Below are 139,596 nucleotides of genomic sequence, written 5' to 3' on the forward strand. Positions count from 1 at the left end.
AATGTGTTGGAAAATTGAATTAGTTGGGACACATGAAAGCAGCTTTCAAATTATAAAGCAATATGCCAATGATTTTATTCTTTTCAATTCTATATTTGTTGCTTTTAATAATAAGCTATGGCTTTAAAAACCAGACTACACATACTAAGTATAATGAAGAGTAAAATGAAATCTAGTTAATGAGCTTTAAGTGTTGCCTGAATTAAACTAAACATACCAAGTTTCATCTATTCTAAGACATACAGATTGTTCCACAGTTTCAATATTTCTAAAATTGGGATGTGTCCTGAACTGATCGTGTCTTGTAATTGCTGCTGCCAGATGGCATTGGGGATGTGGTCATTACCTGCCCAAGGGCAAGCATCAAAAGCACCACCCTCAACCTTGCAAAATGGTGTCTGCAGCTTGGAAGAAAGTCCCAAAGTAAAGGGTGAAGCACTCTTTGAAGAAATTCTGCAATACCAGTTTTCCTAGTGGTACAGAGGATGATACTGGAAGAAATGACATGGATGTGGGTGGCAGTGAGGCCAAACAAGATCTGAAAGAGTCAGACTCTGAGTGTGGAGAAGTGTCAGGAAAAATTAATGAATATTTTTTTAAGTTTTCATTTTTTAGGTATGTACAAAGAGATGTATAATTATGCAAATTTTCATGAATGACTTAAAAACCTCTATCAATAAAAGCTAAAATGCAAAGTGGTATGAAAGCATATAGCATTATTTTTATTGACAGCATTTTTCTCTCTTAATTATTAAACAATAGTGGTACATCTTACAATCAATGGATAGAATTGAATAGGGTAAATGTCCACCTGTTCGTTTTTGTTTTTGTTTTTGTCCTGTTACCCTAATACTTCAGCATGCTCTCTTAGGAATAAGGACATTCTCTTATAAAAATTATGGTACTCTTATTACATCTCAGGAAATGGACAATAATTCCATAATGTCATCTAATATCCAGTCTATATTCAACTTCTCCAATTGTCCAAAAATGTCTTTTATAGTTTTTTTTAAACCAGCATTCAATCAAGTTTCATGCATTGCATTTGACTAAAATTTTTATTATTATTAGCACTGTGTACCAACTACTAAGTAGGGACACATTTATTTTGTTTTAAACCTGCCCCCCTTTATCTTTTAAGGCATTGGTGTTCATTTTGTTTCATCCTGTTTTTATCTTGTGGAACTTTTTAGGTAGGAAATATTTAGCAACCTTATCAAAAGATTTGCACACCTGGAATCTATATTAATTTTTTTTACTGAGTTTCTTATCTTTCAGATGTAAGAATAAATAGAAGGTCATTTTTTTTAACATCTTTATTGGAGTATAATTGCTTTACAATGGTGTGTTAGTTTCTGCTGTATCACAAAGTGAATCAGCTGTACGTATACATATGTTCCCATATCCCCTCCTTCTTGCGTCTCCCTCCCATCCTCCCTATCCCTCCCTTAATAGAAGGTCATTTTTAAACTTCACTTTTGAATTACAACAGAACTAAATTGCTCTCTGGAGCAATACATATGTACACCAGAAGTTCCATATATCTGGAGAAGCATTGCCTTTTGAAAGTTCAATGTCATGTCCCCTGAGTGTTTCGGGTTTGGCTAATTGTGAGTAACTTCCTTATTTTGATGAAATATTCCAATCTTCCTGCTGCTACTTTAAAAATAGTTCCTTTCATATTTTCTTTAGAGAGGAGGTGGTGCTTTGAATATGATGTTCACATTTTGGAAAGAATAGCATTTCTCGATGAATTAAAATGTTCTTTTTCAACAAAGAATTTGCTGTACCATTATTGTATAAAATGGTTTATTACTGGTATGGGAAAAGAAATGTACAGACTTGAGAGAAGTGTATAGACTAAAGAACAAAAAAAAATTGAATGTTCAAGATAGTAGGACGGGAACACTGCATATATCTTATTATGCTTTCCATTTATGTTGAAGCAAAAAAATGATATTTTGGGAAAAAATTGGGTATTAAAAGCCACACAATACCCAATATAGAGTACAACGGAGATTATCAAATTTACCATGTTATCTATTTTTGACTAAACAGTTTTCTATCAAGAATCCCAGAATATTTAATTGAAATTGTCTGGCAACCCTAGTGCTGAAAGTATGTTGTATATTCCTATTTTAAGTTGTTCAGAATGAATATTTTGCCTACTTCTAGGTTTCAATAGGATTTTCCATAAGTAAGACATCTAGACAGTAGAATTCTGCATGAGTAGAGTTTTTCTGCTTATATAAATTATTCCTTGTTCAGTTGATAGTAAACAATAAGCTAACCCAGAAATGTGCAACATACAGTGATGTTTAATCATTGGTTTAGCATAACCTCTATTAAATTATTATATAGATTTACTATGCTAACCAGATTCAGAATGGATTAGTCTTAATTTCCAATCAACTGATACATTAGTAAGTAAGTGGACAGACTCTATCAACAAACATTCCCTTTTCTTCTGTTTCTCCTATCCTCCCAAAATAATAATTTTTAAAAATCCAAATATATGATCTTGGGATGGAAGCTTCCTCAGTTATGCTTCTAAGACCCATCATTACCATTTGAGCACAAGGGCATCTCAGTGGGCAAGTAAAGTCAAGGCCATTTCTATTTTTTGAGGTTCCCAGTTGCAGAATAAAGAAATGCCAAAATATGGCTACAAAACTGATGTACCTTAAAGGTTTACATTTAACAAATTAATTATGTTTATGCTCTAGAAAATTCAGTCACTGTGTATGTGACATCTTAGAGATAACATGAAAAATATATTTTTAAGGCTCAACATTATGAGAGACCCTGGACTCCGCAGTCCCTCTGCAACTTCTGGTCTCTCTTAGGTCCTGCCAATCACACATTCACTTTGTGAAATACATAAACTTTTGATTCCCCTATCATCTTCAACTCGTATAAACTATTTTCAATTGGTCACTGTAGCTTTTTTGTCATATTTGTAATTAAAAATGTGCCACAATAAAGTACCAAACATTGACATCCACAGCAATAAAAAAAATGATTGAAAAATATTTATCAATATCTTGTTCCACACAACATTTTTTAGGACAAATCATTTTATACTTTTAGTATACCATTTCAATTTCATGGAGACCATCAGTATTCCTACGAAAGTATCCACAGAAATATTGCCATTTTATTTTATTTTTTATCACAGAGGAGATTTCTCTTACTTCCCAAGGTATAGGTCATCATTCAATTTCCTGCTTTTACCTCATCCCTGTCCATCAATAAATAGCTGTATCTCCACTGGCTCTTATCACCTCTCTCCAGTTTCACAAGTAAGTTGGTCTTATATCAAGTCAAACATAATCCTTCAAACTGTGCCCTAAATCACATTTTCTTCCTTAGGGACCTCACAATATCTTCCTTCTTTTCTGTACTCTCAGCAACTCTCTCTACTGCTTCCTTTCTCTTCATACATAGGTACATATGAATCTCTCTCCCATTATTAAGAATTAAATGTTCAGTCTGATTTCCAGGGTCTTCTAGCCATCCTTTAATCTCCCTGATTTCCTCTGTAACCAAGTACTTTAAAAGTAGTCTACATTTTCTCCTTTCCATTCTGCCCTCACCCTACTACTATGTGATTTCTATCCCTATCTCTCCAGGGAAATTTTTTCTCACAAGGGTGATCAGTTATCCCATTTTTCCTAATAAAATAAACACATTTCAGCCTTGATCTTACTTAATTCCTCTGAAATATATAGAAGTCTGGACCAAACCTCCTGAAATTTTCTCCTGGAAGACTTCCATGATGCAATTCTCACCTATTTTTCCATCTACATCTCTAGCCACTTAACCTCCTGCATGAATTCATTTTCTCTCAGCTACCCCTTAAAAGACAGTGTTTAACAGAGTTCCATCTTTGTCCTTCTTTTCCTCTTACTGTATTTGATCTCCCTGGGTGGCCCCATCTACTCTTTGGATTTCAATTAACACTGGGTTGCTAAAGCACAGATCTATTCTTCCAACCTAGGTGTTTCTTCAAAGTACCTGGCCGCAACAAATGCCCTTTGCACTTCTCTATCTACTTTTTCAGGGGTCTTCTTAGTCCCCACGGGATCACTCAGTACTTTTCATCATCTCTCCAAACCGCCTCCCTTTTCAGTCAATGGAACCACCACCCTGCCTAATTTAGAATCCAGGAATTATGCTTGGTCCTTCCCTCTCCCCTACTCCTCACATATAATTGGTCGTCAAGCCTCTTGAGTCTACCCACGAAGGTCTCTTGGTTTTGTCAGATGCTTTTCCCTTGCACAGTTCCTGATGTTTAAAACCTTGCCATTTACATTACCCGCCTACCTCTTCTCCCTGCCCTTAGTTTAATGACCTTCAGTATTTCTACCACAATCTTACCAGGATGATCTTTGTAAAATGAAGAACTGATCAAGCTATTTCTCATTTCCAACACTACTTAAAACTGCTCGTTGGATTCCTACAGCCTTCAAAATAAAATATCAACCCCTGAGCGTGGCCCTCCACAGTCTGGCACGGCCAATCTCTGCAGCCTCCTCTCTTAACCACATTTGCTCTGCAGACTACATTTTAGTTATAATGAAATGTGTATACCAAATACTGACATTTCAATCATATTGAAATACATGCTTTGAACGAATCCCTGATAAAACATACTCTTTCAAGCATCCGCACCTCAGCACATCATCCTTTCTTGACTCAGCTGGAGCATCACCCAGGAAACTTTGTTTGCTCTTTCCCAAGGGACTGGGGAAATTCTGCTGCTGTATATTCTCATAGCTCATTGAACTAATCTCAGCTACAAGACTGTCTTGTTTTATGATAGTCAATGCATTTACGTGTATATTCTCTAGGCCGCAGATTCTGTGTTCCTTGAGGGCGTGGATCCTATCTTCTTCATGTCCTCATTGATCTTCTCAATGACTGGCACACACTAGGTACTCCATCAATGTCAAATGAATGAATATAAGAGCTACTTACCAATACTCCTTTGTGGTTAGTCATATGATAAAATTATATGGTCTCAGTTAAACTTATAAGCATTTTATTTTATACAGATGTATAGATAGATGTATAAAACAAAAATAAACCAGGAATTTGTAAACTGATCTTTCCTACTGTAGACATTAATATCGTCATCCATAATTTTACGTGTGTGCTCACACACAAACATACATGCACAAAAGCTTCTCACTCTGCAGAAATACAAATTATTATTTTAGGGATCACTGGTAAAGAAAATGATTAACAATGCTTCTGTGAATGGGAAAGACTTATTGTAATTAGTTACATGTAACTAGAACAGGCAGATGAAAAAATCTAATGCAAGTAAAAAACATTCCATTGGCATTTTTGAGATTATAATTCTCTTTTATATAATATTCTTCTAAAGAGAAACATTACACATGGCTATTTTTAAAACATTATTTTAAATAATCAAATGCATCTCTGAGACTTCAAAGAATATTAAAAATAACAGTAAGACTCAGGGAAAACTATCTTGCATAAAAGCATATAGCTTGTAAATGAAAAAGTCATGAAATGTTGGCATTTTAAAATTTAAGTATATCTCATTCCTTTATTGGAAATGATTGGTTTAATTGAAGATATTGTAGTCTCTAGGGTCTCTTCTGTAATTTTAAAGTCTCATTTAGACTCTTAAGACAAAAATGAAAAGAATAGTGATTCTATGTGGTACCCACTCATGATGGGACTCTTTTATATAAGTGTGATGGCACCACAGGGACATCTGCTTCCACCATTAAACTCCTGACAAGTAGAATCTCGGGGAATACAATTTATGTGTCATTAAATCATCAGGGTCCCTGATCAATGGAGAAATTTAAAGTTAGATAATGCCAGCCGTGGCTTAACTGCTCTGAGGGGAAGGACCATCAGGTCGCAAGAAAAAGTCCCCAGAAAAGCAAAGCTTCCCCTTTCATATCCAGCCCCACTACTAAAGGGGCTCTTTACCCTACCAACCTGGTTATATCACATCTGCCACACAGACGTGAGGCTAAGAGATCGTAAGAGGAGGACACAGATGTGTCTGAGGTAAGACCACTGCCATTCTTACTACACTATAGTTCCTTTCACTGGTATTAATTCAGTGCATATGATGCAAATGAGTTTTAGATCTCACATTTAGTTTTCTTAAAAATCAGCTATACAGTGAGGAATACATGAGGCATTTTAGATAAAGTAGTATTCTTCTTTATTTCCCTGAAATGTTTCATATCCCAAGAGCAACTTGGTGCTTATGTTTAAATGTGATTTTACATTATAAGGATTCTTATTCATTCATGACAAGAAAAACAACTTCTACAACTTAGCTAATGTAATACACAGTTCACACATGTTTTCATTTGTGTTTCATCTGATCTCTACAGTCATGTAAGTATTATTATTTTTTACTTTACAGAGCTGTAGTAGGCTTGGGGATATTACATTAATTTGGAAGTTCACATACATACTAACTGGTGGATCATAAAATTGATCCCACATCTTTAGACATGAAGTCCAATGTTCTTTCCACTACTTAATTCTACAATGTCCTTAAAGACATAATATTAGAGTGTAATATACTTTTTCTTCAACAGAGTTTTTCAGAGTAAGTATATTGGGTTATAAGTATATAGGGTTTCAGCTGTACTTGCTTTGTTGAGATATGTTTCCTCTCTAAGAAAAAAAGTACCCAAACATTTGATTCTCTAAATAAAAAGTAGAAACCACTATTCTGTAAAGATGAAAGAAAGGAGGAAAGGAAGAAAGAAAGAAAGAAGGAAGGAGGGAAGGGAAAGAAAAGAAAAGAAAAAGAAGGAAGGAAAGAAAAAGAAAGAGGGAGGGAGGGAGGAGGGAAGGAAGTGTAAAGGGAGGAAGGGAGGGAAAGGAAAGGGAAGGAAAAGAAACATCAGATACTTCATTTTAAAGAAAAAAAAAGTACATTAGGAGTCTAAAAGATTCCATCTTTTAAATCTTTAGCTCTATTAACAAACTCTATATACAGTTCTTTGTATATAAATGTGTATGACTTTCTGGAGAAAAGAGTATAAGTCTTTCATGCCTAGTAGTCTGTGGTAGTATTATCAGAGGAGTGTATCTCCTAAAGTAAGGAACTGTTTGTGTAGGAGACAGAAAATAATAAGGCAGAAAGTTCTAAGCGTAAGGAAGAGGCAACTGAATGAAGCAAAGGGAATCTTGGAGGGGCTTATTGACACTCATGGAATCTGAAAGATAGGTTGAATTTCCACAGGAAGGGCAAAAGAGGAGAGGACATTTCTTGCTAAGAGAAAAGTAGGAGCAAAGATAGGGAAGAAAAATGTATGTTTGGGAAAATGCAAATGATTGTAACATAACAAGATCTTAGATCGTGTATAGGGGTCAGGTGGGCTGGAGTGCTTCAGGAAGGGCAACAAGTTTATTTTCTTGTTTTGAAAGCAGTTTATGTTAGCTTCAGTAAGAATAATAATGCCAGAGTCTCTGACCTGAAAAAGATGGTTTGTTTTCCCTTCTTTAATTTACATTGGAGAAATGTGAGCCCTAAACCTGGTTTCCAGCTCTGCACTTTCTCTTAATTCTTATTTATAAAGGACAAGCCTCAGATCTACTCCATTATAGAAAGGCTTAGTTAGTGCTTGTTACACTATGTATGCTTCCTGCCTCACTCTCATAAACCATTTGGTAATTTTTCCCACCGAAGGAATCACATATTTTTCCCTAGGTATATAGACAGAGCAGACCTCAAAGCATATTTGCCTTTTGGATAACGTAGATCCTAATTATAACTCTTTGGAATGAGCTAACATCCCAATCTAGCCCATGCTCATTTCTTTTTGAGTTCCTTTTTCTCATCCATCCACCTAAAACATTTCCAGTTCATACAATTCAAGAAAACTGGGTTAATTGAAGTCACATGTGTTGAGTGTAAATTTATTTCAGCTTTTTCATTACTATCTCAGTCCAGCACTAAAATCTTTAAGAAAGAATTGACTATCGTGTGGAACTAATTTTAGAAACTTAAGGTTCATTGGTTAGATGAGCTCTAAAGTCCTTTTCTAAAAATGCTATTATTTTATGTTCTCAAATTCTTTTTCTTTAGAGGAAATAAACTTTCATATACTTCGGTTATTTTTAAATTGCTTTAACATGCTTGAAATTGTCATAGGTTATTAGATACCGTGAAGTTGCACCATATATAGGGATTAATTAAGTTTCAGATCAGCACAGAAGGTGAAAATCCCATATTCCAAATTACCCTATATGTGTATATATGTATGTATAAATATGCATGTGTAAAGTATACTATGGTAATTTAAAATAGTGCTTATCAACGATGAGAGACAGACAGAAATCCATGAATTACAGAATGGCAAACATATAGAGTTGAAAATTAGAAATCTAAAATGCCATTTGATGAAAACTTCATTATATATTTAATTACAGGACCCTGAAGTGATGGTAGTATATTAATAAGGAAAAAGTATGCTAAGAAATTACTCTCTTTGTATTAAAAATTATTATGACTATGCTGATTAGTTATCAGTTTGCTCACACCTCCACATTCATTCTATACTCTGAGATGCCGGGGCTCAAAATACACCAAATCTATTTCCCAGATTCCCATGCTGGTTGGCTGACTGTGACCTCCCACCAACAGGCAGCACTCTGAGAGCAATCCTGGAAAGTAGGAGGAGGGGACAAAGAATTTCCTTTCAGCCTAGGCCCCTACCACTGTAGCTGCGGTAGCAATGATGCTTGACCAAGCCTGCAGCTTCTTTTTGCTTCCCCAAACCAACCACACTGTGTCCCTTATCTTCACTGTTTCCTCTTTATCCCAGGCTCTTCCTATAGCTATTATTTTAGGCCACAGTGTTTCCTTTTTGCTCTTTCAACTCTTTAACTACTGTGTAGTGATATCCCAAATCAAATCTATTTTATTTTCAATGACTAATGCAGTTTTCATTTTCCCATCAGGATTCCAACTGATGCTATAAAGGATTTCCAACTGAATGCCAGTCTGTAAATGTTTTACCATCTCCTACAATGACCATAGATGGATATGATGAGAAGATTGGCCAAAAAAAGAAAAAAGAAAAGTCAATGACAGCATCCTGCCCTTTGGAGCCAAACAGAAATAAACATGTGCTGAATCCAGTGAGAAAAGATGTATTCTCCTCCGAAGTTACCCCAGTCAAGACAAAATTCCCTACACATCAATCACTCAGAAAAGAGGAAGTAAAAGGAGAACAGTTTTGTTAGAGAGCTTTCCACTAGAAACTGGGTCACAAAAGGGAGGGGAGGTGGTTTGAGGAACATTTTCATCTTCACTTCAAGAGTTTCAACATTATTTTATGCTTTTCAGCTTCAAAAATGGTCTCGTTCATAAAAGTTTTATGAGTAATTTAGGTATTTTCTGTAAAGCAATACAGAATATACAATAAATTTTTGAGTTCAGGGGTTTTCTCTGTTAGCAACTAATTTCTGATTCCTCTCAAAAGGCACCCCAGAAATTTTGTTGTCTTTCAGCTATCACACTCTCATTTAGTGAAAAATTAAATGAAACCTGAAACCATCATTTTAATGTAATCTTGGGGATAAAGGTTATGTTATTTTAAATGTTAAATATTTTAGTTCAAGAAAACAGCACAGCACTTAAATGTCTTTTAGAATGAAGGCAATAAATAGCACAAGTAGGCCACCCATTAAGATATACTTGAGACATAATTTTGTGGCTACAGCCAAATTATATGTGAATCATGGCAGAGTTGTTCTAACGATTTCAATAAGTTACATCAATACCCCACTGACTGCTGCCAGCAGAAATAACATATAACCTATTGAAAGTAACCAAGGACCTTCAAGACCTCTGAAATAGAGAGATATGTATGGCTCACAGGTGTTAAGAGCAAGCTGGGCTTTCCTACTCATCTGTGACTATTCCGGCAGAACAGTTAGTTCATTATATTGATGTTTCTAGAGACAGACTATCCTAGCAAAATAGTTTTGTCCTTGGTCATTTCTGTCTTTCAAAAATAAAATAGTGCCATTTCATATTTTTAGAATGCACAAATTCTTTCATATCTCTTAACTAATCTGATCCTCGCAGAAGTATCACTCTGAGTTGACAAAGGAAAAACATGAATGCTCCTGGAAGGGCGGGGGGCCTTGGGCCTGATCACACAATGTGGAGTCAGGAGCCAAGACTAAGAGTCATAATCATCACAGAGCTGGGGAACGTGGTCCTCAATACTCCCAAACAGAGAGGATATACTCGGGGTTTAACTTTCATTTTTTTCAAAGGAAAAGATAAATGTTTTATTTCAGACCTGTTTCAGGGATATCAGAGGATGAATTATTTCAGTCAGGCCCAAGCAAGATTTTCTCTTGTATTCACAAGGAAATAAAAAACAAATAATGGAGCGACAAAACATTCCCTTGGAGCTAAAGTGTTTCTTTCATAAAGGAAAGTCCAAAGAATAAAAACTTTGGTCTAATACAACCTAGAACTGCCCTTGAATGATCCTTGTGTATAACAATATAAAAGATGTTGATGGTCCTCTACAAGCTAGAAGCGCATACAAGCTTTTAAGGAATAAACTATAGCAGATGAGAGTTTACAAAACCTCAGCATAGTCTAGAGCAATGGTTCTCTGTGGTCCCTGGAGCAGTAACATCAACACCACTGGGGAATTCGTGAGAAGAGCAAATCCTTGGGTCCCACTGAATCATAACTCTGGCGATGGAACCCAGAGCTCTGCCTTCTACAAATAATTCTGATGCATGCTGAAATTTTAGAACTTTAGGTCTAATGGAATAATTAAATTTAAGGTCAAATTTGAATTTGTAAGTGTCCACTGTGTCATCTAGGGTAAATAATCCAATTTTTCATGGCCTAAATTTATTTTCTGGCAAAATGAAAAAAACACCCTCTTACTGTATTATTTTAGAATTTCAAATAATCATAATAGCCAGTGCTCTCATGCTGAAAACTCAGCCCAGAAATATCCTAATAAGGAAGAGAATCAAATAACCATTCCACAAGGAAGTTACTACTAAAATAAAATTCCATGGACACCTGCTTCACCTTGAGCAATGCTTGGGCCATAAAAGTTTAAAAACCACAGAGGTTGCCAAAAGACTCCACACGGCGAAGACCATTCTGCAAGAATGCTGAGCATGGTGTATGCACTGAGGCAGAACTCATTTCTCATCCATATTGCATTACTCCTTTGAAAAGTGGATGTACAAGATTTCAGACCATAAATAATTTACCTAAATACCCATGGATCTTCTGAGTATTAGGGCTGTCCTTTTAAATAGACCAAAACCTGTGAAAATTTGCCTAAGAAAGACAGCTTATGCCCAGCAGCAAAATCTGTTCTTTAGTGAGAGCCAGGGCCAGTAATGGAATGGCTGGCATACCAGGACTAATCTTATCCCTGGAGATGGGAGATTTTCTAATTGTCTTCCCACTGAGTCTGGAGGGCCTCAGAACCTCACCGTGGGTCTTCCCAATTGCTTCCAGGACAGACTGGGTCTAGCTAGTGTCTAGCTGCAGAAATCTAACTTTCTAGAACCTCATGCACACAATTCCAACGGGTCTCCCTGAGCACACAGGGTTGAGCTGGGCCCTAGGAGCCTCCAGAAATATTTTTCCTGATGCTCTCATGAGACAATCCCCCCCCCCACCTCCCCAGGGAGAACATGGCCCTAAAGGCCACTGGGAGTATTGGAATCCAAGATGGAGATCTCGAAGATTCTCCCCCATCTTCTGGAGCAAGCAGGGACTGTCACTTGACCTCTCAGCTCAGAGCAAATGCCAGCAATCATTAGCCAGCATTCCTATTGAGGTTCTAGATGAAGCTTATTGAAAATCTATCAGAGCTGACTGTGAAGGTCTCAAAGTCACACCAGGAGCCACAAGTCAACTCTGGTGAAGTTGATGCCATCAAGAACTTGGCTTAAACCTGCAATTTGAGACTGAGTTCTGACGACATCCAGAGAACCTCAGTTCTGAGACCCCTGGAAACTTATCCTGGGCTTGGACAGTTAATATTACTGGACTAGAGAAGCTTCTACGTGAACTTGACCAGATTCTTGGGGAATGTTGGCTTTATGTGAAGAGACACGATATGACTGAATATCTCAGCCTCAGGAGCCAGGTGTTAGAGGTTTTTACTACCCGAAACAAAACAAAAACAAAAACAACAAAATAAACACGGGCTAATCCAAAGTGTTTAGGGGCCCAGCTGCCAGGGAAGTCTGACAGTTACTAAAAAACCTCATTCTCCTTGCAGCGGGATACCCAGAGAAGAAACACCTCTGCAAGTCACAGAAACACCCTAATAGTAGGAATGGCCTTCAGTTAGTAAGACCCAAATGTCCTCTAAGAACCAGGGACTCTGGTAAGCCATTCTGTAGTCCATTTCACAGGTTATTACATCGGGGTCAGGTTTAGCATTAGTTGATAGTGTTATTTCCTTAACAAATGTCCCTGAAGCCAACTATTTTTTAAATAAAACTCATGAGTAATATATGTTTGCTATAGTAATTTAAAAGAAAATATAGTCATTTATAGAATAAAATTTTCTTCCTTTCTTCCATATATATATATATATATATATATAAATACATACATACATGGACATATGTATTTGACTGTTGGTTAAATCTTTCTTGTGACACTAACACTAGAACTATACCCATAGCCTATCCAAGATAAATGATAAGCAGCTTGAGGTGTATGTACTTGGCCAAGCACCTGCACATTATCATCAAGATGCTTTTTCAAGTAAAAAATAAATGATATCGATGAGATACTGCAGTATCAGACAGTGGTACAATTAGCAAGGTATTCAAATCCAGGGCTGATGGCTTCCAAGAGCTCAGCTCTGTCTCTGTGGTCACACATGTCCTAAGCGTGTAGTGATTTGGGGATACTGCAAGCTCTGCCTAATAGTCAGAAGACCCCACTCTGTTGGTGTCATGCATGATTTGTTTTTGCCTTTCATTTATCCTGTCATAGAGTGAAATAAACTTGGTGCTGAGTAAAGCCTATTCCTTCTCTCATGAGTATATCAGTTCAAACCTAAGATCAACACCAATGATCAGGCAGAGTGGGCATTGCAGTCTTAATTTGCATCTCTCTGATTACCATTAAGTTCCCTTCTGCATTTCTTCTCCAGACTGTTTGCATTTTTTAAACTTTTTCTATGGGTTGTTGTGTTTTTCTAATTAATTTGTTAGGAAACTTTTTTATATTAGGTGTGGTAACCCTTTATCAATAAGTGTTAGATTGTTTCTCCCAGATGATTGTTTGTTTTGTGACTTTGTTTTAAAGAGGGCCTTTGGCTGTGCATAAGTTTTTATTTGTATGTGATTAAATCTGTCCTCTTGTTGTTGTTATTTGGGGCTTCTGGACTCCTAAGATTTACGAATAGTATCCTTTGTTTGCTTCTCACAGTTGTTTTTTTTTTTTGGTACTCGGGCCTCTCACTGCTGCGGCCCCTCCCGTTGCGGAGCACAGGCTCCGGACGCGCAGGCTCAGCGGCCATGGCTCACGGGCCCAGCCGCTCCGCAGCATGTGGGATCCTCTCGGACCAGGGCACCAACCCGTGTCCCCTGCATCGGCAGGCGGACTCTCAACCACTACGCCACCAGGGAAGCCCCACAGTTGTGTTTTATTTTCTTCCCACAGCTGTGTTTTAAATTTATTACATAATTTGATCTTTTTAAATTTAGACTACAATTCACCATGTACCATCGTATACTGTATACCAATCTTGATTTCCTTCAAAGGAAAGGCAGCTGTCCCATTACCATTTATTAAATGATCTACCTTGTTTTTCCCCCTGAATTGAAATGCAGCCTCCTCAGATACTAAGAAAATATATATTTACATTTATATTTAATTCTGTTTCTACTCTCTATGCTGATCTACTGATGTATTTGCCTATTCCTGTTTTTCTTCTTAAATCATACCAGCATTATAGTAAGTTTTAAATCTGATATGTAGGTCTTCATTATTATTTGTCAAAGCCTTCTTCAGTTTCTGCTGAGTATAAGATAGGCTACAGGAATGTACTGGGAAACGTGGAAATATAGCCAATATTTTGTAATAACTGTAAATGGAGTGTAACGTTTAAAAATTGTATATTTTTTTAATTGAAAAATAATACAAAATATCTTCTTTAGTTTCTATGGCTAATGATATAGTGCTTACACGGGGTTTGCAAAAATGGAATTTTGAGCAAGTCATGGTCCTACACAAATGTAATTTTGAGTAGGTCACAGTCCCTCTCTGGAACACATTTAGAAAATTAGGTGAGTAGTTCTCAGTGTGTCCCATGGCAGTTCATGTACTTACTCTCCAGTTTTCTGTTCTTTATCCTTGGTGTTCCTGAAGACTTCTTACTTCAAGCTCAGTTGTGTGCTTTCAGTAGGATATCAATTACATTTCATCTGGCATCCCAGGTAGTTGTGTGTGTGTGTGTGTGTGTGTGTGTGTGTGTGTGTGTGTGTGTTGTGGAGGTGGGGCTCTGGTCGTATAGTCTGCCATACAGGTAAATAAAATAGAAGTCCTCACCTCTCTATGTTTCAAGGAATTTGTCTCTGAAATAAGGGAGTTGAACCAGATTTTGCTCCTAAGTGTGCGCCCTAGAGCAGAAGCCTGGACACTCCTAGGGACAATACTAGAAAGGCAGAACATAAGTCCCCACCTCAGACCTGCATTTTTTTTTTTTTTTTTTTTTGCGGTACGTGGGCCTCTCACTGTTGTGGCCTCTCCCGTTGCGGAGCACAGGCTCCGGATGCGCAGGCTCAGCGGCCATGGCTCACGGTCCCAGCCGCTCCGCGGCATGTGGGATCTTCCCGGACTGGGGCACGAACCCGTGTCCCCTGCATCGGCAGGCGGACTCTCAACCACTACGCCACCGGGGAAGCCCACACCTGAATTTTTAATTGGAGTCTTAGGGCTGGTTTGCATATTTGAGTCTGACAAGCACTGAACTAACTGTTCTCTATATCCCTGCAACTTTAGCCATACGGAAGTCAGTAATTAAACTATAATCCTGGTTTCCCTGATTTTTCCTACATGTCAGACTAAATTAAGTCTGGGAACCTGCTCCAAATGTTAAGACCTTCTCTAAAGAGTTAGTAACAGGGAGGGAGAAAGCAGTAATCAGGTTTACTTGGAATTTTCCCAGTTCGTGGTGAATAAACTGTCATTGTCCTGGTAGCTTGCATGAGTACATGTCCTCTTTGATTTCTTCAGTGATATCTTGGTTATTAAGTAGTGTATTATTTAGCCTCATGTATTTGTATTTTTTACAGTTTTTTCCTATAATTGATATCTAGTCTCATAGTGTTGCAGTCAGAAAAGATGCTTGATATGATTTCAATTTTCTTAAATTTACCAAGGCTTGATTTGTGACCCAAGATATGATCTATCCTGGAGAATGTTCCATGAGCACTTGAGAAGAAAGTGTGGTGTGCTGTTTTTGGATGGAATGTCCCATAAATGTCAATTAAGTCCATCTTGTTTAATGTATCATTTAAAGCTTGTGTTTCCTTATTTATTTTCATTTTGGATGATCCGTCCATTGGTGAAATTGGGGTGTTAAAGTTCCCTACTATTATTGTGTTACTGTCAATTTCCCCTCTTATGGCTGTCAGCATTTGCCTTATGTTTTGAGGCTCTCCTATGTTGGGTGCATAAATATTTACAATTGTTATATCTTCTTCTTGGATTGATCCCTTGATCATTATATAGTGTCCTTTTTTGTCTCTTGTAATAATCTTTATTTTAAATTCTATTTTGTCTGATATGAGAATTGCTACTCCAGTTCTCTTTTGATTTGCATTTGCATGGAATATCTTTTTCCATCCCCTCACTTTCAGTCTTTATGTGTCCCTAGGTCTGAAGCAGGTCTCTTGTAGACAGCATATGTATGGGTCTTGTTTTTGTACGGGTCTTGTAGACAGCATATGTACGGGTCTTGTTTTGTATTCAGCCAGTCTATGTCTTTTGGTTGGAGCATTTAGTCCATTTACATTTAAGGTAATTATCGATATGTATGTTCCTATTACCATTTTCTTAATTGTTTTGGGTTTGTTATTGTAGGTCTTTTCTTTCTTTGTGTTTCCTGCCTAAAGCAGTTCCTTTAGCATTTGTTGTAAAGCTGGTTTTTGTGGTGCTGAATTCTCCTAACTTTTGCTTGTCTGTAAAGGTTTTAATTTATCCATTGAATCTGAATGAGATCCTTGCTGGGGAGAGTAATCTTGGTTGTATGTTTTTCCCTTTCATCACTTTAAATATGTCCTGCCACTCCCTTCTGGGTTGCAGAGTTTCTGCTGAAAGATCAGCTGTTAACCTTATGGGGTTTCCCTTGTATGTTAATTGTTGCTTTTCCCTTGCTGCTTTTAATATTTTTTTCTTTGTATTTAATTTTTGATAATTTGATTAATATGTGTCTTGGCATGTTTCTCCTTGGATTTATCCTGTATGGGACTCTCTGTGCTTCCTGGACTTGACTGACTATTTCCTTACCCATATTAGGGAAGTTTTCAACTTTAATCCTTCAAATATTTTCTTAGTCCCTTTATTTTCTCTTCTTCTTCTGGGACCCCTATAATTCGATGGTTGGTGCATTTAGTGTTGTCCCAGAGATCTCTGAGATTGTCCTCAAATATTTTCATTCTTTTTTCTTTATTCTGCTCTGTGGTAGTTGTTTCCACTATTTCATCTTCCAGGTCACTTATCCATTCTTCTGCCTCAATTATTCTGCTATTGATTCCTTCTAGAGAATTTTTAATTTCATTTATTGTGGTGTTCATCATTGTTTGTTTGCTCTTTAGTTCTTCTAGGTCTTGTGAAACACCTCTTGTTTTCTCCATTCTATTTCCAAGATTTTGGATCATCTTTACTATCATCGCTCTGAATTCTTTTTCAGGTAGACTGCCTATTTCTTCTTCATTTGTTTGGTATGGTGGGTTTTACCTTGCTCCTTCTTCTGCTATGTATCTCTCTGTCTCCTCATTTTGCTTAACTTACTGTGTTTGGGATCTCTGGTTCGCACTCTGCAGGGTTGTAGTTCCCATTGTTTTTGGTGTCTGCTCCCAATGGGTAAGGTTGGTTCAGTGGTTTGTGTAGGCTTCCTGGTGGAGAACACTGGTGCCTGTGTTCTGATGAATGAGGCTGGATCTTGTCTTTCTGGTGGGCAGGACTGCATTGGGTGGTGTGTTTTGGGGTGCCTGTGAACTTATTATGACTTTAGGCAGCCTCTCTGCTAATGGGTGGCTTTGTGTTCCTGTCTTGCTTGTTGTTTGGCATAGGCTGTACAGCACTGTAGCTTGCTGGTCATTGAGTGGAGCTGGGTCTTAGCGTTGAGATGGGGATCTCAGGGAGAGCTTTCGCCATTTGCTATTATGTGGGGCCAGGAGGTCTTTGTTGGACCAATGTCCTAAACACAGCTCTCACACCTCAGAGGCTCAGGCCTGACACCCGTCCAGAGCACCAAGACCCTGTCAGCCACACAGCTCAGAAGAAAAGGGAGAAAAAAAGAAAGAAAGAAAGAAAGAAAGAAAGAAAGAAAGAAAGAAAGAAAGAAAAAATAATATATAAAATGAAGTTATTAAAATATTTTAAAAATTGTTAAAAATTAAAAATAGAAAAGTAAGAAAAAAATAGAGAAAGAAAGAAGAGAACGACCAAACCAAAAAACAAATCCACCAATGATAACAAGTGCTAAAAACTATACTAAAAAAAATAAAAACAGACAGTCAGAACCCTAGGAGAAACGGCAAAAGCAAAGCTATACAGACAAAATCACATAAAGAAGTATACACATACACACTCACAAAAAGAGAAAAAAGAAAAATATATATATATATAAAAATTAAAAAAGGAAGAGAGTAACCAAATCAATAAACAAATCTACCAATGATAATAAGCTCTAAATACTAAACTAAGATAAACATAAAACCAGAAACAAATTAGATGCAGAAAGCAAACCCCAAGTCTACAGGTGCTCCCAAAGTCCACCGCCTCAATTTTGGGGTGATTTGTTGTCTATTCAGGTATTCCACAGATGCAGGGTACATCAAGTTGATTGTGGAGATTTAATCCGCTGCTTCTGAGGCTGCTGGGAGAAATTTCCCTTTCTCTTCTTTGTTCTCACAGCTCCTGGGGTTCAGCTTTGGATTTGGCCCCACCTCTGTGTGTAGGTCTCCTGAGGGTGTCTTTTGGGAAGTCTGAGGTCTTCTGCCAGCATTCAGTAGGTGCTCTGTAGGAGTTGTTCCACGTGTAGATGTAGTTTTGATGTATTTGTGCGGAGGAAGGTGATCTCCATGTCTTACTCCTCTGCCATCTTGAAGGTGCCCACTCAGTAATTTAATTAAATTTTAAATGTTTTTCTACTAACTGATTGACAGATATTTTCTGGAAGAGATGAGAAATTACTGCTAAGCTTGCTGCTGAACAATATGGCAGAAGTTTTCTATGGCATTTGAAGGCTGTAGATGCCTTCTGCCTCAACTTCGAAAATGTAAAGTCAGCTGGAAGAAGACAAGGTGGCTCCGAGCCATAGAAGCAGAGGTGGGCAGAAGGAGAAATATTGCTGCCCTGATTGTTCATTAAATAAAAATGTAACCAAACTTATCCCTTCAATAGAAACAGTATCTAGGGCCTTTGTTTCTTTAGATTTTCTCCTGAGCCTGACTTGGCACTTTTTAGCACCTTTGCCAAGTGGGTTCAAGACAAGTGTACATATACTTATCCAAATGGCTCAGTTTGTCCTTGTTTAGCAGTTTCGGTTAAAATTCAAGTGTTAAAATAGGTGAAAACTATTGGTTAAAGTATGAGAAAGAACAAGAGATGTTTTCAATTTTTTTCCATGTCAACAAGAAAAACAAAATACAAGGGAAACCATTGTATTTCTGATTTCAGCAAGGTTAAAACAGGCACTAATGTTTTGCAAATTAAGATGCAAAATAAATTCATTACTTGTAATCTTAATTTCTAAACAAGATGGAATAAAATCTAATGAAGAATTTGCAAGTATAATAATTCTATTGTTTTCTCATTTTAACAAATAAAACAGCCATTTGAATAAATTAAGAAAAAATAGACAAGCAAAAGGAAAAATATATTAAAATTACCCATAAATCTCACTGCTAAGGAATGACTATCCTTCACATTTATAAGCTTATTGTTTCAGTCTGTTTTCTATTCTAAAATATATGTGTACGCATAGCTTATATAACTTGGATCATAGTATGCCTATTGTTTTATAAGCCTTCATTTCATTAAAAAATAAATCATGACAATATTTTACAGATTAAGATTTTATAATGTAATTGTAATAGCAACAGGGTGATCTACATGACCATCTGTCCAATTTTTTTTCATTTTGAAATTTTAGACTCACAGAATAGTTGCAATAATAGTACTGTACAAAGAAATCCTAAAATCCTTTCACCTAATTTCCCTAAATATTATTTTACTGCACTTTATCTGTGTGAATGTCTCTCTCACTCTTTCTGTGTGTGTGTGTATGTTTGTGAATTATACTTTTTTTCCTGAACCATTTAAGAGTAAGCTGCAGACAGGGTGACACCCCTTTACCTCTAAACACTAGTGTGCAACTTTCTAAAATGAAGGACATTATCTTACATAAACAGAGTACCATGATTAAAAGCAGGAAATTAACACTGATATGATACTTTTGATATACAGACTTTATTCAAATTTCTCCGGTTGTCCCTTAAAATCTTTTATAGAATAGGAATTTTCTTTTTCTTATCTGGGACCAATCACATATTGTGTTAGTGAATTGGGTAAGACCCAGATCAGGGTGAACATTAAGATGTAGGCCTATTCAGAGAAAGACAAATATCCTATGATATCACCTATATGTGGAATCTTTAAAAAAATGATACAAATGAACTTATTTACAAAATAGAAACAGACTTACAGACACAGAAAACAGACTTATGGTTACCAAGGGGGTAAAGGGTGGGGGAGGGATAAACTGGGAATTTAGGATTAACAGATACACACTGCTGTATATAAAATAGATAAACAACAAGGACCTACTGTATAGCACAGGGAACTATACTCAATATCTTGTAATAACATGTAATGGAAAAGAAACTGAAAAAGTCACATACATATATACACATATATATACACATACATATGTGTGTGTGTATGACTGAATCACTTTTCTGTACTCCTGAAACATTGTAAACCAACTATATTTCAATTAAAAAAATAAATAAATATTTTTCAAAAAGATGAAGGTCTATTAAGAAATTTTTACTTAATCTTATAAAAATTGGGGGTTTTAAGGAGGAGGGAAGATTGTGAGATTGTTTCGTTTTGTTTTTTAAAAGGCATTTCTGTTGGTGAAATATTACAGAAAATGGTTCTACAGAAAAAGGCACTTTAATAAATTCCTGGAATCATGAGAGGAAAGAGGACAAGGTGGAGACTGTATGGATGAAGAGGAAAAATAAGAGATGGACCAAAATCCAGTGTGCAAAGGTAAGCGCCACTCCTACATTCCACAATAGGAATAAAACAGTTTAAATTTGTGATGCCACAAATATTTTTCTCTTATCACTGGTATGAAAATTCACACATAAGAGACAGGACAAGAAATGTTCCCTGTTTTTAACCTATGCTTGCAAAGGATGTTTTAAGATAGAGTCTGCAATGAACATTGTGGTACATGACTCTTTTTGAATTATGTTTTTCTCAGCTGCATGGCATGGAGAGATCAGCTCCGTGCTTTGTGACCACCTAGAGGGGTGGGTTAGGGAGGGTGGGAGGGAGATGCAAGAGGGAGGGGATATGGGGATATATGTATACGTATAGGTGATTCACTTTGTTATACAGCAGAAATTAACACAACACTGTAAAGCACTTATACTCCAATAAAGATGTTAAAAAAAACCCCAAAAAGATCGAGTTTGTAATGGGTGGCTTACGTCTCAGTGGAAGGAGATAGCCTAGTTTCCCATTTTATTTCTAAAAATCTTTTTATACCGTCACAGTCCCTATTATTATACACCAAATTAAGACAGGCCCTAAATGCTTTACTTTATCCCATAGTCAGAGTAATATTAGAGATCATCCCTAGATTTGTACTTGATTTTAAGTAATCATCTATTTAGTTATCTATAATGCTAAACTTTTTTTTATAATGCAACTTTTGTCATGTAACAAGCTAAATTAAAGAATAAGCAACAGCTTTATTAGTTGAAATGAAAACATATGCACATATATTGTTTTCCAATCCTATAAAGCCTGAGAGGCTACCCTAACCAAATAGATCTATCAATTAAATGTCAAAGTCCAACCTGAGAGCTTAGTGCATCACAGCTTTCAATGTGCACATGTCTCTTCCAAGAATTGAGTTAAAATGCAGATTTTGATTCCATGGGTTTGGGCTGGATTTTGTATTTGAACATTCTGCCGGGGATGGGGGGGATCCATGGCGCTGGTTCCCAGACCACATTTTGAATAAGAACATAGAAATCGATTGCTTACCGCTGGATAATAGGTTTTTCTCCTTGAAAATGGAGGTGGAACAGCAGGTGGGAAAGGGCACAAGGGTGGGGTCAGGATAAGAAATCTAAGACTTGTCTGCCATCAACGAGCTAGGTAACATGGATAGATCCTTAAATCATTTGGGGCCTCCGTTTCCACAATGTAGAAACCTGCATTAGAAGAGCGAATTGCTTTCTAGGACATAAGGTATGTTTTCAATAAAAATTTAACAAACTTCAAGGCTTCAGGATGAACAAGCTAAAGTTGATTTAACTGCAGTGAACATATTTATTTAAAAATGGTAAATGTTTTCCTGCTGAGGGTGCGATCTCAAATAGTTACCACGTGATTATAAAGAAATGAAAAACGAAATTACCTCCATGAGAAACTGACCCTTTCTTTTTAGGAAGTCACAGACTGAATGAAACAGTAAACAAAGAACGTGGCCAAAAAAAACATGATCCAGGAGATTAAAATGTAGAAATGGATACACTGCTTTTCTGCCTCAGGCATGGCTTTCAGCAATATATACACTTTGAATTTGGAATGAAGCAGATTTTCCTTTATTTCATTTCAACATCTGGCTCGGAACTGATGGGAGGTAAGGAAAAATCAAGTGTCGGGTCTCTTGCTTGAAGAAGTGTTCAGATGAGTATTGGCAGAGCTCCCCAAGGAATAAAACTGGAACACTGAAAATCCAAAATTACAGACATTGTACAAAACGTTATTTCCTAGTAATCTGCAAGTGGTCAAATGGCAAGGATGGAGTTTTTAAACTGTGAGACAGACAGAGAGATCGTTTAACTTGGTCGAGGCTTATCCTGGCACATGCATTCACTTTCTCACAATCTTCAGGATCATCTGTGCTCTTGAAGCAGACAAGTATCCAGGGTCACCTTTTGCCAGTTGCCTGAGTCCTGTTGCTTTTGATCACTTTCTCTGGCAGATGTGATGTGATTCTTTCTGCCAGCTCATTCCCCTGCGTCTGCAAACTTGGGGCACCCTGCTCTCATCTCACTAGCAGCGCTGCCTCTGGGTGAAAAGCACTTAGTCCTGCCACAGGCCGCTGTCATCTCCTGACAGCCCAGACTCCCACGGCACCTCTCCGTCTCGTTCAGTGTCAGATTCAAAGCCCTGACCAGCTTCCACCGGCATACCGGCAGAAGCTGCCTCTTAATTGCTATAGATCAAAAAGTACTGAACATGTCAATTAAAATAGAGGGGAAGAGGGCAGAAAAGATCTGGCATTTATGAAGACAACCCATTTCCTGCTGGGCTGATGGCTTTCCTTATGCCTCATGGCCCCGCTTGATTAACGGGCACGTCATTTCCCACCAACACTACGAATACAGCAACTGATGGCAGCATCTGTCTCCTTTGCCCTGCTCGAGCAGACTTTTCTCTCTCCTATAATTTGTTCTGTTCTTTAGCAAAAGGGTTTGTCCTTAGAACTACCTACATATTTCCAGGAGAGGAGAACTCCCCAGACTACACACACAAATATCACAAAAGAAGAAGCCCTATTTCTTTTCATTCACCTATTTGTCCTTTGTTCTTTCCTATTAACATTCTATTGTCATGGCTAAAACCTTGATTTTTAGAGCTGCAAGGGGGCTTCGCTACATAGAGTCTAAAGGATGAGTGAACAGAGGCCCAGAGAGCTGAACTGACTTGCGCAAGGCTACACAGACACTCTCCTTCCTACCTGGCTTTCTAGGTGATGCACACTTTCACTGCACAGCTACGTTCCCAGGCTCTCCTTGACTCAAGAACCAGGTCTAAGACCTAGAGAGGCAATTACATGCGGGGCTGAAAGCCAAGCCTAATATGCCTCATTGGTCCTGCCACTTACTAGCTTCCTCCTCTGTAAGGTGGGAAGTTACAGCAGTAAGACAGTCAGTGTTGACAAAGCTCTCCGGTCTGAACACACAGTGAGTTCTACTTACAGACTCTTTCTTATGTGGAAATTAGTTTTCAGAGGAGGTTGATGGGTTCAGGACAAACCCCGAAATATGGCACCTGGGCGTATTGAATATCTGAGGCTGAAGGAGTTCGAGAAAAGAGCAGAATTAGAAAATTCTCCTGACCTTCCCCCCTTGTCCTTCTTCCCTGAAACAGGTCATAAAACTCATGTGAAGGTTCCCTCCCTGTATCAGGAGGAAGGGAGATATTCTTATCCCTAGAGATGGGGAGTTTGGAGCCGAGAGATCTGTATAAACAAACCTTGTTAAACTCGCCCTTATCTTCCCAGTTACTTCTTCACCATTTAGTACTTCAGGCCCAAACACCTTCTTCTTGTCAATTTTTCACAGATTTATTGTTTCTTTGTCTAAAAGGTATAAGAGCTTTTGGCTCTGGTCATTTCTTCAAGTCTTCATTCTCTTGTGAACGCTCCCTTGGACATGTGAAAATTCAATAAAACGTGTATGATTTTCTCCTGTTAAATCTATCTTTGTCAGATTAATTTTCAGACCCTGCCAGTGACCTTAAGAGGGTAGAGGAAAAGTTTTCCCTTCCTGACAAAATAAATTTTTTGTTCACTCAACGTATTTAATGTATCCAAATAAGTTAGAGACCAATGCTCTCAAATTTGGTAGATCAACAGATTGCCCAATTTTCTTCTCCCAAGTAAGCAGATTAAAAAAAAAAATCCACTTACTAGCACAACTACCTTGCAAACTAAAGAATGCTTAAATTCAAAGTAGTAGAAAGGGTACAATTTGAAAAGTAAAAACAATCATTCTCAAAAAGGAATACTTTTGCTTCTGATGAGAAAAACGTTGTCAGGGTCAGTGTTAGGACAAACCCTGGAGCTCGCATGCCACTTTTCTCCAGCTCATCTTCTCTAAGGAGGAAGCTCCTTGCTGTCTATAGCCCCCTTCCCTCCCACCTTCCCACCCTGAGTCAAACCTCAGGGGCTCTGACTGTGAAGTCAATTTCCAGGCTTCTAAATGATGCAGGAGTCACCTGAGCCTTAGCCAGTGTTCTTCAAACCTGCACATACATTTAATTTGCCAGAATCAGGATCCCCAAAATCAGCAAAGGTAAATGATAGGCAAACCTACGAAATGAAATATAACCTGGAAAAAGAGCAAACCCTGCCTTCTGTTGTAAAATCCATCTGCACTTCTGGGGAAGCCCATAAAAATGCTGCATGAGAAACAAACGGAAAGCTTAATAAAAGATCGATGTGGGTTTTAACTGCGTGAACTGCGTCCATACCTCAGATGGTCCATACTACTCAGTTTTGTGGAACTCAGACCGTGCCTGGAGGTGAGGTGCCCATAGGAACCGAGACAAACTAACACCGGCAAAGAGGTGATTGGAAGTGCCAAGGCCCTGGGCTGTGTTGTAAAAGGACACTGAAGACCCAGGGACGACTATGTGGGAGAAGTGAACCATCAGGGAGATAGTCACTGTCTCCAAATGTCTGAAGAGCTGTCATGAGAAGAGAAAGTAAAACTGCTAGAGGGCATAAGAAGGTCAAATGTTTAGAAATAAGGAAACCAGATTTATGCTGCATAAAGAGAAAACTGTTAACCCTTAAACCTGTCAAGAGAAAAGGAAAAGAGAAGAGAAGAAAGGAGGGGAGGGGAGGAGGGAGAGGGGAAGGGAAGGAAAGGGGAGGACGCTACAGGTTCTAGCAAAGAGTTAGAGAACCTGATATTCCTGCAGTTTGATCTGGAACAACTCCTGGCTTCTTTCTGTTTCTCTTTGCCCATAATTGAAGTTGTTATTGCTGATAAACTCAGAACATCCTTCCAGTCTGAATATGTTCTGCTTTTTATCAATAAACATGTCTGAGGTTTTTTTTTTGTTTTTCTTCCCTTAGTTTTGACTACGACAACTATCTTTTATCGGATATTTTCTATGAAAATGGTACTGTAAATTTTTGAAATAGATTATATTATTATCCCCATTTTACAGATAGGGAAACTAAGTTTCAGAGTTGATATGTAATTTGTTCAAGCCACACAGCTAGCAAGAGAATCAAAAACTTATTTCTAACCCAAATCTATCTGATGCACTTAAATCCCAGGGTGCGAGGCCTGAAAACAGTTCAAATTTATTACCTTGAAAGAATACTTTTTCTCATTTTGCTCTAGGAGCCTTTGTGGCATTACCAAATTCTATGCCTAGAAATTGACACAAATTCCTGATTACTCAAGGATTCCTTCAAGATTAGCATCATAAGATCTTTGCCCTTCCCAGATCTGTTTTTCTTTGCTGTTAATGTAAACCTCCACAACAACGCCTTCGGTCATGTTCTGGGACTCAAGGCCCACGTAAATGACACTTTAGACCACCAAGTGTTCAAAGTCCTTGACCCTAAACTACAGTCATCTTTCTTTGCACTGCACTTCTCAAATACTCCTTGGGCTTCAGTCCTTTTCCATGTCTAAAATATCCTCCTTCTGACCCAAAGCTTTTATTCTTTACACTCCCTCCCTCATTTCCTGATCCCTGCACCCTGATCCCTATGATCTCTCGGAAAACTTTTCCCTCTTCTCCAAGAATGTTACTCCCTTACTCCTGGGCCTCATATCAAGATGTCATGGTACCTCACTTATTCTCTTTCTTTCTTTCTGGCCCTTTGACTCTGCTACACATGCCCATCTAAACTCCAACAATGGATCACTTCCAACCATTCAGATCTTCTGCCTCTACGTATGGGTTGCTGATGCAGCTGCTGAAAAGCAAGCAGTCGTGAAGATTGATGCCACCATAAATGTAGAGAATCCAATCCCAGCTGCTCTCTCGATCCACAGTGCTCAGTAGTTCCTAGTCAGTCCCCTTCATCACTCCCCTTGGCCATGTTTCCAAACTGTCACCATTCTCCACTGGCTTCTAAATCTCACCTTTTGGTTGTAAAATAGAACTTGGCTTCTTATTTCACACTCCTTAGACTTCCAACCTTACCCCCTCATTCTCATTCTCAGCACAGGAAATTCTCTCCTACTACACAGGAGGAAAAAAAAAAAAGGAAGGAAGGAAGGAAGGAAGAAATGAAAGATAGAAACTCTATCCACTTCCTACCACCAAATCTATGTCATCTACACTCCATTTTCTCTGGCCTTCATATTATATATAACCTATTATATAATATGATCTCCAAGGCCAAGTACGAACATATATATGTGTGTGTGTGTGTGTGTGTGTGTGTATGTTATACACATAGAATGCATATGACTATGTGTCTCTGGCTCCTCACTTTATCAGAAATTTTATTCTATCAGTACTGAAATTTCTTTATTAATAGTGCAAGTTCTTCAAACTTTTTTTCACCCTGGTTGATCAATCTCACTAGCTTTGAAACATGCTCAAATCTCTCCGAACCCTACATTCTCCTTAATATGACTACAATTACATGGAATTAAATTCTATGTACAGAAAAGGGCCTGGAACAGAATGTAGTAAAAAGCGTTTGTAATTGTGTTTCCATAGGACTATGGGTGATGCATTAATTGATTTAAATTCTACTTATCACAATTCTAAAAAATTATATAATTAGCATTTAATACTTTCATAAGGTATTGTTTTTTGTAAAGAGTATGACTTTTCCTAACTAAACCAGTGTATTGGTTTTTATATCCAGCCAATCCAGTTGATGAGTGCTAAGTCTCTAGTACTTCAAGGTTTAAGCCGTCTTGCCAGCTCCGAGCTCCCTCTTCTGGTAAAATGTGGGTACAACAGACAAATAAGCGGAATTTACAGTTTGGTGAAGGTTAGAAAACACCAATTCGTATTGATCAATCATTTTGTTTTCACTTGCATTATTGTATGAGCTAGTTAACATGTTAAAATGGGACTCCCCCCTGTCTCCGTTTGAACTGAGGTATGTAATAGATCTGTGCTGTCTGTTAAGAGGAGCCACTAGCCACGTGTGACTCTGGAACACTTGAAATATACCTAGTTTGAACTGACAGGCCTTGTGAGTGTAAAATACACACCTTCTTTCAGAAGTTATGGTGGGAAAAAATTAAGCTTAAAAAAATTAAGGTTTGGGAGGCTCTCAGCTATTTTTTCGTGAAATAAACTCTCTGCTCTCTTCTCCTTCTGTGATACCCATTACCCTAATGTTGCCCTTTCTAAAAGAGTCAAGATTGTTTTTAGAGAATTTCCTCATATTTTTAGATCTTAATTATCTTTTCCCTTCTACCTGTCTCATTTCTAGATTTCTATTTCAAGCTCACTATTTCCCTCTTCCATATGCCCTGCTTTATTTCCAATGCTTTTAAATGCATTCTTCATCTCATTTATTGAGTTCTTTAGCTCCAGAATATCTGTTTGGTTCTTTTTTAGAATTTCAATTTCTTTGGTAAAGTATTACTTCTGTTCACTAATTTTATTCCTGAGCTCATGAAATTGCCTCTCTTAGTTTCCTTGTAGTTTGTCAAGTTTCTTCATGACAGCTATTTTGAACTCTCTAACAGATTCAAAAAGTCAGATATTCCATGACTTTAAGTTTGGATTCTGAAGAATTGTCATTTTCTTTTAGTGATACAGTGTTATTGTGGTGCCTCATGGTGTTTGATGAGTTGTTCCCTTGCTGGTGCCTTTAAAGTAGTGAACATGTTTCTACTTTAGATAAAGCTTTTTTCCTAACTTGAATCTAAAGATTCAACAGATTAGAAATTAGAGGCCTTTCTTTTATTTCTCAGTAAGTGGCACTATAGCATAACATTTTGGCTTCCCTTATCTGAGCTGTCTCTGGTTGTATTTGAAAGCCCTCACTTTCCAACCCTCCACCACCTCTGTCAGAGGTTTCACCAAGTGCTCTTATTATCACTGCTTTTGTGCCCCTGGGATTGTTGGTGCCTTGCTGCGGCTGGTGTTGCTGGCGTTGCTGCCTGGGGCACTAGGATGGTGGGCACTTCTGCAGCGTTCAAGATCTTCTGAGTTGCAGGCTCTGCTGCCACAGAGAGAGAGAAATGGGGAGAGGGGAAGCCAGGGTCATGGGTGCCTCTGCCTTGTCCGGTGTTATCGGGTTCCTGGATGCCACCACTGCAGGCAACCGTCAGGGGGCTGGAGTTGTGTGCACCGCCTTTCCTGCTGATCTTGGATTCTCTGGGGCTTCAGGCTCAGCTGCCATGGCCAGGGGACCAGGATTGCAGGCACAGCCTCCACTCTTCCCATGGTTTTGTCTCCTCTATCTGTTCCACCCATCTTTAAATGTACAGATATGTGGAATTATCTGGCATCCTGGTGTTTTGGACAGAGGCCCCTTTTTTGAGTTGTGGATGTTTTACTGGTTGTAGATTGAAAGGGAGGGACAAAGGAAACATCTCACTCTGCCATGATGCTGACATTGTTCTCCCTTGTTCTTTTATTCTTTATCCTGTAAAAGCTTCCCGCCTTCCACCCCATTCTGCAGTTCTCTGAAAGAAGACTCCACTTCATAGTTTGCCCCCTTAGTTTGTTAGTATCACCTAAATTGTCTTCTTTAATCATTTTTTAACACTCTGCATAGTAAATGGGGATCCCAAGAATGTCAAGGTTGGAGAGAGCTTTAGGAGCCCTCTTTCCTTTCCATCCGTCAATTTACTCAACATAGAAACTTCTACGTTGAGCTCCTACTATGTGTCAGGCACTCTGCTAAGCAAGAATAAGATGCAGTCCTAACCAGGGTTATATGTGGTTAGAAATCACTATTTCCCAGTGTAGCCCACTTCACCTTGAGAAATATTTCATTTTAGAAAGATTCTGTTTACATCTAAATAGAATTACAAAGGAGCCTGTATGTTTGGAGAAAGTGAGTTTATAGTGGTTGGAGCATAGTTTAATGAATAACTTGCTACTTCCTGAGGCAGCCTAACAGCTTTAACTGTTAGAAAAGTTCACTTGTCCACTTTGTCGAAATCATCCTGGTAACATGAAGTCTGCAAGTTTATAAAATGTTCCTCTTTTTCGCCAGTAATATTTTTACCGAGGTTCGACTTTTCTGATATTTATCACAGCTTTATTTTGGTTAGTGTTTTCATGGAACGTTTTTGTTTGCTTTTTGTGTTTTGTTTTTTTTTTACTTTCAACATTTCTGTATCATGTATTTTAAATATTTCTTATAAGCATCATATAATTGGGTTTTCTCAGTCTGACAATCTATGTCTTTTAATTGGAACATTTAGTCAACAAACACTTAATATAACTACTGAAATGTTTAGGTTTGAATTTACCATCTAATTACTGGCTTTCTACTTGTTTCACTTTTTCTATGTTCCTTTTAGATTGATTATATTTTATTATTCCATTTCTCTCACTATTATCTATCTTAGTAGTTTTACATTATTTTACCACTCCTTTTGTTGTTATAATAAAGATTACAGCAAGCATATTTGACATATCAAAGTCTAATAAAAGTTAGTATTTTTACCTCTTCCTTTACCTTGCTTCTTAGTGTGTTGTTAGACCAGCGGCATAAAAATCACCTGGGAGCTTATTAAAATTTAAAATCTCCAGCCCCACTCCAGACCTTTTGGTCAAAATCTACAATTTAACAAGATCCCTAGATGATTCATATATTAAAAATTTGAGAAATACTGCTTTATGGCACTTTAACTCCATTTACTTTATCATAATTCATATACAATTTTGGTGTATTTTATTTATGTTTTAAACCCACAAGATATCTAATCATTGTTTTAGACAGTCAATATTCATTTATATTTACCAACAAATATATACTTTTCATTTATGTTTATTCCTTTCTGTATTTCTGACCTTTCATCCAAGATCTTTTCACTTTTGCCTGAAGTACACATACATCTTTAGTGTGGCTTTTCATAGTTTTTGTTTGAAAATTTATTTCCCTGTCATTTTTAAAACTTCATTATGGACATTTTCAAACATATATAAAAGTAGAGAGAATAGCATAATAAATCTGATTTACTCATCACCAGTTATTGATATATGGCCTATCTTTTCTTTTTTATACTCATTTATGTCCTACCCCTGACACCGTATCATTTCATCTATAAATATTTCAGTGTGTATCTCTGAAATATAAGAAATTTTTGTTTACAACACAACCCCAATTTCATTATCAGACCTAAAAAATTAACACTAAATTCTTAATATCAACAAATATCCAGTCAGTGTTCACATTTCCCTAATCACCTTATAGATTTCAGTCTTTTCAACTAGTTAAAAGTATTGCTTGTGTCTTACACTGTTCCCCTTCTCCATTTTCTTTACAAATATATTTTATTTTGAAGAATTTTTGTTGTTTGTTTTATAACGTTTCTCATAGTCTAGATTTTGCAGATTGCAATCTTATGTTGCTATTTAAAATTGTCCTGAATGCCCTATACTTCCTATATATTAGTAGATAAATCTAGAAACTTGGTAATTTTGTTGATAATATTGTTACTTTCATTTGGAGGGACATAATATCTAATTCTCTCTCTTTTTATGATACCAACTGTTAGTGATCATTGTGTAGATCTATTAATTCTTTGAGGGTTGCAAAATGATTCTATCATTTTTAAAATTTGACTATTAGCTAAAATATTCTATAAAGGGAAATTTATCATGATCAGCTATTCATTTATTCATCAGTAAGATACAGATCTTATTTTAAAAAGAAAAAAACAACAGGCAGGATAAATGCTTGATTATTCTCCATATTCACCAGTTTTCAAAATAATGAGCTGGTCCATAGCATCTGCCACAGGTGATCAGTAAGGGTTATTTTAAGGGGATAAAGATCATTTTAAATACATGGGTTTAAACATATTTTATGTCTTTCTATCCATTTCAGTTATTATCCCTATTGATGCACAAATTATCCTGTCTTTGGCTGATTGGGGATATTTTGACAAAACCTTTTCTTTGATAGCTTCTTTGCTATCTGGTAATAGAAGATATTGCAGTTTCATCTTGCAAATTTAAATATCTAAAATTAGCCATTTCTCTATGAAAGTCTGATTGGGTTTTTTTTTTTGGTAGAAAAAAAGACCGCAATCTGTGCATGAAGGATGTTAATCGCTACCAGGGTGCTCTTTGTTTCTAGGTCTATTTGCTTTATTTTACTTTCACTTTTATAGTTTTCCTTTTACTTGTAAAATTTTGTTTCATAGTGATTTAAAATAAGTATCTGGTTATAACATCAAATCTACAAGATAAGGTATATCCCATTACGTCTAGCTTCTACATATCCCCTACACATGTATTTCCTCCCTCCCTATAGCTAACTTTAAAAATTTTTATAAACATTCCATTTTTTCTTATTATAAGGAAACATGCATACATAGCAGCATCCCCACACACCCCCTTTTCCAGATACATGATGCAAAACCTTTATGCTTTCACCACCTTCCTTTTCTCATTTAAAAATATATCCTGGAAATGACTCCATGGCTGAGATTTCCCTCGTTCCTTTTGACAGCTAAATTGTACTCCACTGTTTATTACTCCTCTCGTTACTCATGAAAAGCATAGTAAGATAAATTTCCCAACATTAATCTATAAAATGACTCAGATTTGCTTTTTAAGAAACTGCCCAGAGTGATGGCAGCCAAGTGACTATGTAGGCACCTCCAAGCTCCAAATTCTGCCACAGAAATATCTAGAAATAAGCAGAAACTTTGTCAGAACTATGGAAAATAGTCATAGGTTTACATTAACCAAGTGAACACAGAATCCAGAAAAAGTTAACTTAAAAACAGTAGAAAAGCTTCTAGGCATTTTACTCGCCATCGCCCCGCCCCCTTCTCTGGCTCAGCCACAGTTGAAGACAGTAGCCTCCATTCCCAGTTGGGTCACCCTAGTCCCTGGTTCCAAAGGAAGCAGAGCAGAATTTATTTGCAAATTATTGTGTAAATCTTCATAACTTGACTGGGGGGCTACCTGAAGAAGTGATGCAAAATGCTCATCTCTGTTTTGCCTAAGTTGGAATTCACCGAGGCTAGAAAAGCAGTGGGCATCATTTGAAAACATTGCAAAGTAGATAAACCATTCAAAGGCAACTGGGGCAAGAGATTACAGTTGAGACAACAGATAGCCGGTCTTAGGAGAAAAAACTGGGGAGAGAGTTTCTTTGTGAAATTGGAGCAATTAAAAGCACCCATATGTATGGAGAAATTTAGAAAACCAGGCACATGCCCAGGGCAAGATGCATGCTCAGAAAAGACCTCAGAAGAACTCAAGCTTTGACCTTGGGTAGATCTTAGACTCAGTGAAAGTCTGGCTAAGTGTTAAAGGAGGGCTTCAGAACAGAGTCAATCTGCAAAGACTAGGAGAGATTTTTTCCTTTTCTTTTTTTTTTCACCTCTGATGTTCAAGAAAATCTCCATCAAACACAAGAAATATACATAACATAAAATATGCCATTTTAGCAATAAAAGAATATACCAACTAAATAAATAAATCAATGAAATGATGAAAAAAAAAGAAAATCGCCAAAGTGATCTTAAGTTTCCCCTGGAGGAATAAATATGAAAGAATAGCCATAGACATATTTTGAAAGAGTAATCAAGGGGAAATGTCTCACTAGATGTTAATTTCATGATTTAAAATGTAGTACTAGACTAGGAACTAAGACAAAAATTTTTTTAAATGAGGAAATACAGAATTTGAATCATTACAATAGTGGCATTTCAAATCCACAGGAAATGAGTGTGTTGCTTAATAAATGACATAGGAAGAAAGGACCAACAAAGTGAGAAAATAAAATAAAGCTAAATTATATCAAAACAAACTCCAGGTGAACTAAACATCAAAACCTAAACAAAGCATAAAAATGCTAGATTAATATATAAGTAAATAGTGCAGTTTTCCACTTGTAGGAAGATGAAATAAACATACTTCTCCCTATTCTTCCCACTAAATGCAAGAAAAAACAAACAAACAAACAAAAAAACCTTTTATGTTATATAGAAAACAAACACAAGAAGACTTAAAATGGTAGAGAAAAAAAAGATGAGGGATTTGGGGACCCCAGGAACAACATGATTTTGAGTTCCTTGGGTTTTCTTTTTGCCTTGTATATATCAGACTTGGATCTGAAGAAGCCAGGAACCTGGAAACACCAAGAGGCCCAGAAAACAAAAGGCACCAACCAAGGGCCTGCTATCTCTAGCCAGGGAACTGGGAAAGGGACAATCTGGCAAGACAGATACGTTTAGACAACAACAGTTCTACTCCAGCCAAACACCACAGAGAAAAGCCATGGCTCCATGACTCCCCTTGCCAGCAACGGCCTGGTGGGAAGCTTAGACCTTCAGCCTTGTTAGGCTGTAGGGAGGACCCTCGACCCCCTATCATACTAGGGTGGTGTCAGAGAAGGCAGAGTAGGGAGCTGGGACTTACATCCCCAAGGTGATGAGCCATCCACCATGTCCTCTCCCTGACCACACACATACACAGTGTCAGTGGGGACCATGTGAGGAGTCTGGACCTCCTCCACACCAGGCAGCAACAAGACATCCCTCCCCTTTCTTGTTAGAATGATATAAAAGGAGGCCTAATCTCCGTTAGTCACGACTTCAATAAACCTTGACCTAAACATCACACTTTATGTAAAAATTAACTCAAAATGGATCAAAGATTTAAATATAAAACTTAAAACTACAAACTTGTAGAAAAAAATAAAAAAGAAGGGCCTCCCTGGTGGCGCAGTGGTTGAGAGTCCGCCTGCCGATGCAGGCGACACGGGTTCGTGCTCCGGTCCGGGAAGATCCCACATGCCGTGGAGCGGCTGGGCCCGTGAGCCATGGCCGCTGAGCCTGCGCGTCCGGAGCCTGTGCTCCGCAACGGGAGAGGCCACGGCGGTGAGAGGCCCGTGTACCGTAAAAAAAATGTAAGACTAGGCAGAGTTCTTAAGACTTGACACCAAAAGCATGATCCATAAAAGGAAAAATTCAGATATATCACTTGGTACCCACCTCTCCAGGCCAGAAAAGTCCACTGTCATTTACACACACATCTGCCAATGGCAGATATATCTGCAGACACACACACTCACACACACACACTGCCCCCAGCTCTGCGTCTGAGAGCCCCCAAGGCCTGGTCAGGGTTTTGAGGGCAGGTGCTTGGTGGGTCAGCTGGAAAATCTTCCTCAAAATCAGGCAGACACTGAGAGCACTGCTCGTGAGGGCACAGATCAGGAAAGGAATGACACAAAATAATCAAGTGTGGCAGATGCGCATCACAATGCACATGACCAAAGGCTCAGGAATCGGTCAGAAATATACATTTCGGGAGTATGAAAAGTAAGGTATACTAGCTGGAGGTTCAAGAGTTCACAAGAATATCTAAAGACCTTTCAGTGAAAGAGGGTCATATTTGAAGCTTGGGGATAGAAAGAGACAGATTTGGTTAGAGGAACACATGTTAAGTTGAGGGCAATGCGCTGGGTGCGGAGCTAGGAGCAGAACAGCGCAGTCAGGAACACAAGATCAGCAAAGGGAACAAACACTCAGTTATAAGTTCTGGAGACTAACGTACAACATGGTGACTACAGTTAATGGTAATGTGGTATATACTAGAGATTTGCTAAGAGAGTAGGTCCGAAGCGTTCTCACCACACACACCTGCACACACAGGTAACTATGAGACGCGATGGGTATGCTGCTTTGATTGTGGTAATCATTTCAGTGTATACGTACATCAAAACATCACATTGTACACCTGAAACATATATAATTTTTGTCCAAAATAAACAAACAAAAAAATCTTTTTAAAGGACACGAGTTCAGGAATGAGGCCTTTCAAACGAATGCCTAGGAAGAGTTCGGGATTTTCCAGGCTCCCAGTAGGGCATGAGGCTCTTCTCTTTTTGAGGTATCTTAGAGGAACCCAGCACATCTTGACAGCCAGGATCCTGGAATATTCGACCTGAAGGAGTACTTACAGATTGCCAACTCTCACTGCAATGAGCTTATTAGTAGAAAGGATAAGTGGTGTTCCAAGGTCCTGAACCAAGTTCACAGAAAAGCCAGGACTAGGACTCAGACCTCCTTATTCCTGTTGATTTCCTTAGTCATTGGCTCTACTGCAGTGTTTAGTTCATGTTTGTTTAAGCACGTAACTCAGATACAATGGGGAGGAAACACGTGATCTTTCTGCCCCTTGATATGTGGGTGAAATTTCTTCAAATCCCTACCCTGTGACATGTAGTAGTCCAAAGCCTTCTGAGATTTCTCTAAATTTCCAAGGAGTAGAAGGCAGCTAAGGTTCTCCCGGCTGTCTTTGAGGAGCTTTCTAGTGTGCTACCTCTCCACACCACATGGCCACAGCCTGACACTCGGACCCAGCCATACCCACAAAACCCACCCAGGCATATTGGGTACCTCCTGCCACAGATTAAGAGGAGCTGCCTTAATTACATATTTAATTTTTTAATTGACTTTTAGGTATGCAAACTTTTATCCCTGGCAACTTTCACCCATTCTTTAGAAACTGAAATCAACACATCACATTTCTTCAACTAAAAAATACTGTAATGTCTGCATATCACCAGTGCTCCTTAGGTGTCTGGTAGTGATACACAGTGTAAACCTTAAACAGAGCAAAGAGCAATTTTCCTTAAGCAAAAATTAGTTTATATGGGAAAAGCAAAGGACAATTTGGGACAAGCCAACTATGTTGAAACATAAGCAAGTCTGGAGAACAAATGGGGAGGGGTTGTTTTGAACAAAAGTTCACTGGAGGAGAATGAGATTTTGAAGTGGTGGCGGCTTCTCATTGGCTGAAGATTAGGGCAGCTTACTGTTGCCAGGTGAGAGAGGAACTCTTCCTCCTTCCTGCTGAACTATACAAGCTGCAACGCGTGGCACGTGCGAGAGCCCTCCCTTCGTGGCTTCCCAACTCCAATTTTGGATTAGGTTTCCTTAACACGTTTTCACAACAGTATAGATGTATAACTGAGATCACTTAGATTCCCTGTAATATTTGCCAGAGAAGGAAGTGAGGTCTTGAGTCTGGCCGAAGGAAACTAAATATTGGGTTGGCCAAAAAGTTCATTCAGGTTTTTCCGTAGCGCCATGAAAACCCCGAACGAACTTTGTGGCCAACCCACTAGTTACCTCTTTAAAAATCAGTTTAACAGTCATTGAAAATAGTATCTTATTTTTGTTATGAGGGTTTTTTGTTTGTTTTTGTTTTTGTTTTTTTGCGGTACACGGGCCTCTCACCGCTGGGGCCCCTCCCGTTGCGGAGCACAGGCTCTGGACGCGCAGGCCCAGTGGCCATGGCTCACGGGCCCAGCCGCTCCGCGGCATGCGGGATCCTCCCGGACCGGGGCACGAACCCGTGTCCCCTGCATCGGCAGCCGGACCCTCAACCACTGCGCCACCAGGGAAGCCCGTATCTTATTTTTAAGTAACCTGCTAAATTTCTGCAGAATCAGTTTCCACATCATGGCTAGTCTAGTAAAGAAAATTAGATAAAGAAACACCTCGTAAAGGTAAAATGTTAAATGCTGGTTATTATTAATGTCTATTTTTAACATCCATGGACTGCATGTGTGGTGCAGACTTGGTTTTTGGCCTCATGGAGCCTTTAATCATTCGGATTATTGTGTGAACATCCACTTACCTGTTTTTCTTTCAAATACATCAACCAAGCCACCAATCACCACACACAAAACAAAGCCACTTCTCTAACGGATTTTTTTTTTTTTTTCCTAACGGATTTGGACTTGGGAGTACTTGTTGAGAATGTTAATGTACTAGGAAGTATAGTGTTATACATGGTTACAGTAACCAGAATAAGATAAAAAACTACTGTTATTAAACAAAGATACATTAGGGTTAACTTTGTAAAGAAGAAAAAACAAATGAATATTCCCAGATCTTCCCAGGTCCTTGAATGTGGTAAAGAAAACATGAGACAGAGACCATTAACGTAATAAATGGATGACTGTATTAAGAGAAAAGGACAAGATTGGTGTTTGCCTCCATCCGTTCAGGAAAACAAGCACACGGACTTATACAATACTTTGGTTTAAAAATGATTCATAATATCAATGTTAAACCTGATATTGAAAGAATCCAATGGGTCACAAGGTGTAAAAAACGAACCACTGAAACACAAGCTTGCATAGATGAATGAATGAAGATGTATAACTGGCACTGAAGGGAGGCTTGAGCACTGGATTCTGAATGACGTTAGCACCTCAGCCGCCCAAGACACAAGAACGTCTCCAGCACCACATTTCTCACTTTCCCCAATGAGGTCATGAGCAGAAACCTGTGCTGTATGAAGGTGGATTGAAACAGACTGTTTCCATCAACTTCTTCCAGAAGCGTGCACACATACCCACTGGTACCCAACATCAGTCACCTTAAGGCATCCAGCGTCCCTCACAGTTTCACTTAATCTCTAGATAGGCATGTGATTTGAGGTGGCCTCCTTGTTTTTTGTCCTCAGACTGGCAACTCTATTCCATTAAGGTTCTGTTCAGTTCCATGAAGTAACTATTTCAAAGCTGCCTTTCCCTCTGGGGCTTGGCTACAAACTGATGAGCACTTGAGATAACATCTCACTTGTTTTTTAAACATCTACTTTCCAAATGTCAAAGGGCTTTCTTACCAAAGCATCCAAAACCTCTGGGCACTGTGCAGTTACCTCTTGCAAGAGGATACTTTTCCAAATTTTGAGACAAATGACAGCACCACCTCAAATTTCCTGAGCAACTTGATTTATATGAACAAACTCCTATACTTTATAATTCGGCACCTTTCAAAATACAATAGTGTTGGGATGGATTCTTCTTAAGGAAAACCGCATTACAGAGAATTCTCATTTTGGAACATCATTTTTATATGCTATCATAATACTTCATGAACTAAATATTGGGGTGCCTTTAAGAGGCAGGTGAAAAATATAGCTATATCCGAGAAAGGGCATTTGGCTTTCAGTCTATGACAAAGCTGAAGGTATAGCCTATGGGGATTTCAGAGGCTAATTCAATAAGAAATTTTAGAAATTCTGATATCAAAAGCCCTCTCACTAAATTTAGAAAGAGTTAGAAACTCTTTTAGCAATTATGGTCTGAAACTCAGTGCAACAAAAATTTATCCTAAGTATATGTATGATGTGTAATAGTATATTCTCTCAACTGTCTTCTCTTTGCTGTCCTTCATCCTTGCTCTTTTGTGAAGGAAATGTCACTTGACTCCTGTCTTTCAATTCTTCCATTCTTTCTATATGAAACTCAGCAATGAATCATGGGGCACTAAGTTACACAATTAGTTCTGTTCTTATCTGAAATGCCTTATGCTATGAAAAAGTTACTCAAGATGAGAGAAAAATTTTCTAGTTTGCTGAGAATACACAAAAACATTTAAGTCTATTAGGAACATATATCTAGGCAGTGTTCACACATATTTAAGGGCAAAGAGAATGATTTTTAGGACCAGACATTTCCACAAATCAACATGATTACTTAGATGATTGTGTTAGTCTGTAGCATCAAATACAACCCTAAAACACACTCTGGTGTCTCCCCTACCATAGCAAAAGTTTCAGATTGATTTTCTCTTCAAAGTAATAAAATACAAACACTCTTCATATCAACAAATCTCCCATTTGAGTAAATGTCTCTGTTTTGTTTGGTTTTCTTTTTTTGTTAATGTACGCATTTTAATACATAAGAGTGTTGGTGAAATTCTTACAAAACATAATGACTTCACACTGCATAAGAGAACCTTTGGAAATATCTTCTACACAGTAGCCATAGAAAAGGAGGACAGTCAACTCTCAATTATTTAGGAAGTGATCACCTGAAGAATCCGGTCAGGAAATTCTCTCTCGCCTACTACCAGCCTTCTTGGTCATGCCACTGCTCATTCATAGATTGAGAGGCGATTTGAAATGGAATGACATACCTATCAGTGTGGACGTCACTCACAGCTTGGTGTGAGGATGTCTGGGGCTCACCTGTGAATTTTATATCTCAATGGAGAGTTGACAGTCGTTCACATATAGGAAATATAGTACACTGACCTTGGTCAGAATCAAACTAATTTAAGGCAATACTGCTCCTCACAGACGTTGCTGGCACACAGTGCAGGTCTCCTAAGAAAAGTGACTGTAGAAGTGAGGATTTCCTACTTTACCCTTTCCTTCTTGATTTCTCTAGAAATAAATTCAGCATTTCTAATGAGAGTTAAATGGCAAGAGTAACAACAGCCTCAACTCTTCCCTTTAACAGTCTTATGTATCCTCAGGGATAAAAGAGACTCTTCCCAGAGAACTCTGGGTGACATTGGGTGCCCCGTGCAGCATTATCAGGCCAGTCTCCAGTTTGCTTCTCCCTGCCCAGATGACCTACTATGGACTAGGGAGAAAAAAAGGATCCTATCACCAGTAAGATAAGCAGTTATGGCTTTAAGACTCACAGGCACCACCAGATAGGAGGAAAAATGGGATCATTTTATCTAACTTTTCTCTGACTCCAAGCAGTAAGCAATGGACAAAGTACTCTAAAAATCTGTTTTTGTCTTTGTTTCTTTTCCTTTTCACTCAAAGAGCAGGTCTTGACTTCTGTATGCTTGTTTCTAAAAAGCCAGTATTATCAGAATATGGCACACTCTGTAACAGTGAAATCTACCTGAAGGATTCCCTTTTCCGTATTAACGTCCCCAACACAAATAGTGCTTTCCCAAAAGGCAAAAAAGCCTTTGAGTGCAAGTCCTATCTTGTTCTCAGTCCTTCAGAAAGCTGCTTACACAGGGGTCTTACGTCTTTATGTGGCTGAGGATATTACAGCCAATCACCACAGTTATCTTTCCAGGAAATCATCACTGAATAAATGAATAATCTTGGTACTCCCCAACGTGATTTTTATATAAAGACAACACTCATTAAAAATCAAGGCCCTAGAGTGTTAACCACTTATGTGGTAAACTAAATGCACCATATTATACCAGGTGTTTCCAAAGAGCAATCTGGCACAAGACAAAATTCAGAGAACATTTGACAGTAGTAAAGAAAAATAATAATCAGTTGAAAGTTAATTAGTTTTATACTGAAAAGTCCCAAGATAGTGTGAAAGGTACGGACAATGTCTGCAACGGATTTATTCATGGTCCAGTCCCACTGTGGGCCACAGTACAGAAGAAAAGGGCTAAACAGGTCTGGTTCCTAATTTCCTCGTGAGTCCAGTGGAACACAGGCCCAAGTTCACACATTATGGAATATGTTGATCTAGATCCAAGTGGCCACTGCCATTCTAAAAAGGTTTTCCTCCTGGGAGCATCTATCCATATCTTTTCTAATTTAGATGTTTCTCTATGATCAAAAACCATATAGTCTTTTCTGCAGTTCATTAGTCTGTTGCTGGTTGTTGTAAAGTCACTTGGGAAATAGTAAGTCCAAGACTTTGTATGCAAAGTCACCTTCTAAAAATTGCAGTGTTATTTTAAAGCATGTGTAGCAACCGTCCAGTCTCCCAACATAAAATTATGTCTAACAATGGTTAGACAGCAGAGTCACATTATTTCCAACTCAGAACATTTAATCTTACCCTTATCTAACCTTGCTTCCAGGCGATGACTTACAAAAAGTTAGGCTGTGGCAATGGGGTGTGCATGTCCAGTAGCCTTACGATAAGGCTCCACAACACACTGTGCTCATTCAGTGATACTGATGTTAATGAGGCCTGGTCTCCACAGAACAGAGGTATGGAAACAGAAAGATTTTCTAAAGGCCAGAAGTATTAGTTTACATCACAACATTAAAGCATAATACATTGTGGGCCTAAAAATTAAATTGCGTGTGTTCCAGCAGTAGGAACAGAAACAAAATAAATGCTTCCATGTTTATATAAAAATGACAAAGTGAAAAGCAGAGGACACAGTGAAGAATGTCTGGCAGTTTCTTAAAATACAATTGTTAGTTGCTTCTATAGTCTCAAAGATAACAATTACACTATTTGAATGAGAGTAAGAGGAATTCGGCTGGTTGAATTTGATCTGTCTCCTTACAGGGAAAGAATTATTCTGATACTCCTTAAAGTGTTTGCTTTACAAAAAAAATTAAATTAAATTAAAATATTTAAAAATTCTAATCTTTTAAAAACCTTAAAAAAAATAACAAATTTTCAATACAGATGCTGAATTTGTGTGTCACGAGGGAAATACCACCTTTGGTCACTCACTAAGACAGCTGAAACACTAACATCCTGGTCACGTGTTAACTCACCTGACATTTGTTTTGAGTAAAATATATCCAGTTAGCATTTTACAATAATAAATATGACTGGATGAAGTAATACATGAGAGGCAAGAGAAACGGAGAATTTGAAAAGAAGAACTGATCATTGTATGAGATAGAAAAATAAACATTTATAAAATAAAAATATGGCAAATGTTGCCCATTTGCCTGATTTTCAAGTAAAAATATACTGTTTTTTTTCTTTAAAGCTACCATAAAAAACTTTTTGAAACATGAAGCAAAATCACAGGGCAGACAAAGAAAAATATAGCATTACTGTAAATCAACAATACCTAAACTTTGGATATTGAAACCACCCTCTGGAATTTGATTTAAGGCTACGGTCTCCGTTCGGTCTGCCCTTGCCTATTTAAATAAAGACTTTTCTCATTCATTTCATCCTGGACATTCAAAGTCCTGTTATTCTTCCTTTCCCCAATTTTCTGAAATGACTACATCCTTAAGGGTTTTGTTTCTTTCTAGATTATCATTTTCCCAAAACTTAATTCTTAGATATCTTTTACTTAAGTTCACACAGTCCAAAAACTTTATGAAACGAAAGATCTTTCTCAAAATGAAAAACCCAAATCTGCTCTGAGAAACTAGTCTAAAAAGCTTCCTGAATATTGCCCAACTTTAAAGACTATCTCAAAAGATAAGGCAAACAGAAGCCAGAAAAGAATGGATTAACCATTTTTCTCAAGTCACCCACAGATTTCTTTCCTAAACAAACATCACACTAAAATGCCAAAAACGTCAGATTCATACAATGAAAAATAACAGGAAGTCAGGCTGAAAGGATATTATTTATATATATAGCATGACTGATATTTATGTTAACTAACTAGTATGGGAAAAGAGGCATTTCCATGAGGTTAGAAGATGGAAAAAAATTCCATATTTCTTGAAGAGGGGTTTAAAGGTCTGGCACAAAAGGAATCCAATGCCCATGTGTCATTAACAAATGTGTAGAACCAAATAGTTGGATGAAGAACCCCTTTATCAACTTCATGCCCAATTAATCTACTTATTGACAGATACACAAAATATTTTTGAGAGGTTGTCAACATATGCTGCTATGATCAATCTTACAGCTAGAGAAAATGATGGCAGCACCATGTATATAAACATTTTCCCAATTCCATTCCCTTCGGCTTTATAAGTAAATGTAAAATAAGAGAAGGGATACAAAATTTTTCATTTTCCGTTTTTCGATTTTCAGTTGATTTTGCACAGACTTTAGTTAAAACTTCACAGAATTAAATTTTTGCTAGTAAATACTAATAAATGGTCCAATGCCCAGAGGCTTCAGAAAGCCTTGCTATTGAGGAGGCAATGGCAGCGACAGTGTTAGTGAACGACATCTAAGCCAATCTTCCCAGGAGGGCGTGTAAGGATACGTAAAACCTCTACAGTCCTGGTAGTCTGTTACATATTTCAACTGTTCCAGGTTTTTTGGGTTTTTTTTTAATATTTTATGGTTGTGATTTTTTTCTTTCCTTGAATAGTAAAAAGCAAATGTCTCTGTCTTTTAATATATCATACACTAATGAACCAAAAAAAAGCTATTTCTTATATTCTTTTATTCTGCATTGCATCCAAACATTGTGTTACTTTGATCATTATCTCCACAAAATTCTAATTGCTAAATAAAGCCTATTCCCTAGATATCAATACTCCATACCTAACGAAAATGGCATTTTATAGAGCTCTTAGATACTATATCCCAGGAAGCATATGCAGCATAAAGGTGGCCAATATTCAGAAGCTAGATTTTCTTGTACTGCCCACGTGATCAGGAATAACCAAAACATTTTAAATGAATGAAAATTATTTATGGTCTAAAAAACATTTGAGGATAAATCTGAGGAATACAAAATATAGGAGAAAAAAATAAGCATGGAATGCATTCTGTATCATCCAGTAATTTTGCTACAGTGAGTCCGTTTTCAAGGCAGGTTCCTAGGTTTTTACGGCTTATAATGGAAACCTGGAGAGAGAAGGAAAAAAGAAGAAAAACGATGAAGGAAAAATCTCTGAGACACTTTTTCTCCCTGCTCAGGTAAAATAATTTACCTATATTTATATGCATTTCAAGTGGTTCATATTTTGTTTGTTTTTGGTTGTAAGAATACAATTGGCTCTCCACATCTGCAGGTTCCCCATCCACCATGGACTGAAAATATTCAGAAAAAAAATTTCCAGAAAGTTCCAAAAAGCAAAACTTGAATTTGCCATACGTTTGCAAGTATTTACAGAGCATTCGCACTGTATTAAGTATTGTAAGTAATCTAGAGATGATTTACAGTTTAGGGGAGGACGCATGGCAAATGCTATGCCATTTTATACAAGGGTCTTGAGTATCTGAGGATTCTGAGATCCTCGGGGGTCCTGGAGCCAATCTCCTGCAGATACCCAGGTTGTATTTACATTCAGAATCAATGTGTTATTTTAATATTATGTATCAAATGTATGTCAAGGACAGGAAGGCACCTCCTAAAAGTGATGCATGTATATAATTTGAGAAAGAACCTCATGAACTTCCTCCAGTTAAACAAGGGATGGTAAAAAGGCCACCAACTAATGGAAATTGTAGTGTATGGGTTGTTTTGTTAATATTCAACTAATCTCATCTTTTAAGTAATGTTTTTTGTCTTAATGTCAACATTGGATGAATGACAGAATGATAGGGAAGCAGGAGAAGGAGAGCTTTTAAAAAAATACAAATGTCTGGCAAAACCTGCCCCCGGAAATTCTAATTTAATTAGTCTAGAGTTGCACCTGTGCAATGGTATCTTGTAATCACCTCAGAAAAGAAAATTTAAGTAAGTTTGGGAAGGCAATCATTAGATTTGGGAAAGGATAATGAAAACATCACCTAATAAAACTTCAAAAACCATAAAAAAAACCAAACATCAATTGATAAGACCTAATCTTTGTAAAGTCTGTTGCAATCTGCTTTCATATATTTTACTCATATAATCCTGACCGTGCTGATACCATTAAAATCACCTCCATTTTTAGATGAGCAAATTAATATGAGAAACTACATTTTCCTCACTCATTTTATGACTGTCATAAAAATACATCTAAGGGAACGCATATGGTTAGTAGAGGAACTAGACCCAATTATTCCTTTCATTTTAAAGATCTGGTCCAACTTAGATCTCATATTTTTTTCTCATTTTCTTTGTCCCATTTTTCTTCCATGTGATGTGTTTTGTGTGATGTGTGTATGTATGTGCGTATTTTAATCTAATTAATCTAATTAAGAGAATCACGGGCAGATGAGAAACAAGAGCCAAGACAGGAAAAGCCCAGTAGATCTAAGTGGGGAACATAGTCTCCCTTTAAGGATCTGATAAAAGCTATGAATGAACTCTCTCTGGACCCTTGAACAATGTGGGGTTTCGGGATGCTGATTCTCTGCACAGTTGAAAATCCATGTATAATTTATAGTTGGCCCTCTGTATACACATCTGCAAACTCAGCCAATATGGATGGTGTAGTACTGTAATATTTATTATTGAAAAAAATCCATGTATAAATGAACCCCTGCGCAGTTCAAACCTGTGTTGTTCAAGGGTGAACTAACTGTACATAGAAAAGTCCTGTATTCAGCTTAAGGTGTTTGCTTTCTGTTTTTTAATCATTTTTGTTTGTTTTCCAAAAAATGAAGACTACTATAATGATCTGCCAAGAGGAAGAATAACTTGTTTTTCCACTCTAGTGATCTATAAGACAGCATCTGGCTTTTCCACCACAGCATGAGGATGATTAAAACGGATCTGAAACCTGACCATATATATTTTTATTACCTTTATGAGAAGACTCTGACTTTGAGAAATGACGTGTGGAATTATGCTGGTTTGTAAAATGAGTGTAATCCAAATCCTCAGCCTCTGTCATGGTAGGTGGTAGTGGCCTGAAAAAAAGTTACAATTTAAAGAGATACTCCAAGGAGTAATGACAGCAATTCCACCTCTCATTGGATCACTTGGCAAAGACATTTTCGGTAGAAATACAAAGCCAGAATATTTTAGAATCCTCATGTTAGTTCCTGGCCAGTTACATGACCTTGGATAAATTATTTAATCTTACTGTTCCTTTGTTCTGATGCACATAATTCAATGAAAACAAATATTTTCTGAACACCTAATATGTGTGAGGCATTGTGCTAAGGGCTAGAGAAACAAAGATTAATGTTATCACTGCCATTAATGAGAAGTATACTTTGTTTTGGTAGGTATTACGAAGAAAAAGAGAAAGAAAGGAAAGGATAGAAGGGAAGAAAGTAATTAAGGGAGAGAGGGAGGCAGGTAAGAAGGGAGGACAGAGAGGGGACGCTGGCCAACACAGAAAATTTAGAGCAAAGTTCCTTAAACCACTAGGTGGCAGAGTAGAACTTAGAGAAGGAAAGGGCAGTAATAATACATGTGCAACTTTTCATGTCAAAACAAGACAAACTGTAAAAAAAAATTGGGACATTTTTAATACTCCAAACTTTGTATTATCTTACTTATATAACATAGATTTTTGCAGACATCTGGCACTGATACAGATAGAACAAAATCTCTCCCTTTTTTTGGTTGTTGTTTCCTAAAGGTGTGCTCAACATTTGTGTTAAAGCATGGAACCAGATGAGGTTAAGACCTGCCAAATATACAGCCACGTTGTAGGATGTGTCGTGTAATTATATATGCAATGTGGAAAGCATAAATATTTTGAAGTTTGGAAAGTTATGGTCGGTTTGGGTATAATGGGTTCTGTCATATAAGAATGAGGACAAGTGTTCAAATTTCTCACCCTGACCCAAGCAGTAGGTATCTCCCTGGGTAGTCAGTGTCTGGAAGAGGTCAGCATCGGATGTAAATGTGTGTATATACTGAGGGCTACGCTATGGGCTCTACAGAGACAATCTCAACTTTCAGGATGAGTTTGCATGGTAGCTATCATCCACATATTTTAGAGTTAGATTAGGTTAGATCAGGTAAGCGATCTAAGTTCACACAGTTGGTTAGTGGTAGAGCCAGGGCTCAAACTCAACTGGACTTCAAAACCAGTGCTCTTAACTACTATACTATGCTCTGCTACATAGGTGTGTGTTTTTATCATTAGCATTATCTGCATTCAAGATTATACAAACACACACACACATGCACACAAGTACACATACTCCTTATACTTTCAAATGGTACATGGCATATGTTTTTATACTTTCTTACATTTTTATACACATATGATAAATATGAGTGTAACAAATAACGTGACATTTTTCTTGTTTTTCTTTTTGAACCATTTGTTTACAAATATTAGAAATCAAATCAGTGTTTTCCTTTCATTATTCATGGATATTTATAACATTCGCCTTTAAAAAGTAACATAAGACTTGGCAGGAACAGTTGAGACAAAGCAGTCTGACTCCAGAATTAAGAAAGTTAACTAAAGAAGTAACTTAGGCTCAAGAAAACAGGATTGGTAATCAGGGTGGCAGGCTCTATTTTGTACTCTTTTTAATACCCTCATTAGGTGACTGGAAACTGGAGAAACACAAGCCAACTGGTACTGTCAAAAAAACTCTATGTTGGGCTTCCCTGGTGGCGCAGTGGTTGAGAGTCCACCTGCCGATGAAGGGGACATGGGTTCGTGCCCCGGTCCGGGAGGATCCTACATGCCGCGGAGCGGCTGGGCCCGTGAGCCATGGCCGCTGAGCCTGCGCGTCCAGAGCCTGTGCTCCGCAACGGGAGAGGCCACAGTGGTGAGAGGCCCGCGTATCGCAAAAAACAAAAACAAAAAACTCTATGTTTATTGCCTCACCATTAACTCATCATCAAGGAAAGGGATGCTAAAGAGTAAAACAAAGTATAGGACACCAACGAATTCTCTAGGATCCCCCCTATAACGATAAACAAATGAATCTAGAATGCCCTCAGTTCTCTTGGTGTGCTGTTTTGTTCAATATTTGATTACACGGAAAACAAATCTGGGCTTACGGCTTCCAGGGGTCCTACCAAATTATTTGTTGCACTGGAGACAGTTACTTCAGTTAAGGGTATTCATATCCAAAGTTGGAAAAATCCTGTTAACTAATAGTTTGTTTTACAGTTTTTGATGTATTAGGATTACTCGTTTCCAACTGCTCGTATGAAATGATTTGTATCTTTAAGCTAATAGTGATAAAGCCAAATATGCTTCAGAATTCACTCAAAATTCATTTCTTCGAGAAGCCCGCCTAGACACCTAGACTAGTTTAAGTGTCTCCTTATGCTCTGCTAACAACCTGTATTTTTCATCCTTAGCATTTAACACAATCATAATAGTTATTTGTATAATTATCTGTTTAGTTTATAAATTTCATAAGAGCAGGAAACAACTTTTTTTGACTGCTGCTTACTTTAGCTCTGGACAATTTATTAGGGTGCTCAATAAATACTTGATAAATGAGGAAAGGGAGACAAATATATTTCATATTCATAAGAATACTGTAGGAACTAAATGAGATTTATAAAATCCTTAAGTTTTTCTAAGGGAAAAATGCAAAACTAAAATACCAAGTAGTATTATTAATATACAATCCTAGAGTTAAAACAATTTGGAACTTGGGTTGAAACTTTTTCCAATTACAAAGAATTGGAATTAACTCAGATTGCCTACTGGTTCTCTATTTTTTTAGACTAGAAATCTTATAATAGACAATGAAAATGACTTTTAACCATGACTGTTACACTGAAGTAAACGTCTTGAACTAGTAAGCTCCGTGTTTCTCAACCCTTGAAACCATCTCTTTCTGTACAAATGGATAACTCAACTTCCACCATGATTAAATGTGAAAGAGGAAACCACAGACTCTAACCAGAAAGCATACATTCTGATATTAATTGTATAAGATACCTATAATAAGATAATAATAGGCTTTAAGTTTTAACTATGAAAATATAGGTTTCATAAAATTCTTATTCATTTTTGTTTTGCCATATATAGCCTTTCTGCAAAAGCTATTTAAAGACAAACATTCCTCTTAATTCAATTCACTTCTATTAGTCATAGGCCACTTCTCACTCATTTACAAGACATTTTTAACACAGGATCATTTGATTATTCATAATCAAATACATCAAATATTTTAAAGAGTACCTATTACATTCCAGAAACTTGTTTTCAACTTTAATAAATCCTTTAAATAGACATTCCAGACTGTTCAATCATATGCTGTCAAAGTTATTCTAAAAAAGCCCAAGGTGTTCTAAAAAGCCCAAGGACTTCGAAGACTGCAAAATTACTAACTCTAAAGATGATTTTAATTCCCTTCATTAAAAAAAGCATAATATGCCACACCTATTTACCTACTGAGAACAGTTTAGTTACTTCTTATTTTACTTGGCTGTTGCAGGGATGTAAGTAAAGCTGAAGTATGTAGTTCTAAAATTTGCTTTAAAAGGCATTTGGCATGTGCATAACTAAAAGCTGGAAGAGGAACCAATTTTATACAATTAGACAAACTACACTACTGTTGCCCTAAAAGCTTTACAACCTGATATAGTTTTCTGAAACGTATTTATCTTCTGAAAGCCCATGGATTTAAAAGTAGAGTATGGCATTTTAAGGACACTATATTCTCTTTAAGGAAACAAGTCTCGTAGTTTAAGTGTGAGCAATGAGTGGCAACAACAGTGTCTATTTTTCAGTGTGATAAAATTTTTGCTTTAATAATTAATGAAGGGCTTCCCTGGTGGTGCAGTGGTTGAGAGTCCGCCTGCCGATGCAGGGGACACGGGTTCGTGCCCCGGTCCGGGAGGATCCCACATGCCGCAGAGCAGCTGGGCCCATGAGCCATGGCCGCTGGGCCTGTGCGTCTGGAGCCTGTGCTCTGCAGCGGGAGAGGCCACAACAGTGAGAGGCCCGCGTACCGCAAAAAAAAAAAAAAAAAAAAAGAATGAATATATTATTAATAATCAGGACCAAAATACAAAGTTTCAATAATTTAGAGTTTTCAAAATATTAGATTTAGTGTTACTTTTGTCTTTTTCTATTTAATGCTCTCTCTTCCTCTTCCAATCAATTTCCCTTTGAAAAGCAACAGAAAGAAAGAAATAAAAAATAAAGGTTGCTTCCTCAGAGACTTAAATGTTGAGAATCTGCAGTGGAAAAACAGCAGATGCTCCATAACCATGACCCAAGACTGCTTGAGAGAAGTCAGAAAGTATATACATAGCATAGCCACAGCTATTTGATCTAGTGGGATTTAGAACAATCTGCAATGACTCAAATGAGTATTTGCCTAGGACGTTGAGACTCACATAGAAATGAATTTAGGTGTATGTAAATGTCATGCACACACTAATGTGACCATGAAACTCAGAAAAAATTTGAAACCTGAGATTTTACTTAGGAAAATGGTTAATCTCATCCCTTCCTAGCTGAGGTCAGTCAATTCAGTGACTCCAGAGACAAGAACTTGGTCCTAACCAAAAGTACATCTTTCCTTCTATACCCCAGCTTCTGTAAAATTCTCCGTCTTCCTGATTTGCCTTGTTCAACCCAATTTAAAACTGAAAACAAAGCTTGAAAATAACCCTGCAAGACTTGATACCACCTTACAACTGCAGATTTCTGGATCTCCTTTCCAAGGAACAAACACTCTTTTCAGGCAGCCAACATCTCCTTACTCACCCCAAGATCAAGTTCCTCACTCCCTTTTTCAGGTGTCATCTTACCGTGCTGGCCTGTCATTCTTAGAATGGTGATGTTCATCACTCTCTTTTGACTTTGAGTGTGCTGATTTAGCTGTCTTGGGCTATGGGGGAAAAAAAGAAAAGAAAAACACACACACATACAGAAAACAGCAAACAAACAGAGAAAGATTAGATTTATTAATTATCTAAATGATATGAAACTCTCCTTTAGTAATTTCAGGTTACTTACATCCAGTTGAGCAACTTAAAATATTTTTAAATACAGCCACTCAGAGACAAAAAAATATATAATCATGAAAGTGTGTTGCAGGTTTTCAGTACAGCCAGATGAGTGGGCTAAACACACACAAACACGATCCCCCATAGAGATGCGCTTGGCCACCCATTATTAACAAAACAGCTGCACAGCAGCTGACGAGAACTATAGCTGATCAGGACCCTATCACGCCTTCCAGGGACAGACCCCCCTCCCCCATATTCTCTGCCTTAGCTCCTCTCTGAAGTACCTAGGTAATAGTATCTGGTGCACATTTCCTGAGTGGTTTTACAGATGTGAAAACCCCCACCAAATGGAAGATGTTAACTACTTGATGACCATGAGCACACAGCCCCCAGGCCTTCTAAAAATGCTCTCCTGAAACCCACCGGGGAGTTCGGGCTTCTTGAGTACTAGCAGTCCCAGACTACTAGTATGGGGCCTTACAGTAAACGCTGCGCTTTCCTTCCCCACAACCCGATGTTAGTAGAGTGGCTTTACTGCACATGGGTGAGCGGACCCAAGTTTGGTTCAGTAACATAACTGGCGGACTCCCAGAGTCTGTGGAATCTAGCTTCATGCTCTTAAGCTTATTTCTGAACACCTGACTTAGGGATGCTAATTTTCAAGCTCAGAAACTAAGGCATATTCATGCCAACTTTTCCAGGAGAGAAACAATTCCAGCACCAGTTACAGAATCTAGAGATGACAGAAGTCCTGATACTGCTAGAAATGTGGTCTACTCCCTCTTCCTTTCCTGATTTGCAATCTTTAAAAATACCTACTCCCTCACAGTTAACAAAGAACCTGAGTAACTCCTGGTCAACTACTTATGGTTTAATTTACGTAACAGAAGCATTTGGGAACCCTTCTACCAAAATGAAATATGTCTGTTAGGAAAAATCATGCATTACTAAGAGAGTACAGGAGGGAGATAAATTAAATAATTAACATGCAAATAATATTTTCATCTGCTTTCAGACTCACAACTAGGTAACTGAGCAACAGGCAATAGTAGAGCGATACCGTTATCATGCTTTCTCTGTCTTTGTTTTCCTCAAAACATGCTGAGACTGTGACAGGATCAGAGACCCAAGGGAGGATTTTGTTTGAGAGAGGGAGGGAAGGGGGGAGGGGAAGAACAGTGCTAAACATCAACCATATCATGGACACACACCCTGGCTCCATCCTTCCAGCATAGTACAAACTCCCTCCCTAAAAGCCTTTACTATATGAATTCTCACCCCCGCTCCTTTGTTGTTTTTCCATTTTGCATTTTTCAGCCAGCTTGACCTTGTATCTGTTAGCTGTCTATAGTTTATCTTCCTCTCTACATTACACATTATTCTGGGGAAAATCTATCTTTGTCTTTCCCTGTAAGTCCGGAGTGGTCCTTTGCACACAGTAGCTAATGAGTAAGATCTGTTCAACTAAACTTGCAATCACCATATACAACAATTAGATTACAGGAGAATGAACAGCAGTCACTGACTATTTTGTCTACTATTTCTGATTAACGAGGGGATGCTTACAGTTCAAGCTCATGCTAGAGGATTTCATACGCAATGATTGCTGGTGATAAGGATGGCCGTCAGTCTGCCATGGGTCAAGTGATGTCAGAGGAAACAGAGACACCTGCGCATGATCAAGGAGGAAGGGCAGTATACGCAAACAGGGAAAGTTGAGAGAAGAAGAGAAGGGCACTGTGGAAATTTAAGAGCAAGTGAAAACACTACATTCTCCTGTAAGGCAAGCATAGTAAACCTATTGCTCATGGCCAGAGGCACCTACCTGCATCTCAGTTGGTCTTAAAATGAAGGACATGAGTTTTCCGACCTTAGCAGTAACTCCTTACATAGTTACTTTGAAGAATTCAATATGATTTTTCATGGTGAATCAACTTTTACAAGTCAGATTCACATATGCAATACAGATAATTTGTATACCCTAAATATATTTGTGAGCTTACCCTAAAAAAAGGTCTCCCCATTTCAGTTCTAATTGTATTTCTAATTAAAAACAAACAGACAGACCCTACCTTCCACTCGGGGTCATGCTTTCTTTTGTCCAAAGATGATTTCTCCCGTTCCCTGGCTTTCTTGTAAGCTTTCTTTTCTTCAGCCATTAGAAGTCTAGCGATTTCCTAAACAAAGTCCAGCCAATATCATTGATTGCAAAGTTGCAGGTAGAAAATTGGGACAAATTGGGATAAAAACTGGGATATTTCCAAAGAGTATCAGCTAAACAAATTAACTAACACGAACTCACCTCATCCTGAGCTACCTGAGCTGCTCTCATGTCCACCTGGGTAGCCTACGGTATAGAAAATACAAAAAAGTATAATTTAATTGGAATCTGTGTTGTCCATTTAAAAAAAAAATCTTCATAAAAATAAATTGGTATTTGAAACTAGTGGTGATTAACACCTCTGAAGATGATAATCAGTTGGTATACTTTTGTTAGCCAGAGCAGGGTCTATTTTTATCAAATTCTACAGCGGATTCTTAGAGAATTATCAGAACTCAATAAAGGAGAGACAGGGATATGGAATTCTGTTGCTAATGCTTACTCAGTGAGTACAACTGGACACGTTATTCCTATTGTCTTGATTTTTCCACCCATAAAAAAGTTATCAGTTTCTTGACAGAGAGAGGACTATGATGCCTATTATATAATGTCAAGATTGATTCAATTCACAAAAAAACCACTAATTCACCTAAAATTCTGTATTAAAGTTTGCTCACCAAAATTTCTTCTTCTTGCAGTTTTCTGGCAATTTCAGCATCATTCCATTCCTGATCCCTGTTGGTCACTCGTGATGGAGTAGAGACCACTTCCTTCATCCCTCTGGGCTTCATTCCTAGAAAAAGCTCAGTGCAGTAAGGCTACTGAGTGTGTTTTCTGAAAAGTGGCAAAATTTATGATAAAGAAATTTTTCTTCAGTATCTAACAGTGACAATACTGCCTCCACTCTAAAATTCAACGTAGGGTGTGCTGGAAATAATTGTTTCCCCTAGGCATGCAAGACGTGATACAGGTAATCCACACATTTAAAACAAAGTTACCCACCCAAACCTGCTTGGTAAAAACTGCCCTCTCACATAGTTTCTCCAGCAGTAGAAAATCATACAAGGAACTATAAGTGAGGCTTTTGCAAAACAGGAAGTGAAAAAAGATTAAGTCCCTGAAATAAAAAGAATTTAGAGAAAAGCAAGTTATTTGGAGTTTTAAAGAGACTAAACTGTCAAGGCTGGAGGAGATGAGAGGCTTTCCATCTTTTTACATTGGCCCTGCACACCCTACTTCAGAGGGAACAGAAACAGCATCATCACCTGTGAGTTATGTGACAGTCCCTATTAACCAGTCAGTGGCCCTGCCAAGTGGCTTCTGCTCTTATGGCCTCCAAACCCACTTGCTTTAGAGCTTTCCTATAGCTCTGATCAGCTTAACGTTGCTAAATTTTAGGGAAGATGTAATGTAAGTGAAATGTCAGAGAGCACAATGACCTTAGAGTTCTATTGTTCTGAGGAGAAAGGAACACGGGGACTGGTATGGAATTTTGGCTTTTTACTTTGAAATTTTATAAGCAGCATATATTCCTTTTATAACTTTCAATTAAGTGGTAAATGCTAATGGTTATTCTAAAATTGTGGGTATTTCCTTCTTTGTATCCTTTATAAATTACAATTATTCAAAAATGTGACTGTATTACATTCAAAAATAATAAAAAATTTTAATGCAGTGAATAAGATTAACCATCTGGAATAGTGACTTTCAGTAAATGGATTACTAAAGGGAGAAAGAAAATTTACTCCTAGTTGCCTATTTCTTTACATTAGAGGTTCTCAATCATGTCTATATATTAGAATCACTTGGAGTACTTTACATACACATGAAAATTTTTGATCCAAACCCCTGAGATTCTAATATAAGTAGCCTGGGTGAGATCTGGCCTTTGTTAGTTTATTTTAAATCTTACCAGTTGATTCTTAATTGCAATTACCATTAGAACTACTAGTTTGGTGTATTATGTCCATCAAATTAACTGTACATGAATATAATTTTTATTAAAATGCCTCAGCACATGATTCACTTGCTTTAAACAAAAGAGGAAAAAGGAAAGAAAAAAATATGACTAAATTCTGGGCAAATGAAGAGTTTAAATTATCTGGTGAAGCCTCTTTTTGAACTTTAAACCTAGCTTTGTGGTAAATCCAAAAGCCACAGACTCATCGGCCTTTCCCCAAATAAAGACTATTAAACCTGGCTTTCCTACCTTCAGGTCTATTAGCACCTGATTACCCAGAATTACAGAATCTACTTCAACTTCACATTATCTCTAGAGCTACTGAATCTTATGCTAAGCTGGGCTGGTTTTAACGCAGATTTCTGAGTGGTCTGGGACAGTCAGGAAACAGTGGTATACTCACTCCCAAGAGTAGATAAAACTCCTTGAGTTATGTTTAGCTTAGTCATAACTAGAAGGGAAGATTTCAGGGAAAAATAAGTAAAATTAGATAGGGAAGTTGGCATTGGGAAAAGTCAGTGGACAAGATAGGTTGCTATACCATATGCCCTCCTACAGAAATGGCACTTCCACGAGCAACCCAAAGCCTAGCTGAGGACGACAGGGGAGACACATTTATGCCCTGCTCTTTCAATTTTGCCATCTGGGGAAAGAAGTACAATGGAAATGTGCTCAGATTTCGAGAACTAAACTTTCTCCACTACTATGCCTCTTACTCTACACCACAAAATTAACTGAGAAAATATTTTGTTTTAATATCAATCAAAGATGCTTGGAAGGCATTCAAATGAAACAGTCAAACAAAGAGTCTTATTTGGTTTGAAAGGTGTTAAGACTGTGACCTCTTGGCAGTTAAAAAGAGAATTACACATGGGAATTCCCTGGTGGTCCACTGGTTAGGACTCCGCACTTACACTGCCAAGGGCTCGGGTTCAATCCCTGGTCAGGGAACTAAGATCCCGCAAGCCACGCGGCATGGCCAAGAAAAAAAAAGAGAGAGAGAGAGAATGACATACAGATCAGTGGACAAAACAGAGAGCCCAGAAATAAGCCCATGCATATATGTTCAATTAATTTATGGCAAAGAAGACAAGAATACACAATGGAGAAAGGGCAGTCTCTTCAGTAAATAGTGCTGGGAAAACTGGACAGCCACATGCAAAAGAGTGAAATTTGACCACCAACCTATACCATACACAAAAATTAATTCAAACTGGTTTGAAGACTTGAATATAAGACCCCAAACAACAAAACTCCTAGAAGAAAACATAGGCAGTAAGCTTCTTGACACTGGTTTTGGAGATGACTTTTTGGATTTGACACCAAAAGAAAACTCAACAAAAACAAAAATAAGCAAGTGGGACTACAACAAACTAAAAAACTTCTTCACAGCAAAGGAAACCATCAACAAAATAAAAAGGCAACCTACAGAATGGGAGAAAATATTCACTAATCACATACCTGATAAGGAGCTAACATCCAAAATATATAAAGAACTCATACAACTCAACAGCAAAAACACAATCTGATTAAAATAATGGGCAGAGGATCTGAATAGACATTTTTCCAAAGAAGACATACAGATGGCCAACACATACGAAAAGGTGCTGAACATCACTAATCATGAGGGAAATGCAAATCAAAACCACAGTGAGGTATCACCTCACACTGGTTAGAATTAACTATTATCAAAAAGACAAGAAATAACAAGTGTTGGCAAGGATGTGAAGAAAAGGATACCCCTGTGAACTGTTGGTGGGAATGTAAATTGGTACAGCCACTATGAAAAACAGTACAAAAGTCCCTCAAAAATTTTAAAAAAGTTAGAACTACCATACAATCCAGTAATTTCACTTCTGGGAATTTATCTGAAGGAAATGAAAACACAAACTCAAAAAGATATATGCACCCTGTGCTTACTGCATTATTATTATTTACAATAGCCAAGACACGGAAACAACCTAAGTGTCCGTTGATGGATGAATGGATAAAGAAAATGTTAGATACACACACACACACACACACACACACACACACACACACACACAGAGGAATATTATTCAGCCATAAAAAAGAATTAAATCTTGCCATTTATGACAACAGGGATGGACCCTGAGGGCATCATGGTAGGTGAAATAAGTCAGAAAGAGAAAGGCAAATACTGTACGATTTCACTTATATGTGGAATCTAAAACAAAACAAAAAATCCTGAGCTCAGAGATACAAAGAATAGATTTGTGGTTGCCAGAGTGGGGGTTGGTGGGGTGGGCAAAATGGGTGATGAGAGTCATAAGATACAAACTTCCAGTTATAAAATAAATGTCATGGGGATGCAATCAATGTACAGCATGGAGACTGTAAGTACTGCATTGCATATCTGAAAGTTGCTAAGAGAACAGATCCTAAAAGTCCTCATCACAAGAAAAAAAATTTGTAATTATGTATGGTGACAGATGTTAACTAGACTTATTGTGATCATTTTGCAACACATACAAATATACACTTGAAAGTAATATAATGTTATATGTCAACTATACCCCAATAAAAACAAACAGTTATATTTTGAGGTAATATCTCTCTAGGTCAAATATTTAGAGGGAAAAAGAAGAGTTTATTTGAACTCTTGATATATCTTTGGAACTTGCACGTCTCATAAGTAGAAAATTTCTACAGCCTGGAATACTAGATTTCTGGACTGACAGGACTGCCCATTAAATGCAGTATACTCCGTACCAAAGGTGAAAAGAGCTTTTGTAAGCATGTAATGAGGAACTTCAGATAGTACCGTGTAAGGCTGTCATTACAGAAAACAGAGACGCTCTAAAATGTTATTAAACATAGTTAATTCAAAGAAATTACCAAGATGGCTGCCTTCTTTTTGGAAACCCAAACATAATTTGGAAACTAGCTTTCAAAAAACCAGGTGAACCATACTTTCAAGAGTTCCATGTTCATTTCTTAATCAAATTCTTGCTTATCTTTTTCCGTTCATCATTCTCCAGTCTGAGGACACAAGAATCTCCCTCAATAAACACAAACAAAGCTTACCTTTCAAGAAATTCTGATAAAATAAAACTGTTAAAAGTACTGGTACTCAAGATAAACTTATCCCAAACTATGGAATAAGGTAATCTGATGACACATGGATCCTGATACCATTCAAGAGTATTTTGTAATAAGCCATTCTGACACTTGGGGAATATCATAGCAGCATGGTGTTTAATGGCTCTGAGACGTTGGAAGTTGACCGGCAGAAAATTAATAAGCTGTTGTAATTTAATAGCTCAATAGAGGTGTTTACCCTCAAAGGTGGTACGGATTTACTGCCCTTTAGAAAATTAACCAATCTTATATTTAATTTAACAATTTTATTCTGTGTTCCATTTTCAACCAATTATAAAACCATGTCCTGGGCTTCCCTGGTGGCTCAGTGGTTGAGAGTCCGCCTGCCAATGCAGGGGACGCAGGTTCGTGCCCCGGTCCGGGAAGATCCCACGTGCCGCGGAGCGGCTGGGCCCGTGAGCCATGGCTGCTGAGCCTGAACGTCCGGAGCCTGTGCTCCGAAACAGGAGAGGCCACAACAGTGAGAGGCCCGCATACCGCAAAAAAACCCAAAACAAAACAAAAAACAAAACAAAACAAAAAACCACGTCCTGCAGATCAATGCTCTTTGCTGTCCTGCTAGTTTCTTCATTATTAAGTTAAATAAAACTTTGGCCTATGCTAACAACTTTAAGAACTGTGCTTTCACAACAGCCACCAGTAATAGACACCAGTATCTAATAATTATATTTTCATGTATCTTCTGACCTATTCTGGGTAGGTGGGGGGGAAGGGCATCACAAATTCAGACGCCTACAGGGCCCACGTCGGTAAAGTTTGCAAAGTAAGTTGAATATAAAATGACAGACGCTAGCAACTATGTTGTAGCCATTTTAGTAGCTGCCTAGTCACACTGTTTTTAAACCCTTATGCTATTAAAATAAAACAAACAAAACATTTGCCTATAACTCCAGTACTAGGGCCTGTGAGTCAGTGTTTGTTTCATATTAGTTCCACCCTTTCTAAGCCTGTTTAAGATACCCTCAAGTGTACTGAAAGCCATAAAGATTTAACCAGCCCTCAGAGCACACTTAGAAGGTTGGAGTCACAGAATCAGAAATGTAGAGGTCGATGTAATCACCATTCCTCCCCGGTATCTTTTGGACTCCAACATGTCTTTCTAAATCTGGATCCAGTGTAACTTACTCATAAAGCCTACTCCACGTAGATTTTATCACTTCCTCCTCTACTGCCCCACAGCTCTTTGTTAAAAGAATATCAAATTTGCAATTGTTTGTCTACATATCCATCTTTTTGGCTTGACTCATGAAACTTCTGAGGCTCAGATCCAAGCATCCATCCCCAAACATAAAGCCTGAGGCAAGAATATTTGTGGCAGACACTCATTTGGCTTGCTGAACTGAATTTTCATTTTCTTTATCACCAAGTCCTTTAAAAACTTAAAGGACTAACATGATAGGAAGAGATAACATGAAAGGAGGAACCAAAAGGATCAACCTGAACCTGCAATCTAGAAACTACTTTCCAGACCAAAAGTAGAGGTTGGCTGGGCAACAGTAATGGAAGTTAAGTAAGAACAGTCATCTCCTTGGTACTTTTTTCCCAATAATCCTCGTATCTCTGTAAAACTTCCATGAGAGCAAAACAGAACTAGGGAGATGAGTATGGTCTAATTAAAACACCAGACAGTGCAGTACTATGACTTGCAGTGGTACAGCCACACGGAAAACATCACAGTGGCAGTTTCCAGACAAGAATAGAGAGAACCATTACTATGTCAGTGATGGACTTCAGAGTTAGGCCTCATGGATGCCAGAAATTTGAGGTTTAAGACTAATGTTCACCTCGTTCTTATATAAGTACCAAGAACTTACCTCATATTGGCACTTCAGAACACTCAACTGTAGAGTTAGAGTTGAAGATGGTTAAAGCACAGGAAGGAACTCAAGGCAATTGTTTTCAAACTTTAAGTACATGAGAATCACCTCCTGGTCTAAAACAAACCCGAATTGCCATGTTGCACTCCAGAGATGATAACATATGTAAGACCCAGAAATCTGAATTTTTAGGAAATAGCCCAGCTGATTCTGATGAAAACAAACTTGAGGCTCACTATTTGAAAAACGCTATCTTAAGAGATTGCCTCTCCCATCTCTCACTTTAGAGCTGGGAAAGATGAGGTCAAGAAAATCCAGTACTTCCAGCCCCGCAGGTCTTCTAGTTAGGCAAATACTATGAATGTGGTATTCCTAAACCTTCTGGGTTCACTGAATCAAAACCAGAAACTCAAGAGCATTGCTTTGGTATCAGAATCTCTGATATATGGTCGTGGCAAATTAAAAATTGTATCTGGGATGGGTACCTCCACTGCAATCTGGAGCTGGAAGAATGTTGTAAGGAATGAGTGTATTCTCTTAGAAGGCAGAGATTTGAGATTAAGTGAATACCTTTTTGTAATATTTGGCTCCAGGATTTATTTCCAAGCCAGGAGCACAAGCCAGAGAGAAAGGACAGGTTGTTTACGATGCTTATTAAATACAGTTGTTTGTATGTATATACACGATACCAGAACTTCCAACGAGGCTGTCCTTTATTACCTGCATCATGGAGTTGGTGCCGCGCCTCACTCTCTGAGATGGGAGGAGCCCTGGGCCTGTGCTTCCATTCTCTGTGCTCACCTTGCCCATGGTTGCTTCTATATACAGCTTCCTTGCAGTGAAGCCCCGCTTTCTGTGAGGCCTTGGGAGAAAGTTGGTCTTGGTGCCTGGACTGTTTTTCCCAATTCCGAGTTCGATGGCTATGGTTAGCCTCCCAGTCTTCCGATTCAGTGCTCAGAAACACCTCACCACTGATCTTGGGGAGAGGAGGTCTTCGGAGCCTCTCATGACCAGATCGTTTCCTTTCAGGCTGCTCAGTGTTAATTTGGGGATCGTCCCTCGCTTTACCCAAGCTAGAGGACGAAAGAGGTTTCTCTGATGAACGATGCTCTTCCAGTTCTTCCAAGTTCTCCTGTGGAGGTTTCGATTTCTGCTTTCTCTGCTTCACAGTCTTTTCCTCACTTTGGAGTCTGTAAGACTTTGAGAAGCCAGAACCCAACTCCCTTGCCCTCCTTGACCGTGGCTGGTCTGAGCGGAGGTGGAGGAATGTGAAAAATAGAAATGCAAGTTAACTTCATGAGTATGAGCTCACTACAGGACAGAGACAGGGCCCAAGTTTAACATATTTTAAAATGAAGAAGATTACTTTTTCAATTTAACACACTGAAACGAAGGGATGAGCATTTGCTGGAATGGTCCCTGCGTACGTGAAGGATTCTGGGTACATAGCCAGAAAGGTAGAAAACTAAAATGAAAGTAAGTGAAAAAAAGTAAATCTGAAAGAAGAGCTTGATCATGATTAGCGAAGAGCTAACACATACTTTAATATTTGCCAATAACAAAAATTCTAGTCATTAAATGTTTAATTCTATTTATAAAACCAATTTGGAACTAGTATATGGGGGAAAATTGAGAGCTGAGGGAGTCTTATAAAATAGAAAAAGAACTAAGCTTTGTGATTCCAGTCAGAGACTTTCAAATATTCTTATTGGAAATAACAATAAATCCGTCAGAATATTGCTAATTTCTACTCAGTCCACTAGAGTGATGAGCCACAGATTTTCGTACTCCTCTGTCCTTTCCCCATAGGTGGCCAAAGCCAACGATACCAGCCATGTTAGAGTTCAGTGTGGAAGAAGAGGGAGTAAAGGAGAATTTTAAGTGAGTAAATGACCGTATTATCTTTGGATAACTCTGTTCCTAATCTCACTTGAAATTCTTCAGAGGAAAAAGTTTAAAAAGAGATGCCATAACAGGATACATAAAAAGGAGTCACTTCCTAAATACATTTCAAAAAACTTTATGATATTTTTTTTCTGGGTATAAAAATACAATATGTGCTAAATATACAAGTCCCTAAGTTTAACACAAACTGCAGAAACAGCACACAGATGGGTGCTTTTTTGTCAGGTCTCATTTAAGAACAAGCAAACTGTGAAAACAAAGGAAGTAAATTAACAATGCACATTGCAAGAGCATATTTATTTTAACGTTTTCTAAGACTTTTACTTTAATTGGGAAGTAACAAAAAGAAATCCTAATTCCGTGGAAAATTGCTAAGATAGCCAAGATTCCCAATTGGAATTAGTCACTCGCTGAACTGCTTTTGAAACAGCTACCGTAATTGGGTGGGATGTAGAAAAAATAAACGACCATACATTTCCTTAGTTATTACGGGTTTTGTTTGCTTGTTTTGGGTTTTTTGTTTTTGTTAAAGTGTGTTATTGTTATCTAATGAAGGAACAGAGGTGGGGAGATGTGTTATATGTATCTCTTATGCCATAAGCTTCCACTAAAAACTCCAAATTGTTTCCTCTTGAGCTTTCCGGAAGAAAAGAACATTTGCCTCAGAGATGACATCTAAATTAAAATCTGTCTTCTAAAAAGTCTGTAGAGGTATTTATCTTCATAATTTATGGAAAACTTATTTTTTACATAAGCAGAAGTGAAACAGAACAATTACTCTCTGTAATAAAATAAAGTATCTACTCTTTTAGCCAAACTGTTATTTTAGGAGTATCTTGACAGCTGAGAATCACTTCACTACTGCTGTAAATTAACATAATACTGACCAGCTACATAAATGATGACCCCAACTAGGAGACAATGGTTTAGTGTTAATACCTATGTTCCCACAGAAAACTGCAGGAGCGAAGCCTGCCTTTAAGCCCAAAAAGAGACAAGAAAGGTTTTGTTTTCAACATGGATTTGTCAAGTTATGACTGTTTTGTTTTTTATTTTTACTTCTTTCTAAAAAGTTAACAAATATTCGTAGTTTTACTTTAGGGAAGTGTGTTGCAAGAATTAGAACAGAGCTGTCACTATGTTTTTACAGAGTTGACAGGAAAACATATTTATTGTGATCACTTGTGATATCTTTAAACCTGGGAAAGAAAAAAAAAAAAAAGAGACAGGGTGGAGGAATCTGTTTGAATCCTTTAAAACCCAGTTCAGTTAAGGATTGAGACTTTTATGTTTCTTGAGACCAAGTTATTTGGCAAATATAATTAACTTCCTTATAGCCAATACATACATACATACATATACATGTATATACGTATACATATATATACACCCACACATATGTTTGCATATATATATATGCATATATATGCAAACATTGGATTTGTGTGCTTCCATGTTTGTCTTTCAAAATAAAATGATTTTTGTTTAAATAGACAAAATACTATGTAGTACACATATTACATTAATATATGTATAAATAATAGTACTTTAGAGTTCGTAAGTCTTCAGAAAAATTATGTTGTTTAATCTTCTCAACATCCATGCGAAGGATTTATTTTTAGAATCTCCATTTTAGAGATGAGAAAAAGGCTCAGAGTGATTACAGGAGATAACTTCCTTAACATTACAATTTTTCTAAGGAATGGATGAAACGTGAATCAAGGTCTAATGACTCCAAAGACCATGACTTAAAGTCTCTAATATGCTTGCAATACAGGTAAGTGGCTTTGAAAAAAAAACATGGATTCATAAATGAATAAGATATACCATTTCAATCGATATAAATCTGACAGATGTTTTGGATAATTTCAGATTTGTAGAAAATCTATAAATGATTATTCTTAAAAGATTAATTTATTAAAGTTTAAGTAAAATGAAAGCTAAAACAAACACTTCTGTAATGCTTTGCTGTGATTATTATAAGACAGACAAAAATCATATTGCACGCAAAGAAGTACAATTAAAGAATATCCCTTACGTGTTGGGAAAGGACCACTGTAAAGAACATAAGGCTGCTTTGTAAATATGAGCTGGACTGCAATACGGTTTCTGTGGAACTCAACTTAGTCTAACTCAAAGGCATATAAATGAAGATCATGTGCTCAGCGATATATCGTCTCCCAACAACAACACAGCTGAAGAGAAATTCCAACAGTACTTTACAGGCACATGCTCAGAAGGTCATTGTTTTCTCTTACTAATCCCCCCCAACTCCAAAAAAGTAGCATATATGCCATTCTCCATAACTTTACAAAAGCAGTTAAATAGAGATTTGTAAAAATTTTAGGTGTCCCTGAAAATCCATGGAATTCTTAACATAGTCTAGAGAGATGAAACAGTATGTCAGCAGTCTGGTCAAAACCACCAGGCTTGAGTCCCAATTCAAGTTAGTATAAGGTTTTAATAGAGGAATGCTAAAATTAGTACTTTAGTGTACTTAATTTACTTACCACCCTAATGTTTTATGCCAGACCACATTTCTAAGATTTTAATTAAAGCTGACGAGTAACTCTTTACCTTCTGACCTCTAGTACAGAAAAATACGGCAATAATTTTTCTTTTTAAATGATGTACTACATTTGATTAGAAAGACCAGCATAAGGAAAATGGCTATCAACAAAGAGCTGAGCATTTTACATATGGAAGAACAACACGCCAAGCAATAAGTAGAGAATCAACCTGCTTACTGATTGTGTTATAGAGCTGAGCTCTACTGATTAGGATAGATTTAGAACACTGTGACTGCAAGACTCAAACTATAATAATCCTATCACCTACATATATGTATCTTTCATTCTACTCATCAAAGACAAATACCTACTTACCTTTTACAATGAAATTATAGAAAAGCAATTGACAATTAATTTTCAAGGGACTTGGGGATTACTGACCTTAAAATCTTTACTCTCTAGAAGCTGCTTTTAGATTTTATTTAGCTGGTATCCTAAGTATAGTCTCCAAGCTGAACTACAATAAATACTGACACTAAAAACCATAGGAAATGTCTTTCCTTTGACAGACCTTTAAAAAGGACTGAACAATATTTGTCAATACTCGTTTCCCAACACACTTTTAAGATAAAGATTCACCACCACCACAAGTGCCACCACCACACCATCACCACCACCACCACTGCAAAAGCAAGCACTAGAGAAGGGATCTCTCTATTTCAGAAACTTTTCTATATGGTAATCAAATAGCAAAGAAAGCATCAAGAGCAAAAAAGGAACAGAGAATCTTAAAATTCAATTTTGTCATCAGCAGGTTAACCCATTGGCCTAGGTTTAAAAGATAAGAAGCATGGAAAGAAAGCTTTGGTATCCAGTAACTGATAAATGTTGTGCCTCCTTTATTATTTGCGCCACTTTGCTGCTTCAAACAGTACTGTCCAGATTTCCTTGAGAAAGATCAAGCCCAGAGACTCATATGCCACTTTTCCACACCCCAGTTTATGTGCTTAGAATGTAATACAACATTCCAAGTAGCAATAGTGCAAAAGAATGCATGACAAATTCTGCTAAACTATATTCAAGTTTTAACAGCCATAAAAATGGCTCTGGTCATCCAACTAAAGAACAGATGAATTTATTAGATAAGATAAAATTCCACCACAAATCTACAGGGGCCCTAGGGTCACTTTACAGACAAATTCAAAGGGGTGTCTTGCAACTGAGTCTAAGGATAGAGTAGGTCATGATGCAAAAACTTACCTCCATCTTCATAGTAGTAACTATCACCATAAGCACTGGCTCCAGGGGACTCTGGAAAGTGTTTTTTTCGCTTTTTCTCTTCCTGTAACTCTTTTTCTTGCAAGAGTCGAGCTATGTCCTGCAAATACAAAGAGAAGGGAAATAAACATTACCAGAGAATGAACAAACTCCATACAGTGACCCTACAGGTCAATGGTTTGACATTCTACTGCCAGGCTTTTGTGGCTCTGCCTCCAGCTAGGCTCTCTAGACTTCCTGATATTAAGCTCCTTCTGTCCAAATGCCACAGATGACTGCTCAATAGGAAGGGCACAAGATCCAGATGAGAGGGAAAGGTTTTTTTAATTGAATTTAAATCTAACTTAACTTGAAGACATTCAAATGTAATGTTCCTAAAGGTGGTTATAGAACAGAATTTTTTAAATACATATTTATGGGCCCTTTTTCCAAGATGATGATTCACTAAGTCTGAATGAGGAAGAGTACCATAATCTATAAACTTTTATAAACTGTATTTACAATGTAATTTGAAAACTTTTTTAAAAGAATTTTTCAGTTGGTTCTCATTTAGCTTTGCATTAGAGGACCACCGTCTTAACTAATAAAAAAGAGAAAACAGTCTTCCTCCTGTCTCCCCTCTGCTCTATCTCCAGGCAAGTTTTTAGCAGTTACTGAGTGATGAGTAATAACATTCTGACTGCATCCCCTAAACGATTACCGTCCCCCATGAAAACAAAGGTATATACAAATAGCTGCAATACAACTGAATTATAAATGCCTCAAAAAAGAGGGTAAAATGTCTATGGGAGCACAAAAGAGGGAATATTATTTCTACTCAAACGGATTAGTTCAAGGCTTTGCATTAATGTTAGGTTTTGAACAAAGAACTGGATTCCAACGGGTAAGGGAAGAACAGAGAACAGCATCAGCAAAGTTATAAATATTTTAATGGGCATCAATCTAGGGAAGAACCAATAGTCCAATTAGAACACTGGATGTGGGGTGTTACAGAGAAAGGTGAGGCTAAAAAACCAGGCAGAAGCTGGATCACAGGTGCCCCTTACAGACAATCTTAAGAAGTCTGGCATCTGTAATGTAAGGGATGAGGGGTTCCTAAAGGTTTTGAGCTAGAAAGTGACAGTGTTCTGAATTTGAAGATTATTTCTATGAAAGGCCCAATAAAATAGCACATAAACTTTATTCATGTACACTTTTTTGGAAAAAAGATCCCTAGCCATTATCAGATTCTTAAAGATCTTACAAATATGGCAACAATACTCACCGATGCAAATGGTAATAATAGCCATAGGTAGTTTGAGGGGCTAACTTCTTTATATTTACAATGAGGAATATAAGATGTGCTCAGATGTAAATGGTGCAAATTTTGGGGCAAGAATTAATCACTATTCTTCTTTTTGCAATTTTCTGAATAAGTCAATGTGAAGAATATACTAAGACTGCAAGGCAAATAAAATTCATCTGAATGACCGAATTTCTCTTATATCAGTGGAGCAGTAAGTTGGATACTGAGGCTAGGTAAATTAGCAAACGTTATCCATATACTTGGCTTTTAATGCTCACAAAATAGCCTTACAAACCTGACTTTATGTTAAGTACATGCCTAAATTCAAACTTATAAATATACTATTAACATATATCCTTTAACTGATTTCTATGCTGGAAACTTCTCATAAGTCTGTAAAATATATACATATATATTTGATAAGTAATCCATGTAAAAGCACTCACAAAATACTGCAGCTCAGAATGAAAGGTAAAGAACACAGTCCCACTTAAAACACAAGTATAATTTTCATGCAAAGAAATCTGAATTTCTAATACTCTGATGGAAAAAAATCCCCTAAACCTAAAGAATATGATGATTTTCTTTTGCTCTTCCAGTTCAAGTCAGAGATGCTTTAGAGACACTGGGACAGAAACATTGACTACTAAAATGGATTTCTTTGGGCCTGAATTGCTTATCTGTAAAATAGAGTCTGAACTACTCAACCTTAAAGTCAAATGTCTTGACACCCTAATGCACCATTGTAATAAATCTGAGAGTGTTACCAGGTGCCATCCCCTGTGCCAGGTTCATTCTATTTGATGTCTTGCAAAGCAATATACCAGTCAGTTAGGAAAAGAGAGAGGTGTGACAAGATAATTTATTCTCGCCAAAGTAATACCTGTTACAGAATTTCCCAAATCCCTATTTATTTTACTGCACAAGTAGGAAGAAAATGTAAACACTTCTCTGAGTTGTCATGTTTACTAAGCACCCAACACTCATTTTCCTAAGTGGTTTGTTTTACTGAAAACAAAAAGTTTCCCTTGATATAACTGAATAAAAATATAAAGGAAAATTACCAGGTCCAACTGCCAGTAGAAATTATTAAACTCTACTCCAGGGACTTTATAATTGCTTTGCTGCTATTGAATTTGGTCCTAATTAATACATAGTAATAAGCCTTCTCAATGTGAAGAGCCAAAGTTGAACCAAAGAGAAACAAAGGTGATGCCTCTTTTGTACAATGCATTAGCTAGTCAAAAGGAGGGCTTTTAACCGAGTAGAGTAATAATAATCATAATGTGTCATGCACCTTAGCACCCAAACCCTTTGCTGTTTTAACCTCTCAGCTCTTTTCTGAGTAAGCTGCTTCTGTCTGAGAAGAACAGCTAGCTAGACTTGAGGAGTGAAAGGAAAATTGCTGCTATATTATAAACTGTGGTTTAGCCCAAGTCAGTTTTCTTCCCTGCTCTCCAACATTACTGCACAATGGGTTTAGTTAGGTGATTTCAATATAAAAAAATTTCCCCTGAAACAAGCTAAAAATGGCAATTATTAGTCACAATGCTTGGATGCAGCTTAGTCACCCTTGACATAAACAACCTCCTTAGTCTTCAGCCTCCTTCCTGTTAAAGGTTAGTCTAGAACAGCATTTCTCAAGCTCCGTTTCTGAGAACACTGGTATCAAAAGTTTCTCCAAATAAACCAGAAAGCATTCAATAGAAAACATGTATTATATCTAACTCTTTAAACACATTAGCTCATTTTAACACTTTGATAAAAGAAAAGTAACCTGTTACCTTCGTGTAACCCAGGAATTTCCAAATTTATTTTGTGACAGATGCCTTTTTGTTACATAAAAAAATATAAACCTTATGAAACTAGTGTTCAATAAAACATAACTTGGGGAAAAAATCTAAAAGAACTCATAAGCCCTTTTGAAGTCACATTCAATTATTTTTTAATTAATCAGGTAGACTTACTTTGGGTTAATATGTAGAAACAACTCTGTTGCATACAAGACTTTCTAGTAAATACATTTATTGAAACAACACTCAACTCTGGAATACTGGAAGCTGTGAGCATAAGTAAGGGCCCAGGTAAGGATCTCTGGAATGCTAGAGGAAAGTTATTTTAAGAAAAACACAGATTTATTGATTCCCTTCAATGGGTCAAACATTCTGCTAGAGACCTCCTATAGGGAAACAAGATATGTGGTCAATATCGTTAATGTTCTTATCTATTAAGTGCTAGAAGAAAAGTGATTAACCTAATGTAAGACACGCAAAGATGAGTGCTCTAAGAGAAGCATTCATACAATCAAGGTGCAATGGAACCCAGAGGAACCCCACGCATCTTTCTCAAGTAGAAGACAAATTACTGAACTGTGGTGCTGGATCCCTTAGGGTATTTTTATGGTTTATATGATTTTATATTAGGGTTACTTCCCCCTTAAAGTTTTCACCTCTATCATACAATAGTACTGGGATTCAAAATGAGAAAATCTTGGGTATAAAGACAAGCTAAAGGAGATCTGAAAATGTGATTGTCAAATGACTGTCAGAAGAACAAAAAAAAGGAAGCCATTCCATTAGATTGCTAAATTTCTTTTATTAACTAGCAATTAATATATTAACATCTAACTCAGTAGGGAGCTCAAAGCAGGAATAATCCCAAAAGGGTTACTCTATAAGACCAGAAAAAGAGGGTAACACCAATTCCATTGCTATAAAAACATCAGTATAACTAGGATAAAAAGAGAGAAGAATTTTCTCAACCAGAAGAAACCCACTCACTCCCCGTCTGGCTATATATGTATAAACCTATTTCTAAAGTGCCAAAACATAGGAAAAAATTTCAGTTGCTAAAATTATTATTATCTGAGCTATTCTCTAGATATTACCAACTTATATAAATATTTTTTTAGAACACAAATTACTAATGACCTTAAGAATGCTATGAAAAAGTACCGTGCCTCACACTAGATTAACTTTTAATGTAAATTGGTTACTAAGTTTATCCCTGAACAGTTCACATTATAAATGGCTCCAAATTGTTGGACTAGTGCCACAGACTTTTCATAACATGGTTGGCCATGCTACTGTTTATTTACGCAAAAAAAAAAAAAAAAAAAGTTTTTCGCAAAAATAGTTTCACATTCACATATATTTGGACCTAGGTTCAAAGACACACATATGTATAAATTCACACACAATTAGTTAAGAGTTTTATTTAAGAATAACTGAGTTAAATCAACTAAACACACATTTCTTGGCTTCATTAAACAACACTGACAAATGCTAAAGCTGTGACCAAAAAGAAAGATCCCAATAAAATTAATCCCCCCATATTAATCACAAACTCATACAGTCCAGTATTACCAAAGGCTACAAGCCCCTTCAACAGGGCACTGAGAGGAAGGAAGGAAGGAAGAGGGAAAGAGAGAAGAGGGAGGGAAAGGAAGGAGGGAGAGGCCACAATGCTGGTAAGAATACAAAGGATCTTTTTTAAACTTTTCTACATCTGTCTCCCCAATGGAAATGCTACCTTCCTTACATCTGTGCTCTGTTAAAAAACACAATAAAATTATACCATAACAAAGCTAGACATGCTAATTCACCCACACAAAGTCGTATAACGCTACTCAGGAACAATGTTGTTCAGAAAACAATCTGTCCCAAGAGGAAAGGGGCCTTGGACCTACATCTGTTTTGGGGGACTAGGAACTACCCAAGAGAGTTGATCCCAAAAATCTCTAAAAGAGATTTGGGTGAAAATCCAGAGAGGAATTTTCCACAGCCCTGCCGTTCAGTAAGAACTCATTAGCTAGGCAGACTCTACAAGGAAGCAGAAGAGCATGGGGGCGGTGAGGAGGGGGGAGAATTCGGACAGTTGATGAGTAACAGGCAATGCAAAGTTGGACAGAAAAATCAGCACAATTGTCTTAGTCTCCCCTATTAGGCACCCTGGACTAAAATAAATAAGGATTATCATACATCCTTCAACATCAAACTTTACTAATGCAGATTTTGTTTATTTAATATTACAACATACTAGTCAGCTGGAAGTCACATTTTTCTACAACAGAAGAACATCTTGGCGGGACAGCCATCTAATCTAAGGCATCAGTGAAAAGTCAAAAAAGTCTGAAAGCAGTTTTTTAAAGGCTAGTCTCACTAAACGTCCACAACTGGATTTCTCATCTCTCACTGCACTGCACTGGGGAAGGGGGAACATTGCAGTAGGTCAAACAATAGTGGAAGGCAGTGTAGTAGGACAGCAGCAAAGCATAAACTCCTGAAGATCCCTCAGATCAGACCACACTAGAACACACCTAAGCCTGTGTATTGTTTCCCCTTTCTAATTTCACGCTTATCTCCCTGTAAGAGAAATCAGAGTTGTTGTAAGGGGCAGAATGGTGGGGAAAACACCTGGCAAGAAAGCAAAAAGGAAAGAGCAACTATTAATTTAATATGTGGCAGAGACTTTATATACTTAATTTTATTTAAACTTCACAACAGCCCTTTGGGATAAGTGTGGAATTACCATGGACTTCTTCAATTTGGAACCTGAGGCTCTACATGGTTAAGTGAGATGCTGAGAGTCTCAGCTAAAAGTTAAATGGATAAGATTCAAACCCAGGATAGTTAAATCCAAAGTCTCTGTGTTCTATGTTGTGTCTCAGTACATCCAGGTCAGAGGCGGTCAGTCAGGAGACTGAACTGTACAGACATTTCTCTGGCATCTTATTGTAGCTTGGGACCAGTCATTTACTTCTTCAAGACTTAATTTCTTCATCTGATAAACGCAGTTATTCACTACACTACACACTTTATATAGTGTAACAATGAGATTATTGTGACTGCTATTTAGATTCCACATGCGTAAAATAAAGTATTTTGGTTTCCCGAATACTGTTTTTCCCCGAAAGGGGTGGGGGGAGGGGGGGGAATTACAGGACACCAGTAGCATTTATAAGAAGCCAACTTCGTTACTCTGTGATATTTAAAATAGAAGCTTTTCTGTCTACAAAACATAACCACTTCTTTCAGTTGCCAGTTTCATCTCCAAGGCAGTCTTGACTATAGAGATGCAACACATCCTGTAGTAAGAAAGAGCTCCTGTGTTGCTAACAGGAAGGATGAAAAGGAATCCTTAATTCCTACTTACAACTCTGATCATCACATAATCATGGTTTGTTTCTTAAAGAAATAGCTAATACGCTCACACCAGGCGTCTCACACTCACCTGGCATTGAACAAGGAGTTCCAGAGGAACAAGGATGGCTCAGTGGAGGAACAGAAGATGCAGGCTGGTTCACTGATAACTCTGATTATATCTATTTAATAGGGTGATCGTATGTGCCAGTTTGCCCAGGAGAGTCCCAGTTTATGTACTTATTAATAGCACCCACTTTAACCCTGAAAAGTATTTCTGAGTATGCAAAATACCATATGGTCGTTCTACTATTAAAAATAATAAATCATTTTTTCCTTATTATAAATCAAGACAATGGCCAAGAACAGCACAATAGGTGTAAAAAAAGCAGACAGAGAATCAATGTAAATTGAAAAGGAACCATTTGAAATGCTGAAAACATAACACAAAAGCAAGTGATCATTAAGCGCAAATTCAAGTCTTCTCACAAACCATACACTACTGCTAATTTTAACCATTTTCAGCTTTAAAAACAACATAGTTTAAAAATATATACAGAATCAAACAGATCATTGTTTTGAGGCAGCATATCGCAGGAGAGTGAAACCATTAACAAAAAAGAATGAGAGCAATGAACAGTCCCTGACTCCTGTTCAGGCTACACTCAAGGTCTGCTCTCCCTAAAGTTGTGGGAATAACCCGCAGACAGACACCCAGTATTGAGCTGAAGCGTCCCTTAAAAATTCATTTATACCAAGAACTTCAGAGCATGATCTTATTCGGAAATAGGATCTTTGCAGATATAATTAAGAGGAGATCATACTGGATTAGGGTGGGTCCTCAATCCAATGACTGGTGTCCTTATAAGAAAACAAAAGGACAAAAAGATACAGGGAAGAAGGCCATGTGACAATAAAGGTAGAGACTGACATGATGCAACTACAAACCAAGGAATGCCAGACAGCCAAGAGCCACCAGAAGCTAGGAGGAGGCAAAGAAGGATCTTTCCTAATAGGTAGCATGGCCCTGCGAACATCTTAATTTCGATTTGCAGCCTTCAGAACTGTGAGACAGTAAAGTTCTATTGTTTTGTATTGTTTTGTTTTGTTTTGTTTTTTGCGGTACGCGGGCCTCTCACTGTTGTGGCCTCTCCTGTTGCGGAGCACAGGCTCCGGACGCGCAGGCTCAGCGGCCATGGCTCACGGGCCCAGCCGCTCCATGGCATGTGGGATCCTCCCAGACCGGGGCACGAACCCGTGTCCCCTGCATTGGCAGGCGGACTCTCAACCACTGCGCCACCAGGGAAGCCCAAGTTCTATTGTTTTAAGCCACGTTTGTGGTAATTTGTTACAGTAGCCCTATGGAAACGAATTCACAATTTATGTCAAATTATCCATTATCATCTTTTAAGATTTCACCACTTAAACAACTGGTCAAAGGGCAATAAACAGTGGTTCATGGAGGGCGACACTTGGACTATGCACCCCAAAAGGGGAGAGTTCTTCTGCGCATCCAGCAACCCTACACTGAGCCCGTGAATACAGAAAGTCACAGCTCTGGAGCTGAGCAGCCCTCCTCTGTGGGGTGGAGGGGCATTAACTAAGTTGTACCTCATCCTTCTTCTCCTGAATGCGTCGTCTCTCGGCCTCAATAGCCAGCTTCTCCTGAATCTCCTGAGCAATTTCACAGTCTTGTTGTTCACTAAAACACAAAGGTGAAAACAACATGAATAAAGAACATAAGGAATGATTTTTCCTAAACACAATTTCCTGAATACTATGAGCCAGTGCATATTTTTATCTCACTTAATCTTCACAATAATGATGCAAAGAGGTTGATATTGTCATATCCTACAGATGAAAAAACTTGAGGCCCAGAGTAGTGGAATCATTTCCCTAAGATTGCAGAGAAAATAAGTGGTAGAATCAGAATGTAATACCCAGACACTACAACGGAAAGCTCCAGGCTTTTTCTATACTACCATATCACCTCACCCTACTGGGGTCGCTTTACAGAGACAGGCATGTTCCCTCAAAGGAGATGTATACTATGAGAATAAGGTCCACAAATAACCAAATACGTACAGAGTATGCAGAAAAAAATTGGGAGTGAGTTCACTAAAATGTCAATAATACTGTGGCCACCTAGAGGTGGTGGTATGACTTTAAAATGATTTTTATAAATTTTTTAATTAGAGGCATTTTTTTTCAGTTTCAATAAAACTTTTAAAAAGGGGGGAAAAAAAACCAGTGTATATTCCCTAGCTTTAGGTCCCAGGAGAAACCTCTGTGGCTGATGCCAGTTTTCTTAATACTCTGGCCACTAAAAAGCCCAAATGTTGTAATACGGCTGCTACCACAGTTTTGTTTTGTTTTGGCGTTTGTGCATTCAAAAAGATTCAAACAACACCTGCTATCATCCAGGCACCACGCTCAACACTGAGGATACGAAAATAAATAAATCTCCATCCTGCACTCAGAAGCCCACAGTACATTTTGGTGGGAGAAACAAGACAAATCATTTTGGTGGGAGAAATAGATCCTTTAAAACAGCACCTATGAAACAGTGGTTCCAACAGAAAATGGGGTTTGGATCTCTCAGAGATGGCTACAGGTACACCAGTCTTCTGGTTGCAGATTTCAAGAAAAGTCACTGGGCAGCTTATAACTCTAGAGTGTGATAGTGCTGGGCAGCCAACCTTTACACAGCCTTTACAACCTTTAACTGCTAACTAGGAGAGAGAGAGCACGTTTAGAGTTCACTATCTAAAAAGATGCTCGAACAAAATTACAATTGTGGTTTATATATGCAGTTCGTTTGCTACACAAATATTTCCTCTTATTCTCCCCCTGCCAGTTGAACTTAAAGTACTCAGTTAATCTAGTCTTGGTTGTATATTCCATGTTTAATGGCAGTCTTTTATAACTGAAAAGTGTTGGGTGTTGGGGGCAATATCTTAACTTCTCTGGAGGAATCGAAATCCATACATTCTATTCTAACAAAACTGAGGGGATGAAGACTATTCTCATTTGTATAAAGAACTGGTCACTTTCAACATGTTGGGAAATAGATATAGGTGAAAGTAGATGTGTGCACACATGGGGGTATGTATGTATGTGTATAACACACATACAGGACAGAAAGGGAGGAAGGGAATACAAGATAGAGAACACAGGCCAGAAGCAGAAATGGCAAGCTTTTTTAGAATCAGTAGAAAAATCACTGGACAAGATGCCTGGAGACCTGATTTCCAGTCCTGCCACTGTTAACCAGTGAATCATGCACTCTTATGTTGTCTTATCAGCTATAAAAGTTTTTGGACTTAATGACTTCATATTACAGGTCTAACATTCAAGGATTCTGAACCATTCAAACCACAGAATTGAAAATAAAAATATACTCATTTTTTATTTCCATACCCTCTTTTCACTTACTTTTTTTTTAAACTTACCAAAAAGTGTTTATTAATCTAGTTTTAAGAATATGGAATGTTTCACAAATTTGAGTGTTGCTTTGGCAAACGCTCAGAGTTTATTTCCCCTGAGTCCCTTAAAGGCAATGGCTATGTTTTATTCATATCTGTGCTCTCTGGTGCCTTTCATGGTGGCAGAGTTATTAGCAAGAGTCAGTAAGAATGTTTATGTACAAAATAAGGAAGCTGAATAAAATCACGAATAAAGTCCTCTCTGAAAATAATAAAATAGAAAAACCCTTCCTCAAAGGCAGCAAAAATAATAGGCTATCCTGTTTATTTAAACATGACGACGAAAGTAAATAGAAGGGTCCCTTCACTTCCTCCTTTACCCCTTCCTCCTCAAAACAATTTTGTGGTTAAATCCACCATTAGAGATTTAGGTATAGGAGCCCCTCTCAAAGAAGAAAGGTACTCTGTGAGCCTTTAAAACATGAAAAAGAATAAAAAGTCATTGTGCTGGAAGAAACCTTAGACATGATCTCTCCATTTAGGAGGAGACAGAGAAATAACTTTGGTCAGACACTGAAGTTATGAAGAGAACTAAGGGTACGATTCAGAGCTTTCCAAAAGATTCTGCCTCTACTTAAAAAGCAAGGGGTTTGGGACTTCCCTGCGGTCCAGTGGTTAGGACGTGGTGCTTTTACTGCTGGGGCACAGGTTTGATCCCTGGTCAGGGAACTAAGACCCTGCAAGCTGTGCGGCGCAGCCACACAAAAAGAAAAGCCAGGGGTTCGAGGAAAATAGGAGTAGCAAACACTGCTAGGAAACAATAAAGGAACCCAAAAGACCTCATAAAGTTCTTTGACATCCAGTATTTCGCTGGATTCCCCCCAAAAGCCCAGGAGGCAGAGGGGACAGAGATCATTTGCCCACTGTACAGGTAAGGAAAACTGAGTCAGAGAGGTGGACCAAATGACTCAAAGTCATCAGTGAAGAGTGTTGAGTCCACACTAGAAACCACATGTCCCAAAACCTAGTAAAGTATTCCAACAACAAAGACAATTTTTTTAATTCAAAGAAAACTATGGGATAGTCACTGTAGGATTTGTAATCTAATAGTGAAAGGAATCAGAGGAACAGATGGAGAGTCCTCTTCCCTGCCCCGGTTGCTGACTCCACAGAGAAAACCAGTCCGGGCATGATGCCCTCCCAGTCCCCAAGTCCTCACAGGTCTTTGTAGCGCTTCTGCAGCTGAGCCTGAGCTTTCAGATCTTCCTCTTGAAGCTGCTTAGCCACCTGGAGATCATGCTGGACCAAACGGTTCCGCTGAACATTCGATGCCAAATGATGCTCAACTGGATAGTAAAATTGGAGAGAGGAATTATAATGCTTTGGCTTATTAATGATAAACCTGAGAATAAACTTAAGAAGAGCCTTTCCATTAAAAAGGGCTTCACATCCATCATTTCATCTTATGCTCTAAATAACACTATATAATACGCAGCACAGGAGTTATTATTTTCATCTTTGCATTGCAGAAAAAGAGAATCAGACAGGTTAAAGTAATTTGTATTGGGCACAAGATAAAACAGTGGCAGTGCCAGGACTTCTACTCAAATAATCTAAAACCAGGGCCAGTGCTCTTTCTGCTCTACAAGTTGCCACCTTATTTATAAAATACTATTTCAATACTGACACACGAATTAATGATTCACAAATTACAAATTCATACTTATGTACTTCTGTATAACACATATAACTTAGATTTACTATTCATGAGTACATACATAAAAAATTCAGAAAAATCTACAAGCTAGACACTGCCCTCGCCTGGGAAAAGATGTTCAGGCCTCCTATTCTAGGGGAAGGAACCCATCCCTCTGCCAGCCTTCTACACACCCCCGATGCATGTATAACCACTATCTCCCTCCTATAGCACGAAGGCAAAGGAAATGGTTCAAGTCCCTCTTTTCCTCTGATACATCCAACAGTCTTCTCATCCCTAGCAGCTATCTGACTTCAAAACACCCAGAACTTCATTCTTCACTGAGGTGTCATTTGCCTAGACAGATCCCTCAGGATGGATGGGTGATATAACCCGATGACTCTGTTTTCTCCCTGCCTCACTCTGAGAAATCTGCCTCAAGCTACCACTAAAAAAGAAAACTGAAGGAGCACGCAGAGGGCTATTACTCACTCTCTTGTTCCTGCAGGCTGTGGGCCAGGGTGTGGTCCTCCAGGACAGCAAAATCTCGGCACACTGCAGAGGATGAGGGAGAAGGGCAGACAGAAAGGCTCATTAGTAGTACTTTAACATAAAAAGAAAAAGATCTTGTTCAGGACTTTAAAGACTCCAACCTAATATTTTAGGATGATCAACTTTATAACTCGCAATGCACAAAACAGTGACTAGTTAGTATAAAGTCTTCATTCACAAAAATCCACATAGTACCTGCTCAGGGCCAAGAACAAGGTGTCACAAAATAATGGTTAGGTCCCTGACCTATGGAAATTAATCACAGAATCAGAAGGCAGAGGCCCAGAAATTCTAACCCACTTCTATAAAGGACTGCTGTAATAATAAGAGACAAGAATGTTTCACACATTGCAGCTGAGAAAAATCTGAGTTTTTGCATGGTCAGAGGAGTTAAGCCATCTGGGATTCAGAGGATCCTTTCCCAGAGACTTATGTGTATCCTGGTGCTCTAAAGGAAAAACACACCTTTATTAGTCCCTTAGGCAGGAGCGGATCTCTACTTTAAGTGTAGTCACATTCTTCAATGGGTCCACACCCTCAGACACAAGTTAGAACTGGTTCTCTAGGTCTCTATAAATATAGAGCTGCCTAAAGAGAGCCTGCAAACCAAAAGACAGTGGGAACCTTGGAGGGTACCAGGCATCTGCCCCTAACTTTGCCTCCATCTGGAGAGCCAGGCAAGAGCATTTCCTGAACTACTTTCTTAGACACAAATAGGAAGAGATGGTCTTAAAGGTCCATTCCACTCCAAACTGTAATTTAAACTTCTGCTTCTTAAAACAAACATACATATGAAGGACTCTTATCATGAAAAATGCTGTTTTGTTTGTTTTAAGGACGTGTAGTTTAGGTGATATATCCTTACTCTATCCCAAACATGTACGTCACATTAAAGAGGAAAGTTCCCAAAGCCTCAGACTATTGCAATGTGTAGGACTCATGAAACTGTCCTCTAGGGCTTACCAGAGTTTACAGATTTCTTTCTGCAGCTCTGACTTTGTCTGTGAAGACATTTAATTAAAACAGAATGAAAAAACATTCCTTTGCCATTCTTAGCACTTATGTATGTTCACATACACATTCGCACAGCCCTGTCCCTCGCTGAGAGATAATGCAACAAAAAAGCAGGCAGGGCTTGGAGACGTCAAGATTACTCTGAAAAGGTTTTATGATGGAAAAATCATTTCTGCCCCCAAATCATATTAAACCGAATATGAGCTACTTAGCCGTGGCTCAAATGCAACTACAAAACCGGCAATTTCAATAGAAAGTCCTGTTCTTTTACATCCAATATATTCTCAGCAAATTCTAACAACTTGAGGCCCAGGTCAAAGTTCCCCAATATTTCACAGAATGAAAGTGCTTTCAAGAAGAGCTAGTTAAACCTCTTATTTAACAGGTGAGGAAAATAAGGGCCAGCAGAAAGAAAGGGCTTATGAAGGCTGCAGACATAGTTTGCCGGTGGCCGGGCTGGGAGTCAGTTTCTCAGCAAGCAAGAGCTCTTCCTGCTCATGGCAACCAGCCCTCCTGGACTCTGGTAAACCACAGTCGGAACAGACTGAAAGAAGATATTCTATACTGACCGACATGCATTCTCTAAAACACTTAGCTGATTGACATTAATTAATTAAATGTCTAAGACACGTATGGATTTAGTTCACAGAGAACAAATATTCAGAATGAATATTTTAAAAAGTGTGAAAGCCACTTCAATTTATGTTATTAGAGCAGAAAGGTATGCCAAAACGATATATTTTATATGCTTTTAATATTATGCTGAATAAAATAAAAATTATAAAATTACTACAGTTTTCCATGTGAATAACTGCAATATTTTCATGTTTTTTATTTCAGTCAGCATGACATTAAAAATATAATGTTTATGGATACATATACCTGTAGTAAAAATATATGGTCTAATATCTGGCACTGACATAGTGACCCCTAGAGACACAAGCAAAGGGGCAGGTGTGCCTTGACTATATGTATGCTGTTCCAGTGCTTTACAAACAAACTAGAGAAGACTGAAGGAAGTGAGGCAAAACATTAACATCTATTAAATTTAGGTGATAGGTTCCTGGGTTTCTATATTTTCTGTGCTTTTTGTAATGTTTTACATATACTGCACTTAAATTCTACAGCTAAATATAAAAACTTTTAAAATTCACATCTTTATTTCATCAGCAGCACATATAAACCATAAACATGATGACGCATTTGACATATCATAATACACCAAGGAATTTATGATTGCCTTAATAATGACTCTTAATTATTTCTTAATATGTAAAAAGCAAGGCTGAAGTATATTTAATTATTGTGATTTGACCCTGAATCTTATTACAGTAGAGGCTGAATTGGTACCCACAAAATATGGGTAAGGCCTGCACTAGAAAAGAACCTAGAAGATCTTCCATGACTACAAAGATGTACACACACTCATACATGCACAGGGTTGTATTGTCAATACACAGATTTAGCCCTTCAAAGTTTACTAAAAACTTCCAAATATATCATCTCATTTATGCGGAAATATTACTTACTTAATCCATAATTTCCTATGCATCCACTCTAGTTGCTTTCAAAGTCAGCCCCTGTATTCTTTGCAATGCTAATCTAATGCAAGCTGGGAAAGTCACACACCCAGCCACCTTGCAAATCAGTAACCAGTTTGGGAATTACAGAAAACAATTCTCAGCCAGGACAAGTTCAAAGCCAGGAGCTTTGCTCCTGCTCTAATCCACTCTACTCTGAAGCAAAGGGCTATAAACAGTACTGATAATAAACAGCATAAACTCATCTCACTACGTTTCCAGGCAGGCACATTTAAGACGAACTACTGGACCCTGAGCTTTTATCCTGCCACTTCTCAAACTTTTTCCCTCCTATGTTTGCTTTCATTCACCCTAATCTCAGGTTATCTTCTTGCCATTAAGCCAACCCCATCATTCTCCATTCCCATCCAGCCCTGCAATCTCTACACCTTCCACACAGTTAGTGCTGGATGTAGCATAAATTTAGTAGGACTTCAGGAGATGCTCATTAATAGAAAAAATGAAGAAATACTGGTCAATAAAGTCAAAGAACAGAGTTCCATAGACAGGAGGAAAACAATGTTATGAATAGAATTAAGCTCTGTCGTTACTGACAGCATCACAGAGACTTGTAAAATTTTTCAGACATTCAAATAAAAACTAGAAACCTCTCCCTTTCCCATGAAAAGAACAGAGCTTTAGTGATTTTTAAAATCCAGATATGTACATATATACAGTGGATTAGTTTATATTAAGGCAAGCAAGTCTCAGGAATGGGAAGTAGGATTTATATATCTCCCACCTATTTTCCTTGAAGAGAAAGATGATTCTCATTCATCTGTGGATCCCTCTAAATAAACAAATAGCATAGTACGCACCTAGTAAACACAGTTATTCAACAAACATTTGCTGAATTCTATTATTAGGAGGAATAAGGCATTTACAAGCCATCAGGAAGGTGGAGTTGACAGAAAGGTAAATAAGCATAATATAAAATGTAATAAAGTTTATAAAGACCTATAGAAAATTCCTTGAAGGCATAAAAGTGGAGCAGTTGTGCTTGTTATGAACTGGGGGTAGGTGTAAGGAGTGGGGGTGACTTGGCAGAGCTGTATCAGGAAACCTTAAAGTAGTTAACATACAAAACCGACCTCAAAAGAAGGTTAAAACTCCTAGGGCAGAAGTGGTAAGCGTTCTTAGCAGAGGGACGAACTAACTCTATACAAACTAGAAGATGAGTGAAGAAGTCATTCCTGTTTTGTCATTTTTTTACCCACATCCCCAAACTTTCTGAAAATAAATGGATATGAAAACTGAGCAAGCTTCCTCCCACATAAAAATGCCTGGGTTGGGCTTCCCTGGTGGCGCAGTGGTTGAGAGTCCGCCTGCTGATGCAGGGGACACGGGTGCGTGCCCCGGTCCGGGAAGATCCCACATGGCGCGGAGCGGCTGGGTCCGTGAGCCATGGCCGCTGAGCCTGCGCGTCCGTGAGCCTGTGCTCCGCAACGGGAGAGGCCACAGCAGTGAGAGGCCCGCGTACAGCAAAAAAAAAAAAAAAAAAAAAAAAAAAAAATGCCTGGATTACTAATACATTCACTAGAAACTATTTCTTTCAGCTGTGTCTGTATTGCCTTTTATGTTCTGGTATAATTTTGTGAATTATTCTGTTTTAGTGTAAATGCTATTAGTAGCAGATGGAATACATACTCACTGCTTTGAGAGCTGGGTTTATGCTTACTTTCCTTTGTTCTGTTCACATGGAAACATCCTCTATGAATGAGGAAGATGTTCCAGACACAGATTTTGTCTTGAAAAGTTTGGTAATGACAGGCAACTGCAACTGACATTGATATAACACTCTGTAGGTTACAATGCACTTTCACACTTATTCCTCCTAACTGTCTGAGGGTCTGAAGGTTTTTATCAATATCCTCATTTTATTTATGAGGAAACTAGGCTCAGAGAAATAAACTGGCTTGACCAAGATAACCCAACAAATGAGCAAATGAACTGCAAACCAACCTGAGCTCTTCTGGCCTCCAATATTTCTGCTCAAAGAACTCCTAGAAGAAATGGGCCTATGTTTAAGTATGTCAGAAAAGAGTGATATTATTAAATACTAAATAAGACAAATATGCATTAGTTTCTTTGAAATTGAGGATGAAATAAAATTTAGGTAAGGGTGGTACATGTGTTCAGAAGGTGGGTTCCAGGTCCTAAAACAGAGCAATAACAATTGACATAGTTTACTTTGTCTCACTATCTCCCAAGAAGAAGTCTCTAGCTATCACGGTTGGCCTGTGTTCACTTCTGAAAAGCAAGGACAAAAAAATTTTGCACAGTATTTCATAGATGACCTGTAAGAAAAACCCTAGGTAGTAACTGCAGTGGGAAATTCCAAGGAAAATCTCCCTTTGGGATCTAACCACTTTCCCCCATCTCCATCCAAAATCAATGGCTTTTCTTCCCTTTGGTAAGAGAGCATTAATGAATTCTGACTAATGTGTCTCAGAGTTGTTAAAGACAATTTTAACTAAGAAATGATAACATAGGTAAAACCCCTAAGCCTTTGTCTGCTGCCCTACAAGAGAAATGTCTCGCTAACCTATTAAAGAAGTCTCTTCCCTTTATTAAAAGCTTTAATAAAACTGCCTCAGTAGAAGAGAAATGGGATGCAGGTAAACTGTGAATAGACCTCATCCTAATGCCAAATCTTCCACCTCCTCAGCCCCAGCAAAGTTTATATATAGGGACTAAGATAACATCAACATCACCACCACTAACACCAACACCAAAACCAGTCTCCAACCCCATCACCACCACCATCAGTGGGAGCTTCTTAGAGATGCTCAGCTATGGAATGGAGACACTCTCCTAACCACCTGCCCCAATTATGAGCCCCAAAACAACAAACACAGCTTTGAGCCCCTGGTCACTCTGACAACTGAAATTTCCCACTTTCAGGCAGAAAGCTGAAAACAATTAGAATAATAGCCAAGTGATGTTTGAGCAATTAATTTATTAGGGATAAAGGGTAACTGAAAGGTAACCTTTGATCCTTCTCTGACTTTTAGTGTCTATAATTTCCATCTTGTTGAAATGAACAAAACTGAAGTACAGTATGACAGAGGAAATAGAGTGGCACCTAATTTTGGCTGATGCTAAAGAGGTAAACAACACAGGTGTTCCATACTCATTTACTTTGTTCCTAGTTAAAGTAGCCAATGGGTGGGCTACATTTCTGATCAAGTGTCCAAATGCCCTGTTCTTTCCCATATACATACTATGGTTACTCCATCTGCCTGGGAGATAGAAGAGCCTTCTGAGCAGAGATCTATAAAATAATTAAGTCAGATCCACCTTGCTGTACTTATTGTCCTTAGTATAATTATCCCCCCTTACTAAACTACCCACAAAGTACACACAGATTTCTGCAATTCCTTTATGAAAGACAAAGACTTTCATTCCACATATTGTACAAATGATTGGGGCATCGAGGATCATTAACCACTGTTTCAATTGTTTGGGGATTTTTATGGTTATTGGTTTTGGTTTATGTTTCTCTTGGGTGGTTGGTGTGGGTGTGAAACACAGAGAATGGGGGAGTCTTGCAAGTCTGAGGGAAGTTTAGTCACCATTACACAGATGATGGGCTTAAGAACCCTTTTCTATCTGCCAGTGGTTCCTCTCTACTCTCAAAAACTTCATAATCAACCTTCAGAAACCTCATTCAAATGTTACTTCTCTATTAATCCAATCCTATAGGACACAGAACCAAAACCATCACAACTGATACTCTCACACACCCAGCAGATTTACTTATGCTTTTTTTTCCCCCCAGTGATTTCATAATATGTAGTAAATATAACACTGGAGAACTAATCATATAAATACATGTACTCATTTGTTTCCCCATTATACATTCAAGATCCTGAAAGGTAGGAAAAATCTTATGGATCATTTTCTCTCCAATATTTATCTCAATGCCTGGGATGACGATTTTCAAATAAATCCTTGTGGAAAGGAGGGCTCCTGAGAAAAATGATGACTAGTATAAATGATGCACCATGAAATCTTGCATTTCCACATTCTCTAGCTTACCTAAACAAAGCTAAGAAGCTGCACATCTACCCACAATGCCTTAAATGACAGCAAAGTGTTTCTGTTCCCAACACCCCAAATTTCAGATGTATTATAATGGAAAGGATAATTACCTGATAGACTCCTAGAACACCTAGAAAAGTTGTACACTCAGGCAGGCGGTCAATTCTTGGTTCCTTTAGATGACAATTAAGTACATCACTCAAAATGGCTCTGAAAGTTAGAATAACATGCCAAGGATCACATAGTTAAATATGTGGCATTTCCAAGATTAGACCCCAGGGCTATGAAAAATGTCTGTATACATGAGGACATGTTTATTAAGCTAAACAGCCTGAAAGGGTACATAGGATGTATGTGGTATTTTAAAGCAGAATGCACTGTGTGCTAAGGTGCTGGCATGAATTTTCAGAATCTGGAGCTAGTCCCCTGAGCTATTTGTTTGATAAAACTGTCTCATGTCCTCAGAAGTCCTCTATAGTTGCAGGCTGCCAAATAGTCCCGAAAATTAGAAAATGTTAATAAATTAAGTGTAAGGTGAATGAAAAACGTCAAGGATGACAGAACCAAAAAAAAAAAGTAGGAGGAGAGAAAAGTCCTGAGAAATCTAGTAACAGAAAGACATTTTCAGGGTTAATTATCCTTCCATCAACATTACAAAATGATAGAAAGCTCCCCTTTTCATAAAAAGCTCCACAAAGACCAGAACAGTATAACCCAGGATTTTCTGCAAAGTTCTACCAAATACCTGATCTGCTAAAGTCACCACCTTGGTTAGAAGTCTAAAATGTCTTAGAGCATCAAGAGGCTTTAATCCAAAATACCTCTGAAAATAATAAAGGCCCTGGATGACAGGTTGGGTTCCCAAGTTTCCTCAAATATTTCTAAATTTCAGTCACTGTTCATAAAAAGGTGCTGATTCATCACTTTCTTAAAATTATAGAAATTGACTATCAGAAAGGGTCTGAGTAGTTGTTAAGTCCAGCTTTATCCTGTCCAAATAATCATCTGGACTCCTCATAAATATATAACCACAGGAAGCCCACTTCCTTTCAACACAGTTCCCTTTCGGGTAACTATAAAATGGTCTGTGGAAGGACAAAACCTGCCAATCTAGAGATATCATCCCTGGTCCTAGTTCCAGCCTCAGAGTGCACTCACATTCCCTACAGTGTATGTGGGTGTTTTGTACAAACCACTGGCACTCTTCAGTCTGTTGTTTTATACACACGATAGATGACCATCCACATGGCATATTATATGGGCTATATGCACAGGTGAAGTCCTGAAGGTACTCGCCATGATATGGGCAGAGCCCAGGGCTGATTTCTGAGCCTTTCTATAGTGTACACTGACTATAGCTGAAATATTTGATTTTTCAAGTTAAATTTTATTTAGAAAATACTAGAAAAGATAAACATCAAAATCTTAACATTGATCAGGTACTGTGGGACTATAATGTAGCTTATTTTCCTTCTAAAACATTTCTATATTTTCCAATTTATCTACCATGAAATGGAATCTTATTATTTATAATCCCTTGCATAACATTTTATAATTAAAAAATGCATGTTTTTAATCTAATTTAAGCATCTAAACAGTGAAGCAGCAAATATTTACTACAGAAAAAAATAAGCTGCAGTAGCAATGTTATGGATTCAATTTAATTATACTGTTTCCTTAAGGTTAGAGAATAAGTTTGTTTTTTTTTTTAAGGAAAAATGTATGCTAACAAAAACAAAGTCTACGTAAGACCCCAAATTTGCATCTGATCTTCCTGAGAACCAAAGCAATCAGGGAAATATGAAAAGCTGTTCAGTTCTCATTATTGTAAAGGAGAAATAACACCAGTTCCTGACTGGAGAGAAATGTTTAACTAGTACCAAACACGAAAGCAAGTTCAGCCACCATGTTGGAACTTAAGTAGAAAACACTGAGTTATATAATGTACTACTCAATAGTTCAAGCATGAGTTTTAAACACGTGTCTACATACACACAAACATATGCACACACCTTCAACAAAAGAACAAGACTGAGCTCAGTAAGGAGACATTTTAAAAAGCAAAACAACTGATTTAATCCCAACATTTAACTCTGATGCAATTTATCAAAATAGGTTCCTGAGCTTTTGTTTTCCCCTAATCCCCCCAATTCAAAGTTAAATGAAAGCCCCAGTAACCCAAACCACTTGTTTGGCAAGGAGATATATTATAGCTAACCACAGACACACTAGATTGCAGGCAAGTGGGTTTTGAAAATGCTGAGATAATATAAGTCCTCAAATCAGAAGTACTACTTTAATATGACAGACCATCTGCATCATTATCAGAGACCACAGAGTAACTGGGTAACTTATTGGAAAAGTGAAAATGGCTGAGTCAGAAATTTCCATCAGACAGGGTAAAAGACTGAGGGTGAGAGGAATACTGAAAAAGGGAAGGAAGGTAGCAGGGTGGAAACAGCAGTTTTTACTCATCCTGGTAGAACTGCTGGATAGAGATAAGACTTTCCATTAGGAAATATCTGACTCATGTTTTCATAAATGATTAAAAATACCCACAAACACAAACCACCTCACAAGCTTCCTGGGCTACAGGCATAAACTTTATGGACTGGTGCTTTGAAGCCAAACCTTTTTGTGTTGGCAGTAACAGAAGAAAAAAGTTACCCAAGGAAAATTACAACTTTCCAAAACCCCAAGTGAGGTGCATTCACATGGTCCAATGTTGGATGGAACACATATTAGAAAAGACTGCCCTAAACTGAACCAAATCTGTATGTTCTATCCATCCATCATTATTCTATCCACTAGGGTCACAAAAATTTTTTTCACACTATATATGGTAGCCACTAGTCACACATAGCTATTCCTTTAAATTAACCAAAATTAAATTATAAAAATTCAGTTCCTCAGTCTCACTAAAAACATTTTCAGTGCTAAATAGCCTTATGAGGCTGGTGCTTACCATTATGGACAGTGAGGGATACAGAGTATTTCCACCTTCACAAAAGTTCTGTTGGACAACACTGCCCTAAACAATAATCACAGTATGACAGAAAGGACAGTGTCAATTTAGACAACCGGACCACTCAGCAGCATTTAAAACCATTTTAATCATGTGTGTGTGTGAGAGAGAGAGAATGCATATTTATATTTTAACCAACAGATATAACTCGCTTTGCCAGTATGGACAACCAATATATTTTTAGCCTTGTAGTAGCTACTGATTTAACTTCAGAGTACATTTTTTCTCCTATGCTTCTTTTTTCTCAGCCTTAAGGTGATGGTAGTTTTGCTAACCTCAGCCGGTTGAAAAGAATAAGAGTTGTTGTACATCTATCAAGTAACCACTGTGCAGATACAGTCACAGAAACAAAGTGAACAAGCATCCTCTTGGAAAGGAAAGTGAGCTGTTAATTCAATATAGTTAAGGGAATTCGATTCTGTGAAGTACAACTACTACTGAATAACCTACCAGATCTCTAATACTTTACAGATCATTTACCAAAGAACTGTGGATTCTCATTAGCAAATTATGCATTTGTGAATTTCAATTGGCATGTAAAATTAAACTGATCATAATCAGAGGAGCCTTCTCCTAAAAGTACTGTCTTTGGGGCCTTCCTTAAAGAACAATTACATTTTACATGGGTGTTCCACTTCAGAACAATTCAGGAATATATGAATTTACACAGCAGCCAAATACGTAATTACTCTTACTATCATAAAAATGATTAAAAAGGAAGCACTCCTGCTTTAAAGTGATTCAGCTGATTTCTAAATAGATTTATAAAATTTCATAATTAAACATAGAAAGATGACTATCAAAATTACACTTAGGAAAAAATGAAACTCTTAAACAGTGTTAGAATTCTGTAGTACACTGCACAGAGCATTGGTAATGAGATACTCAGTGAATACTTACTGCATACAGAGGTACTACGGTATAACCAAGGGTACGCTTACCTAGATTCTAATCCTGGCTCTAACACTCACTAGATGAAAAATCTTGAACAAATTAATATCACTTACATTTGCTCCCCTGTAATATGAGAGTAATAATAACAACTGTAAGTACTTAAGCACTGCAGGAAATTTTCTTCTTTAAAAAAAGTACTCACAAATTATTCTGATGGAGATAAACCTTCTATGTAGAAAACAACAGACCACTGATAACCACAGGGGTCCTCAAAAGGGTAAAAACCCTTAGACAAGCAGTAGCAGACAATTTTTTTCAAAGCAATTTTCCACTATGAATATCCTGGTAGTAAAAATTTCTTTCTTTTATTTTCACCCCATGTATCCCTAGAGAAACTCCGACCTTCTGTCCCTCTATTTGAATGGCACTTTTCCTGGCACTTAAGCCCACAAATGGTTTGGCAGCCCTCAAATGGTTTGGTTTCTCTGTTTGCCTTAGCCTAGAAAGAAAAGCCACCCATCTCCTTAAACCTCGGTAGGATAAACCCAGTCATGCCCATTAAAACCCAAAAGATCACATCAAGCCAACTTAAGTACAAGTTTACACCAAGGGAAGAAAAACCATTTTGGTTTATTGGCTTCATATGACAAGTTTCCTTAAGTACTAGCTACTGCAAGTTCTATTTATCTTTGAACTTTCAACTTCTCTTCTGCAAGTAGATACTTTAGCTAGCACTTTCTTTCTTATTAGGATTAGTAAACTCATTTCGATTTCAAAAGATTGAGAGTACAGTAATACTCAAAATTTAAAAAAAAACAAACTTAAAATATTGCTCATGGGATAAGCAGGTATGGGAAAAATATTCTCTTACAATCTTGTTCCCATAAAGCAAATTGCAACACTCACAGTTCCACTGTGGTAACCATTTGTCAGAACTCTACACTCATTTACCAGTAATCTTGGATAATGTAAATCTGAAAGTATGCACATAAAATAAATGGGCAAGTCTTGAGATTTCTGGAATTCTACTCTGATATGCTGCCGTATGCTCAATAATTGGTCATGTTTACTGACTAGATTGTGTTTTTCTAAAAGGTATCTTGAGACCATGGGTACATTCCTAAGATCAACTCAGTTTTTACACTTACTAGGGGAATGCCTCCCCAGAAGACCAGGAGATTTCTCTTACAAGCAGGCTTACATTAAATGCAGATTTTGTCTCCTAGAAATACTCTATACAGAAGAAGGTAATGACCCAACAGCAAACTGGAAAAAACAAGCCTGTGTTCCAAAGTACACCCAGAAACTTCCTAAGCAGGTAACAGGGAGTTGTGCATAGATTTTAAGAAGGGATTCTGTCAACCACTTTGGTTCTCCATGTAGTTCATCAGAGGGGATATTTTACTTTATTTCTTTTCTTTTTGAGAAGGAAACCTGTATTCACCTTAGTGGTATTTAAGTTAGATGTGAACTTTTGATGGTTCTCTATTACCAAAGAAGGTTGGACACTCAGTGCTATGGGAAGAGAGAAGCAAAAACTGAAGTTTAGTAATAAACTCCAATAAGAAAGAAGCTGAGATTTCTTCAACAATACAAAAGTGAACAGAGTACATAAAATGGCATGATGGTTCTGATTTGGATTTTGCCTAATGTTTAAAGAGTATTTCAGAGAAGAAAAAACAACTTTGGAGCTACACAGATCAGGATTCAAAATTGCTTTCTTATTGGCTAAAAGATCTTAGGCAAGTTATTTGATCTCTTTGAGCTTCAAGTTCCTCAGCTGCAAAATGAGGATAAATGTTGTGAGGACTAAATTAGGTAAGTGAAGGGCCTAAGAAAACATCTGTCACTCAGTAAAAGGAAGTTCAATAAACGGAACTTCCAATTATTACTGGCATCATCAGAGTTAATGAATTCTTATAATTATTTTCTATTAAGTACTTCTTTTAGTCAGGTCCCACTAAGTCCCTGATTAACACAGATATATCACTTCTGTAGTATAGAATCTATAATGGAATAAGCAATCACTACTTCCTCTTATGAATGTATGGAAATGTTTCCTGGCAAGGAATTACAATATAATCAACAGTTGACTACATTTCAATAGCTCTTTCTAACTTCATATGTTTTCCCATGAGGGAGAACATGTTTCCTATATGTATGCATTGTGGGCCTGGGTTAAAAGGAAATCAATGTGTCTAGAATGTTTAATAAGCTCCACCACTCCAAACTTTTTTCAGTTGAATGTCCAGGATTAGAAAGCAAAGTAGAATTCTATGTGAAAGTCATGTAATTATAGTTTACTAAAATAGAAGAATCATCAAAGTATCACCATTAAGAATGGTAGGAGAGTAGACTGTTGAGAAGAAGTGCAGCCATCAAAATCTAAACAAAATATTAACATGTAAATTTAAAATACAGCATGCCTAAAACCAGATGAATTTTCCTAATTTCTGTTCCTTGAATACGCTAGTAAAAGCTTTCTGCCAAATCCACATGGCATTTTGGTATCTTACTATAAGAAATATAGATATCTCTTTCCCAATTTATAGAAATATAATGGCCTTATTGTAGCATATAATGAACAAACAGGTTGAGTAAAAACAGCCCAGTTCTTCATTCCAGATACCGGTCAGAATTTTAGTTCTGCCTCTGTGAGCAGCTCACCAAGTGACCTTTGACAAGTCACTTTCCAAATCAGAACTTCAGTGTCCTGACCTATAAGGAAACAGTCCAAATTATTTTTAAGAACTCCTCCCACTCAGATATAGGGTAGTATGAAATTTAGTTGATTCAGTATAAGTAATATATATTTGTCTCTTGGATACAAGCACATCATCTAAAATGTCATAACCACAGCCTATATAAAAGACTATCCATACAGGATGACTGTTATGCTAACTTTCTCCTGTACCAAATATTGCTTTCTTCATTGCTGTTGTTGGTTTTACCATTTCTACCATACAAAATGGCAAACATCCGCTTTTATCCATCATATTTTACGTATAGTAGCCTTAACCACCAATAAGTCTTAAAATAACCATTTTGTTCAATCTAGTGACTTATAAAAAGGTAGATTTATCCTGTCTCAACTAGCAGTTCTCACAGAGCCTTCAGTATCATGGTAAAATGAGACCATGTTATCATTCATTCACTGTCCAATGAACGCAATTGTGGACTGTACTATTTACTAAAAGGTTAACCTGGGGCCCGATGAACAGAGTACAGCCTGGGAAAGCGAACACCCTCAATATTCAGAAGTCTTCTTGAAGATCACCAAATTTAAGTTCAACTAGAATGTGTTCTAAATGCCTTGGATTTCTCTATGTATTGTTACTGAAACTGGCTTCAGTATAGTATATTTGGTTATCCTATAGTATATTTGGTTGTCACGTAATTCCCCTGAAGAGGAAGTGAAAGAAAATCAGGGGCAGCCTGCATCTGTGAACAGGAAGACAAGCTGTCCAAACACCTTTCTGCTCTAGAGGATTGATTCACTTGTCTCACTTGTTTTTTAAGAATTCAAAGTCATTTTGATGATTTTTAAAAACTGCTATAATATCTACTTAGAAGTATAAATTGGTTTTTGTAGCACTGCATGTTTTTAAAACAGTGTTAACTTCTAATACACCACATGAAGCTGAAAGAGACTACGCAGTATGCCCTAAATTAGAAAACCATCCTAAAATAAGTATGAATTAAACGTATCCACCCCCAAAACAAAAATTCTTGAGCTCTTTTGCTCACGCTTTCCCACCCTCTCTTGATCATAAACCATACCAGGTTTATAATCTGTACATTCATCTTTTTAGTTTCCAACTCAAAATATTCAGATTCTTCACAATCAGGAACTCTATAACTAAGAACTTAAAAAATACATGTTACATGTGACCTGTTTAGTTAAAACTTTATAAGAACTTTGACCCCTTTACCTAAAAATAAATCTAAAGGAGAAAACAGTAAACATAAAAAGTCTGAATAGAATCCAATACCATCTAAGAAACTAACTGGATCCTTTAGTGACAGCAACAAAATGATACCATATCACAATCCTGGAAAATGTACACACTTGAACAGGGTCTTACTTAACTAAAATCAATCCATAAACAGGTAAGATCATTGCTTCCAAAGGAGCCTACTATGTGTTTTGGCCTTGAGTTAACCTTAACACCAGTCAGTCCCCTACAGACATGTGAGAGATGGGGAAATTTCATGCAACAAAAAGTAAAAGTGATTGCTTCTAATCCTCTATTCCTATCCCAGTGAATTCATGCAAATGATCATAGCCCTTATTCTAGTGTCGTTAGTTCAGTTAGCTCAGGTCAGTCTGCCCACTGAACATAAGCTGTCAGATACTCTGACAAGTTTTCTGGAGTATCTCCTATGGGTAAGGATCCCCAAGTAGTACTGAGATGAGTCAGCTACCAGTCTTGTCTTGATGGAGAGCTTTCAGACAAATACAGAGGATGAGACATGTTGCTTAAGGAAGTAAGTTAAAAAGATACACAGGAAAGAAACAGGGTAGACTTAACTGAGAATCAGCATTTGAGCTGGGCCTGGGGAGGTAGTGAGAGGATAGAAATATGCTATATTTAGATAGTATAGAAGGAAATACCATGCAGAGGATTAGGGCTCAAATAACAATGGTCTGGAAAAAGGAAAAGTTGGAGTATTTTAGGGTAACTTGAACAGTAATATCACTGAGACTGAATGTATAACACTGCATTTTGCAAAATACTTTCATATCCATTTCTTCAATTAACTCTCATGGAAAGTCCATATATTAGACACAGTAAATATTATCTCCAATAAACAGATAAGGAAAGTGAAGCTTAGAGATACTGAGTGTTTTCTCTGAGTCCTTACATCAAATAAGTAGGAAAGATGAGATGTGAAACCAAGGCTTAACAAGTCTAGGTTCAAAGTACTTCCCCTTTCCAAAGAAGTCAGTCTGCTTAAGTTAAATTTTATACAAGCTTCCTTTCAATCTGGACAAATTATTTAATGTATCAGTAAACAAGAGCAAATACTGCAAAATAATTCTAGGAGGAGCTCAATTACTTAAAAGATACACAGCAGAAATGCACAGAGTAAAATGGTAGCCTCCTACTCTATTTAAGATGAAGAAAATGATACTTATATTACATACTGCCAAGTAAGTAGGAATCAGAAGTGTGTGCATTTCTTACCTCCCTTCAATTACACAAATCTTTTCAACATCCATTCTCCACATTCAGAGGGAATAAATGGGGAGAACCAATAAACAGGAAACAAAAAGAAAACTAATTAACAGTAGAATTTTAGGGGCTTCCCTGGTGGCGCAGTGGTTCAGAGTCTGCCTGCCGATGCAGGGGACGCAGGTTCGTGCCCTGGTCCGGGAAGATCCCACATGCCGCGGAGCGGCTGGGCCTGTGGGCCATGGCCGCTGAGCCTGCGCATCCGGAGCCTGTGCTCCACAACGGGAGAGGCCACAACAGTGAGAGGCCCGCGTAAAAAAAAAGTAGAATTTTCGGAAACCCACATATGAAGAGCTAAATGAAAACTTAATTATTCCTACTACCTCCAATTGAGCAGATTTCACTTAGTAATCAATTATGAAATAGAAAACACATTAAGAACCTCAAGATAGTATATGGGAAACAGGTACCCTTCAGGTTTTAAGTGTCAACAAAAACTTTACATTTCATATCTAGAAAGGGTTTTTTAACAAGGACCTTGCTTACTCATCATATCCAGCTGCCTGTGGTATTTCAGCAATGTGTCTTGCAGTTGTGTGGTCACCAGCATACACCTATTCTGGTAAAATTATTAGAATCACCTTTTTTACTCACAAAATGTCTGGGTTTGGCCTATAAATTATTTGGCAGCACTGCCTTTAAGCCTCAGTAATTATCCTATTTTGGGGGAGCCTGAGTGCCACTGCAACCACGTTCCTGGAATTCAGGGATGTTAAAAGCACAGTAAACTGGAGTCTATCAATAATAGCTCCCCAGCCATTTTCTAAACCTTCAGCTTGTCCCTTCCAATATACACACATAGCCGAAATGATCTTTCAAACATTAGCTCTGTGGAGTTTTAATGGGGTAACTTACAAGGGGAAAAGAAAAGAAGAAATGCTTCATGGGTACACTAAAGCCCAATTTAAAATAATGAGGTCTGACCATGGAAAACTGGGAAAACAACAGAAGCAGACATGGCAAGTCAGAGTCCAGCAATCACTGACAGGATAAGGAACCGTTTGTAAGCAAAGCCAGAAAGTGATCTGTAAATGCAGACACCGAGAGTGCATAGTCCTTTCCAAAATAGCTGCTGGCAGATGTCAGGCCAATCTCAACGTGCAGATGAGAGGATATGAATCTTAATCAAGTCCCTTGTTTCTCTTCCTCTACTTCTGGTTTCCCATCTAGACATTAAAAACGTTTTGAAAGTATTTGCCAACCCTGACATTCTGTATTTTGCTGAATTTCATAATATGAAAGACAAAGCTAATATTTTAAAGTATTTGGTGGGAAGTGCTACTCAAAAGTTAGTGAATTTAATACCTAAAGTGAATCATGGACTCCTCTATATAGTCAATAGGCAAAAAAATTTGTGGATGGGGAGGCAATGAAGAGGGAAAGATATCCTTGTAAGTCATTCCTGCTTTTACTATATGCAGTTAAAAGTCCTGGAGTAATGCTAACGGAAAGTGACTCAGTCTTTATGACTCATTAGAAAAATAAAAGCCAAAAAAGTCCAGTGGGGACTCCCCTGGTGTTTGGTCATTGAGAAGCTGTATCAGGACTAGAAATGCCCATCACACACTAGGCCTTCAAAGTTTAGTGGTAAATCAACCTAGGTACTTCTGATACAAGTTTCCAAGAAGACAAAGTGGCACTTCATTCATGCAAGTGTTCGTAACATGTTTTGAAGACAGCCAGTAACAAGTAACAAGCTAAGAATCATAAGCAAACTTTTTAGAAGTTGAACTTGTTTACTCATTCACTTCACTCATGAAAGCCCCACAGATCCTTACTCAGAGTTGGCATATGGATTATTCTCACTTTACATAAGATTTCTACCTTGATAATCAATTGTGAAGTCCCTAGAAATTTATATGGAGAGCACATTTTCTTCTTAAAAAAAAGTAAAATAAAAATCAGGATGTAAGCCTGTATTTTTAAAAGTCACTACAAAAATAAAACATGCTACACGAGTTCAGCCAATAATAGTCCCCAACAGGGCACCACTATAATTAAAGAAAAGTTTTGATAAATGTTCATAGTGATAACTGAAATAGCAAAAAAGATTAAATAGGGAAGTTTTTTAAACGGTTTCACTGAAATGGTCCCAAAGAAATTATTGTTTTCTACAAAGTACCAGATAGTAAAGAATTTAAGCTTTGCTGATCATAGTCTCTGTTATAATGACACTCATCTCATCATTTGCAGCGTGAAGGCAGCCACAGACAATATGTAAACAAATGAGCAAAGTTATGTTCCAATAAAACTTTAGGCATTGAAATTTGAATTCCATATAATTTTTACCTGTCACAAAACATTCTTCTTCCTCTTTTTTTTAATCATTAAAAAATGTAAAGACTGTCTTCAGCTCACTTGTATAAAAACAAGCAGTGGCCCATAGGCCATAGTTTGCAAACCCCTATCTTAGAGGAACTAATTTCAATTACTAAAAGGAAAAAAAAAAAATGCTGCCCATTCTTTAACCCTGATAAAGAAATGAGTTGCCAATGCAAAAGCTTAAAAAAATCAGAGTAGGGTAGGATCAATCCCTGCATTAGGGTGGCCACAGTATTCTTAGTCATATGTTCCAAATGTCTATTCTAAGTCCAAGAATATAATCTAGATATAAAAAACTACAGATTCCTGGGACCATCTCCAAGAGATTCAGCTGATATCAAGTTGGGCAGGAATATGTTTATAGCAAAGCTCCCCACATCATCCTAATGTTGCACCAAGGTTTAAAGACCACCAACATTTTCAAAATATCTATCTGATAAAAGGCTTGAATTCAGAATATGTAAAGAACCCTCAAAACTCAATAAAAAGAAAACAGTCTGATTTTTTTTTAAAGGCAAAGCTTAGAACACACACTCCTTCAACAAACGATATGAGAATAGGAAATAAGCACAAGAAAAGAGGCTCCAATCATTAGTCATTAGAGAAATGCAAATTAAAGCCACATAAGATGATATTACACTGTTAAAATTTAGATCACACAGCTACGAAACAACACCAGAATTTAAACCCTTAAAAAAATAGTTAAAAATTTAAAAAAATATATCTTGACAATGTAAAGTGCAGACAAGGATGCAGAGCAATTGGAGCTCACATACGTTGCTTGTGGGAATGCAAAACGGTACAGGCCACTTTGAAAAAGTTTGGCAGTTCCTTATAAAGCTAAACATACATTCACCATATGACCCAGTAATACTACCCTAGGTGCTTACCCAAGGGAAATGAAAACATGTTCACCCCAAAAAAAACCTGTATACAAATGTTTACAGAGACTATTTATAACCACCAAAAGTGAAAACACCCCAATGTTCGTCAACCAGTGAATGGATAAGCAAATGGTGGTACAGCCGTACACTGGAACTCAGCAATAAAAAAGAACAAAATTACTGATGCACACATGATATCAGATGTATTATGGTAAGCGAAAGAAGCCAAACTCAAAAAGCAACTTATTGGATGATCCCATGTATATGACATTTTTGTAAAGGCAAAACTATAGGGAAAGCAAACACATCAGCAGTTGGTGGAGGCGGGGAAAAGGGTGGAGCAGTCTGGGGGTTATGTAACTGTTCTGTATCTTGATTGCTGTGGTGGGTACAAGACTATACATTTGTCAAAACTCAGAACTGCATACTAAGAAGGATGCGTTTTTACTGTACGTGAATTATACATCAATGAATTTGACTAAAAAGAAAAAAACACTGATATACAACAAGCAAGACTGGTTTTAGATTGGTTCTGGTTTATCAGAAAGTTTTCAATGCTTTTATGTCAGTGTATGGTTACCAACTATTATATGAAGACCTACATATCTTAATGTGTGTGTGTTTATGTGTTTTAATGATAATAATGACCAAAAAGATAGTTCTTTTGAGTATGCATGTTTGTTGTGTCCTTTTAAATGTAGTATCTAGGAACTCTTTTGTACTGGTTTCTAAATTCAAACATCTGGGAATAAATAGTCTAAATAATCCGCAAGGTATATAAGACCAATGATCCTTTGTAGGTCTTATTTAGGATCTAGGGTATCCTAATTTTACAGGTTTGAAGCACAGGACACTTTTAAATAGGTCATCAGTTAAAAACATTAATCCAACAGCCCTTCCAGTGGCTACATCTGAAACTGCAAATGTAGCTGTGATAAGGTTTATTTTTTTCCCCTTATAGGTCAGGGTAGTTAATTTTAAAATACACTCCTGTACTTAGAAAACTGGGATTTCAAGCAGAGTTTACTTAAGTTTTATGGTATCACACTGCTTTTTGTTACTGAGGCAAAAATTCATTTATCTCAATCAAAACTCCTATGTTCCTGAAAAGAATTAGAGAAAAAAACATAGCCTATGGCTTTCTTTATTTCCCTAATATGTTTAAACTTCTTAAAATGTCCAAGCCTCTAAACATTAGCCCCTTCAGCTGAGTGTACCAGAGAAGAAATGCATTTTCTAGGTAGAAAAAAAAAAACACTGAGGTAGGAGTGTGACCTCCTGTAGTTCACCCAGTAATTCATTTGCTGAATCGAAATAAAAACCTAAAAAAAAAAAGCTTTTAATTAAAAAATAAAATGAAACCTATGTTAACTCATTAACATTCATATCAAACATTATCCCTAAAATAAGTTGAGAAAAATCTCTGGAATTGTTTTGTCATTCATTATTTTTGTTCCACTGTTTTAAATGACAGTATTAACGGAATACATGAGGAATGATTCTTATGCATCTACAGAAAAATTTAAAAGAAAGAGAAGAAGAGTGAGAGGGAACAAAGGAAGAGAGAGGAAGGGAGGAGACAGGAAAGGAAGGGGAAGGTGGGAAAGGAGAGAGCAGGGAAGACTGAGCTGTGTGAATACTCAGTTTTGAACTTTTCTAAGTCTAGGCCCCATGTGACAATTTTTAGACACTTAGCCTCAGCGGTTTGATACAACTCACTCTCCCATCCTGGCTCTCAGATTTTCATCTGGAAAATCTGGCTGGCCTAGATCAGTGGTTTTTAATGCTTTCTACTCTGAGATCCTTTTTTAAAAATAGCAATTAACTTTACAGTTTCCCACAAGGGAGAAGTCGTCCTTTATGTACTTGTTAGTTTAAAAAAAAAAAAAAAAGCTTTTCTCAAATCATTAAGATAATCTTTATTTTACAATTAACAGCTATTTCATTTCATTTTTTAAAAATCACTGATTCATTTAAGAAGGTACTGCATACCTGCATATAGCAATAAACTGAAAGATGTTTTTTTCCCTTATGTGAGAGGCATTCTGGATGCACGTACGGAATTTCAAGGGTTCTTTACAACAACTCCTTGAATTCTACAGGACTGCCTCTCCACCACAGCGAAGATCAGAGAAGAAAAAAACATTAGAAAAACAGATTAAAAGTTTTTATAAAGTTAATAGCGGCACTAAGATACATGATGCCCATGGTTAAAAGGCATTATCTCTGCCCTTTAAGAGCTTATGCTCTGAGGACTTTCCTGGTGGCACAGTGGTTAAGAATCCGCCTGCTAGGGCTTCCCTGGTGGCGCAGTGGTTGGGAGTCCGCCTGCCGATGCAGGGGACATGGGTTCGTGCCCCGGTCCACGGAGGGGCTGGGCCCGAGGGGCTGGGCCCGTGGGCCATGGCCGCTGAGCCTGCGCGTCCAGAGACTGCGCAATGGGAGAGGCCACAACAGTGAGCGGCCCGCACACGGCCAAAAAAAAAAAAAGGAATCCGCCTGCTAATGCAGGGGACAAAGGTTCGAATCCTGGTCCGGGAAGATCCCACATGCCGCAGAGCAACTAAGCCCACCTGCCACAACTACTGAAGCCCGTGCGCGTAGAGCCCGTGCTCCACAACAAGAGAAGCCGCTGCAATGAGAAGCCCGTGCACAGCAACAAAGAGTAGCCCCCGCTCGCTGCAACCACAGAGAGCCTGCTCGCAGCAACAAAGACCCAACACAGCCAAAAATAAATAAAAATAAATTTATAAAATAAATAAATAAAATACAAAAAAAAGAGCTTATGCTCTGAGAAGGAATATGAAATTATGCCAGAGATAGGATTCCTAAACTAAAAGGGAGCATCTAGTATTCATGATTTACTCATTCATTCATTCACACATTCAAATATTTGCTGAATCTTTGCTGGCTATGTGAAAGACCTGAAGCCAGGTGAGGGTAAGGAAAAGCAAGACACAAACCTCCTAACTCAAGATGTAGCCGTGGTCTCATTAAAAGACAATAACAACAACAAAAAAAAACTGCTGTGGAATTTTGCAGAAAACAGAAAGTGAGTTTGCCCTGGAGCCAGATAATGCACCTCTCAGAGATCACCATCGCATTAGGTACCTAGTGTGCGTGTGATATGCTTTAGATCTCTGGGACTACTTGGTTTACTCACTGCACCAGACATAATTTTGTATTCTTCCCCTTAAAGTTCTGGATTTATGCCATTAACTTAATTTACCCCATTATGCCACTGGGGTGTCCTGGACCTAAAATGAATCAGTGCTTTCTAGGCATACTTCTGAAAATGTATTAACTTTTGTCTTTCACGAAAGAAAAAGGATTTGCTCTCATAATACCTAGCTACCTTTATTTCAAGAAACGTCCTACTAAGTGCACCAATTTCAGACGCTAATCGTGACTGCATTCAGGTGCACACGTGCCTGCACACACACACAGAGTTAACTAACTTTGGAGACGGTGGAAACTTCCAGTTGAAGGACAGTAAGGATATATAACACATAATAAAATTTCTTACTGCTGAAAGGAAAGAAAGAAGAAGGTTAGCCCTGGTAGAAGATGGGAGGGTTGATACATAAGTGCTCAATGGCTAAAAGTGGGAAAACGCTAATGACTAAAAAACTGCAAAGGAGTTAATAAACTTTAAAGGGTCTAGAAATGGCTTTGATGGACAGGCTACAGCACTCAGACCAAAACTTGAAGATAACGTGGAACCTCTGTTAGGTGGGGGAAAGGGCAAGATTAGTGATTGGTGAGCAATTAAAACTAAGTAGAAAGATGGGAATCAGACTGGAGAGAGCAAAAAAAAGTGGGGAGTCTGGATTGTGGTTTCAGAAAGAAGATTCAGCGAAGAAGCTAAAATTTACCAAAACTCTAAGCTTGTTAATTAATGAAAAGTGCTCTTTTTTTGGGGGGGGGGGAGCTCTGATCTAAACTAAAAAACTTTCGGAATATTGTTGGAACCTTTGTCTATTTGAGAATACCTTTGTCTAGCATTCACAAATTGCATGATGCATTTGAGTTACACATCTACTGATAAAAAGTGGCTGATAATTATTTCCAATCTTGTGGCAAAGAACCTCAAATGTTTCAGAAGAAATAAAGCATTACTACCAAACAATGGCAACAGTATTTCCATTACAAAAAGTATTTAGATGTTCCAAATATGGTTTTAAACCAGAAATAATGATGTGTGTTGACATTTAGTTAGACTTAATTCTTTTCACTGCATAAGAACTCACACATGTCCCTTTGTCTCCTATTTTAAAAGAGATTTCCCAAAGTAAAAATACTGCTGTAGTTATTTTTTTCAAAGGTCTGTCCAAATGTTGAATATCTTTGGCCATCTTAAAACTAAATAAGCAAGCATTCGATTTTAACCTAGAAAAAGAAGTTTTCAAATAGTCTCTTTCCCTGATGTCAGCTGCTACCCATGACCTCTGTTGAGAAGTTCACAACAAAAGTCCCAGGGCTCCCCATCCTCTCCTAAAGAAAAGGGCAGTGGGAAAGCACAGACATCCACTGCATTATTCTTCTCAATCTCTATTGGAATCTACCCCATGATCCCAAATTGTAATTGTATATAAAGGTTTAGATTGATAGGAGAAGTAGAGGAGACAGATTTTTAAAACTGGAGTTTAAAAATCTGTGCCAGAATATTAAGTGAATTATTGCTAAACTTCCTTTTCAAACTGAGTTGGAGTTTCAGTATTAAAAAGTCTCAATGTTTGTGTATGTTTTACCCAATCATGGACACCAACTTTATTTTCTTTAATTAGGGTCCAGAAACATCGTTAGGGAGCAACTGGCCATAAATAAGAGTTACATTAGGGAAAGATACACTTTATTCGATGTGAATACTTCCCAGATCAAAAACCACACCACCATTAGCACATTCCTAGTATAGTGTATCACTTCCTTTGATGATCTTTGAACTAGAAAAATCAGATGCTTACAGAGACAATAATCTTCTCAACAATTTCGGACCACCTTCAAAGTAAATCAATACTTAATTCTAACTTAATGAAACAGCCACAGAAATGTCCTTACCACTTTACCATATCATGTAAACCCGACTGCCAAACACCATGTTGTGCAAAATAAAAGCAATCCAAATGTGTTAAACTCCGGAGTTTAGCAATGGAAAAATTTTGCATTTACAGATGGAAAGTGTTGTTGAAACCCTTAAGAAAGAATATACTAGAATAAACCATTCATGTCTCGGTTAGAAACCAGAAGACCTAAGAGTAATATAAATGCATACACAGAAAGTGAGTTTCAAGTTTGTTTCAGGTCACTGACATACAGGGAGCTGGGTAAAATCTCAGCACTACCTGACTAATACTTTACATATTAAGGTTGTTTTCTCTCTCTCTCTCTCTCTCTCTCTCTCTCATACCGGAAAGGTTAAGGACAATCTCAAAGACCTGGACTTCCAAAGTGTAAATTTGCCTTTCCTATCACTCAGGCTCCAGACTTGACAGTGTTAAGAAAAGTTCATTTACATATGAATGCCAGAATCTTCACCAAAGCCAGGTTAGGAACTGAAAGGTTGAAAAACACTATTTGATAAAAATCTCAGGCCTAAACTCTTAACATCCTTCAGGAACAACAGGACAGGCCCAGCCCAATTAAAAATTCTACATAAAATCGCCTAGTGTTTGGAACTCTGGGACATAAAGTAGGCAAGCTTTCTTCGGATTCTGGGGTCAGCCTGAGCACCCACAAGCCCCTTTGAATCAAATCAGGTTGGCAATGAAACACGCAGTTCCAAGAAAGCAAAGATTCTTATTTTCAATTCCATATTCCCAAGACAACTAAGACCACAAGAGTCAGCTGAAACAAATAACATCCACTACAAAGACAATCTCTGCAAGCCCGGATAGCACTCTGGGACTTCCATGCTTCCCAAGGTCAAAATAACAGCCAAAAATCACTAAGGGTTAAGGCGATCCAGCACCCAAGATCTCAGTTGAAAAAAAAAAAAAAATACTAGGTCTGGATGAAGACGAGGAACAAGAAGTCAGTGGGCTACTTGCTAGAACCCAAGCCAGACCAATACTAATCAATCTTGATTTTTCTGGACCTCAATATACGGAGCCAGTAAAAATCAAGGTCACAGTGAGTCCCCTGCTCCCCTTTGCTTAGTGCTTTTTGTGAGAAAATGCTCATTTATAGCAGCTTCCCATCCGCTGCCCGCGCTGGGCAGTGCCCAGACTAAACTTTTAAACCTGGAGGAAGGTGGGAAAGTCAGCCAGCGAGACGCAGGGCTAGGAAAAGTAGACAGAAGAAGGGAAAGAGTCAAGTTTCAAAACAAAGGCTCCACAAGGAACTGAACGTCAACCCTTCCCCACTTCCTAGCCTTCAAGTTAGCTAGACTGGGCCTGAATTTTTAGGACACAGCTCCCAGCTCTGGAGCATTCACTAAGGGCATTTCTCTTCCCGAGAACCTTTGCACAACCACTTGATGAGGGTGGTGCTGACCTCTCTCGCACAATTTCCTTACGTAGGAGAAAACTGAGGCTCAGAACGAAAGTGACTTGCCCAAGGTCCCACAGCAGAGCCTGAATTCAATTCCCTCCCGGCCAGGGCGGGCCGGCACCAGGTGGGCGCCAAGCGAGCGCCGCTGGGGACGCTGAGACGACGCCCCCGCCGGGAGGGACGCCGGGCTGGGAGCCGGAGGGGCCCCGGCGCGCGCTCCACGGCCCGGCCCCTACCTTCCTTGACTCCCGGCAGCTTGGATTGGTCGATGGTGACTTCAGCCATGTTGGCTCGGGCTCCGGGCTGCCCTTCGCCTCCCGCTGCCCGGCGGCCGTCGGCACCGAGCGCGGCCCGAAGCGCAGCTGGAGCAGCAGCAGCGCCCGACCCGGCGCAAAGTCAGGCCGGCAGCGCGCGCGAGTCCGGAGGACAGAGCGGGCCGCCGGGCAAAGACTGGCGACAAAGGCGGCGGGAGACGGGCCCCGGCGCAGCAGGCTGGCGGCCCAGCTGCCCCGCCGCAGCCACCTGCTCCCGCGCCCCCGGCCCAGATCGATACCAAATACCCCAAGCCCGGAAATGGACCCGGGCCGGCCAGTACGGAGGGAGAGAGGAGACAGAAAGGCCGGCGGGCGGGCAGGCGGGCCTGGGTGGGGAGGGGGAGGGGAACTGCAGGTCTGTAACCGCAATTGCGAGTGGCTGGCGAGTGCAGATCGGCTCCCGCGGCCGCCTCCCTGCTGTCTCCTTTGTGCCGAGTGACGCGCGCCCGAGGCTGGGGCCCGGCGGTGCCCCCGCCCCCGCGCCCTGCCTCCCTCTCGACGAAGGGTCGTGTCTGTCGGTGTGGGGCTGAGGGCTTCCTCAAAAAGGCCGCACGGGCCCCCCAGAACACAGTCGTTACTGTCTCCGGTGTAGTCCCCATTCTGTGAGCTGTTTCCACAGGATGCTTTTCTGTGAGACTGGCGCTCTCGGGCACTCTTTGCCTCCTGGGATTAGAGGAAAGGTAATACATGGGCGTTGAAAACCTCTACTACAACTTACAGAACTAAAGAGCAGCTGATCAAAACCTGGACCAGTTAGGAGAAGAGAGTGTTCACAATCAGCCGGGGGAGCTGAGTCATTCATTCATCAGAAATGCATGAATGTCTACCAAGTGTGATTTTTAGGTTCTGAGGGTGGTAACAACGTGTGTCAGACATCTCTCTCTTCTGGCATGTCACACATTGGTCTATAATTGTGACATTTTTATCTCCTCGAAATAGACAGCATCTCCTGTCTGCATCTCCTGGCAACAGAATTCTCCCTCCCTATGGGAAGCCCTCCTCAGGAGGGCCTCCTCTCACAAGCTTGTACAACCGGAGAACCTCTCCACCATCAGCAAGCTTCCTCCCTCATCCACATACATTCATCTAAGGATGGGTGTGTGACCGAGACAGGTCAAGCAGAATACTTCTCTGGGGTTATTATATAAAGAAGGACAGATAAGCATTCTGTTTCTTGTGGGGAGGGTTTGCTCTTCCTAGTAGACAATGAAGCCAAACTGAAGACACAAACCACAATAGCAAACCAGCTGGTCCCTGGAGCAGCTGGGGTTCCTGCTGCTCTGCATTCTGGGATTTACCCCCAGCATCCTCTCAATTTAAGCTAGTAATTTTACTATCTTAAACTAGTAAAAGTTGATTTTCTGTCACTCACAGCTCAGAGTCACAGTATGAGAGGCCATATGTAGGAGGTTTTATTTGGACTTGACATTGACTAAGGCCAGAGAAAAATTAAGAAAGATTTTCTAGGCCAGAGGGTGGCAAACCGTGGCCCATAGGCCAAATCCAGCCCACTGGATTTGAATGACTGCTTTTTATGTGTTTAAATGATTACATTTAAGTGGTTATAGAAATAACATAATATTTTCAATTTTGCCTCTTAGGACTCAAATTATAAAATATTTACTCTTGGACCATTTTCAGAAAAGGTTAGACAACCCTATTACTAGGCAGAAAGAACACCCAGTAAATTAAATGTGTAAATAGAAAGGAAGTACTATTAGAAAGGTAGTTTTGTGAGGATTTTTAACTTGCCTGCCTCCTGTGACTTTTTTTTTTTAACTTCCTGTGGTCATAGAGAATATTTATAATAGCAGTATTGTCTGTTTCCCTCCCCAAAACCCATTGTCTTCACTGCTCTGTCATGCTCTGCCCTCGGAGGCTGACATTTATGAATATGTCACCAGGGCCTCCTTGCCCTGTGGCTTCTTCCTTTTGAGTTAGACGAACGCACAGCACTGGCAGAAGATCAAAAAAGGGAGGAGAGAAATATCAGGGTGTGTATTACACCCCTTTCCTTTATGCTAGGCCAAAAGTTTGGTCATACTGTGTCCCTCTGACTACAATGCCTGTCTAGAGCCCTCCTTCCCATTGTTCCAGCTCTCATGGGTCTCTAATAATACCATTTCTTTCCAGTGCCCCTTCAGGCCTAGGATAGTAATGGCTTCACTGCTGTTCCCTTAACCATACCCACGCCTTGGTAAGTAGTCCCTGCATTTTATTCTTTCCAGTTAAACCGTTTTGAGTGTGACTTCTGTTTCTTGCCTAGGCTCTGACTAATATGGTTAAGATATGCCAAAGGGTCATTGCTTTGTTTTCCTTAAAAATATCTACATTTCTTATGATCTTCATAAGATCATAAGCCATATTGATCTATTCATATGATCTCCACTTCCTATTCTCTCATTCTTTCTTGAACTTATTCCAATCATACTTTTTAGCCTCACCGCTCCAAAAACAGCTGTTTTTATTAGAATTAATGATGACCTCCATATTGCCAAATCGAGTGGTCAATTCTCAGCCCTCCTCCTATTGGCTGACTATTACCATGTAATAGATATGATTCTATTCATCTTCTTGAAACATTTTTTTTGTTTTGGTTTTTGTATTTTTGCTTATCTCATTTAGCTCCCAAGACAGTTCTACACCACTAGCCGCTTTGTTCAAAAATTATCCAAACCAATGAAAGCTCATTTTGAGGGTTCTTCTGGATAGTGGTATCTGCCAGTTATTGGAGATAGTTATAGACTAGCAGCTCCACCCAAATTGTTTCTACTAGGTTACAAAAAAAGTATGTCCAAATTCATATATATACACATTTATTAGCACATAGGTACAAAGTCATAAAACCTGCTCTGCAAACTTAATACAGTCCCAATTCTTTATCCTTTTATAGGCTCTAACTACACAGTCCATAAAAGATTTGTGCAAACACAGCCATAATTTTGGAATCATGCATTGGGTATCGTTGCACAGATTAAAGGCTGAAAGGCTCTCTTGGTTCTTATACACTCTTCAAACAAGAGTGGGGAATTTCTTTAAAATATTTCAGTCAATCCACATATCTACGTATTTCAAGTGCCCCCGATTTTAAATGCATTTCTAATATTCATTAAATTATGCTATAAAAGTTCTGTTATTAATCTAAGATTTTAAAAAATAGCTTAAGTTCTCATAATTTTCTTTAGAGTGTAGCCTTCTGGTAAAATCCTAGGTTACAACACCTGCAGTTTGTATTCCTAGTTAGGCAACTGACCACCCCTAGAATGTACACCAAAACTAAGCACACACACACACACACACACACACACACACTCCTATATCACATTTTTTGGGGGTTCCTCCCAATTTCCTAGACCTTTATTTATTTATTTTTTTGGTGGCCACACCATAAGGCATGCAGGATCTTAGTTCCTGGACCAGGGATCAAACCCGAGCTCCCTGCAGTGGAAGCATGGTGTCCTAACCACTGGACCGCCAGGGAAGTCCCTTCCTAGACCTTTAAATGCTGGAGTGTTTCAGACAGCACTTCAGTTCTCAAACTATTCCTTCCTAACTATTCTTACTACTTTGGGTAATTCATTCAGTCTCTTTGCTTTAATTATTAACTCTTGGGTAAATGAAATTGCCAGTATGGAACCATTTTGACTGACAATTAATATGGTTCAACCTAATATTCTGACAACTCCAAAATTTATATTTTCAACCCAAACTCTCCCGTGAGTTCCATATTCATGTATCCTACTGCATATGTTTCATATTCATTCAGAGGTTTAATTGGCTGTGGTGTCAAATACTGTTGAAAAAATAAGGGCAACAAGGACTGGGAAAGAGGACTTTTGATTTGACATCTAGGTTATTCACAAGGAAAGAGCAATTGTAGAGTTGAGAGCCGGTAACCAGATTACAAAGTTTAAAAAATGAATGAGGGTGTTTCAGTAAAGATGGTGGATTGAACCTATGTATCTAATTCATTCTCTCCTGAAAACCCACTAAAGCCACACTCCCATTGAAATATCAATCAATTTTTAAATTTTTTATTGAGTTATAGTTTATCTACAATATTATATGTTACAGGTGTACAATGTAGTAATGCACAATTTTTAAAGGTTATACTCCATTTATAGTTATTATAAATATTGGCTATATTCCCCCTGTTGTACAATATATCCCTGTAGCTTATTGTATACCTAATAGTTTGTAGCTCTTAATTCCCCACCCCTATGTTGCCCCTCCCCCCCTCCACTGGTTACCACTAGATTGTTCTCTATATCTGCTGAATCACCTACATTTTATAATACAAGTCAGAGAATGTCACTCCTTTGTACTTAAATCTCTAGTGGTATCTCATCTTTAGAATACAATCCAAAGTGCTTACCATAATCTGCTAGAATCACCCCTAGCACTCTGATTTCATTTCCTTCCTCTTGTACCCTAACTCACTGGCCTTCTCTCACCCTGGCATCTTGCCCTTCCTCCTTGATTTTCCTCCTAGGCCGTGCATATTCTTGCGACAGGACCTTTCACTTAACTGGTCCCTCTTCCTGGAAAGCCTTCACCCTACCCCACCCCTTGCCAAACAACCTCATGATGTGCTTCCCCAATTTCACTCAAGGATCTATTCAAATGCCACCTTCTCAGAGAGACATTTCCTGACCTTATCTAAAATAGTAATCCAATCCCTGTCATTCCATATCTTGTCTCTTTTTTCTCTCCAAGTCAGTTAGTTATTCCTGCAGATATTATTTGTTTATTTATTATGTCTGTCCAGTCTAGTAAGAGGATTGGAACTTTGCCTATGTGAATTTTTACTGTGTCCTAAGTACATAGAATAGTGTTGGCACATAATAGCTGTTCACAAAATATGTATTGAATACATTGTTGAATAAAGCATTTGGTAAAGAAGTATTAAAGCAGATCATGACCGTGCTGATCAAACAATATTTTTGAAAGTAAATTTTTTAATGTTTTTAAAAACTGAGTTTTAAGAAAAAAATCTAGACCTTACTAGATAGTAGACATCATTAAAAAAAAGTTGGAGAAACAACTGGGTTAAAAAGACAGAAATCTTGGGCTTCCCTGGTGGCACATTGGTTGAGCGTCCGCTTGCCGATGAGACGGGACACGGGTTCATGCCCCGGTCGGGGAAGATCCCACATGCCGCGGAGCGGCTGGGCCCGTGAGCCATGGCCGCTGAGGCTGTGCATAAAGACAGAAATCTCGTTTTGCCAAGAGGAAACGTTAGCTTATATACCTCCATGTCCTGAGGTCTAACTTTTGTTTACAGGGTATTTATTTGTTACATATAAATACATTTCCAGTGTGAAAAAATAAGGAAAATAAAAAATAAGTATGGATACCACTGTCATTTGGGAGATTTTTCATGACTACCACGAGAGTGCAGGCAAGAGACAGTAATGAAGAAAGTGAATCTATATGGAGCCAGAGCAAGGGATTCTTATCCAAGAGACTTGGCAGGGACTAAGGTAGGATGTCAACAGTCTTCATATCCAGGGATATTAAGCACACTGGCATAGGTTCTGACTTGTGCAAGGAGGATCATGATCTAATACAGAGCTAAAGCAAGATTCAACAGTGTGAGCTATGTTAAAAGGTTTCTAACCTCTGGGGGACAAATACCTGTATGCTGGAGTTACTTTCATAAGTTCCACTAATTTATATATATATATATATATATATATATATATATACATATATATATGTGTGTGTATGTATATATAAGGAATTATCTGCAAATTGCATAAATTATAAATCTCTCATAAAGCATATTTCTAGTTTTTAAATGAACTCAAGTGCATTTGTGATTCATATACAAAAATTTATTTACAAATGTTACTAAGATCAGCATAGCTTTCTGTGATTATGTACTTTTTTCAACCAAAGGTGACTAAAAAATATTATGTATGGAGGAAGGTCTTAATTAAAAGGAGATCTTCAACCTAGAAAAGATTGGAATCCACTCTTAAAGATGAACCACATAGTCAGTTTTTCTCCAGGAGACCCATAATTTAGGAATCTTCTTTCCACATGTTATTTTCCCCATGATACCTATAACTAAAAGGGCAGGACTATAAATTCAAATTGAGAGAAGGAAACAGGATGAACCTGTGTAACTCAAGCTGTCAGCAGTGTAATGGTCTTAGTAGATTCTTGGGTAAACACATCTAGGGAATTCCTGTCCTATAACACATTTATGAGATTTTTCATTATTTTGCTTGGCTCTATGTGGAGAATGCTTGAAGTATGAAAGCTGTTCAGTGCTAGAGAGAGCTGTACTAAAGATATAAAAATATGCATAAGAAGTTTACACATTGATTACAGTGGCTACCTCTGAGTGGTGGGAGAAGGGGAAAGAATAATGGATGCAGGAAACTGTGAGTAGTAGATTACATTTGCAAAAATGACCACAATATTGATTCCTATCACATGCCCTCTTGCACTATGATGTTGTAGAGCTCCATCAAAACATAGAGTCCAGTTCTCCTCGCATTGAATCTGTGCTGGATCTGTTACTACATTGACCAGTAAAACATGGCAGAAGTAATATTCTGAAACTTGAAAGCTCTGGCATTAAGAAGACTAGGCAATTTCTGTTTTGATGCTCTGAAAGAAGTAAGGTGCCTTGTAAGAAATCTGACTATCCTAATATCTCCTTGCTGTGAGAAGCTCAACTAGCCATGTGGAGAGGCTATCTGTAAGGGAATAAAGATCCCCAGCCTGAACCCCAGTGGAGCTCCCAAATGACAGCCAACACCAAGAGGATTGCCAAGCATTTTGGATATGGATCTTCAAAACCCAGCTGAGACATTCCAAATGAAGCCAGGTGGGACAGAGGTAAGCTGTCCTCACTGACCTGAGCCAATTTGTTGAATATTGAACAAAGAAATGAATGTTACTATTTAAAGCTAAGAAGCTGTAGAGTGGTATATTATATAGCAATAAATAATCAAAAAAGTATGTTTCAATTATATCTGTAAAGTTTCAGTTCTTTGAAAAGCCACATATTTGAGACAAATATGGAAAATTTTCCATTTTTTTCTTTACATACAAAATATTACATATTTCATAATTTCAAATTTAAAAGCATATTTATACTTGCACTTCTTGCTAGCATAGAGTAAATCGTTCCAAACATGTCCTCCATCCATAAACAAGTATAAAGCTGGAGAAAATGTATGCGGCAATGTTGACAAGTCCTAGGCTTTAGGGAGTATGATCCCTGAGACAAGAGAAATACATGAAGTGGGCTCCTATGCTCATATTAACTTTGTAGCTTTGTACAATTTTCCAACTTTTATAAAGGGAGTGGAGTCCAAGCAGAGTCTCTCTGGGGAGGCATAAAATAGAGTACAGGGCTGCTGATACAATTAGAACTTGTGGGGTAGGGGACTGAAGAAGCAGGAGCTGCACACAGGAGTTCTCAAGTCCTTGGTCAAAGCCTGCACTGCATATCTGCCAGATGAAACCCTATGAGGCCTAACGGAAAGCAGTTTCCACAGAATAGAGGATGGAATGGGCACTCTAGAGGGCACTAGATGCTGGGAAATGTTAAAGACCCACTCAGAGTGGAGAGACCTCATTAACACGTCTGGTATTCAGGTAAGCTACCAAAGAGGCCATAAGTTTTGTGGATAGCCTACCTGCAAAGGATATTCTGTAGCTAACCTAACACAGCCTAAAACCAAGCTTTGACAGAAGAAGAGCTTCTAGCAAATAACCACCTGCCGAGACAAAACTCAACAATCATTAAAAAAAAAAAAAAAAAGTCAATTTAATCAGACTCCTTACAAAGTAGCATTCAAAATATTCAGGAAAAAAAGTTTTCCCACCAAAAATTACTGGACATGTAAAGCAGTAGGAAAATGTGATGAATAATCAAGAAAAAAGCAATCAGAGGGGACAAACACCAAGGTGACCCAGATGTTAAATTTAGCAGGCAAGGACGTAAAGAGGCTATTTTTAGCTGTTATTAGAAATATTTTTAGGGACTTAAAGCAAGATATGTGGTCATAATGAATAAACGACTAGAAACTCTCAGCGAAATAGAACTTACACAAAAAACAGTGAACAGATATAGAATTTTAGCAGATTAAAACCAAAAACATAAATGGAAACCCTTGAAACAAAAAGTACAATATCTGAAGCGAAAAAAAAATCACTGATGGACTTAATAATATTTTGGAGATGGCACATACAGACTCAGTGAACTTGAGAGCAGATGAATAGAAATTATTTCATATGAAAAAACAGAAAACAGATTAAAAAAACAAGAGCCTCAGGTACTAGTGGAATAATACCATACTGTTTATAACACAGGTACATAAGGACCCAGGAGAGGAGAGGAAGACAATGAGGCAGGAAAAAAAACAACCTTGAGAAAATAATGGTTGAAAGTTTCCCAGATTTTATTTCAAAACCTCAGTCTACAGGTCCAAGAAGCTCAGGAAACCCCAAGAAGGAGAAATACAAAGAAAAAGCACTTAGACCACTCTAGTCAAAATGGACAGCAACCACAGAGGAACAGAAAATCTTCAAAGCATCTAAAGAAACATGGCATTTTTTTGTTGTTTGTTTTGTTTTTGCGGTACGCGGGTGTCTCACTGTTGTGGCCTCTCCCGCTGCGGAGCATAGGCTCTGGACGCGCAGGCTCAGCGGCCATGGCTAACGGGCCCAGCCGCTCCGTGGCATGGGGGATCTTCCCGAACCGGGGCACGAACCCATGTCCCCTTCATCAGCAAGTGGACTCTCAACCACTGCGCCACCAGGGAAGCCCCCAAAAAAAACATAGCATATTTTATACATGGGAAAAGTTATATAAATGTTGCCTTTCTAACCAGAAACAATACAGGCCAGAAAATAATAAAATTACAACTGTAAAGTGATAATAAATACCTGTCAAATGAGTATTCAATACCTGACAAAATTGTCCTTCAAAAATAAAAATAAAATAAAGATATTTTCTGAAAAATGAAAGCTCAGAAAATTTGTAACCACCATGTCTACACTACAAGAAATACTAAAAGAAGTTCAAGAGGCTGAAGGAAAGGATAACAAATGGAATTTCAGATTTAAAGGAAAGAAAGAAGATCTAAATGTGAGGATAGGTTTTCAGAAGACTAACTTCTTTTCTTTTTTTTCTTTGTTTCTCTAAAAGACAACTTATTGTTTAAAGCAAAAAAAAAATCATTATAAGGTAGTGTTTATAAAGTGTGTAAAAGTAAGATTCATGACAACAGAAGCACAAAGTAATGGATGCAAAAATGAAATTAAAGTGCTATGATGTTAGGTGTGGAAAGACTTGAATAAGCCAAGAGGAGAAAACATGACCCAATTTATTTTATGTGTCTAGCATAGCACTGAGTACAAAACCTGATAGAGATATTATATGAAAAGAGCAATATAGACCAACATCCCTGGTGAAGATAGATGCAAAATTTCTCAACAAAATATTAGTAAATCAATAGAAATATACAAAAGGAAAAACACATAAACAACAATTGAGGCTACTCCCAGGAATGTAAAATTAATTTTATATTTAAAAATCAGTCACTGTAATTCAACATCTTGGTCATCTCAATAGAGATTATCAAAAACAATTTTGACAAAATGGAACAGCAATTCATAATTTTAAGAAAATCAACTCTTACCAGACCAGGAATAGACCAGCAATAGAAGGAAGCTTCCTCAATGTTGTAAAAGGTATCTATGAAAAATAAAGAGCTTGGTGAAATATTGCACTGTTTCCTCCTAAGTTGGGAACAGTGAAAGGATATCAATTCTCCCTATTTTTATTCAACATTTTACTGTGCAACACTCCACAGTGAAATAAGAAGGATAGAAAATAAAGTTCACTCAGATTGGAAAAAAAGTCAACTTTATTTATAGTTGATATGATTATTTACATAGAAACTATTTAGAAGCAAAGCAACTATTGGAAGTAATACATTTAACAAGGGCATAGAGTACAAGGTCAATATACAAAAATCAATTGTATTTTTATATACTAGCACCAATTAAAGAATAAAAAAATTTAAATCAGTTTCCTATAGCAACACCCCAAAAACAATAAGTAAGAAACAGTATCACATTCCAAAGGAATTGAAGAGATTTGAGCCACCATCAAATATATAAAAGAGGTAGCAAAATTAGCCATGAGCATTTTTCTGATCCATTCATTTGTCTGACCTCTGTAAAAACCATGGGTCATGGTGGATGATGGGAGACTGCTGTAACCTTAACCAGATTATAACTCCAATTATTGCTATCCTACAAGACATCAAGAACTGGGAAGTGTGAGATTTTACTCCACTTGCAAGCTAATAAGTTAGACTGTCACAGTTTCTTGGACACTGGCAGAAAATAGGAGATTCCTGGGTTAGAGACAAAAATAGTGTATTACTTACAGAAATAGCAGTAGACAGTGTATCAACATTTGCGCCAGTTCCCCAAACCCCAGTTCACACAGGATGATACAAAGACAACCAGGTGATTCCTTCACACTCAATGGGGTGTATTATAGGAAAGGAACCTCAAGCTTAAGGATCCTGAATCTTTTATAATGGGAAGTAAGCCTGGTTGCCCTTTGCCTTGATGGGAGATACTGTCTTTCTTAGACTGGACTGTAAATAAACCTACTGTTGGCTCTGAAAGGGGATGCTTTCTCTGTCTTCCAAAGCTGTCTACTATACAATCATCCTTTGAAAGATAGTTTAGAATAAAGAAAGTCGTGCTTTGTGACCACCTGGAGGGGTGGGATAGGGAGGGTGGGAGGGGGACGAGGGAGGGAGGAGATATGGGGATATATGTATATGTATGGCTGATTCACTTTATTGTGGGGCAGAAGCTAGTACACCATTGTGAAGCAATTATACTCAATAAAGATGTTAAAAAAAACAGTCAGTGTCTCTGCTTACAAGTTATGCAGATATGTGAGATACCCATTGAGAATTGACTCCCAATAGCTAATTATTATCTTTATTAACCCAGTCTCTGACATTTGGTGTGCTCTTATCAAATTAACGATCCATTTAGCATAGAAGATCAAGCACAGTTTGCCTTTACATGGTTATGTTAACTGTAATACTCTTTCGGGATCTAGTCCTCAAGTGTCTTGACCATGATGATCGTTCTCACATTCTACAGAATATCCCAATGGTCTATCTATAGATGACATCACTCTAATCATTCTGATTGGCCTGGTAAGCAAGAGTGAACAAGTATTCTCAATACTTTAGTAAGACACATATATACCAGAAAGTGGAAAGAGACCCTACAAAGATTCAGGAGTCATGTGTTTTGGGTCTGGTGATCTGGGGCACACTGAGTCCTTCCCTCTAAAGCAATGGTTATCAACCGGGGAAAATTTTTGCCCTCGAGAGACGTTTGGCAGTGTCTGGAGACATTTTTGTTTTTCAAAAATCAAGGTGAGTGGGTAGCATCTAGTGGGCATCAGGGGTAGAAGTCGGGGAAATAGCTAAAGTGGATAGAAGCCATGGAAGCAACTAAACATGCTGCAATGCACAAGAAAGCCTCCTCCAACAAAGAAGTATTCAACCCTAATTCTCAGTAATGGCAAGATTGAGATTGCTTTAAATGAAAGTAATAAATATGATTTTGCCTCTTGCAACTCCTACATGACAAAAGAGATATAGCACGTGTGAGCCCCTTTAAATTTTGGCAGTAACATTTATAGCAAATGGCAATACTACTGTGACCTTTAACTGTGACTTAGAGGCTGCACATTTTGCTTGTGGTCCTGTACAAGAGAGTGTTCTGTAGTGGGTCCATGTTGCAATTCAAGCTGCCCTGTCACATCTTTATGTGGCTCCTCTTTACCTTTATCCCTGGCCCTAGCACTTGCTTCCAAGCCACAGAGATTTTAGCAATAGCTCTTGCCATTCCCATGATGATAAAGGTACAACTATTTCTACTTCTCCCACAAACACAAATGAATGACCCCCTGCATAAGGTACTTGAGGCCGAAATCTCAGCCTCTCTACACCATTGCAGAATCTAATCTGGGAGACAGAGGTTTGGGTGAAGCAGAAGAGAATAGCCTTATTTCTTTGCCAGGCAAAGGGGGACACAGCGGGTCCCTGCCCTCAAAAACTACGTGTCCCCACCTGGGTGGATTTGGTGAAGGGTTTTATAGTAATAGTTTGAGAGTGGGGTTGCTGACAAGATTAAGGTGTGAGCAGGACCTGTACTCCCTAAATATCATCATAGGTGGGCAGTCTCCTAACCTTGATGAGCTTCTCCGGTCCCTTTAATCTTGGTTCAGGTGGTTTCTTGGTTGTCCCTACCTTGAAAGAAACTGTTTGAATCTGCCCTTTGGAACTCAGGGAAGGTTATGGAGGCTGAAGTCTTGCCTACAAGAAATGGGGGACAAAAGGGCCTCCATGCCCAAGAGCCTCACAAGGCCCTGCTCGGTTTCATACTGATTAACAAGGAGAAACAACTGCCATGGCTTACTGGTGAATTGAAGTTGAGGAGGTTCTAGCTTCCCTACCGGAAGCCTCAGGAAATAACACAGCCTGAATGTTCAGGAGAGGGAACACTCCATGGAGTAGACCAATAAGATAGTAAGACCAAGAGACCAATAAGACCAAGAGATGAGATGGAGGTAACAGAGAATCCCTTGCCCTACCAATCCACCAAGGACTCTTTTGAGGTGCAGTGATTCCTTGCAGAGAGTCCAGATATATCCTGCAAGACTCAGGTAAGTAATGGGAGACTGTGGCCAGCACAGCAACACATTACTCTGTATTTGGTTCCCCTCTTTCCATGCCTTACTTTCCCTTTTTGTCTCATGCTCCTTTGTACCATTCAGGAGGCAAATGGTACCTCTAAACCTCTTAGGGTTTTTGGCTGGGACTCAGAATTAAATTGACATAAACAGATTAACAGGAGAAAAGCATAAAAGTGAATTTAATATGAGTTTTACATGACAGAGAGCCCTCATAAGTAACTGAAGACCCAATGAAGCAGCTAGATTTGAACACATCTATATACTGTATTGGGCAAAGAGTAGTAAATGGTGAAAATGTGGCAAGGTAGTGGGGCTAGAACTAGGATAGTTCATTGGGTAGAAAAGTGACCAGAAAGATAAGTGTAGTTTAACAAGGTTTATTTTTATAGGCTTCTCTCAGTGCTAAGAATGCTACTTTCCTCTTGGTATTAGGAGCGCGTATTCCATAAGTGGGTTTATCTCCTGCTTTCAGGAAGAAAAAGAGGAGGTCACAGTGCCCTTCTTTCACCTGATTATTTTTCAGATGTCTTTAGCTCAAAATAATCCTTATGTCAAAATGGCATATTTTAAGGTGGCATATTCTGTCACCCTTCAGTACCCTCCAAAAAAACATAAGCATGTAATTTTGCCTCAGGTTTTCTTTTCTGAAGTGCCCAGGCTAAAACACAGTATACTAGAATATGGAGGAAATGTGGTCAGCAAGGAGACTATAGGGAAAGGTTGAGGCTAGACTATAGGGATAGGTTGAGGCTAGATATGGAGAGCCTTCAAAGTCAAGCTTAGTATTCAAAGCAAGCTCAGTTTCCAAGAATCTATGATTCTGTATTCACACAGAGTGGTTGGAACAGAATTCTGCCTCAATAAATGACTCAGTGCCTGTCCAGGCGTTCATTAGCTAATTAAAATGGGAAGTGAAGATTGCTGATTCTTTCTCTTCACATAATTCCAATGAGTCTCTCGTTCATTTAATTTCATGGGTTGCACTCTCGTTCCTGTCAGTAGCCCGTCTCTCATGTGCTGGAGAGGAAAGGTCTGCCAGAGGTGAAGCAAAGCTTCTTTAGGGAATTAGTTAATGAGAAATCTGCAGCAACTATAAGCATGAAATTTCCCCATGCTTACCGGAGGGGACTATTTAGTGCTCAAGCAGCTAAAGAACCCCAAAGCAGGTCTTTTGAACTATTATAAATATCTCCACAGTGCTTTAGGCAATTTCTGAAACTGCAATGGAGTCTAGTGGCTATTTTATGTTTCTGACTTGCATACAAGATAAAACAAGAATAGACATAAACTAACAAAATACATGACAAGTAGATCCTTGCAGGACATTTGGTCCTGTCCAAAATGTCCGTAAGACATTTGGTCCATTAGATATTTGGTCTATGCCAAAATGTCCTTATATTTTTAGAACTATTTGATCCTGTCCAAAGCCATTTGGCATGGACCAAATATGCTGATGGATATTTTAGATAGCACCAAATGTCTACTAGCCCAAATAGATTATTTGCAAATTGTAAATGTGCTAGAGTTAAATCGTCTTTATACCTAATCTATAGATGATGAAATCAGTGAGCAGGTTGAATATGTCTCTGAAGTTAATTGGTGCTCTTTATGTTTTTACAGCAATGTAGTTTTTCTTTGTCTTATATGGTAAGTGAGGGAAAAGGTAAGCAGTACACACATATCTTGTGTTTGTTGAGTTTCTGTACAATGGAGTTTTGAGGTTAAAAACAATATGTGAATATTATATTTTATTAGAGGTGTCTTAATTTGCTTTCTTCAGAAGCATACCTTGAGACAAGGATTCAAGTATAGGTAGTTTATTGGGGAGGAAATACCAGAAGAGACTGATGGGGAGAGGAGAAGTGAGCTTAGGAAGGGAAGAAAGCTGATAGAGTATGTTATCAAGCAAGATACGATCGTGGACAACTGGAGTAAAATCCACTAGGGAATTTGGGATGACAGTGAAGTACATTCTTCAGAGTTTTCCCAATCAAGGTCAAGAAAACCAACATAACTATTTTTCAAATCCCTTTCACTGGATGAATGCTGTTTCAGGAACTCTACTAGATTTCATTCTAAAGTCATCAGCTAAGTCTCTCTTCTGAAATATATTCTTCACCAAGCTGGACCTAAATGAATATGTCCCATCCTATTCTATGTCTGGCTACACAGAAAACTACAACTCCAGAGGGCTTTGGTGTGGGTCAATAACATGTATATAATACTCCACAGACAATGAACAGTTGTTGATTGTACCATCAGCTTGAAATACTGGGAAGAACAGCAGATGAGGAAGAAGATAAAGAAATCAGGACTCACCAATTATCATGACATTCACAAGTGGTGCATCACAGATTGAACTTAGGCATTCTGAATCTTAGTAATAGGTTCTTACCATTATGGAACACAGCTTCTTGAATGATTTTATCCCACATGTCTCTTGACTCACTGGTTGTTACATGGTTGGGGATAAATAGGTACTTGTGAAATAACTGTGAGATTTTTTTTAAAAAGAGAATATATTGCTAGACACTACTGTCCTAGTTCTTGTCTCAAATTTTCCCTCCCCAGAGACATTAATCTGTTCATGGGTTGTAAGGGATGCTTGATGAAGATGTCTCATAACAAAGGTAAGTATGGAGTTGACTCTCAGAAGTCAACAAAACTGATTGCTTCTACATAACTCACTTTCCAGGGACTATTTTCCTCTCAACTCACATTTCCTAGCAAAGCTTCCAATAGTGGCAATAATTCTGAGTTCATCCTGTTACAGTACTTAGTGGACTTAAGAACAGCTGAGCTAAAAAGTCATACCCTGGCAGGAGTTACAAATTATACGTCAGGATAAAAGCTTCATAAATATTGATTCCACCTAATGGTTTGTGTCAAAGGAAGAAATCTCATTATGATAATGGCATTTTCTCCCTAAAACACTGCTCTTTGCACTGAGTTTCTCTAGGAGTATTAAATTCATCAAGAAATTAATTAATAAAACTGAATTGTTCAATATCTAATTTCATCCATTACTTAATGTAATGACAACATAGAAGATTTCTCACAGTGAAATCTTGAAAAATATCGTGGTGCAAAATGAAAGGAAATTTGTGGTTGGCAAGGTAGCATTGTGAATCAACCAAGACTGAGCAAAATGGGTTGTCCAAGCCAAGCATATTTAAATGATTTTGTTTTCCATTAAACTCTTCAGGCCACCCGTTAGAATGAGACAAATTCTTTTGCTGGTTTGATGAAGGCTTATATAAATTCTTAAATTTGTTTAGCCACCCGAAAAGACTTCCTGGAATCCACCAAAAGGAGAGGAGATGGCTTAGTCAAGGAGAGGAAAGTGACATATTGTGGGTAAGCAGAAAGCCACCACTACAAATGGAAGAAAAGGAAAAATAAACTAGAACACACATACAGTAAATAGATTTACTGAGAAAAAAGAGTAACCATTCTAAGCTAAACAAAGCAGTGATGATTTCATAATTTAAATCAATGATTTTTTTGTGAGGCTACTGTGGATCTATTATTGTGTTCAGTATTATATTAGGTGTGAAAATGTATAACAAGAACCTTGAATTATCTTTTGTTTTAAGATGATTTTTGCATGCTACAAATAGCTTATAAGAAAGTGTTCATTAGAAAAAGAACAAAAAAACTCCCAAAGTTAGCAGAAGCAATGAAATCATAAAGATCAGTTCAGAAATAAATGAAAAAGAGATGAAGGAAACAATAGCAAAGATCAATAAAACTAAAAGCTGGTTCTTTGAGAAGATAAACAAAATTGATAAACCACTAGCCAGACTTATCAAGAAAAGAAGGGGGAAGACTCAAATCAATAATATTAGAAATGAAAAAGGAGAAGTAACAACTGACACGCAGAAATACAAAGGATTATGAGAGATTACTACAAGCAACTATATGCCAATAAAACGGACAGCCTGGAAGAGATGAACAAATTCTGAGAAAAGCAAAACCTTCCGAGACTGAGCCAGGAAGAAATAGAAAATATAAACAAACCAATCACAAGCACTGAAATTGAGACTATGATTAAAAATCTTCCAACAAACAAAAGCCCAGGACCAGATGGCTTCACAGGTGAATTCTATCAAACATTTAGAGAAGAGCTAATACGTATCCTTCTCAGATACTTCCAAAATATAGCAGAGGGAGGAACACTCCCAAACTCATTATACAAGGCCACCATCACTCTGATGCCAAAACCAGACAAAGATGTTACAAAGAAAGAAAACAACAGGCCAATATCACCGATGAATATAGAGGCAAAAATCCTCAACAAACTACTAGCAAACAGAATCCAACAGCACATTAAAAGGATTATACACCATGATCAACTGAGATTTATCCCAGGAATGCAAGGATTCTTCAGTATACACAAATCAATCAATGTGATGCACCATATTAACAAACTGAAGAATGAAAACAATATGATCATCTCAACAGATGCAGAAAAAGCTTTCAACAATATTCAACACCCATTTATGTTACAAACCCTGCAGAAAGTAGGCATAGAGGGAACTTACCTCAACATAATAAAGGCCATATATGACAAACCCACAGCCAACATCATTCTCAATGGTGAAAAACTGAAACCATTTCTACTAACATCAGGAACAAGACAAGGTTGCCCACTCCCACCACTGTTATTCAACATAGTTTTGGAAGTTTTAGCCACAGCAATCAGAGAAGAAAAAGAAATACAAATCAGAAAAGAAGAAGTAAAGCTGTCACTGTTTTCAGATGACATGATACTATACATGGAGAATCCTAAAGATGCTACCAGAAAATTACTAGAGCTAATCAATGATTTTGGTAAAGTAGCAGGATACAAAATTAATGCACAGAAATCACTTGCATTCCTATACACTAATGATGAAAAATCTGAAAGAGAAATTAAGGAAACACTCCCATTTACCATTGCAACAAAAAGAATAAAATAATAGGAATAAACCTACCTAAGGAGAAAAAAGACCTGTATGCAGAAAACTATAAGACACTGATGAAAGAAATTAAAGAGGATACAAACAGATGGAGAGATATACTATGTTCTTGTATTGGAAGAATCAACATTGTGAAAATAGCTATACTACCCAAAGCAATCTACAGGTTCAATGTAATCCCTATCAAACTACCACTGGCATTTTTCACAGAACTAGAACAAAAAATTTCACAATTTGTATGGAATAACAAAAGACCTGAATAGCCAAAGCAACCTTGAGAAAGAAAAACGGAGCTGGAGGAATGAGTCTCTCTGATTTCAGACTATACTACAAAGCTACAATAATCAAGACAGTATGGTACTGGCAGAAAAACAGAAATATAGATCAATGGAACAGGATAGAAAGCCCAGAGCTAAACCCACGCACATATGGTCACCTCATCTTTGATAAAGAAGGCAAGAATATACAATGGAGAAAAGACAGCCACTGGGAAAACTGGACAGCTACATGTAAAAGAATCAAATTAGAACACTCCCTAACACCATACACAAAAGTAAACTCAAAATGGATTAAAGACCTAAATGTAAGGCCAGACACTATCAAACTCTTAGAGGAAAACCTAGGCAGAACACTCTATGACATAAATCACAGCAAGATCCTTTTTGACCCACCTCCTACAGAAATGGAAATAAAAACAAAAATAAACAAATGGGACCTAATGAAACATAAAAGCTTTTGCACAGCAAAGGAAACCATAAACAAGATGAAAAGACAACCCTCAGAATGGGAGAAAATATTTGCAAATGAAACAACTGACAAAGGATTAATCTCCAAAATTTACAAGCAGCACATTCAGCTCAATATCAAAAAAACAAATAACCCAATCCAAAAAATGGGCAGAAGACCTAAATAGACATTTCTCCAAAGAAGATATACAGATTGCCAACAAACACATGAAAGAATGCTCAACATCGCTAATCATTAGAGAAATGCAAAGCAAAACTACAATAAGGGGGCTTCCCTGGTGGTGCAGTGGTTGAGAGTCCACCTGCCGATGCAGGGGACATGGGTTCGTGCCCCGGTCCGGGAAAATCCCACATGCTGTGGAGCGGCTGGGTCTGTGAGCCATGACCACTGAGCCTGTGCGTCCGGAGCCTGTGCTCTGCAACGGGAGAGGCCACAACAGTGAGAGGCCCACATACCAAAAGAACAAAAAACAAAAAACAACAAAACAACTACAATGAGGAATCACCTCACACCAATCAGAATGGCCACCATCCAAAAATCTGCAAACAATAAATGCTGGAGAGGATGTGGAGAAAAGGGAACCCTCTTGCACTGTTGGTGAGAATGTAAATTGATACATCCACTATGGAGAACAGTATGGAGGCTCCTTAAAAAACTAAAAATAGAACTACCATACGACCCAGCAATCCCACTACTGGGCATATACCCTGAGACAACCATAATTCAAAAGGAGTCATGTACCACAATGTTCATAGCAGTACTATTTACAATAGCCAGGACATGGAAGCAACCTAAGTGTCCATCGACAGATGAATGGATAAAGAAGGTGTGGCACATGTATACAATGGAATATTACTCAGCCATAATGAGAAACGAAATTGAGTTATTTGTAGTGAGGTGGATGGGCCTAGAGTCTGTCATACAGAGTGAAGTAAGTCAGAAAGAGAAAAACAAATATCGTATGCTAACACATATATAGAATCTAAAAAAAAAAAAAATTGGTTCTGAAGAACTTAGGGACAGGACAGGAATAAAGATGCAGTTGTTGAGAATGGACTTGAGGACACGGGGAGGGGGAAGAGTAAGCTGGGACGAAGTGAGAGAGTGGCATGGACATATATACACTACCAAATGTAAAATGATAGCTAGTAGGAAGCAGCCGCATAGCACAGGGAGATCAGATCGGTGCCTTATGACCACTTAGAGAGGTGGGATATTGAGGGTGGGAGGGAGACACAAGAGGGAGGAGATATGGGGATATATGTATATGTATAGCTGATTCAATTTGTTATAAAGCAGAAACTAACAAACCATTGTAAAGCAATTATACTCCAATAAGGATGTTAAAGAAAAAAAAGAGAGTGTTCAGCAGAATATTGCAACAGAATGTTTAAGCGGAAAGGATCTCAGACATAACTAATCTCAGCATCTTACATTGGGGAGACTGGAGCTCAGAGCTTGGAAGTCCCAATATTATATGGTAGAGCAAAATGTATTACTTTGTTTTTTCTAAGGTAGGTGACAAAAGCACATTTAATCTGGCTGGATAACAATGCAAATATTTCTTTAAGTACATTTTATGATGAATAATGTTTTCTTAAAATTAATTTCTTAGTAAATAGAGATGGTTTAAATAAAGATAATGAATGGTGGTATAATTATTCATTGTAACCACCATTTATAACCATTATGGAGCACAGCTTCTTAATTCTTTCATCCCTCATATCTCTTGGCTCACTGATGGTTACCTGGTTGGGGATAAATAGGTACTTGTGAATTAACTGTGAGATTTTTTTAAAAAAGAGAATATGTTCCTAGATACTTCTGTCCAGATTCTTGTCTTAAATTCTTCCTTCCCAGGGAAAATATGTGGAATGCATCATGCTAAATTTTTTACCTCTCATATTTTCTCTCTTAATTCTTACCACAGGCTGGAAGATATATATTACAATGAAAAATAAGGAATTACTATCCTTGTCCTTAAGCAACTCAGATTTAGAAGGCAATCCAGACACTGACTTAAGGAGTAAGCAGTATGATGCCACAAGTACAGTAACACATAGAATTATATTATACTCTAAGTATATGGAAGAAGAAGCAATTTATTCTGCCTTAAGGAGTTCTTGGAATTCTTAATTGGAAAATACAATCCTGGACTTCTGATTTTTTAAAAATAAGTTTTTCAGGTAGCTTAAATGAAGGATAAGGATCTGCTAGACAATGGGAACTGTGTGAACAAAAGAGTGATCTCTTAAAAGTATTTTATCTCCATTGCATAGTAAGGCAAGTTCTAAACCAGCTCTCAGAGTAAGAGAAAGGAAAAAGCTGAAATCAGGTTCAGAGAACAGCAAATAGGACTCCTGAGATTAGTTCCTAATAAGTGTAAAGTCAGGAAAATGGCCACACATAGATGAATTACTCTATGAGTCAGACACTCATAACAGACAAAACCTTTAGGTTAATCTGCAGTCCAAATCCCAAGGTCACACACAAGGAGAAAAGGCAAAGAACTTATAGGGAAGCTCTTCATTTGAAGAGATTCTCATAGAAAAATGCTTTTTGTTCCTGAGCTCCGCTGGATGAAGGCTTGATTCAGATTCTAAGTGAACTGCAGCATGCCTGCCAGTTTCCTTTTCTGACATCACTTGGTTTCCAACACTGTTCTTCCTCACAGATAATGACATTCTTTCTCAAGCATAGGAAACACCATTATAGTTTATTGCCTGGTCTATATACACATTAAGGTGTTCATATATTATTAGTTAGTTTGCCTATTAGTTCAAAGTCATGTTCGGTTTCCCTTCACCTCACATGCTCAGTGCCAGCTATTTCCTCATTTAGGAGAAAAACAAAGAATACTATATGCCAGCCTTTGTCTTCTCTTGTCCTCTTTTCCTCTGGGCATGGAAATTCTCAATTTGGAAGTCTCAGCCCTGACTAGATTTAGAGATACCCATCCTTCCACCTTTCTTGAGATAGCCCTATTCTATGTCTTCTTCCCTCTAGCAGGTGGAGTTTGAATTAGTCAAACTAATGGAAAGTACCCAAGCACAAATAGGACTACAAATGGACTCATTCTTCTTATCTATTAATTTGTTTAATCATTAGATACTTTTTGGGAGACAATTGTGGGCCAGGATTTCTTCTGGTTGCTGGGGATATAGTTATGAACAAGGCAAACATAAATCTTACAAGCATATTGAATCTTATAGTGCAATGGAGACTGACAATGCACAAAAACATACATGAGTAATTGATTTACAGTTAAGATATGCACTATTCAGAAAAGTACGGCACAGTGAGAGACTGTGATGGGAGGGCGCACCTACTCTGGAAAATCGGAGATTTTGCTGAGGAAGTGACAATTTTAACTGAAGCTTAAAAGGGAATGTGTGTGTGTGTGTGTGTGTGTGTGTGTGTAAGGGGAGAGAAGAGAGTGCGCCTCCCTGCAGGTACAAAGTCCTTGTGGCAGAAAGTAGTGACATTTTTGAAGAACTGAAAGAAGGTCATTGTGGCTGAACTGTGGTAAGAGAAAGATGGGTCTGGACAAGATGGAAGATGTAGGTAGAGGCAGACAGTGCAGGACCTCATAGACTGTATTATGACATTTGATCTTTATCCTAAGTGTAATGAACATAAGACTGAAGGGTTTTAAGTAGGAGTATTACAGACAGGCATTTGCAGTTCCAAAAGATTACTCTAAAAGCTTCCTGGAAAATGGATTGAAGGGGACAAAAGTGGATGTGAGGAGACTTGGTAATAAGGGTACTTCAGTAACGTAGGTGTGAGATAATAGCTTCTCAGTCTAGGGAGGTGGTATGAAAGATAGAAATGGAAAGATTTGAAAAAATACCTATGATATTGAGACAGAACTTTGCAGTTGGTTGGAAAAGATGGAAAGGAAGAGAGAGGAAGGGGTTTCTTGAATGAATAACTTGGTAAATGGCCCTGCTACTTACTCAGGTAGTAAACATTGGAAGAGAAGTGAAACATTAGAGTGAAAAATGAATGATTCACTTCTAGATGTGGTTGAGAAAATTGTAAGAAGTCCAGGTATGGTAGTCAAAAGAAAGGTGAGGTGAGAGGTATACAATTTTGAGTCACTGGTATGTGGATGAGAATTAAAGTCATACATTTCCTAGAAGAGTTTGAAGCATGATAAGAAAAGAGATTCTAGAATCAAACCCTGAGAAAGTTCATCTTTAAAGGTCAGAGGAGGAGGAAATGGTAAAAGAAACTGAAGAAGAATGACAAGAAAAGTAGGAGAACACAAGGGAGTTTTTCAGTAAGAAGGGTGTGGTCAACAAAGGAGATTCTGAAAAGATATCCAGAAAAAGGAAAAGCTAAAGTGTTCACTGCATTTAGCAGCAATAAGATTATTGGGAAGGACTATTTCAGTGGAGTTGGGAAGAGGAAGGTGAAGGCAAGATTGAAATAGGCTAAAGTAAATATATGAGAAAGAAGTGGAGGCAGGAAATTACTTCAGGAAGTTTGGCCATGGTGGGGTGGAGAAGCTAGGAACAGTAAGTGGAAGATTATGTGAGTAGTCTAATAAAGTTTATTTGCTGTTTGTTTTAAGATGGGAGAGAAAAAAGGTTTGATTAAATGTTAGTGGCACATGGAGATCCTGATCTGTGATAGAAGGATAGACTGTCTTTACAACTACCATCTCCATGGTAACTGAAAAAAGGAGGTGAATTTAGAGACATTTGTTAGAACAAAGGGCCCCTGTTGGCCAAGGAGTCTACTCTTTAAACTGAGGCCCAAACCTTTTATTTTATTTTTTAACAGTTTCTTCCTCTGATCTCAATTCTAAGAGTCTGGCTTCCTGCTGCTTATAAGCTTAGAGAATCCTTTTTGTTACAGAGACACTGCTAATTTAATTTTTCATCCTCTAGTAGAGCCTGGATTTTGAACCCAGTTTCTCATCTCTTTCTGTTCCCATAGGCTATATTTCATATGATTTTTTGCTCAGTGATTTCACCTCAGTTACAGTTCTGAATGCTGTTCTGTCTTGCATTAAGTGCTACAAGTGAAGAAGCATATATTCTAAGTTCCCAGTCTGGACCAGAATCTAAGCCCCTACGTAACTTGTACTCAGACACTTACAATGCTCTCAATCATTATCAGAAATGCTACTTGAAAACAGACTAAACTCCCACATTATATTGTGTTGGTGCCTAGAAGTTCCTGATGCCATGCTCATCCACTGGAGTAAAGTCTCTTCTGGATGTCAATTCTTGTTGGTGTTCAGTATTAGTTGTATATGTTATTATTACTATTACTCTCCCCTGGACTCTGCCAGAGAGGTCTTTGTATCTCATGGCTCTTCTTGATAAATAAGTGACAAATATCTCAGTGTTTTGTTTCTAGATTTAAAACTTATATAATCAAATTCCAAACTACTGCTAATCTTACAGAAATAAAAAAGGCATATAAAGGAGTACTATGAAGACTTTTATGCCAACATTTAGATAACCTAGATGAAACGGACAAATTCCTTGAAAAACACAGACTGCCAAAACCAAATCAAGAAGTAGAATAGACCTATAAGAAATAAGAAGATGGAACTAGTATTTCAGAAAAAATCCCCACACAAAAATGTCCAGGACCAGATGACTTCACTGTCAAATTCTACCAAATATTTAAGGAAGAATAAACACCATTCCTTCAGAAACTATTTTTTTAATTAATTTTTATTGGAGTACAGTTGCTTTACAATGTTGTGTTAGATTCTGCTGTACAGCAAAGTGAATCAGCTATACATATACATATATCCCCTCTATTTTGGATTTCCCTCCCATTTAGGTCACCACAGAGCATTGAGCAGAGTTGCCTGTGCTGTATAGTAGGTTCTCATTTGTTATCTATTTTATATATAATAGTGTAGATATGTCAATCCCAATCTCCTAATTCATTCCACCCCCTTCCCCCACTGGTATCCATAGTCCATTCTCTACATCTGTGTCTCTACTTCTGCTTTGCAAATAAGTTCATCTGTATCATTTTTCTAGAGTTCACATATAAGCAATATTATATGATATTTGTTTTTCTCTTTCTGACTTACTTCTCTCTGTATGACAGTCTCTACGTCCATTCATGCCTCTGCAAATTGCACAATTTCATTCCTTTTATGGCCGAGTAATATTCCACTGTATACATGTACCACATCTTCTTTATCCATTCCCCTGTTGATGGACATTTAGGTTGCTTCCATGTCCTGGCTATTGTAAATAGTACTGCTATGAACATTGGGGTGCATGTATATTTTTGAATTATGGTTTTCTCAGGGTATATGTCCAAGAGTGGGATGGCTGGGTCATATGGTAGCTCTATTTTTAGTTTTTTAAGGAACATCCATACTGTTCTCCATAGTGGCTGTATCAATTTATATTCCCACCAACTGTGTATGAGGGTTCCCTTTTCTCCACACCCTCTCCAGCATTTATTGTTTGTAGATCTTTTGATGATGGCCATTCTGACTGGTGTGAGGTGATACCTCATTGTAGTTTTGATTTGCAATTCTCTAATGATTAGTGATGTTGAGCATCTTTTCATGTGTTTGTTGGCCATCTGTATGTCTTCTTTGGAGAAATGTCTATTTAGGTCTTCTGCCCATTTTTTGGTTAGGTTGTTGGTTTTTTTGATATTGAGCTGCATGGGCTGTTTGTATATTTTGGAGATTAATCCTTTCTCAGTTGCTTTGTTTGCAAATATTTTCTCTCATTCTGAGGACTGTCTTTTTGTCTTGTTTATAGTTTCCTTTACTGTGCAAAAGCTTTTAAGTTTCATTAGGTCCCATTTGTTTATTTTTGTTTTTATTTTCATTACTCTAGGAGGTGGCTCAAAAAAGATTTTGCTGCAATTTATGTCAAAGAGTGTTCTGCCTATGTTTTTCTCTAAGAGTTTTATAGTATCTGGCCTTACATTTAGGTCTTTAATCCATTTTGAGCTTATTTTTGTATATGGTGTTAGGGAAAGTTCTAATTTCATTCCTTTACATGTTGCTGTCTAGTTTTCCAAGCATCACTTATTAAAGAGACTGTATTTTCTCCATTTTATATTCTTGCCTCATTTGTCTTAGATTAGGTGACCATAGGTGCATGTGTTTATCTCTGAGCTTTCTAACCTGTTCCATTGATCTATATTTCTGTTTTTGTGTCAGTGCCATACTGTCTTGATTACTGTAGCTTTATAGTATAGTCTGAGGTCAGGGAGCCTGAATCCTCCATCTCCGTTTTTCTTTCTCAAGATTGATTTGGCTATTTGGGGTCTCTTGTGTTTCCATACATATTGTGAAATTTTTTTGTTCTAGTTCTGTGAAGAATGCTGTTGGTAATTTGATAGGGATTGCATTGAATCTGCTGTTGGTAATTTGACAGGGATTGCATTGAATTTGCTTTGGGTAGTATAGTCATTTTCACAATATTGATTCTTCCAATCCAAGAACATGGTAGAGCTCTCCATCTGTTTGTGTCATCTTTCATTTCCTTCATCAGTATCTTATAGATTTCTGAGTACAGGTCTTTTGCCTACTTAGGTAGGTTTATCCCAAGGTAATTTATTCTATTTGTTGCAATGGCAAATGGGATAATTTCCTTAATTTCTCTTTTTGATCTTTCATTATTAGTGTATAAGAATGCAAGCAATTTCTGTGAATTAATTTTGTACCCTGCAACTTTACCAAATTCAGTTAGCTCTAGTAGTTTTCTGGTGGCATCTTTAGGGTTTTCTATGTATAGTATCATGTCATTTGCAAACGGTGACAGTTTTACTTCTTTTCCAATTTGGATCCCTTTTATTTTTTTTTTCTTTTCTGATTGCCATGGCTAGGACTTCCAAAATTATGTTGAATAAAAGTGGTGACAGTGGACATCCTTGTCTTGTTCCTGATCTTAGAGGAAACGTTTCAGGTTTTCACCATTGAGAATAATGTTTGCTGTGTGTTTGTCGTATATGGCCTTTATTATGTTGAAGTAGGTTGACTCTATTCCCACTTTCTGGAGAGTTTTTATCATAAATGGGTGTTGAATTTTGTTGAAAGTTTTTTCTGCATCTGTTGAGATGATCATATTGTTTTTATTCTTCAGTTTGTTAATATGGTGTATCACATTGATTGATTTGCATATATTGAAGAATCCTTGCATCCATGGGATAAATCCCACTTGATCATAGTGTATGATCCTTTTAATGTGTTGTTGGATTCTGTTTGCTAACATTTTGTTGAGGATTTTTGCATCTATGTTCACCAGTGATATCGGCCTGTAATTTTCTTTTTTGTGTGTGATATCTTTGTCTAGCTTTGGTATCAGGGTGATGGTGGCCTTGTAGAATGAGCTTGGGAGTGTTCCTCCCTCTGCAATTTTTTGGAAGAGTTTGAGAAGGATAGGTGCTAGCTCTTCTCTAAATTTTTGACAGAATTCCCCTGTGAAGCCATCTGGTCCTGGACTTTGTTTGCTGGAAGATTTTTAATCACAGGTTCAATTTCATTACTTGTGATTGGTTTGTTCATATTTTCTATTTCTTCCTGGTTCAGTCTTGGAAAGTTGTGCCTTTCTAAGAATTTGTCCATTTCTTCCAGGTTGTCCATTTTATTGACATAGAGTTTCTTGTAGTAGTCTCTTAGGATGCCTTGTATTTCTGTGGTGTCAGTTGTAACTTCTCCTTTTTCATTTCTAATTTTATTGATTTGAGTCCTCTCCCTTTTTTTCTTGATGAGTCTGGCTAAAAGTTTATCAATTTTGTTTATCTTCTCAAAGAACCAGCTTTTAGTTTCATTGATCTTTGCTATTGTTTTCTTCAATTCTATTTAATTCATTTCTGCTCTGATCTTTATGATTTCTTTCCTTCTACTAACGTTGGGTTTTGGTTGCTCTTCTTTCTCTACTTGCTTTAGGTGTAAGGTTAGGGTTTTTTTTGTGATTTTTTTGTTTGTTTGTTTCTTCAGGTGGGATTGTATTGCTATAAACTTTCCCCTTAGAACTGTTTTTGCTGCATCCCTTAGGTTTTGGGTTGTCATGTTTTCTTTGTCATTTGTTTCTAGGTATTTTTTGACTTCCTCTTTGATTTCTTCAGTGATCCATTGGTTATTTGGTAGCATATTATTTAGCCCCACTGTGTTTGTATGTTTTGCAGGGTATTTTTCCTGTAATTGATTTCAATTTTCCTGTAATTGATTATCAATTTTTCCTTGATGCAATTTCAATTTTCTTAAATTTACCAAGGCTTGATTTGTGGCGCAAGATGTGATCTATCCTGGAGAATGTTCTGTGTGCACTTGAGAAGAAAGTGTATTCTGCTTCTTTTGGATGGTATGTCCTATAAATATCAGTTAAGCCTATCTGGTCTAATGTGTCATTTAAGGCTTATGTTTCCTTATTAATTTTCTGTATGGATGACCTGTCCTTTAGTGTAAGTGGGGTGTTAATGTCCCCCGCTATTATTGTGTTACTGTCGATTTCTCCCTTATGGCTGCTAGCATTTCCCTTATGTATTTAGGTGCTCCTATGTTGGGTGCATAAATATTTACTATTGTTATATCTTCTTCTTGGATTGATCCCTTGATCATTATGTCATGTCCTTTCTTGTCTCTTGTAATGGTCTTTATTTTAAAGTCTATTTTGTCCGATATGAGTATTGCTACCCCAGCTTTCTTTTGATTTCCATTTGCATGCAATAGCTTTTTCCACCCCCTCACTTTCAGTCTGTATGTGGCCTTAGGTCTGAAGTCGGTCTCTTGTAGACAGCATATATACAGGTCTTGTTTTTGTATCCATTCAGCCAGTCTGTTTTGGTTGGAGCATTTAATACATTTATGTTTAAGGTAATTATCAATATGTATGTTCCTATTACCATTTTCTTAATTGTTTTGGGTTTGTTTTTGTAGATCTTTTTCTTCTCTTGTGTTTCCCGCTTAGAGAAGTTCCTTTAGCATTTGCTGTAAAGCTGGTTTGTTGGTGCTGAATTCTTTTAGCTTTTCCTTGTCTGTAAAGCTTTTGATATCTCTGTCCAATCTGAATGAGATCCTTGCCGGGTAGTCATCTTGGTCGTATGTTTTTTCCCTCTTATCACTTAAATATATCTTGCGACTCCCTTCTGACCTGCAGAGTTTCTTCTGAAAAATTAGCTGATAACCTTATAGGGATTCCTTTGTTGCTTTTCCCTTGCTGCTCTTAATATTTTCCCTTTGTATTTAATTTTTGTTAGTTTGATTAATATGTGTCTTGGTGTGTTTCTCCTTGGTTTATCCTGTATGGGACTCTCTGTGCTTCCTGGACGTGGGTGATTATCTCCTTTCTCATGTTAGGGAAGTATTCAAGTATAATCTCTTCAAAAATTTCTCAGACACCTTCTCTTTCTCTTATTCTTCTTCTGGGACCCCTATAATTCGAATGTTGGTGTGTTTAGTTGTCCCAGAGGTCTCTGAGACTGTTCTCATTTCTTTTCATTCTTTTTTCTTTATTCTGCTCCATGGCAGTTATTTCCACCATTCTACCTTTCAGGTCACTAATCCATTCTTCTGCCTCAATTATTCTGCTATTGATTCCTTCTAGTGTATTTTTCATTTCAGTTATTGTGTTGTTCATCACTGTTTTTCTTTAGTTCTTCTAGGTCCTTGTTAAACGTTTCTTGTGTCTTCTCAATCCATGCCTCCTTTCTCTTTCAGAGATCTTGGATCATCTTTACTATCATTACTCTGAATTCTTTATCAGGTAGATGGCTTATTTCCTCTTCATTTATTTGGTCTTGTGGATTTTTACCTTGCTCCTTTGTCTGCAACATATTTCTCTGTCATCTTATTTTGCCTAATTTACTGTTTTTGTGGTCTCCTTTCTGCAGGCTGCAGGGTTGCAGTTCCTCTTGCTTCTGGTGTCTGCCCCCTTGTGGGTGGGGTGGTCCAGCGGCTGGCGTAGGCTTGTTGGTGGGAGGGACTGGTGCCTGAGCTCTGGCATGTGGAGCTGAGTCTTGTCCCTCTGAAGGGCAGGGTCGCATCAGGTGGTGTGTTTTGCAGTGTCTGTGAGCTTAGTACAACTTTAGGCAGCCTGTCTGCTGATGGGTGGGGCTGTGTTCCTGTCTTGCTGGTTGTTTGGCATGAGGCGTCCAGCACTGGAGCCTGTAGGCAGTTGGGTGGAGCTGGGTCTTGGTGTTGAGATGGAGACTTCTGGTAGAGCTCACACCAATTAATATTCCCTGGGGTTGAGAATTCTCTGGAGGTCCAGCGTCTTGGACTTGGTGCTCTTACCCTGGAGGCTCAGGCCCAACCTCTGGCTAGGGAACCAAGACCTGGAAAGCTGCATGGTTTGGCCAAAAAGAAAAGAAAAAAAAAAAAGAAAGAAAACAAACAGGTAAACAAAACCCAAGACCTATGGTAACAGCAAAATCAAACAACAACAAAAACAACAAAAAACCCAAAGAAAACAAAAAACAAGAGAACAGCCAAACAAACAGAGGAGCCCCATAACCAAAACAAGCAATAAAAACAAAATTAACAAAAACAAAACAAAAACAGGAAGCAAACTAAAATAAAGAAAACATAAAACAAACACACAAAAATGAACAAAAAGAGCAAAAAACAAAACAAAGACCAAAAGCAAAAATAAAACACAAAGCAACAAAAAAATAAAATAAAAATAGAAAAATAAAAATCTAATAAAAATTTTAATAAAGAAAAGAAAAATAAATTAAAAATCCCCAAACCAACAACAGAACAAAATGAAACAAAACAAAATAATGATAGTAATAATAATATTTTCCTGAGGCCTCTGCTGTCAATATCCTTGCACTCACAATGAGCCACAGCCAACCCTCACATCCACTCTTGGGTCTTAAATACCTCTAGGTCTCTGGAACTGTTATGAGCACTGTGGGCGCAGCACAGACTCTAACCTCGCCCAACTCCCATGTGTACTTGTCCCCAAAGTCAGCTGCTAAAGCTAGTCCAGTGTCAGTTGTGGGAGCACTTGTTATCTATTCAAGTATTCCACAGACACAGAGTTTACCAAGCAGATCACGGGGATTTAATCCATGGCTTATACAGCTGCACAGAGAGATTTCGGTTCCTCTTCCTTAGTTTCACAACCCCTGGGGCGCAGCTTTGGCTTTGGCCCCACCTCTGCATGTGCATCACCCTCAGGCCTCTGTTCCCCACCCAGGCAAGAGGTGTCAAAAGCAGCAGCTCATTGGGGCACGTACTCATTCAGGCTGGGTAGGGATAAGGTGGGCACAATTGGGGTGTGCGTGAAATGTCGGTGACAGAGACTGGCAGGAAGTTGCAACATACTGGGGAGCACTCGCTCTGTTGGGAGTGCCTCTCAGTGCCCGTGAAGGCAGGGGCTGGTAGGTCAGGAAGGGGGTCGCAGTGGTGGTGCCACCCCTTGAACACCACTCAACAATGGCACCTCATTTCCAAGGCAGACCACGCTTCCTCTAGGAACATTCCCAGCTGCAGATCCCCTCACTCCCATCCCCTCAGGTTGTCTCTGCACAGCCAACAGTGGTCCTCTACTTGGATCTGCTCTCATAACCCCACACTTTAGCACTCAGCCCCTGCCAGCACTGGCGGCTTCCCGTCTCAGACTGGGGTGCCCAGGTCTGATTCTGGAGGAGGCCTTGGCATGGGCAGCATGTGCAAGCCTGCCGGAGCCTGTGCAGTCAGAGGAGGCCTTGGCTTGAGGGGTGCCCCTCCCCATGCCCATGGAGCTAGTGGGTGGAGGAGGGGGTTGCAATAGCAGCCCCACCCCTTATGCGCCACTCAACAACGGCACCTTGCTTCGATAGTGGCCCGGGCTTCTTCCAAAAACTTTCCTGGCTGTAGAACTCCTTACTCCTGTCCCTTCAGACCGTCTCTTCACAGCCAACAGCTGTCCCCTCCCTGGGTCCACTCTCCAAGTACGACTTTCCAGCACCCAGTACCCCTCCACACCAGGAGACACATGACTCAGTCTGGGAGGTGTGCAGGGCTGTGGCATGGACCATATGTGCGGTTCCTACTTTGTCCTGCCTTCCACAGACCGATTGCTGCATTCCTCTCTGATTCCCTGAAGGTCCTTTGCTGTCTCAGCTGAATTCCCAGCTGTGAATGGGCTTTTCTGAGTGTGGGGACCTCTCCTCACCTTCACTTCCCCACCAGGGGTGCTGGTCCCTTCCCATTTCCTCTTTTCTTTTTTTTTTCTTTCTTTCATCCCACCCAGTTGTGTGGGAATTTTTCTTGTACTTTTAGGTGTCTGAGATCTTCCACTAGTGTTCAGCAGGTCCTCTGTGAGAACTGTTCCATCTGTAGAGGTATTCTCGATGTACTTGTGAGGAGAGGCAAATTTGCCTCCTCCTATTCTGCCATCTTGACTCCTCCATCCAGAAAGTCTTAAAAAATTAAAAGATAAAAGAGCACTTCCCAATTAGGTCTATGATGCCAGTGTTATCTTGATACTAAAGGTGGACAATGACACAGCAAGAAAATTACAGAACAATATGCCTTATAAATATAGATGTAAAAAACCTCAATAAAATACTAGCAAACTGAATCTAATAACTTATTCAAAGGAATCAAACACTATGAACAAATGGAATTTACCCCAGGAATACAAGTTTCATTTGACACACAAAAATCAATCAATGTAATACACCACAGTAATAGAATAAAACCAGGGCTTCCCTGGTGGTGCAGTGGTTGAGAGTCCGCCTGCCGATGCAGGGGACACGGGTTCGTGCCCCGGTCCGGGAAGATCCCACATGCCGCAGAGTGGCTAGGCCCGTGAGCCATGGCCGCTGAGCCTGCGCGTCTGGAGCTTGTGCTCCACAATGGGAGAGGCCACAACAGTGAGCGGCCTGCGTACCGCAAAAAAAAAAAAAAAAAAAAGAATAAAACCACATGATCATCTCAATAGATGAGAAAAAACATTTGACAAAATCCAACACTGTTACAATAAAAACACTCAACAAACTAAAAGTTGAGGGACTTTCTTCAACCTGGTAAAGGGCATCTACAAAAAGTCCAGAGCTAAGATCATACTTAAAGGTGAAAGATTGAAAACTTTTCCACCTAAGATCAGGAGCAAGATAAATATATCTACTCTCACCATTTCTATTCAACACTGTACTGAAGTTTATAGCCAAAACAATTGTTAGGAGAAATGAATAAAGGCACCTAGATTAGGAAGGAAAGAGTAAAATTGTATTTGTGGGTGACACAGTCTTCTAAATAGAAAATCTGCAGGAATCTGCAAAGCAGACAAACAAACAAAAATGTTAGAGCTAATAAATGAGGTCAGCAAGTTTGCAAGAAACAAGATCATTATACAAACTCAATTGTATTTTATACTCTGGCAATGAACAATGCAAATATTAAGTTAAGAAAATAATTCCATTTACTATAACAACAAAAAGATAAACTACGTAGAAATAAATTGAATAAAATTAGTGTAAGACTTGTTCACTGAAAACTACAAAACAACTTTGAAAGTAATTAAAGACCTAAGTAGTTCGAAGGATATCCTTTGTTTATGGATTGAAAGACTTGACAGCAATATTTCCTAAACTGATCTGCAAATTCGAGGCAATTCCTATCAGAATCCCAGTTGCCTTTTTTCACAGAAATAGGCAAGTTAATCCAAAAATTTATATAGAAATACAAGTGATCCAGAAAAAAAAAAAGTTGGAAGGCTCACACGTTCTGACTTCAAATCTTACTACAAAGCTACATTAGTCAAGACAATGTAGTATAAATATAAGGATAGACAAATTGAATAATGAAATAGGATTAAGAATTTAGAAATAAAACCACATATTTATTGTCAATTGGTTTAGACAAAATGATGACACCATTCAATGGGGAAATGTCAACAAACGGTGCTGGGATAACTAGATACCCACATGCAAAAGAATAAATCTCGACATTTTCCTCACATCATATGCAAAACTTAATGCAAAATGGATCAAATGTCTACATTTTAGAGCTAGAACTATAAAACTCTAAAAGAACCCATAGTCATAAGTCTCCATGACTTTTGATCATGCAATGGTTTCTTAGATGCCATATTCAAAACACAAAACGATAAAAGAAAATATAGATAAGCTGGACTTTATCCAAATAAAAACTTTTGTGCTTCAAAGGACACTATCAACAAAGTGAAAAGCCAATGGACAGAATACAAAATATGTTTACAAAGCATATATCTGATAAGGAACTAGTATCCAAAATATAAATAAGTCTTACAATTTAAGAATAAAAAGACAAACAACTCAATTTAAAATACTGTCAAGGTATTTGAATAGACATTTCTATTTAATTTTGACAAATAAAGCCCATTCTGAACTCTTAAAAAAAATCCATGTACTCACTTGTCAGAATGTCAGAGTCTCTGTTTTTGCCTTCTTCCTTCTGCCTGCTGTTTTTCATTCACTCATTTAACTATATGTCAGGAATTTTACCAAGAACTAACAGGGTCAGAGAGGTCAAAATGAAATTATTCAATTTTTCTACTTACTGGAAAGAGAGTCCAAGACTTTAATAGAGTCATAAAGTAATAATTCAAATGTGTTTGAGTCACCATATGGACCCTGACTCTTCCCGTCACTCATTATGTGAAATAAAGTGTATGTAAATCTTAAAGCTTTCTGTAAATTATAACTTGACAATGTCTTTGCTGACAAAATAGAAATGTTGTGTATACACTATAATTGAAATACAGTTTAAGTGATGAAAAATTGCTCTTGAAAATGCAAAGTGAAAGTGTCATAAGTTTCTTAAAATTGGGGTCTCTATTATTGGCACAATCAATGACTTTTCATCTCTGTCTCTCCCCACTTGTGGGCAAGAGACAACTTGGGTTAAGAGTGTGGCTTTGCAGTGGGTAGGTCTAGGTTCCACTTTTGGTCCACAACTTTCTCCCTTTGCTGGAAAAAGTGAAATATGACAATTACATAATTATTGAAGGACTGTGGTGGGAATTAAATAAGATAACTGTATGTGAAGTGCTTAGGACAGGGCCTGACATGGGATGATTGCTCAGTGAATGGCAGCAATAACCTTGCTGTGTTACTGTGCATACTAGTAGCTCCAGGAACAAATATGCTGACGTCATTTACCTGTTCAATACAATCAATAGCGAAAATTTGTTTTTTCTTTGAACAATTAATTTGGCTCTACACTCATGAGAAGGATTTAGTAGAATAATTTAATTATTAGGGAGAGAGGGATGAACGATTTAATGAAAGGGCTTTGTAAGCTTTTTCCCACAGTGAATGGATGATCATGAAAAAGGAACTTATTTTTCATCACCTTGACAACATCAACTAAGATATAACAGAAGAAAAGATTCAGACGATTGTATCAGATTTCCTGAAACAAACGTTGTGGAACAAAAGTCATACATATAAGTTTGTTTAGAAACAAGTCATCAGTACCCAACCCTATCAGAGAAGGCAAGCCAATTATTTTGCCTCTTTTAAGAAGGCAAACCCCATAAGAAATGGGATTCCTTGTTCTATATAACAAAATTTTAAAAAATCAGAACAATCTTATTTACATTTGAAAATATATATGTTTTTAAATTAAGGAACCATGAGCTAAACATGTCTTTAATATTGGCTCGCTCATATTTAACTTTCTCATTTCATTGAATAATTTATTCTCAGGTCTTTCTTCATTTTGGATTATTAAATTTATCAATATATTTTATATAAGATTTATCAGATTTATTATCTATATATTTAATATGTGATTTTTCTTTACTATTTAACTTGTAACTATTTTTCATCACATTTGTATATTCTTTGTTCATCAAGTGATACTGATATACCATTTTCCATATTGATATAATCTTTAGAAAATAGTTCAAAAAGCTAATCTAAATAATTTACTGAATAAACTATGATAGATAACATCAAGGTATATTTGAATGACAGAAACATGATAAACTTTTAAAATCAGGTTTCAAAGACAATGTTTATTCTTAACTTTTTAAGCTCAAGAAAAAACAGACATTTAAAGGGTCGCAACTATTTTTTTCACTTATTTAGCTTAGTAACTAGCTATAACGTTGAAGAGCATTATCCCATTTTGCCTTTAAATTACCACACATTTCAGTTATTATTTATTCACACAGCAACTATGTTTTCACTGATTTTTCCTTTAAATCACTCTGATACTTGCAAATAGGAATAGAAATGACTATAACAGTAACTGCTCTCAAAGTATTGACAATTTAATAGTGGAGGCAGACACACAAATGCATAACTGTAATAAAAAGAATGGATTTTTGAGTTGTGATAGATTTATCAACCAAGTGTTGCAGCAGTCCAAAGGAGGTTAAAAAAAAATATGTAGCAGGGGGAGCTATACTCTGGTAATAACCTATAATGGAAAAGAATCTAAAAAATAATATATATGTATAACTGAATCACTTTGCTGTACACCTGAAACTAACACAACGTTGTAAATCAACTATATTTCAATAAAAATTTTTTTAAATGTTATGGCCATAAGGGAAAAAAAGAGAGAGAGATCCAGAAGACTAAACAGAGCTGGTGACATTTGATCAGAGGCTTGAGGACTGAGAAGGTAAAATGGTGGTGGGATGAAGAGTCCATGCATACAGAAATATATCAGCAAAGCTCTGGAGTGTAGAAAGTGCAGGATATGTTCAGGAATTAGAAGTCTAATATAGCTGTGCACAAAGACATGTAGTGGAAAATGAGTCTGTGAAGAAAAAACAGTCCTGCCTATCAAACTAAGTAGTTTAGACTTTATTCAGAAAATTTATTAAAACAGTGGGTGAAAAGTTTGGTTCCTGCATCTGCTTAACAGCATCATGTGCTGCAGTTCACACACGTGGAACCAAGTCAGTTTTAGAGCAAATACCCCTTAAGTCTCTTGGGAGAAGGAGTAAATGCCAAGGCCATTGG

At 38.0% G+C, this 139,596-nt stretch overlaps 1 protein-coding gene across 5 annotated transcripts; it reads right to left on the reverse strand.

The window, feature by feature from the left end:
* Positions 1-37,159: 37,159 nt before the first annotated feature.
* CCDC50 (coiled-coil domain containing 50) lies at positions 37,160-103,450 on the reverse strand. 5 transcript variants are annotated; one of them, XR_003792300.1, is made up of 12 exons: positions 103,144-103,434; positions 77,359-77,421; positions 76,390-76,516; positions 73,357-73,447; positions 65,302-65,419; positions 60,428-60,874; positions 53,404-53,519; positions 52,928-52,972; positions 52,698-52,802; positions 50,425-50,504; positions 45,529-49,577; positions 37,160-43,700 (listed from the first exon to the last, which is right to left on the reverse strand). XR_003792300.1 is itself a non-coding variant. In XM_029214012.1 (12 exons), exons 1-12 carry the CDS (start codon positions 103,190-103,192, stop codon positions 43,681-43,683), a joined length of 1,449 nt encoding a protein of 482 aa, XP_029069845.1. In that variant the 5' UTR covers positions 103,193-103,434; the 3' UTR covers positions 37,160-43,680. The 5 variants fall into 5 exon arrangements, 2 of the variants coding, with proteins under 2 accessions (XP_029069845.1, XP_029069847.1); XR_003792298.1 differs by having other exon boundaries at positions 60,347-60,874; XR_003792299.1 differs by lacking the exon at positions 103,144-103,434 and adding an exon at positions 79,962-80,664 and having other exon boundaries at positions 60,347-60,874.
* Between the last annotated feature and the right edge of the window lie 36,146 nt (positions 103,451-139,596).

The sequence above is a fragment of the Monodon monoceros genome, unplaced genomic scaffold, assembly GCF_005190385.1.
Source record: "Monodon monoceros isolate NGI ecotype Baffin Bay Population unplaced genomic scaffold, NGI_Narwhal_1 Super_Scaffold_11, whole genome shotgun sequence".
Classification (NCBI taxonomy): Eukaryota; Metazoa; Chordata; class Mammalia; order Artiodactyla; family Monodontidae; genus Monodon; species Monodon monoceros.

Bases quoted from the DNA above. Each gene is read 5' to 3' on its own strand.
- CCDC50 (XM_029214012.1), bottom strand. From the start codon at position 103,192: ATGGCTGAAGTCACCATCGACCAATCCAAGCTGCCGGGAGTCAAGGAA. The intron at 53,520-60,346 runs GTAATAAAGGAC...AGCTTTTTCTAG, and splicing joins GCACCAACTCCATGATGCAG to GAATGAAGCCCAGAGGGATG. The intron at 52,973-53,403 runs GTGAGCAAACTT...TCTATACCGTAG, and splicing joins TGCAAGAAGAAGAAATTTTG to GCTACCCAGGTGGACATGAG.